This window comes from Adiantum capillus-veneris, chromosome 4, assembly GCF_014529385.1.
Source record: "Adiantum capillus-veneris isolate H3 chromosome 4, ASM1452938v2, whole genome shotgun sequence".
Lineage (NCBI taxonomy): Eukaryota > Viridiplantae > Streptophyta > Polypodiopsida > Polypodiales > Pteridaceae > Adiantum > Adiantum capillus-veneris.
The window spans coordinates 53,058,609-53,202,787 of record NC_140934.1 but is presented as its reverse complement, the minus strand read 5'-3'; the positions used below and the strand labels follow the sequence as shown (position 1 = coordinate 53,202,787).

The window sequence follows — 144,179 nt, the reverse complement described above, 5'->3', positions numbered from 1 at the left end:
TAGCTCTATAGCTCTTTTTCCGTGCTCTTGTTATGTTTTCAAGAAATGTCATTGTGGTTATGAAATCAATGATATATTGACTCCATGCAAGTGCAATGTTTACCTGAAACAATGTCGCGTGATCCACTGGTTATTTGGCACTACATATAGTATAATTATTAACATAAGCATGTGTGTCAGCATACATAGTTGGCCAATAAACCCCTAATTGTTTCAGTCTTTGGTGTGTTTTCATTGTTGAACAATGAGATGCACAATCCTCGACATGTGCTTCTCCAAGATAACACTCGAATTCCTCTGGAGTTATACATAATCGTAGAATTTGGACCGCTCCTAGATGATATAGTCGTCCTGCAATCAACTGGAAGTTTTTTGTTTGTCAAATTGTTTGTTGTTTGGATCTGTCTTCCTTGTTATCAAAGCTACCTCCAAAGGAAATAATGCTAACAATTTCCTGAGACCATTTGGGTATCATTTCAATATTGAAAAGATAAGCGTCAGGTATGTCATCATCTGAGCTTCCCCATTTTTTAGCCTTGAAAGATGATCCGCCCATAGATGTGTTTTACCATTTTTGACCACCACTGTGAAATAAAACTCTAGCAATATAATAAACCAGCGTACAATTCTCCCGGTATTGCATGGTTTATTTATCAGATACAAAAGAGCTTGATGATCTGTGAAGAACACAAATTTGTTTGCGAGCAAATAATGCCGAAATTTCTTTACATCATAAATCATTCCTAACCCCTGTCTTTCAGTGGTTGTGTAGTTCTTTTCTGCACTATTTAACTGTCAACTTGCATAACAAACTGTAAAATCCATTGCTCCCTCTCCAGGTTGAGCCAAAATACTCCCAATTGCATATGCAGATGCATCAATGTGAACATGGAATATCTTTTCCCAATCTGGTGCTTTAAGTACAGGTGCTGATACAAGGTTTTTCTTCAGCTTTTGGAATGAAGTTTCACAATCCACAGTCATGTCAAAACTGACTAACAAACGATACAGAGGTTGTGCAATGATTGCATACATATATATGAATCTTCGATAATATCCGTAGTGTCCCATGAAGGATTGCACTTGTTTCGCATTAGTAGGCCTGGGTAGGTCTACTATGACTTTCATTTTGTCTAGGTCAGTGGTTATGCCATTGTTGAGACAATATGTCCTAAGATGCGGCCTTGCCTAACCATAAAAATGCACTTTTCTGGGTTAAGACAGGTTCAATATGTTCTGCATTTCTCAAATTCCTTTTGTAAATGGTCAATATGTTCCTTACTTAAAAGAGAGTGTACACAAAGATCATCCATGTATTTGAACACATGAGTCATTAACCTTGGAAAGGTAGCTGGGGCATTAGTTAAGTTGAAATGCATAACTCGATACGCATATATTCCCCATTCTATGGCAAACGCTATTTTGTGTTGATCCTCTATTGCAATTGCTAGTTGGTTATACACTGAAACCCCATCTAGAAAGGAATAAGCTTGTTTTCCGGCCACCCTCTCAAGTACACGTTCTGTGATCGGCAAGGGATAATTATCCCTTATGGTGGCTGCATTCACCTTTTTGAGGTTTACACACACTCGCAGCTTTCCATTCTTTTTGGGGACAACCACAATGGGTGACACCCAAACTGTATGCTTGATTTCATAGATGAATTCATCATCCATCAGCTTGTCAATCTCCTCTTTTATTCGTTTAGCAAATGTGTCATTATATGTATAAGGACGTTGTTTGTTAGGTTTGGCATCTGATTTCAAAGGAATTGTATGTTGGCATATCGATGGATCAACTCCTTTGAGGCATTTGTAGGACCATGCAAACACATCTTTATACTTCTTGAGAACTTGTGTTAGTTGTTCTTCTTCTTCAGGCTCTAAATCAGTTGCGATATAGAACGGCTGAGGCTTTTCACCTGGTTCAGCGAGATCTATCTGTTTTGCATTTTCCGGCCCATCGTAAGATTCCTGGTTTATTCTTTCCCTAACTGGTTGTGTCATTATGATTTTTCTGTCCTGGATGGTGAATTTCCGATAGTGTGATGGTACATTCATGTTTCCTTTTTCTGACTCCTCCTTACCATCACTTTCTCCCTCAGTAGTCCATACCTCTCGTAAAGACCGTTTTAGTTCTTGGTATTTCTTTTTACGCTCCAATTTGGTCCACTCTCGGTCTTTTGTTGTTTCTTGTTTTGATTTTTGAGATTTGTTTGATTTTGTTTCTGTTTTAGCTTTTCGTACTTGTTTTATTTCCTCTTGCATTCTTTCCCTTCAAACTTTTGAGAATCTGCCTGATATGGTCTTTTACACAATCTTCTACTTTGACAAGCATTAGATAGTGAGTTTTAGCTTTTATCTTGGGCATCAGGTTCTCTCTCATTTTGTTTTCTGATCGTTTTTTCCTATAGCGTTCCTGGCGTCTAGGGTGCTGATTGGCAAAATCATAAAACTTGATATTTGCTGTTTTCTCCCCATGCTCGCTTGAGCCGTCTGAACACTCGTTATCTGCATCGTTATTTACCTCCAGATGCTCAGAGGAGTTTTAAAACTCTTCTTGTTCTAATGGTTCTACAATCTCATCTCCTGATATAAGGCTTACCATGTAATAGGGTAGTACATCATAGCCATCCTTATCGCAAAATTTCGTCGTTGGACTATCTGTAATGGTACAAACATCCAATGTTTGCTAGTATGTGTTCCCATTCCAGAGGTTCTAAGGCATCTTCAAGAAAAGGTTTTGTAATATAATCCTTGTTCTCAATCGCTCTTTCTAAGACGCATTCATCTCTTTTTTAGCTCCCACAATGTGAAGCTCCGCACATCCATAGCTCTTTTTGTTGCCCTAACCAAGCTGGGAGTTCGGACCCTGCCAATGAAGTTGAATTAAACTCTTCCACTGGTGTCTGGTTCACATCTTGTAAATATGGTCTTTCAGGTGTATTGTTCGGGGCATAGACCCTCAACAGGGAAAAACAGAGAGACGACTCTCAAACCTGCATGCTTGAAAGATTGAGAGAAAGCAAGAAAAAGAGAGAGAGACTCGTACAACTGACTTGTGTATTGCTCGTCCTAAAACTGCCCAACAACATTACAATTTATAGCTTCCTAACAAAATCTGACTAAGCCTAACAGAATCTAATTAACCAAAATCCGACTGACCAACATCTGACTGACCAAAATAATGACTAACAAATCTGAGTGACCAACCAATCTGATTGACCAACAAATTTGACTATCTGATTGACCAACCTATAGTGTCTGTCAACACATGGCACAGCTCGGTGGTGGATTTCTCAGAAATCCGACTCGATCCCACATATCCCTTGATCAGAGTCAAATGCCTTAAAACATGGCACAATATTACAAAGATTGGAGTCATAAGATTACAAAGATATGAGAATAAAATAGATGGGAAAAACATAATGATATCAGTTGGAATTGGTTCACCAAAAGATTCCTCCATAAATTGTCCAAGATTCCGCTTCTTGCAGGCTTTGTGTCTCTAGGTAGTACATCCGGTCTTTTGTCTGGTATGTCTCTGTCGGATCACTTCGTCCTTGCAACAAAGTCTTCTCTTGAATCAGCTTCCAGAAAAACTGGATGTCAATGCTTCAATGCAGTTCGTATTCTGCTCACACTTTGTACTACATCAACAACTGACTCTACCACCTATTCAGGTTCAGCAAAAACTGAATTCCGGACTGTAGTGAATTTTGGAATTTCAACATCAGAGCTGCTACTGCAAATGCATCTGCAATTTCAACACTTCTGCAACAATCTGAATCCATGTCTTTAATCATGTTTCCTGCAACTCCTTTGTCTCATTCATTTTGAAACCTCTTTATGTCAACATTGATATCATCCACTCCATATTCAGCACTCTGTTTAAGATCAGATCTTCCTCTGCTAACCCACTTACTACAATAACTCCTTGTCGGATTCTTCATGACATCCTTGACATCTGAAGCTCTAATCCATCAGCCTAAGTAGGTCGAATCCTTGAAACTCTTAACTGAAAATCTGTTATGTAATCTGCCACCCAAAACTATTGACTTGCTGTGTGAACAGACTCTGGCGTAAGATTTTTTTTTTTATTTTTAAGAATCAAATCTGAGATGTCTCTCTTGGTGTGAATGGTGTCTTGTAAATGGGTACTTGTGGTAATAATCAAGAAATAAAATAGAAGTCTGGACAGGCTCAAAATTCCAAGAGACTCCTTCTCTTCTACTCGCCCCTTCTTTCTCCTATGCGTTGTCGAGAAATTTGCGGTCTTGCCAGGAAAGCACCGGGCTTATGGCTATGAGAGTTTGTGAGAGAACTCAACAAAAACTATATGAAGGAGTTAAACCATAGATGCCATGAAGACTAGGGTTTGGAAAGAAGTGCAATCAAAGAAGATTCACTCTTTCTCTCTTGCACTAACACACACAAAGAAAGAACACAAAAGAGAATGTCAAAACAATACGAAAATGAAAACATCAAGGCTATGGTCATATCGTATCATGGGTAATATGAAAGGGTTAATAAATGAGTTAATGGCATTCAATCTTGGCTGACCAAATAGGCTACGAATTGTTCTTTGGAATTGTAGTTTTGTGCTTACCATAATATATATATTTTGTCTAGTGATTGGGATTAATTGTGTGTACAAATCCTCTTGGTTCATAGCAAGATAATTACTCTTACGTCAAAAGAAAAGTTATAGTCTATGAGAGGTAGTATGATGGGATTCGGTGATAGAAGTATTTCATTAAGCCTTTCTGGGCCAAAGAGAAACACTATACGTTATTGAAAGTGTATTTTTCGGCTAATCCATACGTTAATTCTAATAGATCATACAGAGTGAAAACGATAGAAATGATCATCATGTGGGTTATTCATCTAGGATAGTATGTGAGAAATGTAGATATGAGAGAAGTGAAGAGATGAGAAGTTTCCCTCCCAAGCCCTATTCTTGCCCGTAGGCAATAAGGATACTGCGGGGAGAGATGTACCTGCAGCAAAGAGAACCTAGAGAGGATGAATTACTAAGAATGAGAGAGATAGGTTTGGTTAAGGAGATGAGATTAGATAAATATATATATGTTGGATTTGAGATGAAAATGAAAACAACAAGAAATCAAGAAAACATCTTACTTGAAACCCTTCGGCACCATTATTGATGGGAGAGAGAAGAAGAGGGAAGAATTCAACGTTGATTGATACGCTAAGTACAACACCTTCTTTGATTAGAGTTGATCTTCCAAGGATAGCGTACAAGAATGGCTAGTCTTCCTCTAGGAGAAAGTGTAGGCTTGGGCTTATGTTAATGGGGCTAAGTACAATTAGGCATTACTACTCACTCCCTCAAGAATTCCTCTCATCAATGGCTTGAATGCTTGAGTTTCTTTTCAAGGAAGAAGAGGTCCCCTTTTATAGGTGAAGGGAACCCCCAAGGGTTTACACAAGAAGAGAGGAGCCAATGTGAATAGGAATTGGAAAAGTTGGAAATGAGATGTCCCTGCATGATGTGGGCAGACTGGGGTCCAGTATTTTGATCATATCTCCTCAACCGTGGCTCCAAATAAAAAAGTAAAAATATGGGCAGAAAATTCAGCTCATTAGATACGATTTTCATTTTAAAATCATTTTCCAATTCGAATTGGAACCTTGTGTAAAAAATTCATAAAAATAGGATCCATTTCTGGCAGCAAAAGTCTTCCCGTGGTCCCCTTAGCCTAGACTTTCATTTAATTCCAAAGGACACCTCATGCCATATGAAAGCATGACATTGCTCCTTGATAAATTTTTGTAATCATGCTTGCAATAATGCATTAAAATAAGTGTATCTTTGAAATCATGCCACCTAGTGTCCCACTAGGATTTGATTCCCTCGTAGTAGCTATTTAAAAAGAAATATAAGAAAATTATAAAAAATACATAGAATATATATATATTGGAGTTTACCTTAGATATAGGATCTAGCTAGGGTGTGAGATTATAATGAGATATTAGAAATAAAAAATCAATGCTTTTTGCCCCAAATTAAAGAGGCGGAGCTATTGAGCTTTTCCCATAGTATTTTCTGATGGTAAAGTAAGGATAGGTTACCCTTGAGAAAAATAATAGGATGAGATAGAAGGCTTATTATTATACTTAAATATGCATATGTACATTATAGGAAAGAGAATTATGTATCTAAAAAGTTACAAGATAGATCTTGTAGCATGCGTTCCCACTATGTACGTGTCACAATACGACATCCACCCCCTCTAAACCTGCACATCCTCCGGTGTGTGCCAAATTATTTCTTTGTAAGATCAGCCCTCTTGTATATCTTCCTTGCTTTTTTCTTCACTGGATGATTCCAAATCTTCATCTTCACTTTGATCTTTACCTGTGGTTTGCTCTTCTTCCTCATCAACATCTTCTGGATCATTGTCTCCTCTTCTCTTAATCATTTTGATCCTTTTTCCTGCAATGGGAATCTTTACTTCTGTACCATCTAGTTCAAACAAGCTGTAAGTAGCATTTTCATGCACATGCTTCGGTCCAAACCATCTTTTTGAAAACTTATGCATGACTGTGTGATGGTTATCAAGGCTACTATTATACACCAAAACCCAGTCACCTTTGTCAATTGCTTTGCTCCTGAGTCGATGTCTCTTATCAAAGTAGTCCTTGTTTTTCAACCTTGCATTTTTGAGTCGTTCTTTTGCAGCTTCAATGTCTCCAGGTCTTCTCTCTAGCTGCCTTATACGCAGTGCAAGGAGATCTTCCTTGCTAATCCCCTCTTGCCAAGGTAGTACATTCCATGTGGGAATTGTATCTTTAATCGGCATCACTGGCTTTTGACCATACATTAGCTCCGGAGGCATGTAGCCAGTTACTGAGTATGTGTTGTACGATCAGCCCATAAAGCATATGGTAACAGTTTTGGCCACTCACCAACTCTTCCTTCACAAGCCTTGGCCAAAGCTTTGATGATAGGAGGATGCCCTCTTTCACTCTTTCCATTGCCTTCAGGGTTGTAAGCTGTGGTAAGAGAAAGCTTGATTCCTAATCTAGAAAAGAACTCCCTTGCTTCTTCGACATCCAGTTCACCTCTATCTGCAGTGATTTTTCCCACACAACCATAACGGCAAATCACCTCATCAAGAAGGAATTTGCACACAGCTTCTCTGGTTTTAGCTCTTAATGCTCTTCCTTCAACCTGGTTAGTTATGTCCTCTCGTGCAAGAACCAAGTATCTCATCTGCCAGAGTCCTAGAGGCATTGTGACTAGATACACAACCCATTTATAGTGCATGGCTAGTGCAATCCATCACGATGTCGAACATTTGAATACACTTGACAAGTTACACATGTCTCTACAAACTGAGATACATCTTTTTACATACCCTTCCACCAGTATTTTTCTTTCAACTTGGAGAAGGTTGCCCATACACCCCTGTGTCCAGCCCATAGACTCTCATGAAACTCTTGCATGAGCTTTACTTGAGTCTCTTTTTTACATATAACCCTTTGTGGTGTAGCACCCTTTTGTTTAGGATGCTTCCACAAGTAACCATCCCTCAAAAAGTACCCATATGCTTTCCTGCGTATCCTCTCTTGTTCAGACCAATCATCCTGTTTTGTTAGAGTACTCAAGTAGCTTCCAATAAGAAGCCAATCACCTTCATAAAGCTCTTTCAAGAATGATTCAAGTAGATTAGTCATGCAGACATTGTTACCTTTGACATGAGAGATAGAATAGAACTTTGTGCCTACATCATCTCCCTCGTCAATCATTTGTGACTCATCTTCATACCTTGCCCTTGATAGCATATCTGCCACTGTATTGTCTTTATCTGCAATGTGCTTAAACTCAAGATTTAAGGACTTAATGTAGGCAATCCACCACAACATAGCAATGTCTGGAGTTGAGCAGCTTGTAATCATCCCAAGAAGTAGTAGACAATCTGTTTCTACAACCACACATGCACCAATTAGGTACTCTTTCCCACTTTTCAAGGCAGTAACCATACCCCATAGCTCTCTCTTTATCTGTGGATAGTTTCTTTCGCAAGAACCTAGCACCTTTGCTCCAAATCTTACCACATACCTATGTCCTTCTTTGTCATCTTGCCCTATTGCCCATCCAATCCCTGTAGGACTGGTGTCTACTGTCACAATTACTGGCCTTTGACACTCATAGTCTACCTTTCTCAAAGTCGTTGCTGACTGGAGAAACTCCTTTAGCTTTTTCATGGATTTTACATGTGCTTCTGTCCATTTAAACTTCTGATTCTTTCTAAGCAGCTGATAAAGAGGATCAGCTACATGTGCATAATGTGGAATCCAAATAACATAGAAGACACATGCTCCCAGAAACCTTCTAACCTCAGTGATTCTAGTGCATGTTTTTTTCATTCTTTGGATGGCATCTACCTTTGATGGACAAGGTTTCCTACCATATGGCCCACATATGTGCCCCACAATTAGAACTTCATTGACACCAAACATAGACTTTTTCCCTGACAATGTAAGATTCACTTCTTCCAACCTAGACAAAATTTTATCACAATCATTTATGTCATTTACCACAAACCTGCGACATCCCTTGAGATCCAAAGCTTCATCTTTGTCACTTTCTTCACATCCTTTGATAGGAAAATCATCAATGAAAGGCATTGTGATTTGAGGAATAAAGTCACGTAAGACCTTATTCATCCCATTTATCATATGTGCAACCGAGTTGGTTGCTCCCTGTGGCAAGGTACACATCCTTACCAAACCCAAAGGTGTCCTCATGGTTGTCAAGTCTCTACTTTCGATTGCAAGCTGAAATTGATCATACCCTGAGTAGAGATCCCCCATTGAGTAGATTGCCCTCCTTGCAAATGCCTCTGCAAACTCATCCACAATTGGACCTGTACCTACATTTCTAATTGTCACCTTGTTCACTGGTTGCATATCTTGGATGAAGCGTATAGAACCATTCTTCTTCGGAACTGTGAACCACCTGTTTGAGTATGGAGCACAAGAAGGCTCCAAGATTCCCATTTTGATTTTCTCATTCAGTAGCTCTACTAAATTTGGAAAATGAGCCTTTGGAACCGGAATAGGCCGCAGATTCCAAGGCACATGAGGTATTGTGAAAATTACCATAGGAGCTACAATAGAAGGATCAACACATCCTATCTCATGTGGCTCAAATGCAAAAGCCTTACCATGCTTTGAAAGTATTTCCTTGAAGCACTTTGTCTCCTCCTGTGTTAGAAACTCCTCGCAACCAATCTGCAACTCTTGAAAAGACTCCTTTGTGAAGGTATGCCCGATCTTTTTAGGATTCCTCAAACTTGGTTGTAAAGAAGCCTACTCAATCTTTTCCTTGTTTTTGGGTGGTAAGGGTGAAGCTACTGGTTTCACCTTCTTTGCTACACTCTTGTATTTAGTTTCAACATGGACTTCTGGGCCAACTATTTGGCTTTCTTTAAAGTCTTCTATTACTTGATACATTTCCATAGAGCAAAATTCCACAACTTCATTTTCAAGATGCAAACTAGACCCCATTATAGCATCAAGCTCACCCATAGTATCTACAAAAGAAACTTGTTCACACAAACCCAAAACATTTTCAGTAGGCTCTAGCAACCCACTCTTTTTCATGCTTATTTGTACATTATGCACATATTGTCTCTCACATCTCTTCAAATCTTCAAGTTTTGTAAAACATACTGATCCATTCTTTGTTACCAAGGAGCTCGATGAAAACGCTTCACCTATTTTTGGATCAGGCGAGACCCTTTTTCTTTCTGTACCACTGCTATCCCGTTTTACAATGGTACTTGGCCAAAACCCATCATTTCTCCATGATCATGAAACTATTTGCTCACCTTTGGTAGAGGATGCTCTCTGAGGTTGTCACGATTTCTTTCATGGTTCACACAAACTGTGAGAAATTGGACAGCTCGTTTACCATCTTTGCTATGTATCCTAGCATATGCTGAACCATCATCCATTACCTTTGTTTCCATTCGAACTCCCACAATGTAGGGTTGTCGAAGGATGAGATGATATGAAGATGTATCCTGTACAAAGAAGTTTTGGTCAATCTTTACATCACCTATTGTTACCTTCACACCTGGACATGCTGCATACAATTCATCGGATCAATTGTTTGCCACATTTACCATCCAGCCATGATCTGTGTCCATCGGCCATTTGCACTTGTTGTAGAGACTCTTTGACATTATGTTTATTTCTCAACCATGGTCAATCAAGGCAACAAATGGCTCTTCAAGATCACCTACCTTGACCAAAGTTTTTGTAGTATCCCTTGCCCAATGACTTCGTGAATAGTAACTCCGAGGAATATCTTCAACTTCTTCATCATCATTTGAGAAATGCACTTGCTTCACTCTCCCACTAGATTGGTAGCATCCCACCACAACTCCATCATTCTCCTTATTTTGCAGTTGGATCCCTTGTGTCTTTGAGGTTTCCCCTTCAACCTGTGGAGGACGAGAAACTTCAGCAAGGGTTTTCCTCTTCCTCTTCCTCTTGATGATGTCAATGATCTCCTCATGGAATTCACGCTTTGCAATGCCAACAACTTCTCCCAGGTAAACTCAATCTTGCTATTCAAGATCCTTTCCTCCAAGACTTTCTTTAAATCTGTAGCAACCTCAATATCAGATTGTACTTTATAAGTAGGGCCTTTTGTCTTACCTTTTGTTTGCTCTTTCTTCTTTCCTGTTGTAGACTCCTGCATGAGTACTTCAGGTGGAGATGCTCCTTGTGTTGAGGGTGTTTGAGAAGGCATTGAGTCGCTTCTTCCCCCACTTCTAGAAGCTCTTTTTGATGGTCCTTCATCAGCATTCTCACGTCTGCGCTTCTCTTCTACAATTGCCTCATTTTGTTGGCATTTTGTAATGTAGCATTGCACTGACAATGAGTCCACTGGATCATTCCATCTTGTTTCTAGACGTATGCAATCACCTGCTTCATGTAGAATCTCTTTTGTAAGCTTTCCCTTTTTAGCTAATTACATGACATTTGGCCAAATTTGACCATGATGGTCACTCACCTCTTCATCACAAAAATGTTCAATTTTTACTCCATAAGTAGCTGCCTCAATTGAAGAGGTGGCATGCTTGGTTGCCATATCTTCAACTAAGGTTTGCATTCCCCCCTTCCCAAAGTTAGTTCTCAAGGGTAAACCTGTCTCTCTTAAGTGAATTTTACCATCCTTAAAAAAGACAACATCTTTTGACAAAGCATCACTAAAATCATCACAATCCCTTCTTACATGGTCTGTACTATCACACCAAATACATCTATTAACAAACCCTTCTTTGGGCTGTTGTCTTTGCCTAGGAAGTGGCCCTAATGGTTGGCCTTTTTCTTCAAGCTTTGCAAACTTCACCTTCAAGTAAAGCATTCCCTTCACAAGCTCATCTAGCATGGACTCATCAAACTTAGGAGCGATAAAAGTAGGCTTTACCATTTTGTCAGAAGTTGAGGTGGAAGGACTTGTAGTGTTTACTACCATCTTGTCCCTTCTTCTTTGCCATTTGGCACGCAGTGAGACAGCACCTTCAACCTCATTCCAGTCGGTCTTTAGTCCTTGCTCAGCATCTTTATCTTCAAGAAGAAGCTCCAAATTTTCTTGAAACTCTTTACCTACAGCTTGTAAGAAAATATCTGTCTTCTCTGCATCTAGTGTGGCCCTTTCTAACCTGGTGAGTTGTGCATAGCGCCGCTCAAATTTCCTAAGTAGCTCTGTTATTGATAGTCTTTGCTTTGGCTTGACTACCCATTCTAAGAATGTCCTTTTGGTCACTCTCTTAGAGTCCTCCATGAAATATTCCTCCTTTAAAGCTACTTTGAGTTCTTTCCAATTTCTCCCATGCCCATCTTTAATTACCCTAACATGCTCTCTAATTTCTGGAGCAACAACTACCTCAAAGCTTTGAATCATCTCACCTTCTGACACGCGATGCAGCTCCATCTCCTTCACATACTCGCGTAAGAACTTGGTTACATCTTTTCCATTGAAGTGATCCATTCTAATGACGACTGCTTGTATGGCCTTTGTTGCTGAAATCTCCCTTCTTTCAATGGCATGTTGTTGTTGCATGAACATTGCAAATGCTTGAAACATTTGCATTGCTGCTGGGTCAAAATGCATACCCTGTTGCTCAACATGATCACCCATGGTTATCCACAAAATCTCACCCTGGCAGTTTTGCGTCGAGTTCACCAAAAATATGTTGAGAAATTTGCGGTCTTGCCAGGAAAGCACCGGGCTTATGGCTCTGAGAGTTTGTGAGAGAACTCAACAAAAACTATATGAAGGAGTTCAACCATAGATGCCATGAAGACTAGGGTTTGGAAAGAAGTGCAATCAAAGAAGATTCACTCTTTCTCTCTTGCACTCACACACACAAAGAAAGAACACAAAAGAGAATGTCAAAACAATACAAAATGAAAACATCAAGGCTATAGTCATATCGTATCATGGGTAATATGAAAGGGTTAATAGATGAGTTAATGGCATTCAATCTTGGCTGACCAAATAGGCTACGAATTGTTCTTTGGAATTGTAGTTTTGTGCTTACCATAATATATATATTTTGTCTAGTGATTGGGATTAATTGTGTGTACAAATCCTCTTGGTTCATAGCAAGATAATTACGCTTACATCAAAAGAAAAGTTATAGTCTATGAGAGGTAGTATGATGGGATCCAGTGATAGAAGTATTTCATTAAGCCTTTCTGGGCCAAAGAGAAACACTATACATTATTGAAAGTGTATTTTTCGGCTAATCCATACGTTAATTCTAATAGATCGTACAGAGTAAAAGCGATAGAAATGATCATCATGTGGGTTATTCATCTAGGATAGTATGTGAGAAATGTAGATATGAGAGAAGTGAAGAGATGAGAAGTTTCCCTCCCAAGCCCTATTCTTGCCCGTAGGCAATAAGGATACTATGGGGAGAGATGTACCTGTAGCAAAGAGAACCTAGAGAGGATGAATTACTAAGAATAAGAGAGATAGGTTTGGTTAAGGAGATGAGATTAGATAAATATATATATGTTGGATTTGAGATGAAAATGAAAACAACAAGAAATCAAGAAAACATCAATGTAGAACACATCTTACTTGAAACCCTTCGGCACTATTATTGATGGGAGAGAGAAGAAGAGGGAAGAATTCAACGTTGATTGATACGCTAAGTACAACACCTTCTTTGATTAGAGTTGATCTTCCAAGGATAGCGTACAAGAATGGCTAGTCTTCCTCTAGGAGAAAGTGTAGGCTTGGGCTTATGTTAATGGGGCTAAGTACAATTAGGCATTACTACTCACTCCCTCAAGAATTCCTCTCATCAATGGCTTGAATGCTTGAGTTTCTTTTCAAGGAAGAAGAGGTCCCCTTTTATAGGTGAAGGGAACCCCCAAGGGTTTACACAAGAAGAGAGGAGCCAATGTGAATAGGAATTGGAAAAGTTGGAAATGAGATGTCCCTGCATGATGTGGGCAGACTGGGGTCCAGTATTTTGATCATATCTCCTCAACCGTGGCTCCAAATAAAAAAGTAAAAATATGGGCAGAAACTTCAGCTCATTAGTTACGATTTTCATTTTAAAATCATTTTCCAATTCGAATTGGAACCTTGTGTAAAAAATTCATCAAAATAGGGTCCATTTCTGGCAGCAAAAGTCTTCCCGTGGTCCCCTTAGCCTAGACTTTCATTTAATTCCAAAGGACACCTCATGCCATATGAAAGCATGACATTGCTCCTTGACAAAGTTTTGTAATCATGCTTGCAATAATGCATTAAAATAAGTGTATCTTTGAAATCATGTCACCTAGTGTCCCACTAGGATTTGATTCCCTCGTAGTAGCTATTTAAAAAGAAATATAAGAAAAGTATAAAAAATACATAGAATATATATATATTGGAGTTTACCTTAGATATAGGATCGAGCTAGGGTGTGAGATTATAATGAGATAGTAGAAATAAAAAATCAATGCTTTTTGCCCCAAATTAAAGAGGTGGAGCTATTGAGCTTTTCCCATAGTATTTTCTGATGGTAAAGTAAGGATAGGTTACCCTTGAGAAAAATAATAGGATGAGATAGAAGGATTATTATTATACTTAAATATGCATATGTACATTATAGGAAAGAGAATTATGTATCTAAAAAGTTACAAGATAGATCTTGTAGCATGTGTTCCCATTATGTACGTGTCACAGCACGACAGCGTGCAGGTCCTCATTCCTATTCTGTCTTCCTCATGTTACTTCTTCATGTGTGTACAGGCGTCTCCCTGCATACACACAAGCTGGTGGTGCATGTACTAAAAGAAAGTGTGCATACTCCCTTGCAAACCAATTGTGCCCTCCGTGTAGCAGCGAAAACCGCCACCAAAAACCCCAGTTATACTGCTCAACCGCATCTGATTTTTTGCAAGCCCTTCTCTTCACCCGCACATCTTACCTTCACTCCGGCTTTAGAGCTTGCGTCATCTCCAATAGAAAAATATCTAGAAATCTTGCTAGCCCCTCCCAGATATACAGGAAATTGTGAGCTTTCATCACCAAAACACCGTGATCGCCAATGTATTGGGGGCATACACCCTCAACAGGGAAAAACAGAGGGACGACTCTCAAAACTGCATGCTTGAAAGATTCAGAGAGAGCAAGAAAAAGAGAGAGAGACTCGTACAACTGACTTGTGTATTGCTCGTCCTAAAACTGCCCAACAACATTACAATTTATAGCTTCCTAACAAAATCTGACTAAGCCTAACAGAATCTGATTAACCAAAATCCGACTAACCAGAATAATCTGATTGACTACAAATCTGACTCAATGACTAACAAATCTGAGTGACCAACCAATCTGATTGACCAACCTATAGTGTCTGTCAACATGTATTTTGGTTGTAGTCTCGCCATGCCTGAGGTATATGTGGTCGTAACCCCAATCCTGGACCATCTTTAATTGTCTCATGAATTATCTTCCCAAGATGATCTTGTAATTGTTCTTTTTGTTGAAATCGACTATTGCAAACATATGATCTTGTAATTGTTCTTTTTGTCGAAATTGACTATTGCAAACATATGCTCATACTTGATTCCGCACGAGGTGACAATTACTTTTTCTAAGATTCCTAGAGGCTTTTCCATGAACCCATCTGCTGATTGCAATTCCATTCTGATAGCTCTCAAAGCCGGTTTTTTCCATTTTTTTCAGATTTCCTTAGTGGCGATAGCGACTCCTGCTCCACTGTCAAGAATAGCTTTGGAAACTACTCCTTGGAATTCTACTGGTAGCGTGGTGTTTCGATCTTCTCCCTCGCAATATTCTCCAACCTTGTTTAAAGGTACTGGCTAGTGTTTAGTTGAGGCTTGTCCAATTCTCTGATCCCTTCTTGAAGCTTCGAGGTCGGGTCTTTCACTCCAAATTTTTCTAAGCATTTGCCTATTGTGGTCCATATGTTTGGTCGTAGCCTTAGGAGTTCTACTAATGTGATTGTGCATGCCACCGGGGTGGACAATAACTCAATCAACCCTTGTGAATCCATCACTCTGTTAGAGGCAAGTCTTTGAGATGGGATTGCTCTCACCTCAAACTTCGCTTCATACTCTCTTAGGTAAGAGGGTAGAGTTTTCAGCGAGTCTGGTTGGCTGTGCCCCGAACTAATTGATCCCTGGTCTCCCCCTTGTGAATGCATATCAAAGTTCATTTGTGATCTTGCCTCAAATTCTTCAATAGGAGGTAAGATCTCATTTTTCTCTTTTCTCGTGCTATTCATGTGGTAACTCACCTTGTTAGCTTCATTGGCATCGTGGGTTTGCTTCCACAAGTCATCTAGACCGTTACAATCCCTACCCATTTCTACCAATGTTTTAGGCTGAAAACCATCACTTGTCTCATCTGTTGTATTTGGTACTATGATAGGCTCTCCCCTAGACTCAGAGGAATTCATGAGTCTCTCCTTCATGTCTACTTGTTTCTCTAAAGTTGGTTTGATAGGGGTTGGAGCTGGTACTTCATGCCAACTTGCAAGTTTACCAAGCGGGTTTTTTATCAGGGATTGAGCTGTTTCAATCATCTTTCTACATGTCATTTCCAACCTCTGTTTTTCTATTTCAGCATATGGATAATTCATCCATCTTTGCTCTTGGGTTTGGTTGTTTTTTAGTCTGGCTTCGTAAGCTTTTAAAAGTGTGTCTAACTGCTCATTTACCTTTTCTGCCAACATTGGTCCTCCTGATCCTACACTTTTGGGTTCTGCTATTTCCTTGGGTACTATGGTTGCCGCAATGTGTGCGCTTAGACTAGCTAGATCCTCTAACCGCTCTAATCTATCCTTTGTGTGTTTTAACTCCTCGGATAGAGCCGTTTGCTCTCGTTCTTGCCTGGCTTTCATACGTGCCTTTCTAGCTTTCCAAGTGCTTCTATGATTCTTCACTTCTGAACTTGGGGCATCTGTTTTTGGCTCTTCAATTATGGGTTCGTTCGTCATTCTTTGAGCTTGGGCTCGTTTCACTGCCTGAATAGGTATTATTGTCTTGTTTTCTGACCCTCCACTGGAAGGCACTGCTTCCATCATGTTCAAGGTAGTTTTTGCTCCTTTGCTCGGGTTCTTAGGGCAATTAGGAAATAAATGAGTAATTCCACACTCGGTGCAATATGCGTTGACTCTAATGATTTCATCATGAGGATAGTCTCTTAGCCAATGGTCTCCACCACACTTGTAGGAGGGTCCCTTAGGTTGTTGAGGTGCTCCTTGAGCTCCTCTTTGATGGTATGCATGTCTCTACCTGCCCATGCCTCCATTGGCTATAAACAACAATGCTCGTTCATCCAAGCTATATCTTCCTTCTCCTGCTGCCTGTGCAGCTGTTGGTGGTCATGTAGTTCCCATCATGCTCCATGGTTCTGGCATTGAGGGTTCTTCCGGTGTATAATAGGTAGGATTTGCAGCATATCCATTGGGATCTTCATAATATGCATGCATAGGTACCAAAGCCTTCTCTTCTAGTTCGGTTATTGTTGGTGTGTATCTTATGCCGACTGGTTGTAATCCTGGTAAGGGTGGTTGCTACCCCAACACTGGTTGTGGTCTTTCTACACCTACAGGTCTTGGTAGGTTTCTTGCTTGATACCTAGGCATCGGTGGAAGTTGAGGAGATGTTACTTGAGCCTGGGGAGAATAAGGTCTCTCTCTCACATATCCCTTGTTATAATAACATTCCTCCGTCACATCGTTTGTCCATTTTTGTTCAATAGCACACCACTTTGGCTATTTAGCCTGTGGTTTGGCATATAGGTTAATCTTTTTTAGAACTTCTACAAGCTGCTCCTGGCTTACAGCTACTTCTCCTTTCGGTGTTGTCTTAGCCGACTTGCTTCCACTTTGTTGTGAGGATGAATGGTCGTCAAGTGAATTCACCCTCCTTGTAGGCCGCACAATTGTCGGTAAAGAGCCTCCTTAGTTAACTCATTTAACGTCGTGCTCCTCTTCATATGTAAGTCCTTCTCCAGATCTACATTCCTTAGTCCTTGGATAAATATAAGCATAAGTCTGGACTGAATTGGCAGTTCTTCCACAGGGTAGAACTTAACATATCTTTTTAGTCGTAGGGCTGCATTTTGCACAGATTCCCTATCTTTCTGTTTGAATTTATGGATTTGTGAGACTGTATTATGAGTTATCCCCCTTTGTGAGAATTCCTCAATAAACTCGTCAAACACCTCCTCCATAGACTCAAAGTCTCTATGCTCCACAGAGTCAAACCAAGTAGCAGCATCCTCCTCTAGGGTTAGTCCAAACCCTGCAAATTGCGTAGGGAATTCTAACACCTCTTCAGCTCTAATTACAGGCACAAAGGCTACTACATGATCCCTAGGATCTCTGTTTCCCGTGTATTTCTTGTTTACCCATTTTTGCACTTGAGAAGGTCTAATTCTACGATGGTCTACAAATCTCATCATTGGATATCCTCGTCCCAATCTATATACCTCGTCTGGCCTTCTGTAGTGGGCGGGTTCCTCTCCCAGTGGTGCTCCTAAGCCATAATTTCTAACAGTTCTTGCAAGAGATGGTTCATCTCATCGAACTCGTTCTATGGGTGGTCTTCCAGGTTCTATTGACCCTTGAGTTTTTGGTTTAATCTCGCCTTCATACCGTGAATAGAGTGGTGGTTCTTGTAAATCCCTTAGCCCTCATGCGGCTTGATAGCCATCTTAAATTTGGTTTTGTTCTAATGTTTCACTCTGTCTAAGCCATGCCTGCAATGATGGTTGGGTTGTTGGTTTGGTTCTGGTTGTTGAACATCTGTTGTCGGGTAGAATGTGAGTTCACGTCATACTCTTCTGAAAATGGATTTGTCGACTTGCTAGGGGTGTAGGTGGCCCTTAGCACTTCTTTTGGGGCATATGTTAATGCTTTTGGAACCGTTTCCTTTTCTACCTCCTCTAGGAGAAACCGTTTGTATTCTCGCCCGTACCTATCAACAAAAACAATATCCTTTCCTATAGTAATTTCATAAGAGAATAAGTAAAGAACCTTGTCTTTTCTTAATTCATTTGGGTAGGGTTCTTTGCAACGAAAGTAAGAGACTATTCCCTTGCTCTCATGCTTGTAAATTCCCACATTCTTGTTATAGGTTGAGACCTTGGTTGTTTTCTTATCATACATAAAAAGAGCTCCGGGTTGATCAATGTTTGGAGGCGGTTCTTGAGTTTCTGAAACCATTTTTCCTTTTGCCACGTCATCTCCATATCTATTGTAATCCTCAAGGTTACTAACTATCAGATAGTGGTTCCCCTTTTCGTCTCAGAATCTATCCCCATCATCATAGACTCAAAGTATTTCTAGTCTCTGAGCAGGTCTTTCTTCAATACAAATACACTTGCGTCCTCGATAGTCAGAATAAACTAGGGCTCCCCTCGAGTTTGTTCCTTCTAAGAAGATTACAGTGAACTTGGAATCGTTCAAAGGATTTAGGAAGGTGCTTCCTCCTGGCATTGGTCCTTCATTGGAGAAACCTCCTGAGTGTTGACTACCCATCATGAAGAAGGACTTACCTGATGAAGTGTCAGTATCACTACCCTCCTCAATAATCGGTACTAGTGGATCTAGCCTTGCCTGAGTTACACTCTCCTCGGTGGACACTAAGCTACCTTGATCACCTGCCACCTTTTGGTCTCTAAAAATGTGTTTTCCTGATCTTAAATTCATCAAACTTAGCAATTCAACTTAACACAAATCCAATCACTCACCTGGCAAAGGATCAGTTTCCGCATAACTTCTTGCTTTGCCGCTGAATATACCTCTACACAACCGTTTAATTTCGGCAATCGAATCAAATCATTTAACCGCTAGAGGTGTTTTTAGTAATGATTGGTATAAGTGGAGATTTAACACCAACCACTACTGTATCTTATACACTTCTGATGTTCTAGATTAGGTCTACTAATCTGGAACTGTACTTCCCTCGAATGTTGGTCAATTTACTTGAAAAGTGTTAATTCAATCTTTGCTCCGTCAGAAAGTCAAACAAGGTCCTAATTCACTTCTGAAAGAAGTTTTGGAACCTTCAAGTCAATTGGAACATCATTGTATGTCCTCAGTCAATTTTTCTCTTCACTAAGCCCATGTAGACATCCTATGCGTAGGATGTCTCCTACTCTGTCTTGCCTGGTTTTTGCACTATAGACTCCCCTTGATGTGTTGACTCCACAGCTATTTTTACTTTTTGATTTGGACACCTATAACCTGGTCAATGGATCAGAAATCTGTTCCAGCAGCCTAATGTTGGTCTGACCAGTTAAATCAACTCCAATTTGGATCAAAATTGATTAGGAGGCTTGCCTCAGGCTATACAACACCCTGCTATGCCCACGGTCAGTTTCTGGCTCCAATTTCATGCATTAGACATTCTACGCGTAGCATGCCTAATTGATCAAAATGGCATCAAATGCAAAGAATAGACTCCCCTTAAGGTTCTGATCACTTTGGTATGCTCAAATCAGGGTTTGGGCTGCTGATTCACACAAAACACATCCTACGTGTAGGGTGTCTTTTTGGCCTATTTGACCCCAGACTTGAGCCACAGCTTCCCCTTGATGTCAGCAACCCAGTGCTATGCTTAGATTTTGGTTTGGATTTCAAAAGACCCCAATTTTAGCTGTTCTAGCCCTTTTCAGTCAAAGATGCTAAAGTCTTCTTTTCACCCAATTGAGATGATAACTTTCTCAGTCACTCAATATATCATGCAAATCATGCTCATGCAGCCATCCTATGATTTTGGTCTTAAAATAATGCCTTGGCACAATTTGGGTAGGATGTCTAGCAATTTCTGTCTATCTGGCCTTATCCTGTCAAGATATGGTCAAATTTCCACTTTCCAGGTGAAAATAGGGTAAAACCTACCTTTTGAACACACTGGTCAACTCAAAATTTCAAAATTCCCACCAGATCAGCCTATAGACATCCTACGTGTAGGATGTCTCCTGGGTTAAAATTTATTTTATTTTTGACAGAAATGCTCTTGATGCTCTGTAGCTCTCTGAGAAACACTCACAGCAACTTTTTAACTTCACTTCAGCTTTCAAACACTCTTTTGCGTCTTTTACAACCTTGTGATGAACCTAACAGCAAGTATAACATGCATGAAGTGCTCTAGATCATAAATCATGATGTCCTACTTACCCTACTCCTACTCATCATGTGAAATGGTGATAATGGTGTTTCGGTTGCTTCCTGGCCTCTCTGGACTCTCAAGCTCTCCTTTCACCGCTTCTACCACTCAAACTCCTACTCTCTACACCACAACTCAACTAATACCTAAGTCTACCTAAGTCGAAGGATCCAGGCCAGACACACGCTCCTTAGACTCCCTCTAAGACCAAGAGAGTCCTCCACCCTCTAATCCTATCTAAATGTAAAACGAGACTCTGTCAAGCCAGAGAATACCTATCCTTAAGGGCTACTAGTCTCGGTCACCTACCTAGGGTTTTCGTCCTCGGTAGCGGCACTAATGTTGGCGGATACGCCGCGACGGACGTCAGCACAGCGACAACTCACCTAACAAGATTTGTCAGCTAAGGACGAAGCTCAACCCACAGGCGCATGGAAGCAAGCATAGGGTGTCAATCTACACTCGACCGACTCTCGACTAATTCCTACAGAGGTCTCTACCCAATGTCTAAGCTACAGCCTTCGAGAGTGCATAAGAAAAGGTTTCCTACAACGCTTCCAAGAGCCGAATACCCATCAAACGTTCTCGAAACGCCATAGAACTTGAAAGAGACCCTACTAACACCAATAGTCGCTCTCCCTAAGGTCCACGAACCAAAATCCCAACCCTAAACACCTACTGCAAAATCACGTAGGATGTCTAGCCAAAATTTGCAAGTCGTCGTTTCCGAAAACTAAAGTGCCTAATGTGTAGCTCTACTCAATGCGAATGCATGGATATGCTGAAATGTGAAAACGGATAACGTATGCTCACCAAATCACCAGATGAAGCTCGTAGGTTGAGCTCACAAAACCAAATCGTACGCCCGCAATGTAGGTATCGTCGCGTAGCTCTCGTCAAGGGAAACACGCTGCACTTCTCTGCACTTGATTCCGACCACCGGTGCGCACGTAGCGTCAAGATGAAGCTCTCACTCTCTCTTGTACATAGTACGCTCACTCACACATAGTATTTTTCCTTTAATGACAAAGGTTTTTTTCAATAAGGTCCAGTAAGCCAGTGCTTCAACAACCGAATTGGGATGTCATTTTTCATGTACATGTAGATGCTTCAGGACTGGTGATGGGAGCAATAAAAAGTGGTATAAATACCTTAAAATCTCAAACCCTAATGTTCCAATTTAACCATCTACTCAATCTAAATGTCAAAAATGGGATACAATCTAGAAACTTCTGTAAGCCCCAATATTTACAAAGGTGAAATGTCGGGTTTTCTCAATAAATGAATAATTACAAAAAATAATAATCCGCCGAGCAGTCATTTTTCGTAGGGTGTGTCCAGCTGCTAACATGTGGATACTTTTTGAAAGATGGGTACTTATTGAAGCACCCAAAACAAAGAAATTGAATGCCATTGAGAGTCTTGAATGATAAGAACACTCAAAATGAGCTTATGAAAAAGTTTCATGAGAGTCTTTATGCTTAACATAGAGGTGTTCGGTCCACCTTTACTAAAATGAAAGAGAGGTATTGATGGAGAGGAATGTATAAAGACTCTATCTCACTTTGTGGAGTCTTGTGAAACCTGTGTCATTGTGAGAGGTTGCACCCTACTTACACATTGGCCATGCGTTATAAGTGGCTAGTAGATCTAGTTACAATGCCATTGGGCTTATGGAAAATCAGATATATAGTTCTTGCAAAGAAGACTTAACCCACCAAGTTGAAAGTCATGCTCTAAGAACAAAAAGCACTGAAGGGATACGTAAGTTCCTCTTGGATGATGTAATTAGCTGTTATGGTTGTGTTGGGAAAATAACAAAAGACAGGGGTGAGTTGGATGCTGACAAAGCCTAGGAGTTTTTCTCTAGGTTGGGCATCAAACTTGCTCTTAGTATTGCATACAATTCTGACGCAAATGGTAAATCGCAGCATGGGCATTCTCCTATCATTAAATCTTTGGCTAACGCTTGCAAGGGCAAGATGGGAGAGTGGCCTAGGTTAATGCCTTATGCGTTATGGGTTGATTGTACAACTCGTAGCTCAGTTAGTTATTGATTACATGAATTTTGAGTTGATGTATGGTCAAAAACCTATAATGCCAATTGAGGATGTAATTCCCACATGAAATGTAATTGAGGATGTAATTGAGGATGTAATTCCCACATGAAATGTATTGCCTTGGGAGGATGGAATGAGTAGGGAATACCTTCTTGCTTTGTGCATACAATAGTTAGAAAGAAGGCTTCATGATATTGAAATTGCACTAGCACAATTGAAAGATGCAAGGTTAAAGAATGAGGATAGATTTGATAAGCAACATAGGCTCAAACCTAAAGCTTGTCTTGTTTTTTGGACTAGTTTTGTATTTTTATGATTTTTTTGTTGAAATTATTAAAGTCCAATGGCAACTTTGATTGAGTGGGTGGCTTGTATAACATACAACTATTTGTCCTTCAATTTTGGGATACTTTATACCCCATATAGCATACTATACAAATATGCTTAAGTGTTTCAATCGAACAAGAATAATAGCCATTCTAGAGTATGACAAATATTGTTTTGTCAAGATTGCTAATTTGATAGGCCAATTGTGTAAACTTTGTAATATATGATATAACCTTCAAATTTGTCTTTACATTTAGCATTTTGTACAGGACTCTAAACGTCATAATGCGGAACCCAATTTGTTCATGTTTGCTATTTTTTATTACTTCATCATTGTGCCCAAAATCCTCCTTAGTATGAGATTTATTATGCTTTTCACATGCTCCGTGGCTCCTTATGAATATAAAGATCCAAAAGAAACTGCAAAAACATGTATATAGTGACAATAATGAGCGTCACTATATAAAACATTGATGATAGCACAAGAGAATGCCAAAAATGCGCTTCTTTTGTACCTAGTTAGATGTCCCAACAAAATTTATAAGGCTAAAACACCCATTTGTTTTTATTACCAACCCATTGAAGTTAATGGGAAAACTCATATCATGGTCTATAAAAATCCTTAGTCTTCTCAATATGGAATCGACCATGAGAAATGGCTGTTTTGACCAAAATGCAATGGTATATCAACTTTGGAGGCTTGCTAGGCTTCCTGTGACCAAAAGGTGAGAAATTTCACAAGTTTCTCATTTTTCCCATAAGTAGTGGTTCTTGAACTATAAGCTCAAGAAAAGATTCTCCAAAAAAAAAAAGTGGATCTCCTAGGCTATTCGAATTTTCTTTCAAACCTAAAAAGACACTTTTATGTCTTTTTGCGTCACATAATGCTAAAAATCTCTCTTTGATAGAGTGCATCCTCCTCCTGGGGTGGGTCACACGAGGAGGAAGTTCCTAGCTGGTTCCTATGAGTTCTCTCCGACGTTCCTAGCATGTGGTGCATCAATTAGGTGGCCATGATGATGCCTATGAATGGCTCTTGCCCGATGATACGCGTCCCTTGTCCCGACCATGTAACATGGCTAATATTTGGAAGGGATAAGCACCTCCCCAGCCCTCTGGGCATGGTGTGTCAAAAAAAAAAGAATCAATCTCTCTCTGTCTCTCTCTCTCTCTCTCTCTCTCTCTCTCTCTCTCTCCCCCCCCACACACACACACACACATATATCCTTTCTGTCACCAAAGGAGACTTTGATTATCCTATAGTAGTGAGTCTTAAGTTCAAGACTTGTCAAACATATCTTCTCTCTTTCTATGTTCAAAATAACTTGAGGGAGTGTTTCTACTCCACAATCAAACTTTAGTGACACTGAGAAGTGGAAATTGAGCCTAAACCCAAAGGCATTTCTCCTCTTGTCAAAGTCTAGGGGAGGGGGGTAGAGGTTCTCAACCATCCATCTACACACCTTTCCTCGTCGGAATCACACGCTGTAGTGCATGGTTTGCCACCAGCTCAACAGGTAGAATGCCACCGGCCTCCTCCACCCTGGGTCCCCATCAACTTGTGCCACATCAACAACGGGAATGACACATAGCTCTCAGAAAGCATAATCTACTCAAAATTCATTGTCGCTCTGGAGGGAGTCACCTCAACTGTCACAGATCACTGCCTCGCCCCCTCGCCTTGGACATTTGATGGTCGAGAATGGTCGTTTAGTGACCATTCATGGCTCCTGGGCTTCGCCGGTCGCCCAAATTAAAACAGAGAATGGTCACTACGACCATTCCCTCTTTCTGTCGAGTCTTGCGACCTTACTTTTAAGTCAATGCAAAAGAAGAAGTGCCAAAGACAAGATATACATTAATTAAAATTTGACTTCCTTAAAAAACACAAAAAAATAATGAGTCAAAGACAAAAAAAAAAAAACAAAAGGAGAAATAAAAATGAAAAACGGAGACACTAAAAGAAATTTTGAAAGGCATTCTCTAATGGAAGTAAAAAATAATGTGCATTTGTTATTTGATGACTCTATCCAAACACAAATTAGTAAAGAGGAAAAGACACTCACATTTCCAGAAGAGAAAGAAAAATAACAGGTGGGCACAAAAAAAAACACTACTAAAATAACAGGTAGGAACCAAAAAAAAAAAAAAAAAAAACTCTACTAAAATATCGGACGACCTTTCAAATACAATAAAGACAAGCCAAAAAGAAAAGAAGGAAATTCCTAACAAAACCTTAACAAAATATTTAAGACGCAAAGCACAGACAGATGCAGCTAATTTGCAAATGGATAGCCAACAAGACTACAACCCAGCGCCGCCTCTATATGCAAACGTCCACCAGCAGGTTACTATACCCAGCATCCTCACTTTTAGCAATTTTGGAGTTTCTTATCTTGCACCCATCATTCTGATGTTCCCTATGTGCACGTATGATGATGGGGGCAGTACTGACGTGTACACAGTGAGAGGCGTAGGAGGGGTAGGAGCTCCTACAGGCAGCACGAGGAGAGGACGGGTGCAGTCAGTAGAGCCCAAGGGAGAGCAGTGAGTGGTGGGTGAGGGTGGAGGAAAGAGAGCCTCGTCGTGAGCTGCAACAAGGCGTTAGAGGCTAGAGCGTCTTACATATGTTTTGGCGTGAGAGGCTCTGTACGTGAGCGATGGGGGGAGGAGGTGCAGACAAAGGGTATAGCAAGGGCATGCGGACGTGAAGGGGGTAGCTAACGTGGAAGAGGGGGGGAAGAATATCCGCGCAGATCAAAAAATAATAGGATTTTCTTTAATCTGAATCCAGTAGTAGAGTATGTAGTAATATTACTACAAACTAGAATATCCTTGCGGATCGGAAAATAATAGGATTTTCTTTAATTTGAAGCCAGTAGAGTATGTAGTACTATTATTACATACTAGAATATTACTACATATTGTATGTAGTAATATTACTACATACTCTGCTGGCTTCATTTGAAGCCAGTATTACTACATACTCTGCTGGCTTCATTTGAAGCCAGTATATTCTAGTATGTAGTAATATTACTACATACTCTATTGGCTTCAAATTAAAGAAAATCCTATTATTTTCCAATCCGCTCGAATATTCTTCCCCCCCTCTTCCACGTTAGCTATCCCCTCCACGTTCGCATGCCCCTGCAGGTGCACGCTAGAGAGAGAGAGAGAGAGAGAGAGAGAGAGAGAGAGAGAGAGCACTATGCACCTCTGCTATACCCTTTGTCTGCACCTCCTCCCCACATCTCTCATGTACAGAGCCTCTCACACCAAAACATACATAAGATGCTCTGGCCTCTAATGCCCTGCTGTAGCTCACGACGAGGCTCTCTTTCCTCCACCCTCACCCACCACTCACTACTCTCCCTTCAGCTCTGTTGTCTGCACATGTCCTCTTGTCGTGCTACCTGTAGGAGCCCCCACCCCTCCTACGCCTCTCAATGTATACACCTCAGTACTGCCCCCATCATCATACATGCACGCAGGCCTTCAAAGCGTCCTCTTCTATTGGGGGAGAGAGAGAGAGAGAGAGAGAGAGAGAGAGAGAGAGAGAGAGAGAGAGAGATACTCCTCCCCTTGCAAGTGTAGCGCTTGACAGACAGAGAGAGGAGTTAGAAATGGGGCTTGAGCGCATAGGAGAGGGAGAGAAGTCGGTCCCTCAAGGTCGGTTAGAGTGTCAACTTGCCAAGATGCTTCTAGACTCTTCCATAGGAGTCGACTTCCACTTTCCTTTCAATTTCAAACATGCCTTTTACCCGATTTTTTGAAGATTGAATAGACATTCTTCCGATGGAGAGTAGGGAGAACTCGTCCCCAAGCTATTCAATGTCACAGGTTGTGTCCTTGCCTGTGCATTCATAGGAGCTTGCATGCCCTCTATTGCTTCCACCAACCGCAACCAGTTGTGGAGCAATTTCACCGGCACAGCTTTGCTTCTCATGACCTTCACCTTCAATATTACATACTACACAATCTACCCAGCAAGTGCCAAACCTTACAAAGATGTAAGCTTTCTTTTCCGCCATTTGGAGGTAGAGCTTGCTTGTTTGATTTCTTTCATACTAATTCTCAGCATCCAACCGTTAGCCATGGATGAAATGACATCAGATGTAGCAGCTTGTGTCAGGGCTGGAGTGCACTATCTGTGTAAGATTGATGATGGCAAGGACAAGCAATCTACAAAATGTTGCTTCAAGATCGCCTTCACGAGTCATACTATTAGCTCTCATTTTGCTTTTAGCAACAATGCTAGACATTGCAATTTACTCATCCTACACATCATTATATCTAGTGTCTTGTACAAATGTAATTATAATACTATTTGGATTCATTTGTCTCGGTCGCTGGCTGAGACTAGCCATGTGTGATAACCGACCCCTTTCATCGCTCTTGTTTGACACCCATCCATTCTACTGGCGCCGAACGGTTGTGAATTTAGTGCTTCACCAAGCAAGCCCGCATTGTCCATTACATCCCACCATTTGGAAGCAGATCATTTACATTCTCAAAGCCACGGTCCATTGTAGATTATATTTCATCATGCTCCTCTTGATTAGTCCCCTCTGTGGATTTATGTTGATCTGTGCAATGCTAGCACATAATGTGCCTACCTTGTTAGTTCGTATCTCAAAACCTCCACTGCTTGTGTTCATTTACTTGCCAATGTTTTTATTTTTGAGAAAAAGATCCTTCTATTAGTTAATGAAATAGCCCATAGGGCTACAACCACCTCTACAAGAGAGGGCTACAACAATCATGATGGGGAGACTCTGCCAATGAAAAAACAGCATATGCACAATGAGGAAAAATCAAGAGATGGGAGGAGAGAAAATCCACACAGGTGGCGACGGTAGTGCCATTTGAGCACACCCTAGACCATGGTGAAAAAGGGCCCAGGACGCCAAAGTCGAAGGAAATCCTCTCTACGCTCTCACATGCGGTCGGAGCTGCCCTAGAGTCTGCTCTAGCCAAAGATCCCCAACAGTCTCTGCTAGTGGTACAGGGCGAGCCTCGAAGATGCGGAAGCAACGGGCCAGCCAAATGAACCAGAGTGTCAGGCCGCTAATGAGCTCCCAACACTCCTCTCTCTCACTGCACCACTCCTGTGGAGTAAGCTCTATAGCAGGTTGTTCGACTCCCCTGCATCACTATCATCCTTTTGGTGGAGGATAGCTCAAACTGAAGTGTCGGGCCCATGAGAGTGGACCAAGAAATTTCCCTCAAGTGTACTATCGAGTTGTGGGAAGAGTTGGCGTCAGCCGAAGAACACGAAGCTACACTTGTTGTGCCAAAGGACAATCCCAAAGATAGTGGCGTTGACTCTCCACAAGATGGTCACAAGCTGCACATGCGGCCGAGAGACCTCTATGTACAAGCCAACTCCCAACTGCTATAGCTCTGTGTGCAACCTGTTGGGGTAAATCCCCATGTAGCCGGTTAGGCCAAGTGCCCGCCCACTATACTTATTCATTATGTACATAATAGAATAAGGGGTCTCATATGTAGAGAGTGAGTTTTAGCCCCTGCAAACACGAGGTCTCCTCTTCTCCTCTCTTCTTCATTGCTACATACACTCACACACGCTCTCGCTCGTGCACTTCAACTGGTATAAGAAAACAGGGATTGGGAGCACCATTGGAGCTCAGCGGGGAAGCAAGCAGAGAAGCAACAAAAACTGAGCATGTTTTTGCAGATTTTTTTTGGCCTACCAAAATGTCTTCATTCAAGCCGATTCCCTGATTTCGTGACCGGTTTTTTGTCCTCTTTGACTTTGCAGAAGAAAGTTTTCTCAATATCTTCACCAATTTTGAGATACGTCACTCAGACTGCCTGCACGTCTAGGGTACAACAGGTGCAGATTTTTATAGATCTGTTTTGACCTATAAAAACAACACATTTAAGGTCCATTCCCGCAATTCCCAATCATTTTTGCGTGGTCTACAACTTTGTAGAAGAAAGTTTCTGCAAATTTTGAGCGTTTTGGAAGATATGGGCTGACAAGCTGCAGGGTATTCGTTGAAAACTTGAAGATTATATATGCCTATTGTGGTGATTTGCTACATTCGGAGAGCTCGAATTGAGCTTTTGTCATTCTCTTGTTTTGCGCATTGATGTTTTGCTCTCAATGAAGAGAGTGTGGGTTGATATTTTCAACACATTTATGCTCATACCTTGAGAACACTTTGTGGATGTATGCATTCTTGTGGACTCTCAAGACTCAAGAGTGGATTCATCATAGGTTATGTGCATTGACTTATGCGATTAAGCTTATTTCGGAAAGTGTAGTGCATAGATTTGCAGAGAGTTTTGCAAGCATTTTTGGCATGATTGTGAGCTTACTTTTCAGCTGTTTTGGATACTCATTTGCTACACATCTGGTACATGCTTGATGCTCGTTAATTGCCATGTGGATGCACATGATGTGCGCTTTTTGGCAGATGATATTCTTTGCCTTGCAATGACATATGTGGGCTCATTTTCAATTTTTTTGAGCATCAATTTGTGCCATATTTTGGTTGGTTTGTATCCAAGTTTATGCTAGTATATGCCTCGCTTGTAGAGTGCGGTTGATACACTTTGTGTTTCGGATTACAGGATTATTTTCCACATTTAAAGAGTTGAGACTTTGGGGTAGCTCATGTATGCTTGAGTGCGGATTTTGTGCATGATTTGCTCATGGTTTTGAGCATGTTTATGTCATGTCTGGTTATTATGATTAGATAGCCAAATACTGTCGAAACTCTGTCGGATTTTTCTTGCGAGTTTATTTGTTTATGCGCATGGTTTGCAATCGTGTTTTGATTGCATTTGGCACTCAGTGATTGCTTTGCCATGATGTTTTGGCATCGCATTGTGAGAGTGTTTGCTCACTAGGTTATGTCATTTGACATACATGTGGTAATCTCTTCAGGAGGGAGATTGTTGATGATAGTTTCATCGATTACCACATAGTGCTCTTGGATTAGAGCGGGTGTTTTGGCATCATTTGAGCGGTTTTTCTCACTTTTTTGTTACATTGATCACCATATTTGTTGATACTTCTCTTAGACAGCTTATGCCAGCTTATGTTGTATTTTGACAGTACTTGGTGTATGAGTTAGCTAGGCTTTGGCTATTGTCAGTTGATCGATTTGTGCTCGGTCTTGTCACAGTTTATCGCCATGGATTTGGCATGTACATCATTTTCAGGGTTTGTGCTTTTGCATGATGCATTGACTCAGTTGGGCCAAGTGTTGTCGCTACATGGCATGGATGCTAGGCCAGAGTCTATGACTGACGATGAGTGGGAGGACTTGGATGAGCTTGCACGTTTGACGATCATGTTAAACCTTGGTGAGTTTGTCTATCGCATTGGTTTGGATGCATGTACAGCTAGAGACTTATGGCAAAGATTGTGCAATGCTTTTGGCACAAATGAGTCTAGAGAGATGCTTACAGTCAAAGGACGATCTTGCAGACATAGAGATGTTGTGTGTTGGCATTGTGGTCATACAGGGCATGTACGTAGGCGTTGTTTTCGATGGATGAGACAACGCGGGAGATAGCACAGGAGGGATGTTATCACTTTGGATGATGTGGGAGTAGATGTAGCGTATGTTGCTATGCATGACTGAGATGTCGCCTTTGCTTCCATGTTTATTCTTGACTTTCTTATGTCAGTTTTTGACGACACATTACCTTCACATTGGATACTAGATGTGAGTGCTAGATTTCATGTCACACCGAGTCGTGAGTGGTTTAGCACATATGCTCGTGGTATGCTTGGACATGTGTGTCTAGCTGATGGTTCAGTGCATGACATAGTTGGTGCAGGAGATGTCAAACTATTACTGCCGAGTGGTGCATCATACATGTTGCGACATGTACGATATGTGCCAGGTTGGACACATAGCTTGATCTCTGTGAGTCAGGTACGAGACATCGGATGCCAGGTAGTGCTCGACGAGCACAGTTTCAGATTGCATTGTGGACAAGTCATAGCTAGAGGTTCTAGTGTTGGCACGATTCATGCGATGCGAGTATGTCACGTACGAGATGGCACAGTCTTCGTAAGGACGCAACCATGCACAGAGATGAGGCATGTCTCCTTTGCAGATAGGTTGCATGATGCTCTAGCTTGTGAGCATGTTGAGCGAGTTGTGTAGACAGTTGTGTAGCAGGGCCTTTCATTCATGGATACGATGACGGATATGGATGGCTTGAGTGCTAAGGATTCAGTCGTGATTCAGCCATTCATGGATATGCTTAGGCCAGAGGCTGATGCATGTGAGTTAGAGCTAGGCATTGCTCTTACCACACAGGGTTCAGGATAGACAGATTCTCTTGATGCGCATGTGACATGCGATGGACACGAGGATGAATTCCAAGGATCGGAGTTTGGGTGTCAGGGTGATTTCCATGAGTGGAGTTCTGAGCCAGATTTGCCTGAGATAGTCAAATTGGTAGAGATTGCTAGGATTGCATCAGTATTCGGGAGTCTCGTGGACGAGATACTCATCTCGAGACCTGAGATTGCATTTGCAGTAGGTGCATTTGCAGTGGGAGCAATTAGTCATCTAGTGAGACTGACGTTGGTCTTGAGCATAGGGGTACTTTGCAATGTATGGTGAGATCCTTGCAGGATGTGTGCGGCGTTTGTGAGGAGTATGGTGTTGATCGCTCTATACTTTCTCCACAAAGGATAGTTCTGTTGTAGTTTTCAGGACCTTTTTCATAATGGATTGTGATTTTGGTACCTTGTCGGATTGCGACCAAACTTGGTAGGATTGTGCCCCTAGGTGTCCAAGACCTCCTCCTAAAGTTTCTTTGCATTTCGATTCCGTTCGAGTGCCGAAATGGCGTGATGACCTAGAGCTGTGAGAAAGGACATAGATAGATTTTCCTGATCATTGAGTGTTGGTTTGCTTGTTAAGCTAGTGTGTTTTCTTGTTAAGGTTCACTTCGTGAGATTAACGATCTCAGAGAGTCTCCGTGCCCCATCCGAGTCACTTTCCCGGAGTATTGACATTACCTTAGTGCTAGAAAGCTATGCTGCAGACGTCCGCCACGGCGACCCACTAACATTGGCGCCGTTGCTGGGGATATGATCCTTAGATGGTAAGTGAACTAGTGCATATTTAGAGTTCTCTTTTTTGAATATTTGTCTTCCATTCCATTTACACCTTAGCAGTGAAGCACCTAGACACGGGGTTTAGTGCTTGGTAGAGTCTAAAAGTCGAGAACTTGCTAGATCTATTCTTGAGAAGTAAAGAGTGTTGTGAGTGAGATAGCCAAAAGCATTTCATTCTTCGATTTTCTCATTGCTTTCAGAGTGTTGTTTCATTTTTCGTTTCGACTTTATTTTCTACCGTTCTGTTTGTTTTTGTTTCATGTTTCATTTTAGTACTTAGGAGTAGGGTAAGTAGGAACTACCACCATCAAAATTGGGCTAAAAGATTGAAGGAAAAAAGGGTGAAAACCATATTTTGACCAAAATGACCATAACTCTGAAATTGTGAAAAATTTGATGATAGAGATCTCAAAAGTGATCCAAATTCAAAAATTTAAGGGCATCAGAATACTGTATAGAAGCAATTTGAGAACTTTGGTCAGATTATGTGGAGGAACATGGATCGCGATCCATGTACCCCAAAAAACCATTTTTGGTGAAAAGTGACCAGTTACAGTGTACATCATTGGGAAACTGCTCTGATCATGTTTGCTTGAAAGAAAAACTCAAAAATCACTTCAGAATTGGCTGTTAGGGCAAAAACAGCAAAACAGGCATTTCAGACACAAAATTGGGCAAATCTTGAGATTTTGGGATCAAATTTAAAAAGGGGTAAGATTTGGCTTCTACAGGGCATAGAACCAGCATAACAAATTTCATGAAAAAATGTTGTCAAACATGGATCACGATCCATGTACCTTTTTGACATTTGGTGCTAATATTTGACAAGTACATCCCTAATATCATTTGGAACAACTTTGACAAAAGGGGGCATATCAAAAAATTGAAAAAAGTTGGTCAAAATAGCTAAATACAGAAACTAGTCAAAAACCGAAGGGCAGACAGAAAAACTCACTTTTGCCTAGGAAAAAGTTGTCTAGATTCAAAAAGATTTGGGGAATAGTGTCATCATAACATGGACTACAAGCTGACCAAGTTTCATGTCAAAAAGTGGTCAAACATGGATCGTGGTCCATGTACCTCATGAAAAAAATATGAAAATTTTTTGGCTGAGATTTGAGCAGTATGTAGCTGGTATCATTTGGAACAACTTTCCCAAAAGAACCAAATGCAAAAAAATTGTAAAAAGTGATCAAAAGAGCCAAAAACAGAACATTGTCAAAACTGTCACATCAGACTGTAGAAGTCAGCTTTGGTTGGGCAAAACTGATCCAAATTCAAAAAGATTTGTGGAGCAGGCTACAAATATCATAGCTATCAGTACACCAAAAAATTAGATCCAAAAGTAGTGGAACATGGATCACGATCCATGTTCCCCTGAGAAAGTTTTGGACAGAAACTTTTCCAGCTTGTAGGTGAGACCATTGTGAACAAAAGTCCCCAAAGAAGCATTGTCAAAAAAGTTCAAAAAGTGGGTGAAAAGAGCCAAAAACTATTCAAAGAGGAAGACCCTAAAACAAACTTAGGGATTGATTTTTGCCTGGCCTAAACAAGTCCAAATCACACAAAAACCACATAGCCAGCATCAAGAGACCAAGGGGAAGCTATGTGACAAGTTTAATTACCATCTGACACAAAGGTACATGGATCGCAATCAATGTTCCTTTGTCAGAGACTGATACCACCATAGCTAGAGGACATCACAAGGAGTCTAGTGGTCTTTTCAAAAGTGAATTTGGATATCAAAAACCTGTCCAAAAGCCCAGAACTGCAAAGTACTCTGAGCAAGTGCCAGAACTAACCTAACTTTCAATCTAGAGATCCATTTTCAAAAATTTTGATACTATAGGACCTCCTAATCATGCTGATTCTGATGGTAACCAAAAAAGTCAATTTGGGCTCCAAACATGCATTGCAATCCATGTACCCATAGTGACAGCTTAACCTAAAACTTTCCAAATCAGTAGAGCATACACAAGGAAACATATCCCCAAGGCCAATTTTGGAAAAAAATTGAACAAATTTGGGTCAAAAGGGAGCAAAATAGGTGATAGACTAAAAACCGCAGTGTAGACCTAGTGTTGGACATTTGACCTATCAAACCAAGTCCAAATCCAAAAAGATTTTAGATTTAGTTGTTACCATATACATGTGGTAGTGATGTGTGTGAACACAGTAGGACCGCCGGGGCATTTTTTCCCTCTTTAGGAGGTTTTTTCCCCCGTGCATTGTATATACTCCCATCACTCTAGGGCTATCTATCTTTCCATTGCACACTAAGTAACACACTCTCTATGGTGTGCATTGAGCTTCCTTCATCTTCTCCAAGATGTGTGTGTTTCTCTGCAACCCTAATTCCAACAATTGGTATCAGAGCAGGTCACGTCCTCCCGGGCTTAGTCGCCAGCTGCTCCAGCACACACTTGCTCACTTTCTCCGATTTCAGTGAGCTTTGGCAAGCGTTTGCACGTCGACAAATATGTTGGGAGATCTCGTAGAGCTTGGTCTGCTTAGAATTTTGATTTGGGCTCATTTCGGCCTCCATTTCCACTACAGGCAGTACTGCACAGGCTATTTCGTCATTTTGTGCAGAATTTCTGTCAGTGCCGTTTTCTGCATAACAGGTGCCTTATAGTCTTCTACGGTTTGTGCCATATAGCACGTGTTGTTCCCGCTTTGTTTCTCCTATTTTTGGGCAGTTTTCACATCAGGTGCAGCATTTACCATAGCTGACAACCACAACACAGATGTGTTCAAGATGTTTTCTGCTGAGGACAGGTTGGATGGGGATAACTACCCTATGTGGGCTTATATGATGCAACATGTTCTTGTGTCAAAGGTTGTCTGGAACATTGTGCAGGGCATTGATGTACGTCATGGTTCTGAGGATGTAGGCGATGTTGAGGATGTTGCCGGTCTTGCTGCAAGGATTGCAGCTGTTAGAGTTGTTTACCTACGGCAGAACAAGCTCGTTGGGATGTTAAGGATGTGCAAGCTCGTGCATTGATTGTGTTGTCTGTGAAGCGCACCATTGTTCCTCACATCCGTTCAGCAAAATCTGCAAAACAAGCTTGGGATATTCTAGCAGGTCTTTATGCAAGCTGCAATGAGGCTAAAATTTCTTTGCTGCGTAAAGAGTTGGAGTCAAAGATTATGCATGAGGAAGATGATATGGCACTTTCCTTGCTAGTGGCAAGGATATCAATGAGCAACTAGGGAAAGTCATTTCAGACAGTTCCTCGTGTAGACTGTTCTTGATGCCTTACCAGATTCTTACGAGGATTTTGCTAGTACTTGGAGACTTATGACCCAACGAAATCCAGAAGTTGTCAAGTTTAATGCATTATGCACATTACTATTGCAAGAGTCACTTTCCAAAAAAACAGAACTAGGTAGCGTGCAGTTGAACAGGCTTTTATTGCTTCTCAAAGAAAGGGTGGTAACAGTAATGCAGCCACTTCTTATGGTTCTGCTGCGAGTGGCAAAAATTCTATTCCTAATGCTTCTACTGGCAGCAATTCAAATGGAAATTCTGGTGATAAGGGCAAAAAGAAGATGCGTTGCCATTATTGTAAAGCCAATGATCACTTGATCAAGTCGTGTCCTAAGTTGAAGGCCAAAGAGGCTAAGAAGAAAGAGGGTGGTTCCACTGCAAATGCTGGTTCCACTACAAATGCAGCCATTTTTGAGTCTTCTGTGAAAGGAGACTGTAATGCTGATGTTGATGCAGAATGGGCTTTTAGCGTAGAGTGCACTTACAATCTTGTTGTCCATGATGCATGCTTGTCAATGCTGCAGATTCACATGTGTGGTATTTCGACAGTGGTCCTACAAAGCACATTACCTCACATCGTGAGTTGTTTACCTCTCTCGAGTCTGTCCCTCGTGGGAATTCAGTCACTTGTGCCAACAATGCCTCTTATCCAGTTCAGGAAGTTGGAAAGATTGTGCTTACTACTGCTAATGGCAGTTCTTTCACACTTGTTGATGCACTTTATGTACCTGGGATCAAGAAAAGTCTATTGTCTGTATCCGCACTTGCTAGACTTGGAGTTGTAGTCAAATTTGTGGATGACAGATGTACAGTTCATGATCTCAGTTTTGGTGATGAAATTGTTGCATCTGGCCTTTTGTGCCGTGGGTTGTATAAGCTCACTTTGTATGACAAGTGTGGAGAAAATTTTGCAAATGATGTTGTAGATTCAAGGGCTATTTCAGATGCAAAACTTTGGCATGCACGCTTTGGTCATCTGAATTTTTCCAGTTTGCTGCATTTGCAGAAATTTGATATGGTTGCTTCTTTGCCGCCTCTTGAAGCACCTGTCAAACATGTTTGTGAAGGTTGTATTTTTGGTAAGATATATGCAGCGTTCTAAGTTTCCAAAGGATGGTTCAGTTCGGGCCACATGCAAGTTGCAACTTGTGCATAGTGATGTTTGTGGGCCATGCAAACTCCGTCCTTAGGCAATTACCTGTACTTCGTGACTTTCATTGATGATTACTCCAGGCATGCATGGGTATTTCCGCTTAAAGCAAAGTTTAAAGTTTTTATGTGATTCAAATAATTTCTGGCTATGGCTGAAAATGTCTCGAAATGTACTATGGGCACCCTCCGTTCCGATCGAGGGGGGAAGTATATGTCTCATGAATTTAATGCATTTCTGGCTAGTCATGGGATAAAACACCAATGTACATTGCCTTATACACCTCAGAAAAATGGTGTTGCTGAGAGGAAAAACAGGTCACTGACGGAAATGGCACGATGTATGGTCAAAAGTCAAGCTTTGCCGCATTCTTTTTGGCTTGAGGCCATCATGTGTGCCACTTATGTACTTAACAGGTGTCCTACAAAAGCTTTGCAGTCTATTACTCCATATGAAGCATGGCATGATAGAAAGCCTTCTATTGAGGACATGCATGTTTTTGGTTATTTGGCATATGCTTTGGTGCCACAAGTGCCGCGTAGAAAATTGGATGATAAGGCTATCAAATATATTTTTGTTGGTTATAGTGCTGAAAGAAAATGTTACAGGTTGTATCATCCACAAAAAAAACGTATTCTGGTTTCTCGGGATGTAGTGTTTGTGGAAGATTTTGTTCAGCCTTTGGTGTCATGTACTGGAGACAGTAATGTAAGCTCACAGGACATTTATGACACTTTGTTGCCTCTTTTCAGTGGTGGAAATATGAATGTAAGTTCCAATGAGGCAAATGTACAGCCTATGGGGGTTTCTGAAAATGTTTTAGATCAGCCTATTACTGATGCAGATGTACATGATGTACTTGATGAGGAAAGGGTTGAAAATGAGCAGGCTAGAGGTGTGCCAAAATGGCTAGTGCACACTTTGCGTGACAGTAAATTGGATGCACCTTTGTCTAGTCGTACTCGTTCAGGCTCTCTCCATGCATCTTATGCATCAGATTGTTATGCTTTGGTTGTGTCTAGCTTACATGATGTTGAGGAGCCTCTGCCTTTTGATGAAGCACAGAATTCAACAAATTGGATGGCTACCATGCAATCATAATATGATGCACTTATAGAAAATGACATATGGACTTTATGTGATTTGCCTCGTGGCAAAAAGGCCATTGGTACGAAGTGGGTTTACAAGTTGAAACGCAAGCTGGATGGTGAGATCGATCGCCATAAGGCTCGACTTGTTGCAAAGGGTTATGCACAGCAAAAAGGTAGAAATTATGAAGAGACTTTTGCTCCCACTTGTTGTATGACTACTGTGCATTTTCTGTGTGCATTGGCAGCTCATTTTGGTTGGGATGTACATCGATCAGACATTGTTACTGCTTTCTTGAATGGTGACATATTTGAGGAAGTTTATGTAACGCAGCCTCGCGGTTTTGTCATAAAAGGACAAGAGGACAAAGTGTGCAGATGTAAGAAGGCTTTGTATGGGTTGAAGCAATCTCCTCGTGCTTGGTATGAGAAAGCTGACACTCATTGTATGTAAAGCTTGAGGGTGATGTACTTCTCATTGTGGTTCTTTATGTTGATGAATTGCTGATCACTAGACCAAATGAGAGACATATTGCTGAATTTAACGCTGATTTGAATGCTACTTTCAAGATGAAAGATTTGGGGTTGTTGCATCATTACTTGGGTATACAGTTTAAGCAGTGTGATGGTGGTATTGCCTTGTGTCAGAAAAGTTACATAGAGACATTGCTATGTAAGTTTGGACTTGAGGATTGCAAACCTATTGCCACCCCCATGGAAACAGGTTTGAAGTTGAGTCTACATGAGGCTAGCGATCCTGCTGATGTCACTCTTTACCAAACTGTTGTTGGCTGCCTCATTTATGTATGCAGCACGAGGCCAGATATTCAGTTTGCAGTCTCACAGGTCAGAAGATTTATGCATAGCCCAGGGTCTAAGCATTGGCAGGCTGTCAAGAGGATTTTCCACTACCTTAGTGGCACTTTACATCTTGGCTTGTTTTATCCCAAGGGGGGATCATTGCCGCCAGACTTACATCCTTTTTCGGACTCATATTGGGCTGGTTGTTTTGACATGCGAATTTCCACAAGTGGTTTTTGTTTCATGCTTAGTACTTCATGTATATCATGGTTGAGCAAGAAGCAACCTACTGTGGCCACTTCGAGTTGTGAAGCTGAGTACAGGGCAGTCTTCACAGCTCTGGTTGAGTGTGTATGGCTCAGACGCCTTATGGCTGATTTGGGTGTTGGATAGGACACTGCCAACACTATCTACACTGACAGTCAGAGCGCATTGGTAGTTGTGAGGAACCCAGTTTTTCATGCTCGCACAAAGCACACTGAGGTGCATTACCACTATGTCAGGGAGAAGCTCTCAGCAGGAGAGATCAGCTTGGCTTATGTGCCAACATAGGACAACCTTGAAGATCTTTTCACAAAGGCATTGTCTCGTGAGAAGCTTGAAGCTTTCTGCAAATCTTTGGGCTTACTCCCCTTTGTGGATTGATCCTGTCCTTAGGGCATGGCACTTCCCTTTACTCATGTGCCAGTTCTCGTTCACCGCATCACTCTAGGGAGGATTTGTTACCATATACATGTGGTAGTGATGTGTGTGAACACAGTAGGACCGCCGGGGAATTTTTTCCCTCTTAGGAGGTTTTTTCCCTCGTGCATTGTATATACGCCCATCACTCTAGGGCTATCTATCTTTCCATTGCACACTAAGTAACACACTCTCTATTGTGTGCCTTGAACTTCCTTCGTCTTCTCCAAGCTGTGTGTGTTTCTCTGCAACCCTAATTCCAACATTAGTTTGTGGACATAGTCCTGAACAAAATCCTAAGAGATGAAGTCCAGATGTGGTTGAACATGGATCGCGATCCATGTACCTCCACCTCAGAATTTGCTGAAAATTGGTATATAGCCTGCACATGACCTTGTCTACAGACAGTCAAAATTTGGAAAAAAAAAATTGACAGGGAACATGGATCGCGATCCATGTACCTCATCATAGTTGGGGTATTTGAGTTACTGATCTTGTAGACATACTTGAGGACATCCCAAATCTCAAGTTTGAGCTAAAAATGCCTTCTTGAGACCAAGATACAAGCCAAAGTTCCTGTGTTCTAGTCCTGAGATTGTTTTGAGTGTTGTTTCAAGTGCAGTTTACTAAAATTGCTCTAACTTTTGATAGGCAACTCCAAACTGAGTCAAGTATAGCTAGGAAGAAAGCTTGCGGACAATAGCACGCACCTAGACTTTTAGAGCTGAAATTTTCTAGGTTTTCTAAATCCAAACTTTTAGAGTACCCAAAACCAGTTTTCATAGACCAAAAAGTCACAAATTCGTGACTTTTCAGAGACCTTACCAGGGGCAAAAAGGGATAAGTTGCAGTAAGCCAAGCTGGTCTTGTCAAGTACTATCTTGAGAGATTTGACTGAGCCTTGACCATGACAAATAATCCACCACCACGGTTCTCTACTCCACTCAGAGACATGAAAAATGATGCAATGCCGACAACAATGGGATTGGGAGAATACCTAGAGGAGAAGCATCCACTGATCAACAAACGGAATGTGAGATTCATCAAAGCCAATGAATCCATGAGAGTGCTCACAGATTATGCTCATGAGGGCTTATATAGATTCACAAACGGGGATCTATACATCTTCTATAGGTGTGTAGAGCCCAATGCTAGAGATTTGACCACCCATAAGAATCTCTATGCGTTCATGTATACAGATACTCACGGAGTGCAAGTTTTGATGGTAGATAAATATGGAAGAGAGTACAAATTTGTCAATCCAATTGACCTAAAGAGATACACATACAAGGGTACTTCAATCTCTACTTACTTTCATCCAAAAACGATGCCAGAGTACACATTAGAGAGGATTCCACCAGGATTTTCTCCAAGAATAGAGGAGAGGACGAGATTCGACTTTCCAAGAGACCACGAATTGGTTAGATTAGTGACCGGAACCACAACGTTTAAGACCATATCAAGTGGCTCAATGTGTCAAGACAAAGTACAGTGGGTCAGGGAATCCATATGCTTATGTCTCACTCTTCAAACAAGAGCTGAACAGATTGCGGATTACCATACTCAGTATGAGGGATTTGGATTGACATTAGAAGGAATAGCCTTGTCTTGGTTCTAACCATTGAACAGAGATGATTTTCTAAACATAGCACAACTCTTACAAGATTTGTAGAGGAGTTCTCGAAAAGGGGAATCAAACACAACATAGTGTCCCAAATCTACGCTTTTAAACAAAAAAAGGACAAAAAAGTGAAGGAATCTCTGTTTCACTTCAAATAGTACATAGACAGATCTCTTCTGAGAGAGCTACCGCAAGATGAGAGATTATCAGTTCTCTTCATAGAGGGCTTGGTGAACAAAACTCTCAAAAAGGACCTACATCTAAAAGGATGCATGACGTTTGAGAAAGTCACTAGAGAAGCTCTATATCTAGTTGAAAATTGCAAGGCCTACGGAGAGGTGACTGAAGATACAGACAACACAACTAGTAGTGCCTCATCTCTAAAGAGAAAATCAACAACAAAGAGAGATGTTCAAACTCCTTGGGAACCAATCATTGATCAAGTGATCGAGGGGGTGATTAGAGGAATAAATGAAGGCTGCAAAGAGAACCTAAATGTACGACAGCCTCAATTGAGATGTAATACTTGTGGAGGGGATTACCCCACTCCATGGTGTAGCACTCAACCGAAGCCACAACGTGTGCTAGAACAATAACCACCTCTTTTGAATGATGGTAGATTTGTAGTCAACTATGCTCAGCCAACATATGTTTCAGAACCCGTGAAAAACCAGTATTCCATGGATACAAATACGCTCATGTTCATAGCCAATCAGGAGTATGGTTCAAAGAACATCCTTACAAGGCAAGAACAAACATTGGCTGGATCACCAGTTGTGAAACAAGAAGGTCCATGCTATGAGTGTGGAGGTGATCATTGGGCATGAAGTTGTCCAACAAGGGTTCACAAATAGAATTATTTGGATTATGTGAACGTTGTGGGATAGACCATCTACGCCAACATTGTGCTAAAAATCTAGACTAAAAAGGGAAAGCAACAATGAATTTTATAGACGTGATGCCTTCTTCAAGAGGATCAGAGGTAGAACCCACCATTCCTTTAAATGTGATGACTCAAGCTCAAGCTCAAGAAGCTACTAAAAACGCAATCTTTGAGGAAAAACCCACATTGCCTGTTCAACCAGAATTTGAGAACATATCGGTGATAACCTTATGAAGAAGTTCATGGAAAGGCAAACGAGACAAAATGAAAGCGAAGAGGCTGAAGGAGAAAGAGGCTTTGGAAACTGAACTGAATCAAACAAGAGAGTATCTTAAACAAGAGCAAGAAAGGAACAACAATGCAAAGGGACCTAAAGAGTCAAAGACTAACTTGGGAGATTCAGTCTTGCTTGACAAAGTCTTTGAACCTTTGGATGCGATCTTGAAAGCTTATGATGCTAGGTTAAAGGACAACCAAACCCAAGAGGATAGATGGCTGACGTATCCTCATCCAGGGTATGAAAAAGAGAGGTTGCAAATGTGCAAGGAGCTCATCTAGAAGGCCCAAGCTCTTATGGAACCAGTTCCAGATGCTCCCGAAACGGAGGTGCTAATCCGCGAAAAAGCCCAGAAAATGGAAAGTCGTGGTATTGTAAACAAAGAGGAAGAGCCGGTAGTTGAGGCACCTTTAGATACAAGGGAAGTAGCCAATACCACAGATGGGGTGGGCTCACAAGCAGTGATGCCTATTCCGGAGGTAGAAGAACCGTGGCCACAATCCTTGTGGGAATCAATCAGAAACCGAAAAGATGGTAGTGCTACTTTACAGTCAGAACCTATCCCTGAGGTAAACATGGATCACGAATTTTTCTCAGGAGATATACGATCTCTATACGGGGATGTCGGATCTGTCGCATCTGAAGGGAGTAAGCCACACTCTCTAAAGACTTTGAAATCTTTCATAGGAGAACACGAGAAAAAATCAGAGGTTAAAATGGTACCTTCTCAGTGGAAAGCCACACCAAAAATGATGGATACCAAGAGCTTGCATGAATTGATGTCTTCTCCTATACAATGCACACTTTATCTCTCAGAATTACTAAAAATTAGACCGCATCTATGGGGCCAAATGGACAAAATCCTGGAAAAGATGGGCTTGAAAATCCCTTCACATGAACAACTTGCAGACAAAAACATGGATGACACCTTGCCAAAGAAGCCACAGACAAAGCCAGTACCAGTGAATAAGGTGGGTGACTACTGTGAAGGAGAAGAAGGAAACACCACCTTACCACTCGAGTACAAAGGAGTGAGTACGGTTGCTATATTAGATAGTGGGGCAGGAATTGCAACCAAAGAAATATGAAAAAAATAGGGAAAGCCTGCTCTTACGAAAACTCGAATGAAACTGCAATTAGCGGATGGATACATGGAGAAACCGATTGAAATATTAGAACAAATCATTGTATCCTTGTGTGGCATCAAGTATGAGCATACCTTTGTCAGAATGAATTTTGACAAAAGCAGCAACTTTGATATCATATTGGGCAGACCATTCATGCGTCAACTCAAAATGGTACAAGACTAGGGCTATGACTATATCTACTTAAGACACAAAGAAGTCACTACGAAAATTAGTGTCAAAGATCATAGTTATAGAGATGTAGTGCAAACCCCAAGGGAAGACTTAAACTCCATGACTGATTTGGAAAGAAAAGCGCATATTTGGATGTACGGAGCTCCTGAGAGTGGAAGTCTTAGAAAAGAAGATTGCATCCTAGAGCATTCAGTAGAAGATCAGGCATATGTACCACAACCATATCCATAGGAGTTATTTGAACCTTTTGGATGGGATCAAATATTGGCCAGTCTTGATGTTTGCATGAATGAGGTGACCCTGACTAAATTTTGCGATGAAGATGGCTATGATATAACTCCCTTATTTACGATAAAGGTGTTAAAGGAAGCTAATGAAGTTTGTGAGTGTGAAAGCAGAAAAGTTGAGATAGATAGCTACGACCTGGAGCATGGTTCCAAGGTGCAAACAAAGAAAGCAGAGCAACCACGAGACTGTGTCATCATTGACATACCTGAAGAATCAACAAAAGCTAAGAAGTCGACTCCACAAAAAGCACAAATGAAAGCAATAGAAGGAGAAAAGTTTCCAAATTCAACTGCAAATCTTCAACAAACGCAAGATCAAAAGAAGAACAAGGATATGAGAGAAGATCAATTGTCTTCTACGACAATCAAATTCAGCATGTGCGGAGAAACAGGACTCAAAATCACATGGTTCAACTGTGATAGATCCAAAAGCAACAAAGAATATAATGACTTATGGAACGTGGATCATGATGGGAAAGCCACCAATCATCGAGCTAGAGAAGATCACGTACACAAGTTCAAAAATTCCGATTCTTAGCTTTGGAGTGTCAGAAGTTGTAATCAAGGTGAGTACCGGGGAGTACAAGGATACCTTCCATGTAATCGACTCCCATCACATCAAAGAGAGTCTGGTCCTAACAGAAAGCTGGAGGAACATCTTCTTTTGACAAAAATCAAAAGCTTCAACAACAAAAATGGTAAGACTCCATGAAGCTTCTCAAACCCATGCGGAGAAGAAATTGCCAACCATCACGGAAAAAGGTAAAGCAAAGGTAAACACTGAGGTATACCAACCTCGCAAGACGACTTTACCTGCAACGAGCCTACATCAAACTTCCAACAAGGCTTCTACATCAAGAGCCAAACCATCAACAATGCAATGGAAACCAAAGCAAAAAGTCTATCAACCAAAGTTTCCATCGCAAAAAAGAATACAGAAGAAACCAAAGAATGTCAACCAAGTGTTGGTATCCAAAGAGCACATCAAAGTCAAAGATCCAGTTTGGATACATGAACCACAAGTTCAACCACAACAACAAAAGGTGATAGGGTGGGTAGCATCAAATGAATCAATCACTGCTCAAGATTACTTCCAAGAAAACACTAATGTTTGAGCCAAAAAGCCTAAATTAGCATCCTAGATCTACTCGCCTCAACCAAAGAGTTCTACAAAGAGCAAGACGAGCTATAAATGCAAGACAAACAACTCAATCAGGAGAAAGAACTACCACAAAAGAAAAAAGAAAAAATCAAAGAAACAAGGAATGCGACAAGTTTGGGTACCAAAGTCATACCTCAAACAAGGTACCCAAGCTATAAAACCCAAACAGGTGAAGCAACGGATGATTCTAGTGAAGCTACTTGAAGCACAAGGATTTTATGAGGGTAACACTCAAATATGGTTACCAAAAGTTGTAGCTCAATCTCAAACACCCAAGAGAAATGCAGCACAAGCTTCTATCCAAAGGCAAGCAATGACAAACAAAAGCCAATTGCAACCAAGGCTGCTGCAATCTATAGATGGATACCTCGTCATCAACTACAAAATCAGGTCTTTTACAATAGAAATCATTAGATCTCGATACCAAAGCCTAGTGTCCATCAAATCATCAAGCAAAAGAAGCAAATGCAAAAGACGGTCACATACGGACCAAAGACAAGGTGGGTTCCAAAATCGCTTTTGGAAACTCGATCACAGAGAACCCACATCTTGATAATCGCTTCTCATGGGAGATAAAGCAAAAGCTACATCAGCCCCTACCAGAGCTGAAGGACTTATTTCACAAAGCAGTGTGAACATACAACAAGCAAGTCAAGAGGAGCCAATATATGTCAACCTACTCGACACAATGGTGGCATCAAAAGACCAACATAACGGAAAAGGTCTAAATTTCCAGAACTTATGGAATTGGGTTTCTGGCCTTGAACAGGTAATTCCAAGTCGCCATTAAAAACACATGGCATAAAAGTCAGAGTCAAACAACTGAGCCCCTAAATGAGCAATGCGTTAGTCCCAAACCTTCATGTAATATTCTCTGTGGTTTAAGAGTCTGAGTTATTTTAGGTACTGCTCAAGCTGGAAGAGTTGAGCATATTTATGTTGTGTCGCTCATGCTAGTATAGATGAGCATAAGAGTCGAAGTCATTGTAGTATAATGGTAAGTGAAGGAGGAAGTCCAAAAGACACTCACGCACTCAACACAGTGAGGAATGAGTGGAGAAGCTTCTACATCAAAAATACTTCTTGGAAACGTGGAAGCTATTGAGACGTCCTTTGATGTCACATGTGCTACATTTGTTCCTTGAAGTACCCATCATCTCCATCTCCATCTCCATGTCACATGTGTTACATTTGTTCCTTGAAGTAACCATCATCTGCATCTCTTACACTGCATGCTTTTGTTCGATAAATTTTCATATGCATATAGAGTGTCCCATAATTGGCACTTGCATTAGACACTCTTCCTTTGTTTCTCCAATGCACTCACCTTGCATGACAGGTACTTCAAGTCCAAATGCTCAACTCCAATAAGAGTGTATACCAAAGTCATTTTTTTTCCACCAAGTTTTTTCCCTTTGGTCAGCCAGGTTTTAAGACCCTAATCTAGAAACTCTTATCATCAACTTCTTGTATATATTCCTTCTACATCAACAATAAGGAAATAGCTACCCAAATCAATCGACAACGACTTGGAGCAAACATAGCAGGTTTCCATATGCTTATCAAGAGCATCTTTCATCTTCAAGGGTGACAACAAATCTCCATCAAACAATGGCAAGTCAAAGAAAGGCATACAATGACAAGCAATGAAAAATTCAGCAAGCGAGCTATCCACAACAATCAAAAGTAGCTCACATAGTGCTTCAACATTGGCTAACTATTGCAGACAACTCAAATTAGAGTGGACATGGAAAGAATACCCATCATAAAGACCACGCCACAAAGAGGATCGGTTCTACAAACTCAAAAGCATTAAAATCCTTCTTCATGGTGACCAAGACTGGCAATAAGAGAAGAATACGCAACAAGAACAAAAGTATCCTCAACAATTAAGCTCAAATCACGTATCAACAACATGACAACTATGAATCACTCAAGGAAGGGGGGAGCGTCATCCACGACAAAGCACTTCCCAAGCTGAAGTCCAACCTTGAAGACAAAGCTAAAGACAACCCTATGACAAGACTGCACAAGATCGTGTCAAGGGACGACATAAATTAGGAGGGGGAGAATGTTTGAGGACACATCAAACGGGCACTCACCTTACCGGACACATAGCCGAAAACCAGATTTGTACTCTATTATTTTTCTGAGCTAGCGTAGTAATACTCTGTGTAATCCTGATTACAGAGTAGTGGATCAATCCCCTTCGTTGTAATGTTGTAATGATATTTGTAAAGGCCCATGTGAGTCGGCCACTGACCATTTAGAATGCCCTAGGTATAAAGGTCAATAACCTTAATGTGAAAGGAGGCTTATTTTTAGAAGAAGAAGAGAGCTCTGTTGTACGTACGCTCAAGCTACGAACTGCTCCACCTTGTAATCATCACAACTAATGAATGGGTAATCAATTTTCAATTCCAAAACTTGCATTGTGTTTCTCTCTCTTTGCTCTTTCATTCTAGTGTCAGTTTTGTTGTGGTTCGTGACTACGTGTCTGTGAGGTGTAATTGCAAATTTGAGTGCTTAAATTGTTGTCTTTAGTCATTTTGACCATAGGAGAGTGTTCATAGACCATAGGGCGACCTTTGTGGATAGTTCTATTGCAATTTTTAGGACCTTTTTCATGATGGATCGTGATTTTGGTACCTTGTTGGATTGCGACCAGGACTTGGTAGGATTGTGTCCCTAGGTGTCCAAGACCTCCTCCTAAAGTTTCGTTGCATTTCGAGTGCCAAAATGGCGTGATGACCTAGAGCTGTGAGAAAGGACATAGGCAGATTTCCCTGATCATTGAGTGTTGGTTTGCTTGTTGAGCTAGTGTGTTTGCTTGTTAAGGTTCACTTCGTGAGATTGACAATCTCATAGAGTCTCCGTGCCCCATTCGAGCCCTGAGTATTGACATTATGTTAGTGCCAGAAAGCTATGCTGCAGACGTCCGTCGCGGCGACCCGCTAACACATGCCCTGTAGCTGAATGCCTTGAAGCTCCTCTGACAAGCTTGAAAACTATAGCCAGTCACCTAAAGTGCGTGCTAGACCCTCTGCCATGGGACCCCAAGAAACATGAGGCCGACTACCAACCAAGTGGCCTCTCTGAGTGCTAACCATGGGGTTCCAAACAAGGGGTTGTCTCGAGCGCTCCTCCGTGCAAGTAGGCTGACGCTGCTCCAGGCCTTTCCGCAATTGCTCCCAAGATCGGAGTAGACTCACAGCAAAGCGGTCCTCCAGTCTCCTACTCAAGCAAACTCTGTGCATCTCTGGGAAAATCCATCTAATCGAGGGTCGCCAGGGGCCTCCAGCTTGAGGGACCCTAGCACTAAGTTGTTGAAGCAAGAACTCCTTCCAGGGCTTCTCTCTTGGAAGAAGTCCTCTGACGATGAACTTCCCAAGAAGGGCTCTGCTCTGTTGTGCTAGATCTATGATCCCCAACCCTCCCTGCAAACAAGGAAGAGTGATGACCTGCCATGCCACTTTGGCCCGGGCTATCTGAGTGTCACGCCCAAACCAAAGGAAGTTCTTGATCATCCTCTCTACCTAGCTGATACAAGAACTTGAGAAGATCCAATAAGAAGTGATGTACCACATAGTAGCCAACAACACCTGGTTGGCCACTACAACTCTATCTACCAGAGAAAGTCGTGCGAAGCTCCAATGTAACAACTTCCTCCTGATAGACAAGAGGAAGGGAGCAATTTGCTTCCCAGGAGACAAGTCCAAACCTACCTGACAACCCAAGTACCAAACTGCAGTCCTTGGGGGAATCCACCTGAAACCCTTGCCTGGCATCTAATTAGGCATAGAAGCACTACCAACCGAGAAAGCCACTGTCTTTCTCCAATTGATCAGTGCGCCAGATGCACAACAAAAGTTCTCAAGAGCTTGCTCACACCTATGAAGGTTGGCCTCCCTGCCATCCAAGTACAAGACTGAGTCTTCTGCAAACTCAATGTCCAGTAGCTCGTCTCCCCGAATAGGGAGCGCTAAGCCACGTAAACCAACCTGCTGTGAAACCAAAAACCTTCTCAACGCCTCATCATAGAACAAAAAGAGGAAGGGGGCAAGAGGGCAGCCCTATCTGATCGAACGTGTGAGCATGAAACGATCACCTCTACCTTCTGACAAAAGTACCTGACTGTGTGTCCGTCTGTACAAAGCTAGCACCCCTCTGATCCAAGCATCTGAGAAGCCCATCCTGCATAGAGTGCCCTCCAAAAAGTCCCAGTAAACTTTGACGTAGGCCTTCTCAAAATCGAAAAGAAGAATCACTAGATCCTCACACGAAGTCGTGCGAGGGCAGAAGCCTCCCAAAAAGTAAAGATGTTGTTAAGGATGCTACGCTCCTTGACAGGACCTTTCTGTGTCCCATATATAATACTCTCTAGAAGTGGTTGAATCCTCAAACTCGGAGCCTTGGCAAGAATTTTGTAGGATAAGTTGAGGATGGTGATGGGGCGCCATTGTCGAATATCATCCAAGGAGCCACCCTCCTTGGGAATGAGGTAGATCAAGCCCTCACTCATGTTGTCAATCATCTCTCCTATGTGTAGGATGTACTGAAAAGCACTACAGAGATCTGAGACAAGCAAGTCCCAGTACTCCAATAAAAAGCTGGAAGTCAAGCCATCCTCACCTGGACAGCTACCACGGGGGAGTTCTCTAAGAGCCGTGTGTAGCTCCTCAAGCTGAAGAGGCAACTCAAGCCTCTGGCACATCTCCTCAGTCACAAGACAAGGCATCTATGCCCACACCTTCTCTCTGGATGCATCCTGACACTCTCACTCATGCTCTGCAGACAGTAAATCACGATAGAAGTCAGTAGCAACTACACACATGTCCTCTGGCTCTGAAGCAAATGACCCGTCGGGCCTCCTCAACTGACTGACCTTGGCATGCATATGTCGAGGTCCCATTGCCTCAAAGAAAGCACCTGTCACTCTGTCATCCACCTGGTCCATTGAGATGCCTGTCGATGGAAAGCAAACTCATGGCGCCTCTCCTCTGTGCTGACGAGCTCTTGGCGAGCCTGCTATAACTGCTCCTCCAACCAAGGACTGTCTAGATGTTGCTCCTACATCCTCTGTAAGGAAGAAACGCCTCGTCAGAGATGCTACTCCTCCTCTCTCGTTGTAGCCAAGCGAGCCGAAGACTCCTGAAGAAAGAGTCGACTAAGCTGAGCAAGTCCTAAGGCCACTTTGTCAGCAGGAGAATCCTGCATGTCTAGGCTCTCAGTCCAAAGAGCCTCCACTCGCTCTCGAAGCACTTAGTCTAGCAAGACCCTCTTTGGGATGCGAAGCATCATGCTCCCCCTCCTCTGCCTATCAGTCACTGTAAGGATCACTAGAGCATGGTCAGAAAAGGAAGTACCTGCTAGAATGCCAATTGTCCCACCCAAGTCACATAAGTGGTCACTAGTGCAGAAGCGATCTATCTGAGATAGATTCACACCTCCCACTCTGCGGTCCCCGAAGGAGAGAAGGCCAAGCTATCTGGAAGCCTCACGAAATTGGAATGTTGCCACACATCTAAAACCCACAAAGTCATACATAACCTCTCCCAAGTTGCCAGCTCAACTCCATGCACAGTAGTATGGCTACCACCAATCCTGTCAGAGGGTTCCTCCAACATGTTGAAGTCACCCCCTATGCACCATTGCTCTGCCTGCGGCGGCAGAGACTCAACAATCTGAGACCAAAAGTCTACACGTGCACTCGCCACATTGGATGCATAGATGTTCAGGAAGCCCACGAGACAACCCTGAACTTGCATAGTGATCCACTGAGCTCTGCCTGGCACAATAATCCCTCTGCCTACAATGGCCTGCTGCATAGAATCCGCAATAGTCATACATACCGTGCCCTGCATGCCACCAGGTACAAATGCAGCTGACCAAAAAGTCTCATATCGTCCACGCAAAAGCTAACCACAACGTCTAATGCGGCTCTCACATAGATGATGCTCTTGTAGCATAAGAACGTCAATCTCTCCTCCCACAAGGCATCACTGAAGCTCCTGATGCAGTCAGCCCCTCTGACGTTGAAACTGGGGCCACCTAATCCCTGTACGTTCCATGAGACTATCCTCATGGGGAGCGAGAAAGAACTGATGTTGCCGCAGCAGTTAACCGTGCTATCTTTGAGGCTGGCTTGGATGGGGAGTAATCCGCATCCGAGCGTCCTCGAGATAGGCAAGACTGTAGAGAGTGTCTAGCCCAAGCCCAAGTAGACCAAGCGGTGCGTAAAGAAACCTCCTCTGTCCAGGAGTCCTCATGTATGTGTAGATAGCATGGCGAGCTCTGCGTGTCGGCAAAGACGTCTTAACAAATGATGTCTTCATAAGGATAATTAAGGTGTTACTGCCCATGATGCTTATGACTATGTTTTTTTGGAAGCATTGTTAAGATTGTTCGATCGGTGATGACATAGTACCGTTTAAAAGTGAGATTGCAAATGTGTATGTGATTGAATTGATGGCCAGTGGTATAAGATTACAAATGTGTATTTGATCTAGTCAAAGAGGCAGGATGAATCTTAGGTTTTAGGACTTTCTGACTCAAGTGGCATAGAGCCTAACTACTAAGGCTCTCCAAGGAAGGGCTATGGATAAGAAATAGGTATTTGTATTTGAAGATGCAACTAGAGAGTCTATCTTGAATAATAGGCACAGTGTTTAGGGTAAAGGTGCCAACTTAAGAACACTCAAATTGTGCAGAGCCTACGACGAGCTATGCTTGGCAGATTTGAGCAACTTGGGGTTTCTCAGATGGGCGGCAATGAGATCTTCCATCAAAAGTTGTGATCGTCGCTTGCGATGACCGTTGACTGCGTTTTGATAGGCATTCGTAGGAATCAGTGGAAAAGCAGCAAGTCAAAGCAAACCGGACAACCCTACTCCAAAACAAGTACAGCTTTGCTTGAGTATCGAACGCGTACCCCGCCAATCAATCGACGCCTTGTAGGATTATGTTGTCCACTCACTCACGCTGGCCCGTGTGCATTTTGGGGGAGGGTAAAGTTTATAAAAGGAGCGTGTCCTTTTATTGGCGCCTTTACCCTACATTGCTGACAGAGACATCCTTGGCATTAGGTAAGTCTCATGTCAGTTGTGCCATGGCCAAGTGCATGTTCAGTACCGTTGGAATCACTAAGACTCTAATGGAGGAGTCACTCTAGATAGAAGCTTCTGAACCCTATATTTATTACTGTGTCTGACTTTGAATTGAGATGGATGATTGGCGTGATCATCATGAATGTGTTTTCCAATATGCTAAGGTTCATGGGTTTGATGTCGATCCAACTCCTGACTATTTCCTAGATTTGTCTTCACATCAAGGCAAAGCAAGGAATTTTTCTGCCTAACGCTCAATTAGCATGTATTGAGGCACATGATGTTTCCTGTGGATCTTTTATCGTTTTTTTTTTGTTTGCTAGCCAAACTCACAACCTTGTTTGGCCTTCTATTGAGTCATACTTTCTTTATGAATGCAGACTTCAAGTACTTAAAGTTAGCAACTAGAAGGCTACCGGAATATTTGTTACCAACTCTTGTATGTTTTTCAAGTAATAATTGTTGCACTTGTTGTTTACTTCAGAAGAGTATCAGATGGATAAGAACTATGAACAATCGATGTGTTATTTATCCGCAGAAACTCATTGGAAAACAACATGCAGATTGGCCGCTACTAAGCTCTACAATTACTGCAGAGAGGACAATACAAAGTATACTTTCTAAGTAGCCGAACGTGGTTGCTGGTTGAATATATTTTACAAGCAGCCTCTAAATCTGTATTCATTTTCTTCGTTACTATGCAGGTGTTAATATTCCAAGTAGCACACTAATGATTGTGGTTTAGGAATGAGTAACCTCGGCAGATTGCTGCACCATTAATGTTAGAGACGGCTCCATCCTGAGTTGCTTGCAATTTAGGTTGGAGCCAGTACTGTTGAAGTGCGAAGCCAGCGTCAGAAACATTGAGCGAGGCAATAGAATACAGAGGCCATTGCAGCTTTTTCCACAGTTCCTTAGCTTGGTGAATAATAAAAATACCAGTTTCAATGTCATCTACGCTGCCATTCCAAACAGCCGTTCTTGTGCGTGTCTCAAGCACTGCAGGTAGGCTATGGACTAGGCAGGCAGCCAGCACCTCCACGTCCATGAGGTAATGTATGTGCTCTATCAGGCAGGTACCTCCCTCATTCAGTGCATTATTCCTTGATGCCATCTCTACATCCATACACCATTTTCGCAAGTTCTAGCACACAGTGTATGTCGTGTAAGCAATAACTACTTCCATTGTCAATGGAAACACATGGGTAATTGCCTCGTTGTAGTCTCCAAGTACATGGGTAATTGCCTCGTTGTAGTCTCTCCATCTTTGCCATAGTCCTTTTGGATATTTTAAACAATTTTTTACCTCTACTATGCCTGATACATCAAGAAGTGAAAGAATCGTGAGACTCCAGCCATACTGATTTCCATAGTTCCCCACATGCAACATAGCCACATCTGGGGCTCCTTTTTTATCTAAAACCTCGTAGACAACGTTGTTTTTAACATAGCATGCTTGATTGGACAATTTCAAGATAGTCTCCAAGGTTTGCTTTTGGCTTTCTTGATGCATCTCTGAATTGCCACTCTTGCAGACCCTTCAAACAATTTTTGGACAGTGTGTGGTCCTCCCCTGGTATGTGTATAAGTCCTGCACTTAGATCTACTTGAAGCGATGCCACAGTCACTGGCATTTTCCATCATGCATGGTGGAACATCCCACGACTTTCGAATAAATCATCAGAAAAAGGGATTTAACTGGCAACAAGATCGGCTAGTAAATAGGTCAATTTCAGCATGCTGTAACGTATCTGAATTAAAAATATTGGTGTGCTCACTGCTGCTGTCCTCACCCCCCCCCTCGCCATCGCTGCCCCCTGCCGTACCCCCCCCCCCCCCCCCCCCCACCCCGCGCCCTCGCGTAGCTCTTCCCCGTGACCTGCCAGCCCCCTACGAGCTTTACCCTACCCGCTGCCACGCGGCTGCCCGTCGCCCGTCACCTGCCCCTCCCGCTGCCCACTGCATTGCCCGTTGCCCGTCACTGCCCGTCGCCAGCCCCGTCTGCTTCCTGCCCATCCCTTGCTGCTTCCCTGTCCGCCCACCAGCCTCACCTCTCTTGCTTGTCAGGCCTTGCCATCACCTTTGGCGTGCTTGGTCCAGCGGGAGCTTCCCCCCGTCGTCAATGTTTCTCGGCCTCTTCTCCACAGCAGCAGACACAGACGGAGGCTCAAGCTCCACCACAGAGGAACTCAAGTGAAGTTCCCTCGCCCGATCTCGTTGAGCCCACCATTTGACTTGCTCTTTCATCGACAGAGCAAGCGAACCTAGCCGCAGAGGTGGAACACTTGCAAGCGACTTCCGTCATGTGAAAGATTCTCGGCACCAGACCCAGCAGAGGAGAGTTGCGTGATCTCCTCCAGGCCCACCTTTTCGCAGAGGTGGGCAAGATCTTGGACGTTGAGTTCCTCGAACGCGGCTGCTATCAAATAGAGTTTGAGACCCCCGAGATGGCATCCACGGTCATCGCGATGAGCCCTTTGACCATCCGAGCAGTTCGAGCCCACTTTCGACAATGGAGACATGGTTTTGACACAGCTTCAGATGTTCTGGTAGAGGAGGTAGACCTCCCATCTCCGTTTGCTTTCCTGGTTTGAGGAGAGAGTACTTACCACTTTTGTCCAGGATAGGCTCAGCGATTGGGACTGTCCTGGAGACACCTCGCACGGCAGTCTCAATAGCTGCCAAGGCGGTCGCTATTCCCTCAGTACGTGTTCTGGTTAGGGACACCCACACTCTCCCGAAGTTCATCTTACTTCCTCGGGTGAGTGGGGGTTGGTTCATACAGAGCGTGGAGTATTCGGGCCTCCCGAATCAGTGTTTCATTTGTCAACAGATGGGCCATCTTGCGAAGGCCTGTCCACGGAGGAGACCCCGACCCACACCACAGGCTCAGCCCCAGCCAGCAAGGGTTGGCTAGCAACAGTAGACAGATTCACCGAGTACGCAGGCAGAACCACCCTCCGAGTCTGGGACTCAAGCGGAGAAGGGCTAGCAGCAGGTTCGTGGTCGATGTCAGCAGGGGCCACCACGCAAACCTGGCACTCAGAGTGGTCCTCAGGCTCCTGCCCAGCAGCAGTGGGTTTCTACGGGAAACCTTTTCGACCCTCTTCAATAGGACAAGGTCCCTACTCCAACCTCCACCTTAGCCTCACCCTCAACAGCCCCTCCTCCCCCCGAGTTCCCCCCCTCTTCCGCCCCGTCCCCCCCCTCCCCTCCTCCCTCTACCTCTCCATCTCGCCCTCCTACCTTTGTCGATCCCCCTCTCCCCCCCCCTCTCCCCTCTCCCCCCTCCCCCTCACCAGACCCTGAGGTAGCCAACTTCAGAGTTCACGTTTTGTTCCTTGCAAGTAGGGGGATAGAGCCCTTGGACTCGGCAGTTGGCTTCTCTTTTCCCCTATGCGGCAAGGACCAGGTTGAGTGGACTATAGACTCAGTGTTCGAGTGGCTGCAGACACAGGCCCTAGAGTTCTCTCATCACATGGGAGACCTAGGGGTTACAGGCTTGCTTCAGACTCTTTGGCCATTGGCCAAGTTTGTTGTGACACCTCTAGACACAGCAGGATGTAGACACATTGTGGTTTATCTGAAAAATCTACAAATACACAAAGTCTCCTGAAAAGACAACTTGACCTCTTCAACTTTCATATGGACCCATGTGAAAAGAAGATATCAGGCAATAATAAAGACTGGTTAGATATCAAGCTTTTACTCCTAGAACTGAGGTTAAAAAGAACAGACGCAGCATAGATACCTCCACTTCTTGCGGGAATCATAGAATCTGTCTCCAATTTTGATTCAAAACACATTGCACATTGATGGTGATTGGTTGGTATGAGCTTACATGCATCGTTCCTTCTGAGGAGTCATCAAGCCGAAGAGAGTAAGATGCATCAAAAGCGGGGAATCCTAGTAATGGCTAGGTTGACAAGCTTCCATTGACGCAGGATATGGCGATGACCCATGAGCACCCAAGTCTCATCTTGCTCGGAACTCCATCAATCGTACATTCCTAGGTTCATTGTGAAATTTATTCTATGAAATTTTGAGAAATTATGTGTTGTGAAAACTTTGTCTAAAATGTAGATTATCCAAGCTTCAAGCATTGCCTAGCAGCCGTAGCTTATTCAAGATGTAGAGTTGTTGTCCACAACTACTTACAAAAAGTTTGAAAGCGGATGGATTTGGGGTGAGCTTTTTTGTTCCTCCCCACCCCTACCACTGACTACCACCAGATGTTGTCCATTTCTGCTTCTACCACCGATGACAAGTGGCCCTTCTTCTTGCTCTTCCATGTTGCACCACCAACTTCCAACCCCTCCCCTTCTCAACCTCCAACCGCCCCCTCTGTCTTCCCCTCTCCCTCTCATCTCTCACACAATCTCTCTTTATTTGTTTTCCCTCCTCTCTTCTTTCTTTTTTCCTCCTCTCTCTCTCTCTCTCTCTCTCTCTCTCTCTCTCTCACACACACACACACACACACACACACACACTATCTTTCTTGATTTTTTTCCCTTCCTCTCCTTTCTGTTTTTCTCCTTTCTCACCCATGTGTCTGTCTCTCTCCCTCCCTCCCTCTCTCTCTCTCTCTCTCTCTCTCTCTCTCTCTCTCTCTCTCTCTCTCTCTCTCTCTCACACACACACACACACACACACTATCCCTCTTCTGTCTCTATCTCTTGCCCTCCCTCCCTTCATCTCTGTATGTATTTATTTTAAGTAGCACAGTCTCCATCTATCCATGTTCCTCTCTCTCTCTCTCTCTCTCTCTCTCTCTCTCTCTCTCTCTCTCTCTCTCTCTCTCTCTCTCTCTCTCTCTCTCTCACACACACACACACACACACACACACACACTATCCCTCTTCTGTCTCTATCTCTTGCCCTCCCTCCCTTCATCTCTGTATGTATTTATTTTAAGTAGCACAGTCTCCATCTATCCATGTCCCTCTCTCTCCCCAATTTTCTTAGGTATCCTCTCTCTCTCTCTCTCTCTCTCTCTCTCTCTCTCTCTCTCTCTCTCTCTCTCTCTCTCTCTCTCTCTCTCTCTCACCCTAACTCTCTCTCATTTTTGTGCATTATATTTTCTCCAGAAGCATCACAATGGTCATCTATAGTGTAATAGGACTTATTATGACAGTTCTTAAAGTCGAAAAGAATGTAATAGGTTAGATTATTTGTTAAATATGGTTTAAAGATTGTTGAATAGTTTATGAGATAGAGAGCATTAGTTATACACAAATGAGTTCGCGATATCAAGGGAGAAAATACATTCTCTTCATAATACATTAAAGATGTATTTGATAATAATATATATTGAATAAAAGATAATTTGACTATAGACTGTAAAGTAAACACGTAGTCAAAATTGATGTTTTCATCAATATCAATGTTTTATTTTTATGTTTCTTAGCTTAAAATAAGTTGAAGAAGTCGTGGAGACCCAAAAATAGTGTTTTTATGAGTCACGACCTAAAAGTTGTGTTTTCAATCAAAAGAAGGGGTTTTCGCAATTCTATCCGTATTGACTTGTAGACTAGACCTATTCCTATCATTTTGAGTACCTAGAAGTCTATATTCTAAGTTCTTATGAGAAACTTATGACAAAAACAAATTGGCAGCAGCAACCGGTTAGCTTACGAACAGATATATACAGGTAATATCTCTTTTGTTTGATCCAACCAAGAAGTGATTGTACTCTTTTATGATGGTACAAAATTATGTTTTCCAATTTGATTATCATGTTGAATTGGTTGTACGAGTATGTTATTTTGCCTATTTTGTAGACGTTGAAGAAACTAATGTGATATTTACTCAACAAAGTGAAACGGGATATGTGCAAGGTGGCATTAAAGTGAGATTGTGATTGTGTTGCGACCCGGATTATGATCGTCGTTGCCATCCAAAGATGAGACTATGATTGAGAGTGAGAGTGTGATTGATATTGAGATTGTGCACAAGATTAAGACTGAGATAGCTCGGGGGTGGTTGGGAGGTTATAAAACGAGCTATGCCCTTCCTACAATAATTATCTTGCCTCCATACAGATTCTCTTTTTCATCTATCTACTCTGCATACTCTGTATTTTTTCATTTATCAATTTATTTCTCTCTCCCATGTCGAGTGACATATAGCAAGGACTTTGTGTTGGTTTAGTGCATTTAGATTGTGAGGGCAATGGTAGGATCAGTGGAAAAGTCCCTAAGATAAGCATGCAATTTAATGGTCTCTAGGCCAAGGGCTATGTAATGGAATTGGCCTATTAACTTGAAAGTAGCCAAAATTATAGAGAGTACTTTTGTGGAATTACTTTGTGAGCATAGCAGGTGAACATAATTGATGGTAGCAACATAAACATAGCATTTGGTTAACTTGGCACGAACAATACTTTTGCAAGAGAGAGAATTTAGAGAACATGACAACAGTTGAGGACCGGATTTATGTGGACCCGGTCCCCCCTTCAGTAGACATTTGTATTATGATTTCTCCCATAAAGAGAGACTTGTTACAATACAATCTTTGTGCTCCTTGTGACCCAAGTGATGCAATGAAGATGGAAAGCTTCATGCATCACGAGCATAACATAAACTTTGAGGAAAGCATTAACTATCCCAAGCCTCGGTCTCAAGACCTCAAACACCTTTGAAGGTGGAGTGAGCTAGCAAGGAATGATGGTAGGGAAGAGGAAGAAGAAACATTTCATAGGACAAAGAAATAGTTCCTCACTTATCATCACTCTTCTTGCTAGCATACATAATAGCATAGTATTGAAGATGGAGAAGATGGCAAGCTTAAGCATTGAAGCATGGCTCTTGGTTGGATTTGCATTCCATAGCCAAGAGTGTTTGTTTAGGCTCTCAACCTCTCTACTTGCTTGGAGAAGGAGAGGGAACTCTTGCACTTTACACTTCACACAATGAGAGTGTGTGTGAGTGTGTGTGGGAGAGTATACCCCTTAAGCAGGTCCCCCTACTAGCTTTGGTCGACCCCCCCTTGTAGCTCATGCTTCACGCTCATTGGACCCCTCCTGGCCTAGCTAATCACAAGAAAGAGTCATACCAAGCAACAAGGGTGGCCTTGGGACAAGTGTCCCCCTTTCCCCTTTGAGAGAGAGCTTGATAAATGTAAAAATAATTAATTAAACCTTCTAAATTATCATTGGACCCCTTGGGTGGCCAACCAATAGGCTTCAGGCACACCATGAGGGAAACCTAGCTACGGGCTTGATATGTGTCCTACTTTGGGAAAGGGGTTCCCTTTGGGAGAGAGAGTGGTCAAGAAACCACCCCCCCTTCTTGCATGGCTCGCCCCCTCCTTGTAGGGATTCACTTTGACTTTCGTGCCATCTTAAGGCCCTCAACCTTGGGCCTAGTTCTCACCACAAGCTTGGCCCTTAAGCCCCTCAAGCTTGGGCTGGGTTCTGGGTTCTCACCTCAAGTATAGTCCTAACATCTCAAGCATGACAAGCACCTCAATCATCTCAATCATCAAGCACCAAGTCAATCATCTCAAGCATCTTAGTCATCAGGCATGTCAAGCACCTTAAGCTTGGGCCAGGGTTCCCACCTCAAGCACAGCCCTAGCTTACCTAAGGTCAAAGGACTTTTACACTAACTATTGGAGGTCTTCAATGAAGCTAACCCTAAGGTCTTTATGCTCCATTGGTTAGCCTCGCTCTTTGATAGACCATCTCTCATTTGGGCCCCTTTACCATTGGCTCCGTATTGAGATAGATCTATAAGCACATGTCTATATCTTGACCCTTGGTCTCGTTTATTCTCCCACATTAAATGATCAGTTTAATATGAGAAAATCGTTTGGGTTGGTTAGATATTAGATTTTATGGCATTACCTCTCTCTTGAAATCATAGTCATCCTCGACTATGAGGTAGAAGAGATAAAGCCTTAGTCATTAGTCAAACTTACTTAGCAGGTAGAGGATCCCTTTTGATCTACTTCAGTAACATAGGTCATGAGGAGATCGAGTATCATAAGATTGGCTATCTCACTTTGGCCATTTGTTTGTGGGTGATAGGTTGAAGAGAAATTCAATCTTGTTCCTAGATTTTTAAAGAGACCTTTCCAAAAATTACTGGTCATTCTAGGATATCTATCTGACACGATGGATGTTGGTAATCCATGGTGTTTAAAAATCTATGATATGAAGAGAGTTTCCATTTGGTGTGCCTTAATAGTCTTTTTGACAAGAATAAAGTGTACTTGCTTGCTAAACCTATCGACTATTGTCCATATTCTCGTATTCCCATGGATAGACTTGGGAAATCCAAAGATGAAATCCATGGATATACTCTCCCATGGTGAATTTGGAACATACTCTTGTATGTCTACTTTCATGGTAGGCCAATAGAAAGAAGTCTCTACTCCTCGAAGAGTACGTTGAATACCTCTATGTCCCGCATAGGGCGGAGCATGGGATTCATACGTAACTTTCTCACGAAGGGAATGGGTAACACATAGCCTATTGAATGGAGAAGATAACCATCCTGCAAGGTGAATGGTTCCTCTTTCTTCCCCAAAGCAAGGGCTGACATTATGTCTCTAATGTCAGGGTCGGTAACATACTCATCTATCATACAGGATAGATCATTGTGAGTAGCTATAGACACCGCATTAACCTTTCGTCGTCGTGAAAGTGCATCGGCCACTTGATTGTGCTTACCAGCAACGTGAGCAATATGGAAATTAAATTGCAAAAGAAAATCTGTCCACCTCATTTGTTTGTCAGAAATCTTGGTTTGCGTCATAAAATACTTGAGACTTTGGTGTGCGGCTCGTAGAATAAATGGAGTCCCCAATAAATAGTGCTTCCATGTGTATAGGACATGTAGAACAGCTAAAAGCTCTTTCTCTTAAATGCCCAAGACTCGTTCATCGGTATTGAGCCTTCGGCTCTCATATGCTATGGCATGCCCTTCTTGGAGCAAAACTCCTCCAAGGCAATCACCACAAGCATCACATTGGACTCAAATGGTTTTGAGAGATCCGAGAGCATGAGGGATAGTTGGGAGGTAAGCTTTTCTTTGAGCTTATCAAAAGAATTTTTCTCCTTAGCAGTCCATACATACTTAATGCTCTTCTTAGTCTGAGTCATATAGTGGTCCTCCTATTTGATATGAGCCGTCTATAGTATGCGCACATACCAATAAAGCTTCTTAGCTCATGTAGATTCCTTGGATTAGTCCATGCTTTTTTATACTCTAACTTTGATGGATCCATACGGATACCATCTTGAGAGATAATATGACCTAGGTATTGAATCTTTTCAAGCAAAATTTCGCTTTTCTTTTGGTTGAGAAAAAGCTTGTTCTCCCTCAATGCTTGAAAAATCACTTGGAGATGTTGCTTATGTTCCTCCAAAGACTTGGACTAGATGACGATATCATCAAAGAACACTCCAGTGAATTTGCAATAAGGTCTAAAAATTTTCTCCATCATACGATTGAACGTAGCTAGTGCATTAGTCAAGCCAAAAGACATGACTAGATATTCATAAAGACCAAACCTTGTGCGAAACGTGGTCTTTAGGATATCTTCATCCACTATCTTTATTTGATGATAGGCACTTTTAAGGTCAATCCTATTGAAGTAGGTAGAGCCTTGTAGCTTATCAAATAGATATTCTACTCGAGGCACGGGAAATCTGTTTTTGATAGTAATATGGTTTAGTGCTGGATAGTTCATACACATACGGTATGTACCATCTTTCTTTTGCAGTAAAAGGACTAGAGAGAAAAAGGGAGAGGAACTAGGCCTCACCATCCCTTTGTCTACCAATTCCTGTACTTGCCTCATGATCTCCTCTTGTTGAGCTTGTGAGACTCGATAAGGAGGCTTGTTAGGTGGTGAGCTTCTTGGAAGGAGCTCAATACGATGGTCATCATCCCTCGTTTTGGAGGTAAGTCTATAGGGATATCATCGATGAACACATCAAGGAATCCTTTTAGAAAATTAGACAAGTCTAACTCTTCTTTATTCCTACCATTTACATTTGATAAAACATTAGGATCTTTTAGAGACTCTTCGACAAAACTCATGTACGCAGAAACTGAGCTCTTCATTGATTTATCAAAAGCAGGAGGATTTACAAGTGGAATAGTGCAACCATGCTCACTAGCATCTATATACATGTTATTTCTTCGGTAGGTGAAGTAGATTCTCCTTTTAGGTAACTTCATATTGGCAGCCATGCGATCAAACCATGGCGCCCCTAGGATAGCATCTTCATGTTGGAGAGGAGAGATGAAAAAGTCTTCTTTGTCAACATAGCTTTGGACATGAAGCCTCAACTTCCCAATCAAGGGAGTAATGGAGGCTTGCTATCCCTTGAAATCTGTGTCATCCGTTACCATATCTCCCATCTCAAAATCTTGAATGCCCAACTTGGTGGACAACTCCATTGATATGAAGTTTTGAGTAGAGCCAGAGTCAAACAAGATGAAGGCATCATGCTCCCTTACCTTTCCCCAATCATAGGAAAGTGATGATCCTTTGCAATGAACATCCTCTTTTTTATCTTTGATGGTGGAAGCCCTAGGAGTCTCATTGCGAGCATTCTTCTTGGGGCAAGAACGATAGCCATATCCTTGCTCCCCACACTTGAAACACTTCTAGTCCTTGCAAAAAGCTTCAAGCTCTTCACGAGAGATTTTGTTTTTGCCTTTGTAAATTCCCTTCTCCTTGGACCGATTGTTGTTGTTTTTCCCTTTGGTTTTTCCCCTTGCATAATTTTTGTCTATGTTTTCCATGGGCTTGACATTCCGTCTAGCCACTTGATGGAAATGGATGTGTGAAACAACCATAGTGTGATGGAATAATTCGGTGATAGAACCGGGCCGTTGAGAGTTAATGTATTCAGCCATCTCTTCAGGTAATCCTGCACAAAATTGTTGTTGTTGATTGGCAAAGTGTATCTTTTGAAAGACCGTAGCCTTGAGATGTAAATCCCAAAACTTGTCTACATACTTGTGGATAGACTCGTGAGAGAGAAGCTTCAAGCTGCACCATTCGGTAAGCACTTTGTCCTTTGCATCGCTTGCAAGGAATTGCTTCATGATGGAAACTCGTAGATTTTTCCATTTCTTTGGGGCTTCTCCGTTGCCACGAAGGCTAGCCCACCATTGACGAGTTGATTTTTGGAAGTGCATAGCTATATGGTGTAGCTTGGAGGACTCTGTGAAGCCCTCATCTCCAAAGGCCGCATCAAATTGCTGGATGAAGGCCAACACTTTGTCTGTAACACCAAAGGTGCCATCATAGGTGAGAAAAGAGATACTCTTTCCTCCCTCCTTGGACTTCTTTAGCTTTTGTGACCTTCACCATGCAGGGTATGATTTGCGATGTCCTCCCCTCCTGTATTCTCTAAGAAAATAGCCATAGCTTTCTTTGGAAGAGGAGAAGAAGAAGGACAAGAGGGTGACCTCTTTCTTGCCCTTTTCTTCCTTTATTTTCTCTCTTCCCTTTCAAAGTGATGAAGAGAAGGACTATGTGTTGATCTTTTCCTCTTGGGAGGAGTGGGTGATTGTCTAGACCGCCATCTTTGTGGAGCCACATCTTTAGAGGAACTTAAAGGTTCATTGCTTTCTTTCTCTTTGGATTTCTCCTCTCGTATGGGAGAGAGTCTTCTTTTGGGGGTCTCTTCAAGAGGCCTCCTAAGCTCTCTCTCCTCTTGGAGAGGAAGGGAAATTTCATAAGCGCGAAGTTGTTGAGTAACTTCGGCTTGCAAAGCAGGGTTCCCCATAGCTTGTTGCAACCTAGTAACGAGATAATTGATAAACATGGGGGCATCATCATTAGCATCTTCATGTGCAAAATCAAATCTATCAATGTTCATTCTACTCGCTTGGTTATTGTCAACCCTGTTAACAAAAATTTGTGTACGTACTTAGTGTATGGTTTGGCAATTCATAACCTTACTTGCCACTCCTCTTAGCCTTTAAAAATTGGCTCTTAAGTATCTACACCCACGGCTCGAAGTGGTTAATTATAGAGAGTAGTGGAGTAGGTCTAGCATAGCAGAGTTGACAAGGGCTAGCTCCTTTTGGACATCTTATGACTCAATAATGGTAAAGCCGTAGGCAATTCTAAAAAAACTCCATTATTAAGTCCAAAGCTCCCGAGGTGTGCACCATATCCCACATATAGTGGGCTCAACAAAATCGATAATAGATCCCAGTTCCACTTGCCCTAATATATTTAACAAATCCAGCCATTTATAGGCTACTTAAGAACCTCTCTTCTTAAGCAAGAAAAGAAGAAACCAAATGCTATGATACCAATGTAATGGAATTGGCCTATTAACTTGAAAGTAGCAAAACTTTTAGAGAGTATTTTTGTGAAATTACTTTGTGAGCATAGCGGGTGAACATAATTGATGGTAGCAACATAAACATAGCATTTAGTTAACTTGCTCAATACTTTTGCAAGAGAGAGAATTTAGAGAACATGACAACAATTGAGGACCGATTTATGTGGAGCCGGTCCCCCCTCCAATAGGCATTTGTATTATGATTTCTCCCATCAAGAGGACTTGTTACAATACAATCTTTGTGTTCCTTGTGACCTAGGTGATGCAATGAATATGGAAAGCTTCATGCATTACGAGCATAACATAAACTTTGAGGAAAGTGTTAACTATCCCAAGACTGAGTCCCAAGACCTCAAGCACCTTTGAAGGTGGAGAGAGCTAGTAGGGAATGAGGGTAGGGAAAAGGAAGAAGAAACATTTCATAGGAGAAAGAACTAGTTTCTCACTTATCATCGCTCTTTTTGCTAGCATACATAATATCATAGTAATGAAGATGGATAAGATGGCAAGCTTAAGCATTGAAGCATGGCTCTTGGTTGGATTTGCATTCCATAGCCAAGAGTGTTGGTGTAGGCTCTCAACCTCTCTACTTCTTGGAGAAGGAGAGGGAGCTCTTGCACTTTGCACTTCACACAATGAGAGTGTGTGTGGGAGAGTATACCCCCTAAGCAGGCCCCCTACTTTCTTTGGCGACCCCCCCCCCCCCCCCCCCCCCCTTGTATCTCATGCTTGAAGCTCATTGGACCCCTCCAGGCCTAGGTAACCACAAGCAAGAGTCATACCAAGTACCAAGGGTAGCCTTGGGACAAGTGTCCCCCTTTTCCCTTTGAGAAAGAGGGCTTGATAAATGTAAAAATAATTAATTAGATCTTCTAAATTATCATTGGATCCCTTGGGTGGCCAACCAATAGGCTTCAAGCACACCATGAGGGCAACCTAGCTAGGAGCTTGACATGTGTCCTACTTTGGTCAAGGGGCGCCCTTTGGGAGAGAGAGTGGTCAAGCAACCACCCTCACTTCTTGCATGGCTTGCCCCCTCCTTGCAGGGATTCACTTTGACTTTTGTGCCACCTGAAGCCCCTCAACCTTGGGCCTAGTTCTCACCACAAGCTTCGCCCTTAAGCCCCTCAAGCTTGGGCTGGGTTCTCACCTCAAGTACAACCCTAACATATCAAGAGTTACAAGCACCTCAAGCATCTCAATCATCAAGCACCTCAAGCATCTCAAGCATCTTAGTCATTAGGCATGTCAAGCACCTTAAGCTTGGGCCGAGTTCCCACCTCAAGCACAACCCTAGCTTACCTAAGGTCAAAGGACTTTTATACTAACTATTGGAGGTCTTTAATGAAGCTAACCTTAAGGTCTTTATGCTCCATTGGTTAGCCTTTCTCTTTGATAGACCATCTCTCATTTGGGCCCTTTACCATTGGCTCCGTGTTGAGATAGATCTATAAGCACATGTCTATATCTTAACCCTGGGTCTCGTTTATTCTCCCACATTAAATGATCAGTTTAATATGAGAAAATCATTTGCATTGGTTAGATATAGGATTTTATGAGAGGCTATGTAGAGAGTGGTTAGGAGGAGAAGGGCATGTGTTAACACTACTATTGGCTTTTCACTAATATCAGAGCAATTTTGAGCCTTGGGGAGATGGGAAGGTTGTGGAGGCTTTGGAGGAGTTTTTGCATGCATGCACTCTTGGGCAAGGCAAACACGATGAAGGGGACAGCTCTTGATTGTGTGCAACATCCCGACCTTCATGGTTTCTCTTGTGGCTACCCTTGATGGAGCAGCATAGGCTTCAAGAGCAACTTTCATTGCCGACCTTCATGGTTTCTCTTGTGGCTACCCTTGATAGATCGGCATAGGCTTCAAGAGAAACTTTTATCACTACAACACTGTGTAGAAGGCAACATGTTCGCCTCTCTCTCTCCATCTCTCTTGTGCATTGCTATGTGCCACCATACTTGAGATTTGGTGGCCTTGAATTCATACTCAAGGGCCACCAAGGCCCTATTTCCTTTCTCTTTGGAAATGGACAAGGGCTTATTCCCTTGCATCAAAGTCCAACAAGTAAGCAAATTGACATCATACAAGATTCAAAGGTCACAAGCGGCCAAGGGACGGTTGCTTTGTACTCAGAGAAGTTTTTGATGATACAAAATGCATGATAAATTATAGCAAAACACAGGTCAAAGTTTGCAAACCGCAGTGGGTTCTCCACATTGTGGATTGCCACAGGAGTGGTAGTATATTACGATCTCCACAAGAGGTTTGGTTTTTGGCAAGTTTCCAAGGCTTGCAAAATCACCCTTGGTCTTTCACTATTTTGGATGGTCTTGCAAAGTAATAGTGGGGCACCAAAATTCGGCGCCAATCTAGGAAAAATAATTGGCATTGGAATCAATTTTGACAAGGCTTCGTGCAAAGAAAAATTGTCAAGGGACAATCGACAAAGTTTCCAAAGTCATGGCAATGAAGGAAATAAAACATCTATTTTTGGTATACATACAAAGTGCCAAGCATACAAGCAAAACATGCAAGGCATAAACAATGGCCTTAACATACAACGTGTTTTGTACTTGTTTGGAGCAACGATTTCTTTTGGACTTCGGATGAAATTCAAGTCAAGGGTTGCGAGAACAATGCGGTTGGGCCTAGGCTAAGGTAGTCTCCGCTTGACTTTGATGCAATCCATAAGAAAATTAAAATTAAAGTTCTAAATTCTAAACTTATTGAACCTTGCAAATCTCTCCATAATCCAAGTATGAAAAGCAAAGTTTGCTTATGTAAGAAAGGTTTTGAAGTCAGGCAAAGCATGCTAGCTAAGTTTATTGAGATATCTACTCTCAACATTGGATCATCTAAGGTGCACTTTATGAGTTCAATAGTGCAATTGTGACATGCATTAGTTGCAAATACTCTTTATGTTTCCACTATGGCATGCAAGGTCGATTAGTTGTTGAGGATCGCCAAGATCAATTTTTTTCCATTTTGCCAGTTGTCCATTGTTACGGTGGAGCAAGGCTCAATCAATCTCCAAGGTAATTTTTTGACAGTCAAGCAAAGCTTAACAACAGAACATAAGCAAATGACAAGCTTGGTCCTTGAAGAGTTTTATGCACAGCATGTAACAACTCAAAAGGTCCTAAGATAGAAGCTTGGCAAGTTTTTATTATTGAGATGTCATTATCTGAAGCAAGGCTTCAGTTTCTAAGATATGGAATGCTTGCTTCCAAGGTTTGCGATATGTTATCAGTATATTAACTTGGGGGCTTTACAAGTGTATATGAATGGTTATCCAATATGACCAAGCCAAGGGGCTCACCAAGAACATAGGATGTGCTTCAGGTATATCACAATCCATGGCTATGAGCTAGATTGGAAGTAAATGCAAGGCTTGTCACCTTCAAGGTGATACTTTAGTTGATACTTGTTACTACATTGTAAAATTATGGATTCAAAATTCATTTTCAAGCGAACATTTGCTTTTGGATTTGAAGGTAACATGCACAAGATGGGCTATAAGTTTGGAAAACTTCAAGTTACTATTGTTTTTATGCATTTTTTAAGCTTTAATTTTGAAAGATCTCATGCCTTGCTAAGCAAGGGGCTTTGGATGAGATAATGGGAAGCAAGGCTTCTACCCCATGTTTGTTGAGATAGGATCTACAACAAGGCTCCAACGGCTGGGGAAATTAAGCTACGAGTTCACATTTTATGTAGGACAAGGTCAAATCATAATTGAATGTATCAGTGCTAGTTCTAGATAATGCAAGGAACTAGGGATATTGTCTCCAGCTTTTGACGCCCTCATTGTCGCTAAGGGCGTATCCATCTATTTATGATGTGTGGCTTGCAAGTAAGGTGGACTATATTCCACCCAAGAAATTTTTATGCTTCCACTTTGGTGCAAGAAACTATGTCAATGACATTACAGCCACCTAATGGTTGGCTATTTGCTTGATAATCAAAAAGATGGATTCACATTAAGGTGGTATCAGCATGCACTAGAGTCGAATAATCACTTCAAAATAGGTAAGATCTTGTTTGTTTTCAGTGATGTTTATTGATGACTCTTTGAAGTTGTTGCAAGAGTTAACCACAATTTAACCTTCTACAAATAAATATAACTTGAGGTTGGTAAATTTTCTTATACTCATTGCATATAGATGTATCAATAGGCACTATACATATCATTGGTTCTATTCACAAGGTGCAGCATGCACTACAGAAGTTGTTTTTCTTTTGCAGTTGTCAGGTGACTGACAGATATGGTTTAGCTATCAAGCAACAAGTTCATTTGATAACATGAACCTTCTAAGAGAGCCTCAAGGTAGGCAATCACTTCATTTGGGAAGTTCATAGTCAAAGGACTTCTTCCAGGTGAGGAGCCCTGAGGGGAGTTCTTGCTACAGCGGCTTCATGCTAGGGTGCCTCAGGCTGATGGATCTTCACAGAGATGCGCAGAGTTGGTTTGAGCAGGAGACTGGAGGACCGCTTCACTGTGAGTTTGATTCGATCTTGGGAGCACTTGGGGCGAGGCCTGGAGCAACGATAGCCTACTTGCACGGAGGAGCGCCTATGACAGCCCCTTGTTTGGAACCCCATGGTTAGCACTCAAAGAGGCCACTTGGTTGGTAGTCGGCCTCATGTTTCTTGGGGTCTCATGGCAGCAGGTCCAGCACGCTCTTTAGGTGACTGGTTAGAGTTTTCAGGCTTGTCAGAGGAGTTGCAGGGTTTCCAGCTACAGGGCATGAGAGGGGTGCAGAGCATGTGCCAAGACATCTCAGAGGCAGTTCCAGCTGAGTGGTTCACACCTCTGGAGCAAGTAGCACCCTGAGTTCAAAAGAAATGAAGCAACTACAGTGTTTTGGCTATATCCCCGTATTAAAATATTCTGAATTTAGTTTTTGTGAGCATTTCATATACAAGAAATAGACTAGGGTTACCACTTCACCCTTGGATAGAAAGTTATGGAATCCTCTAGATTTGGTTCATAGCATTCTATGTTGGCCTATGCTACACAAATCTCTAGGGTGGACATTGTATTTCTTGACATTCATAGATGACTCTACTTGAAAGGTGTGGGTCTACCTCTTGAAGAGGAAAGGAAAAGTCTTTAGTGTTAAACACAATGACCACACATAAATAAGCGCCAAAAGAGGTGCAATCCAAAAAAAATGAAGAACGAAAAAATAATGCTCTCAAGAGAGCTCACATGCACTCAAAATTGCTTGCCAAAATGCATGTACAATGGGCATCAATCATGCACCATAACCATATGCAAATCTATCCACAAAGACCATGAATTGAAGCACAAAATCACTGCCAAATTGTCTTATAAAAACCCATGAAGGAAGCTCCACCTATAGTGCCAATGTCGAGAACTTCACCTCATCCAAAAATGGATATTTGTTGGTCAAATCTACCAACTTCTTCTTTATCCAAATCCACTAAAAATCTCAAATCTCAAGCTATCCATAAGCTGAAATTGCATAATCAACCTAAGAATTTATGCACCTAGCTTCAAGCACTTGCCATGCTTCCAAATATGCATCAAACTTGCACACTGTGCAAAATTTGAAAATCTAAAATTTCCTACATACAGTCAGCCTAAGATGAATATTAGCAAATCCATGAGGAATTTGCAACAAGTTTCTTCTACATAGTTGTAGACCATGTCAAAACAAAAGGGTGTGGAGGGAAAAAAAATTTAGATCTGCAATCTACAAGGAAAAAAACAAATTTGAACAAAGTGCTACTGCACATACATAATAATACATTATTTAAGGCGACACCGTCACCTACACACTATCTTCCACATTGTCTTCTGAGCTTCCATAGGAGCATATATCACTCTCCACTGAGCTCACAAGCTCCCATTTGTTCTCACAAAGCTTCCAATATTTCTTGATGTCTCCACTGCCAAGAGCAAGCAAGTTATCATCTCAAATCTCTCAACACCATTGTGCTCCCCATGATCACCATGCACTCTGATACCAAATGTGAGTGAACGAATGTGGTGTGTGTGCAGAGAGAGAGAGAGAGAGAGAGAGAAAGAGAGAGAACATAGGATGTGGATAGAGAACTCACCATAATGAGTGAGTTGTTAGCAGGTCACTGCGATGATGGATGTCTATACCATAGCTATCTGGCACTAACACAAAATATCATTACTCAAGGAAGTGACTCGGATAGGACATGGAGACTCTTTGAGAGTGTCAACCTCAAGAAGTGAACCGAGCAAGCAACATATCAACCCAAAAATCTAACCACCACTCTCTGATCAAAAAATTTACCTATGTCCTTTCTCATCGCTCTAGGTCATCACACCATTTTGTCAACTAAACAAGCTCAGATCGTCATGAAACTTTAAGGGATTCTATATTAGGTATAAGGACACAAGTCTAGAAAGTATAATGGTCATCTGACAAGGTACCAAAATCATGACCTATCATGGTCCACATTTTTAAAAAAATGCAATAGAATAACCCAGATAGGTCGCCCTAAGGTCTAAAAATGCTCTCCTATTGTTTAGCACTCAAATTTGCAAATAAGACTCAAAGATGCATAGTCACAAACCACATCAAAACTTGAAATGCTTATACTCAATCAAAAGAGCAGCAGACAAGGAGCACAATGTAATTCTCAGAATTGAATTTGAATAACCAAATCAAGAGGAAAATGGACTACAAGTCATAGCTGAGTAGTCATTTATAGTCATATGTAAACAGAGCTCCTCAAAAACTCAAGATAATGTTACAAAAAAAAAATCAAAACTAAAGCTTTTGAGCTTTATATCTAGGCCTTTTCAAATTGCCAATGGCCAGCTCACATGGCTTTGGGCTCATGACAAAATATTACAGCTCATTGTATAGAGCATTCGGATCAAAATTACATAGACTCAATTACAAGGATTTTTTTAAAAAATAGGATAAATGACATCAAAAATGACTTAGAAAATGTGTGATCGACTAGGAGGATGCCCGTCAACTACATCAGCCAAACACTCCTCCCTTCCTATCTATTGCACATTCTCGTGAAATTATTGGATGCTCTTCAATAGTCAAACTACCGTTTTTCCATTGTCTTTGTGATCTTGTTAAACTTTGCTACTTTGGCAACGCTGTTGGCTTCAATTGACAAATCTCTGAATGGGTTGTTGAGCAATATACTCTAATATGTTACATGCCTTGCCTGCAGATCTTTAGTGAGTGGGTTCAAGATGGTGGAGTCCATCTAAAAAACCCCATCATGAAGGCTTCTTTAAATGTCTACATATAATGGGAAGGTAGGAAAATCAGTTGTGCATACATTTCCATAATGATATTCTTTGAGGGGGCTTTTGTTTCCATGTTGCAGTTGATGTCGTTCATTCCTTCTAAGAACATCTCCCAAGGGTGTTTGGCATTGTCGATGTCTTCAAAGGCTTCAATGTATGTAAGGATTGTGAAGGAATGGATCGTAGGCGTGCATGTGTGCAACAGAGATGGAGAGAGTGCGAGCGAGAGAGAGAGAGGGAGAGAGCACGACACAAGGATGTGGGGTGGACCTCCCAAATCTCATTGTATGAGCACAATGTGAGAATGAGTGAGAGCTCCTTAATCTTTGTATGTATAAATTTTAAAGAGATAAATGTGGACGGCTGGACATTGGTCAACAGACACGAGCAAAGCACGGTGAGGCACACAGCCTTTACCTAACATTCTCCCACTGAAGGTTGTGTGTTGATAAGTGGTGACGAGAACACTAGCCTACAACTAGTATATACAAGAGGTGAGAGAAGAAGGCTCTCAGCCTATGCCCACTGGCTCACTCCAAACACATGAGTGCATCTGTAACCACTCTAGTGGAAATGCAACATGCATGCCACTAGGGCTAGAGCCATGATGACACTCCTGATGCACTTATCGAGTGACGACTTGCATGGCTCCACAATGCATAATGCTAGTGTCAATCATCGCACAACTGACAATTCCCACTGCAAATGCACCAACCGCATAAGCAAGATGAGGTCTAGACCAAAAGGTCAGACATGAGAGACCCGAAAGCCAATGAAACATGCACTATGTGTGCCAACCTATCCCTGTCAGCAACCTCAATTCCATATGCATCCTCATCAGGAACCACTTGTGCATCACCATGTCAGCATCGTCTGGTAAAGGCATAGCTGTTGAGAATGGCTGCAAAACCAAAAAACCAGCACCACTACAATCACACACAGCTGTTTGAAGGACATTTTTTCCCTCAAACGTATCAAAAACATCATAGAACAATGCATCAATCTCTAGCTCAGTTGATTTCACCTCAGCTGATGACTAACCAAGCTGTGCATCCCCAGAGATATCATTGTCTGCCTGAACATTGTCATAATAATCAATATCTAATTCTCCTAAATTATTTTCTCATGTTAAACTGATCATTTAATATGGGGAAGTGCCAGGGGAGAAAAAGCTAGAATATTGGTTAAGCTACCAGACTGACCACAGTAGGAATCCAAAGGAGGGAAAATAGGGATCCAAAGGGGGGGGGGCATCTACAAAAGAGCAATGTGCAACAATGGGCTTAAAAGACCCTAAGGTTCAGACCATTAAGACTTCCAAAATTCAAAGGTTGTGTCCAAAGGTCAAAAGCCTAGGGAAATTGGATGCTTTGTGTGTGTCCCAAAAGTCTTTGTCAAGCCCTATATAGGAGGGGGCGAGCCCAAGAAGTAGGGGATGAGAGAGAAACTCACACACACATACACACACACAAGCTTCCTTTGTCCACAAGGGAAAAGACGGACACATGTCAGCTCCCTAGTCCATATGCCCACAAGGTGTACTCAAATCCTATTGGATGGCCTTGGACGTGGGCCAATGAGAATTAGGCTAGAGTAAGTCTAGTTTAATTAATTCAAAAACACTTAATAAAAGAACCAATAGGAATTAAGCTCTCTAAAGACTCTTGGACAATCTCCCAAGGGGTCCAATGAGCATTCAGCAGCCCAATGGCTTGCCTAATTTCTATTGGCCAAATGACAAAGGGGTCCAATGAGGGTTTAGTTGCATTAATTAATTAGCAAAATCTCTCACAAAAGGGAAAGGGGGACACATGTCAAGGCTATCAGTTATGCTGCTTAATTTCCATTGGCTAGGCCTGGGGAGGTCCAATAGGGCTGTAGCATGAGCAATTAGCAATGGGGGTCGACCAAGAGAGAGGGGGGGCTGATTTTCTCAAGGAATTATTCACTTACACACTCACACAATCAATGTGTGAAGCAAGAAGACTCTCTCTCTCCTTCTCAAGCTTTAATGGAAAGCTTACCACCTACCCTAAGCTTGTGAGAAGGGAGGCCTACACCAACAACTCTTGGCTTTGTGATGCAAATCCAACCAAGAGCCAAGCTTCAATGCATGCTCATCTCCTCTACCATGCTAATTACAAAGCTAAGCTATGCTAATATGAGTGGTTATGTGAGGAGATGTACATCTTTCTCGTAAGAATACTCCTTCTTCCTCTCAATCTACTCTCATACCCCGCTAGCTCTCACCATCTTCGAAGGTGTGTGAGGTCTTGGGTCTGAGGCCCTCAGGGAATTGATGTTGTGTTTAATAAGTGTTGTGCTTAGTGCTTGAAGTTTCCATCTTCATAGCACTAGCTAGTATTGAACGTACACAAAAACTGTTTTGTAAAATGTCTCTCTTGATGGGAGAAACCATAATAAAAATCCTTTTGGAGGGGGGACCAGCTCCATGCAAATCCGGTCCTCAACTGCTGTCAATTGCTTAATTTCTCTCTCTTTTGAAGTATTGTTCATGCTATCTAACTAGGTGTTATACTTTTTGTTGCTCTCTCCACCCAAGCACTCTTGTTATTCTCGTTAGGAATCTATTCTAATGAAATGCTCACTATGTTCATGCTATTTTCCACTACACACAAGTTACTAGGCCATGAAATGTTACATTAGTATCAGAGCACAAGGTTTCTCTTTTCTTGCTCAAGAAGGGAAGCCCTCAAGCTAGCTATAAATGGTTGGTATTATTAATTGCATGTAAGTAGAATAGGTATTTTTCAGCCTTGCAGTGCGCCTCCCTTCGAGCAGATAATGGGGCATCACCGTCGAGAGCTACAGTCTTAATAGTGGAGTCCTACAGGGCTTGCCTATGGCTTAACCATTAGTGGAGTCCTACGGGGCTTGCCTACGGCTGTTTTGGTGTTGAACGACCCTCTCTTCTATTCCTTGTAATTAATGGTATTCGAGCCACGGGTACAATAGCTTGAGTGCTTTTTCAAAAAAGGTAAAGAGGAGTAGCAACTAGGGCTTGAAGTGCCAAAGTACACCTAAAAAGCTTACACCTAAAAGTTGTTAGAATGGCTAACAATAGTAAAGAGAGTAAAATTGATGTTGATAACTTTGATTTTGCTAATGAGTAGGATACTAATGATGCCCCTATGCTTGTTAACTACCTTGTTTCTAGGCTTCAACAAGCTATGGGTAATCCATCCCTCCAAAGTGAAGTGCAACAGCAGCTTCGTGCTCATGGGATTCTCCAAGCTTCCCACCATGATGAGAGAGAACCTAGGAAGCCTCCTTGTGAGACTTCCAAAAGAGGCCTCTCTCCGATTCGGGAAGAAGAAGAGGATCCATATGAAGGGCTCACAAATTTACTCTGTGATGACGCATCTCCTTCTCAAAGGAGAAATCAAGAGCCTCCACTGAAGGAATGAGAAAGAAGTGAGTCTCCTGCCACCTCGGCAGAGATGGCTCCACGAAGATGGCGGGCTAAACGCTCTCCATCACCTCCAAAATGGAGAAGACCATCGCATACTTCTCCACACCATACTTCAAAGAGGGATGACAAAAAGCAAGAGAAGGAAAAGGCGAGAAAGAGGACACCCTCTTCTCCATCTTCTTCATCCTCTTCCTCTTATGAAAGTGATGGTGAAAACCAAGAAGATCAAGGCAAATAAAAGGCAAGAAAGAGGTCACTCTCTTCTCCACCTTCCTCAAATTCTTCATGTTCTGAAGAAAGTGATGGTGCAACTTTTGAACCATCAAAAAGAAGAGGCCATAGGAAATCCTATGCCACGTGGAAGAGGTCGTCCAAGTTGAAGAAGTTCAAAGAGGGAGGGAAGAGCATGTCTTTCCTTACCTACGATGGCACCTTTGGTGCTACAGACAAAGTCTTGGCCTTTATCCAACAGTTCGATGCGGCGTTTGGAGATGAGGGCTTCACGGAGTCCTCTAAGCTACGCCATGTAGCTATGCACTTTCAAAAGTCCGCCAGGCAATGGTGGATCAACCTACGAGTCAATAGTGAAGCTCCATGAACATGGAAATATTTAAGAACTTCCATTATGAAGCAGTTTTTGGCCACCGATGCCAAAGACAAAGTACTCACCGAATGGCAAAGCTTGAAGCTCTCTCCCTACAAATCCATTCACAAATATGTAGACAAGTTTTGGGAATTAAACTCAAAGCCACTATCTCTAAGAAGCTAGATTTTGGAGAGCAAAAGCAACAATTTTGTGCGGGCTTAAATGAAGAAATGGTGGAGTATGTCAACTCCCAAAGGCCACGCACCATATCGGCGGTTATACACCATACCATGGTGGCTTCTTGAATCAATTTCCAAACGGGGGCTAAAAGAAATTCTAAGCCCACGGAAAACAAGGGTTCCAATGAGCCTAAGGGGAAGGACAATGTCCAAAAGTCTCCTAAGGGCAACTCCAACAAAGTTAAAGAGAAGGCAGTTTACAAAGGCAAAAATAAACTCTCTCTTGAAGAGCTTGAGTGTTATCGCAAGGATAACCGCTATTTCAAGTGCGGCAAGCAAGGGCATGCGTACCGCGCTTGTCCCCAAAAGAACACCCACCATCAACCTCCTAGAGCTACCTTGGTCGAAATCCAAGAGGAGGAAATTCACCACAAAGGATCTCCTCTATGCCATGCTTGGGGAAAGGTAAGAGAACATGATGCTTTTATTCTCTTTGACCCTGGTTCTACTCACAATTTTATCCATAGAGTTGGCCACCAAGCTTGGCATACAAGCCTACGAGATGGGAGATGTCTGACCCGTAGACGGTGCTTTCAGGAGGCAAGAAGCTTCAGTCACTCCCTTAATCGGGAAATAGATGCTCCATGTCCAAAGCTATGTGGACAAAGAGGATTTCTTTATCTCTCCTCTCAAGCATGAGGATGTAATCCTAGGGGCACCATGGTTTGATCGCATGGCTGCCAATGTTAAATTCCTAAAAGGAGAATCTCCTTTAAGTTCAAGGAAAAAGATATGTACATAGATGCTAAGGAAATGGGTAACACCATACCCATTGTACATACACAAGCTTTCAACAAGTCAATAAAGAGCTCTATTTCCGTGTACATGATTTTTGTTAAAGATTCTCAAAATGAACCTAATATTTTAGCAAAAGAAAATATACACAATCAAAAGGAGAACAATATATCTCAACCTGTGCTTACACTACCGGATCTCTCAAAGCCATTTGAGGTCCAATGTGATGCTTGTGGTGATTGCCTTGGAGCTTTTTTGCTCCAAGAAGGGCACACCATAGGCTATGAAAGTCGAAGGCTCGACCCTGTTGAGCAAGCTCTAGGCATATATGAAAAGGAACTCCTCGCAGTACATGCCTTAGACTCATGGAAGACTATTTATTGGGGACTCCTTTCATTCTGCAAACGTATCACCAAAGTCTTAAGTACTTCATGACGCAGACCAAGCTCTCCGAAAAACAAATGAGGTAGGAAAATTTTCTTTCGCAATTTCATTCTCATATTGCTCACATTGCTGGAAAGCATAATCAAGTAGCCGATGCACTCTCAAGACGGCCGAAAGTGAATGCGATTTCCATAGCAACTCACAATGATCTATCTTCTATGATAGATGAGTATGCTATTGATCCCGATTTTAGAGATGTGATTTCAGCCCTTGCATTAGGGAAGAAAGAGGAACCATGTGGATGACTATTATATTTTCACACACTTTGGACTCTGAATCTGTCAACTCTGCTCTTGGGGTACATGGATTGCGTTCCATGTTTTAGGCCCAAATTTTACCAAACTTGAGGGAAAGCATCTAGACATGTTCCCTGTCCTTGGCCATAAACTCTTTGGGTTTGGATCCTTTTTTTTTGTTTTATGGGTCAAAATGACCATTTGCATACTAAATCTCTAAAATTTTAGGGTTTTTTGATCTAGAGGAGTCCATTTCTGCTCAAATTTGAGGGATGGGTTTCCCATCCCTGATCTAACAGTAGGTCACCTTTGGTCTAATTTTGGCATGTTGGGCGACGACAAAATTTTCAATCTGTGATTGCACATGTGCAAAGGTGCTGCTAAGAGCATTCTAGAGATAAACAATTTCCTAATTCTTAGGTGACAGAACATGGATTGTGATATGTGTCCCACCCCCAAATTTGACTATGATTACATGGCTAGATAGTCCTTGTCTTGGGGAGTCCACTGGCAAAAACTTTTGGGATTTGGACTTGGTTTGCCCCCTAATGACCTTTGACAGTTTGCTAAATTACCGCATCGATTTAATCATTGTGGTTAATTTGATGTTTTTTGAGCAGTGTGGCTCACTGCATTTGTCAACAGATTTTAGATGAGCATACCTAGCAAATCGCATGCCCTATGGTGGCCTAGAATGTTCATAGCAGGCAAGAGTGCAATAGTATGCTCTAGGCTGCAAATAGGAGCTCTCTCTCTCTCTCTCTCTCTCTCTCTCTCTCTCTCTCTCTCTCTCTCTCTCTCTCTCTCTCTCTCTCTCTCTCTCTCTCATTCTGAGTCGTCTCTGACGAAGGTTTGTACATTGTGCATGGGCATGAACATCGTGTCTATGCAAGGCCGTATAATGGGGCCCTATTATGCAAATGGAAGAGGCATGGAGTAACAATATGATAATCAAGATGTGAATATTGAATGGATTGTTCAGTGTCTTTTGATGGCAAGGCTCCATCTATACTACATGGTTCAAACAAAGGATTTGAAGATGGCGCACGTTCTTTGAGTGTTGGTTTGTTGAGTACCGTTGGCTTGATTTCCATAGTTGGCATCTTTGTAATTACCCAGTTATACTTTGGTTGTGGAGATGGTTGAGTTGATTGTCAAGTTTGTTGCTTCGGTCTCCATTGCCAAGTTGTCTTTGTAGGTTGGGGTTGGTTGAATTTTTTGCACTTTGGAATCCAGTGATACTTGGATTGGCTTGCATGTGATTTTGTTGGTTGTTAACTCCATCAAGGTTGTTAAGATGTTGCTAATATATTTTGTCTCTGTTTTTTATTGACATAGGTTAATTGGTAGACTTGGTATCTATATCTACTTTAGTTTGGATATGATGTGTGAGGTCCCCAACCCCGAGAAGATTGGGACGACCTGATAGATGGCCTTCCTTTATTCTCATTTTCCATTGACGACACCCTACTCTGTTTCCACAAAGTAGAGATACAAACAACAAAAGAGAGGAAGTCCTCTATCCATCGTTTACGTGGTTATAAGGGTCATACGCCACAAGCCAGGTTGATAAATTTAGGATTCTAATAAAGTTGTCTCCTAACATAAAGATGAAATCCCATTGACATATTTACAATCCATAAACAACGCCTTTTTCCCCACGTTTAAGAGGCATGGACGCCATCCATAAACCATAAATATGGTATGAGACTTAGTCTAAACTAAATAGTAATCTTGTGTCACGTTGATTTGGGCCATCTCGTCTCGTGGCACAATGAATCTTTAATTTCACTTCTCTTAATAAGAGGGAGTGGAGAGTTTCTCGACTAATCGAGACCACCCATCCTTGATTGGCAACCTAAGTCAGCGACCACTTTCCACCCACACTCACACTTTTTACCACATTGTTTTACATATACAAACAGTGTTCCTTAATTAATTCTAACACAAGTTCTTTTATAGAGCCCTTCAAACAATACCAAACAATTCAAACAAAGCCTAATGAAGACATCCCTATTATTCAACAAAAGTAACTTTTCCAATTTCTTATAAGTTTTCCGCGATGCACGGACTTCCTCTGTCTAACCAACAGAGCCTTTGCAAAGGATTTATTCACTAACCGCGAATTGTGCAACCTTCCCATGTCGCTAACCACAAGGCATTCCGCTACCCACGAGGCATCTTGCTAACCGCCACGCATCCCGCTAACCGCGAGGCATCTTGCTAACCGCCAAGCATCCCGCTACCCGCGAGGCATCCCGCTAACCACGATGCATCTTGCTAACCGCCAGGCATCCCGCTACCCGCGAGGCATTCCGCTAACCGCGAGGAACAAAAGAGAGCCGATAACCTCAGCTTAATCTCGGCTAACTGCGGAATCATCTCGCTATCCGCCGCGAGGAATAAAAGACATTCTTTCAACAATTCTTCTCTTTAAATGATTCTTCAACATGATCAACCAATTCTTCATATCAATCATTAACAACTTATCAACAATAGCAATCTTTCAAATAGTGACAATTTTATCAAACATTTTTTCACTAATCTATGAAAACATATGTTTGTTTCTTGTGATAGAATCACGTTTCTCGGACAGTTTAAGTGGTTCCTTATGCTTAGCTTCCGAGGTCAAACATGAATAGCAATCCAGAATTATAAATTTTTCTTACCGGATTTGGAGCGCGTGCGGCTAACTCCTGTGCTGGAGGTTGGACAGCTTCGACTTCTTCTTCGGTTGATGCTTTCGCATGAGATACGTTCGGAGTAGACACCTTTCTTCCCACCTTCCTTGGTGGTGCAACGGCATGGGCGTCCTTAGAACTTCGCGTTACACGCTTCAGAACCATAGCTTCGGAATAGAGAAAAGAAAAGCGCATTGTTGGAGAGAGAGAGAGAGTGAGTGTGTTCACAAACCGGGAGACGGCACGTCGACGATTGGAGATGGAGATGGATTGAAGGTGAGAGGTTAAGGGAGAGAGCCTCCCTTCGGCACGTCGTTGCAAGAGAGCTTCCACTTCCGTAGATGTGTGTTCAAAGTAAGAGGAGAAGGGTCCTTTATATAGGCCCTAGGGGGGTGCTAAGAATACTGAGAGGTTTCAAGAATAGGAGGAGGAAAAGCTCGCGCGTCCTCGCGGCTCTATTAAAAAAAAAAAAATCGATGACGCTCGCGAATCCTATGCGCGATATTTAAAAAGCTCTATACTTACAAGTTTCCATTCTATCTTGAGAGAGAGAAAGAAAGAAGTATCTTAATTTTGACTCACCTCTCTTTCTATCCTAAAAATACTATCTCTAAGCTTTTTCTTCACACATAGATTAGGTTCCCACATAAACTTATTGTTCCACATAAAGAAAGATCATAAATAGATAGATTCTAAACCCGATTTTCAATCCAATTGCTCTGATAAACTCATGATGACTCACAAAATTGAGAATCTCAATTACTTTACAAAATAACTGAAATGACTTATATGGATAAATGTTGGGTACATTACAATCTCCCCAACTTAAGGATTCAAGATGTCCTCATCTCAAGAAAAAGTGAGAATACTCCTGAGTACTATACATCAATGTTTATGATAACTCAAATCAATAGGGTACTTTCTAAACTTAGACTTATCCAGTCCACTAAAAGCTCAATCATATGATTTAATCAATCCTTACTTATCCATTTCATTAAAACCCAATCCCATGACCTAACCAATCTTGACTTAACCAGTCCATCAAAACTTAATCATATGACTTAACCATTCAGAACTTATCCAATTCAATCTTATGACTTAACCAGTCATGATTATCTCAATCACATGACTTAACTAGTCATGGATTATCCAATCACATGATTTAGCCAGTCAAACAATTTCTTTGTAGGAAAACAACTCAATCTTCTAATCATAAAGTCATCAAAATGTCATATAGAGGTCTACAAAAGATCTCTCCATGAGTAAACATAATACAGGTTTAAACCATAACTATGGTACACGTCAATTGGCATAACGTAATATTTATGCGAGTTCGTTAATGAGTATAGAAAATTATACACCTGAGAAAGCTTGAAGTAGTCAATTTAATCTCTTTAACCTAAGCTCTGATACCAATTGTGAGGTCCCCAACCCCGAGAAGATTGGGGCGACTTGATAGATGGCCTTCCTTTATTCTCATTTTCCATTGACGACACCCTACTCAAAGTAGAGATACGAGCAACAGAAGAGAGGAAGTCCTCTATCCATCGTTTACGTGGTTATAAGAGTCATACACCACAAGGCAGGTCGATAAATCTAGGATTCTAATAAAGCTGTCTCCTCACATAAAGATGAAATCCCATTGACATATTTACAATCTATAAACAACACCTTTTTCCCCACGTTTAAGAGGCACGGTCGCCATCCATAAACCATAAATATGGTATGAGACTTAGTCTAAACTAAATAGTAATCTTGTGTCACGTTGATTCAAGGGCCATCCCGTCTCGTGGCACAATGAATCTTTAATTTCACTTCTCTTAATTAGAGGGAGTGGAGAGTTTCTCGACTAATCGAGACCACCCATCCTTGACTGGCAACCTGAGCCAGCCCCCACTTTCCACCCCACACTCACACTTTTTACCACACTGTTTTACATATACAAATAGTGTTCCTTAATTAATTCCAACACAGGTTCTTTTATACAGCCCTTCAAACAATACCAAAACAATTCAAACAAGGCCTAATGAAGACAGCCCTATTATTCAACACAAACAACTTTTCCAATTTCTCATGAGTTTGCCGCTACCCGCGGACTTCCTCTGTCTAACCAACAGAGCCTTTGCAAAGGATTTATTCGCTAACCTCGAATTATGCAACCTTCCTATCTCGCTAACCGTGAGGCATCCCGCTACCCGCGAAGCATCTTGCTAGCCACCAAGAATCCCGCTAACCGCGAGGCATCTTGCTAACCACCAGGCATCCCGCTACCTGCGAGGCATCCCGCTAACCACGAGGCATCTTGCTAACCGTCGGGCATCCTGCTACCCGTGAGGAATAAAAGAGAGCCGATAACCTCAGCTTAATCTCGGCTAACTGCGGAATCATCTCGCTATCCGCGAGGAATAAAAGACATTCTTTCAACAATTCTTCTCTTTAAATGCTTCTTCAACATGATCAATCAATTCTTTATATCAATCATTAACAACTTATCAACAATAACAATCTATCAGACAGTGACAATTTTATCAAACAATTTTTCACTAATCTATGAAAACATATGCTTCTTTCTTGTGATAGAATCACTTTTCAACAACAGTTTAAGGGGTTCCCTATGCTTAGCTTCCCACGTCAAACATGAATAGCAATACAGAATTATAAATTTGTCTTACCGGATTTGGAGCACGTGCAGCTAACTCCTGTGCTGGAGGTTGGACGGCTTTGACTTCTTCTTCGGTTGATGCTTCCGCATGAGATACATTCGGAGTAGACACCTTTCTTCCCACCTTCCTTGGTGGTGCAACGGCATGGGCATCCTTAGAACTTCACGTTACACGCTTCAGAACCATAGCTTTGGAATAGAGTGAGTGTGTTCACAAACCAGGAGACGACACGTCGACGATTGGAGATGGAGATGGCTTGAAGGTGAGAGGTTAAGGGAGAGAGCCTCCCTCCGGTGCGTCCTTGCAAGAGAGCTTCCGCTTTCGTAGATGTGTGTTCAAAGTGAGAGGAGAAGGATCCTTTATATAGGCCCTAGGGGGGGTGCTAAGAATACTGAGAGGTTTCAAGAATAGGAGAAGGAAAAGCTCGCACGCCCTCGCGGCTCTATAAAAATAATAATAATAATAATAAATAAATAAATTTTGTTGACGTTCACGAATCCTATGCGCGATTTTTAAAAAGCTCTATACTTACAAGTTTCCATTCTATCTTGAGAGAGATAAAGAAAGAAGTATCTTAATTTTGACTCACCTCCTTTTCTTTCCTAAAAATACTATCTCTAAGCTTTTTCTTCACACATAGATTAGGTTCCCACATAAACATATTGTTCCACATAAAGAAAGATCATAAATAAATAGATTCTGAACCCGATTTTCAATCCGGTTGCTCTGATAAACTCATGATGACTCACAAAATTGAGAATCTCAATTACTTTGCAAAATAACTGAAATGACTTATATGGATAAATTTTGGGTACATTACATGATGGGTTTCTTCACCCATACTTGTCTTGTGGCTTATCCATTGAAGAGTCGTACAGGTTCAGGCTTCATCACTCGTTGCGAGTCTGTAATAATGGGTTGTACTTTTCAGATGTGATTGTTTTGTACCAAAGGAGTGACATAAGAGGTGTCATCAAGTTTGAACTTTAAAGTATCCTCTTGCCAATCTGGAAGTGGGGCCAACAGCTTCTAGATTGTAACTATCTTTTGCTTAGATGTGATCACCAACCCTATTTCACCTTGAGTTCAGATGTGATTGTTGGGGTATAAAGCCCAATGTGGTCGCCCAGGTAAGTGGGCGGGCCACCAGGTATGTACACATATTCTTTTGTAAAAACCTAATAAGAACTCACTATACTCTACACATTACAGAAGAGCGAGTTCACCATATCGTTGTGCTCTTCTTCTCGCACTCTCTCTCGCGTCACACTTTCGCTCGTACTCCTTCAACTGGTATCAGAGCTCAGATCGAGGCTCGGGACAGCAGTCAGGAGGCTAGAGTCACCAACTCAGATTGGAGTGAAATTCGACAGGCGAAGACACGGCCCCAAATCTTGTGCTCATAATTTCATTCTAAGGTCATCTCGGCCACCGTTCGGCTTCGACAAAGGTCTGCGCAGGCCATTTTCGACTACGTGGTCTCGGCGGGTGCAGATCCGACTCTGCAAATTTGGGGTTTTTCGGCCTACGATTGCAGGTGCCGAGGATATCGACACTCCCAGAGTGTTGATTTGTGGCTGTCTACACATCAAAGGACGGCTCACAGTTCTTGGAGGCGTGTCACATACAACACGGACGCATCTACACACAGACTGTAGGCGACATCCACTAGTTCATCAGGTAGCTTGTGTTTGCTGCTTGATATTCCAGATTTCATCCTGACATTGCAGGTACTTCCACATGGGATGTATTGTCAAAGATGATGTATGTCTATTGAGGGTTTGCTGGCTGTGAGTCACGCAACAAACAACCGCCGCAGCGGTTACAGCATACAGTGGGAAATTTGTGGATGTATGACTTTGTGGGAAGTCTATGTACTGTCAGATTTACTGCAGCCTTTGTTGAGGGTCGAGTGAGGTTTTATTGAGCTGGGGGATTCTCAAATGTTGAGATTCTTTCGGTGATACAGGTCTTGGAGCGATCCCTCGATCACCCTTAGATAGGCAGCTAGGATGTATTGATTGTGAGTTAGACAGTTGGGATTGCATCTTTGCTTTATTGCCGTTGAGGCATTGTCGCAGTCTATGCTTACAGGGCAGTGACAGGACAGTCAGAGACAGTACAGGTGTAGGATAGGTTTACCCACAGCTTACAGTGTCAGAGAGACAGTGTTTTTTGAGCTATTTTTTGGTCTGTTTTTAGTACACCAGAGCCATTCTACAAAGGAGACTCTGCCAAAATTTCTACAGAATCTGAAGCTTTCTTGGTTCATTTGACAGGTTGATATTGGTTCAGAGGTCAGTTTACAGGGAAACTCTGCCGAATTTTTCCCAGAAAAGTAAACTACTGTGAAGCGTAGCTATGGCTGGATCACAGGACACTGCTCTTTACAATATCAAGAAGCTGGATGGAACCAATTTCCCATTGTGGAAGAAGCAGATTTGGCACGTGTTGGTACAAAAGAAGCAGATAAAACCTATAAAGCTCAAGGGGATAAAACTAGAAGATATGGACGAAGATGAATGGAGTGAAATGGATGAATTGGCACTTTCTACCATTATGCTGACTTTGGCAGAAAGCGTTTACTTCAATGTAGCAGACGAGATGTCGGCTTATCAAGCATGGTTAAAGCTGAGTGATCTTTATGAGAAGCAGAGTGCAGCTTCACAGGTATACTGGCTTAAGAAGCTTGTTGACTTGAAGATGAAAGAAGGGACGCCTATGTCCAATCATCTGAATGAATTCAACACAATCTATAGTCAGTTGTCAGCTCAAGGTGTCAAGTTTGATGAACCTGTTAGAGCTATGTTCCTGTTGATCACATTCCCGGAAAGTTGGGACACTTTTCGCACAGCTTTGAGTAATTCTGCACCTCCATATGGTTTGAACATAGAAGGTGTAGAAGGAAGTCTACTTACTGAAGAAACCAATAGAAAGACAATGGACAAAGGCAAAGGAACAGCCTTAGTTGTCAGGGGAAGGACCAAAGAAAAGTACAAAGGTGGAAAGAGGAATCAGTCTCGTAGCAAGTCCCGCAGTGCTAAAGGCAAGAGTGACATAGAATGCTACCATTGTGGCAAGAAGGGTCACATGAAAAGAAACTGCAGAGAATGGAAAGCAAAAAAAGGCAAAGAGAAAGCTGAAGACCATGGTGAGAAAAACAAGTCCTCAGTGAAGATTCAAGAAAGAAATGTGACAAACATTGTTGCAGAGGATGACAGTCTAGTGTCAGGAGACATCTACTTCTTGAAGAATACAATGGACTCAGCTCTTCTTACAGCATCTAATGGAAATGCACTGAGTGACTGGATTATAGACTCAGGGGCATCACTTCATGTGTCTCCAAACAAGGAGTGGTTTACCTCTTATGTGACCACTAAAGATCATGTTCGGCTAGGCAATGGGCAGACATGTGAGATCTTAGGTGTTGGAGATGTTCAATTAAAGTTTCAGAATGGCTCTTCTTTCACGCTGAAGAATGTGAGACATGTTCCCGCAATTACAAAGAGCTTGATCAGCACAGGTTTACTTGATGATGCTGGCTACGTCACCACTTTTGGACATAACATGTGGAAGATATCCCATGGTTCTATGATAGTAGCACATGGAGTAAAGTCTGGAGGACTTTACATGATTTATGTATCAAATGTCTCTAAAAATGTAATCAATGTAACCGAGCAGCCGAATGTTTCTTTGTAGCATAGCCGGTTAAGAAATATGTCCAAGAAGGGAATGGAAATCTTGTCTCGTTCTGGTTATTTGCCTGGCTTTTCATTTAATGATTTTGAATTTTGTGAACATTGTCTGTATGGTAAGCAAACACAGCAGCCACATAAGCATAGAAGCAGTAGAAGAGATACACAGTTGGCACTTGTTCATAGTGATTTGTGTGGACCTATGCCTAACCTATCTCTAGGGGGAGCTTCTTACTTTATGACATTTATAGATGATTACTCGAGGAAAGTATGGGTTTACTTTCTCAAGCACAAGAATGAAGCGTTTAGTGTTTTCAAAACGTTTGTGACACTTGTGGAGAATCAGAGTGGCAAGAAGCTTAAATGCTTACGCACTGACAATGGTGGAGAGTATGTTTCAAAGGCCTTTCAGGACTTTTGTGAGTCAAAAGGTATAAAACGTGAACTTACTGCTCCTTACAATCCTCCTCAAAATGGTGTTGCTGAGAGGATGAATAGGACCATACAAGAGAAGGTCAGAAGTATGTTGTCTAATGCACAGCTGCCAAATGGGTTTTGGGCTGAAGCTGTATCAACAGCTGTTCATCTTGTAAATAGATCTCCAGAGATGGTATGGTCAGGCAAAATGCGCTCATACAAGCATCTCAGAGTCTTTGGCTGTGAGGCATATACTCACACTCCAAAGGAATTTAGGAACAAACTTGAGCCAAAGAGTAGAAATTGCATCTTTCTAGGCAATGGTAATTCTGGTGAGATGGGGTACAGACTTTGGGATCCCGAATCCAGAAAGGTTGTCCGCAGCAATGATGTTCACTTTAATGAATCCAAATATCATTCTAAACCAGAGAGGGTTGAGGAGATTAGAAGAGTTGTCTTCCAAGAAGATGGACCTGCACGTGCAAGACAAAATGTCAGGGCTCAAGAAGAGCAAGGCCAGGATAGAATGGAACCACAGGTTGTGGCTGAGCCTGAGCCACCTATTGTGCGTAGATCTGGATGTGTCATGCGACCTCCTGATAGGTTTGTTCCATCTATGAACTATGTCATGTTGACTGATTGCAATGAGCCTTCATGTTACAAGGAAGCAGTGCAAATGAAGGACTCCGGGAATTGGCAATTGGCCATGCAGTCAGAGATGACAGCTCTGCATAAAAACAAGACATGGAAGCTAGTTAAATTACCACAGGGCAAAAAGGCTCTACCTTGTAAATGGGTTTACAGGTATAAGATCACCGCTCATGATAGTCAGCCAAAGTACAAAGCAAGGCTTGTTGCCAAGGGCTTTAAGCAAGAACAAGGCATTGACTTTGATGAAGTCTTCTCTCCGGTGGTCAAGATGACTACATTGAGATGCTTTCTTGCATTGGTTGCCATATTAGATTTGGTGTTGCACCAAATGGATGTCAAGACAGCGTTCTTGCATGGTGATTTAGATGTGGAAATTTACATGCAGCAGCCAGAAGGGTTTGTTGAGAAAGGCAAGGAAGATTGGGTATGCCAGTTGTTAAAGAGTCTTTATGGCTTAAAACAATCACCGAGGGCATGGTACCATAAATTCCACAAGTTTATGCTTTCTCAAGGCTACAAACGTAGTGAGTTCGATCAGTGTCTATATACAAAGAAGGCTAAGGATGGTAGTTGGCTGATCCTTATTTTGTATGTGGATGACATGTTGATTGCTGGCAAGCACTTGGAAGAAATTTCAGCTTTGAAGTCAAAGATGGCAAAATCGTTTGACATGAAATACATGGGTGAGGCAAGTCATATACTTGGTATGCGCATTGAGAGAGACAGATCAAAGAAGTTGATTTGGTTATCTCAAACAGAGTATATTGACAAGGTTTTGCAACGTTTCAATATGGAGAAGGGAAAGGCACTGAGTGTTCCATTGCCACCATATGTGAAACTTAGCAAACAAGATTATCCTGTGTCTGAGGAAGAACAGGCTGAAATGGATAAGATTCCATATGCGTCTGCAGTGGGTAGTTTGATGTATGCAATGATTGCTACTCGCCCAAACATTGCATTTGCAGTGGGAGTAGTAAGTCGATACATGTCAAACCCAGGCAAGAAACATTGGGAGGCAGTGAAAGGAATATTGAGATACCTGAAAGCTACAAAGAGTATGCGTATATGCTATGGGAGTCAGGAGCTAAGTGTAAAGGGTTTTACAAACTCAGATTATGCAAGTGACTTAGACAACCGAAGGTCTACGTTAGGGTATGTCTTTACACTGGCTGGTGGAGCAGTATCATGGCGTTCTAGATTACAAGATTGTGTTACTCAGACTATTACAGAGGCTGAATATGTTGCAGCATCAGAGGCATGCAAAGAATCAATTTGGCTCAAACGACTAGTAACAGATTTGGGAATCAAAGAAGAGATGCCTGTGCTATATTGTGATAGTCAAAGTGCTATACAATTGGCTCGCAATCCAGTTTATCACTCAAAGACAAAGCATGTGGATGTGAAGTATCATTTCATCAGGGAAATTCTCAAGGATAAGCAACTTCATCTTGTCAAAGTTCACACCACAGAAAATCCTGCTGATCTACTTACAAAAGGACTTCCCTCAGAGAGCTTTGCGCATTTTTGCAAGCAGTTAGATGTAGGGTAGTACATCACTTCTCTACATCTCTTGTATATTAGCTTGTATAGTAGCTTCTCTCACACTTAAAGTACCACATTGGACTTTAAGTGGGAGGTTGTTGGGGTATAAAGCCCAATGTGGTCACCCAGGTAAGTGGGCGGGCCGCCAGGTATGTACACATATTCTTTTGTAAAAACCTAATAAGAACTCACTATGCTCTACACATTACAGTAGAGCGAGTTCACCATATCGTCGTGCTCTTCTTCTCGCACTCTCTCTCGCATCGCACTTCCGCTCGTACTCCTTCAATGATCACCAACCCTATTTTGGATACTAAAAGTAATCTTATGACCCTTGCCATCAATGTGTCTTTCCTCTTGCTTCTTTTGCTCATATCTCCCTCATATCATGTAACATTTTTGTTCCAAACCTAGCTATGTGTTCGTAGGTGAAAGCTCTTCCATTTGATGTAAGTTTCTTGCGGTATTTTTTGATTTAAAGTACTCTCAACTACATTTTTTTCTAGCTCATATTGCATAAGTTAAAATTCTAAATTAAGTTTTGCGCATAGAAGTAGGTAGAGCTTGCTTAGAAGAAGTTGCAGAGTGCTTACGATGTTCAAACCAACCTACTAAAGATAGGATGTTGATAATAGGCATGATTTTGCCAAGGTGTTTACACAAAGATTTGACATCATCGGGACATCTATTATGGAATGGCCTATTTTTAAGTAAGTTTGGGTGCATTTGAAGTACTATAGCTATCCCAAACCCCATCACTTGAAGCTTATAAGAACATAGACTAACACACACTTGAAATTTGCACTTTGGATCAACACGGTAGACTAGCTTTTCCAAGAGGTTAGCTACCTCTTGTAACATTCATGCACTAGTCAAGTTAGGTATGCCCTACGATTTGACACATTTGTGTCTATGGTTTTGCTTTACTACCATTGATATGGTGAGGCTTGGTAGCCTACCAACATTTTGGCATCGTTGTCATGACTAGCCAACTTAGACTAAAGAGAAACCCAATGCAATCATGAGTAAAATCTATTTCTTCCTCTAGAATCCTCTAGAATATTCATCTTTTTCATTTCACATAGCTAGAAGGTAACTTACTTATAGTGTATGGTAGTTAGGAGTAGGGAGACTTGCTAAGGACCTGGTAAAACAAAAACTTTAAAATTTGATGAAATCTGAAATAGGTGAGTCTATTTTGTAACTTCATCAAACGCATACATTTTTTATTTTTGTGGTAACCTAGGTATTCTACATGATATATGGAAGCTACTGACCAAACATGGAAGCATTTGGAGCTATAGATACTGAGAAACTACTAGAACAATCTTCAATCTTCTAAAATCTGCAAAACTTGAGATAGAACTCAAAGCGGAGAACAAAATCCAATGGAATTCAATAGGGAGTAAAACTCCACTAGTGTGTGGGCCATACCCAGACTCGACCCTACTTAGCTCTCTCAGTCCTCCAGAACGTTCCAGGGAATGACGTAGATCTATCTGCAAATATCCCTCCCACTTGGGACCGACACTCAGACAAGACTTCAGTCTATCTCGAATGCCAACCCAAGGGGGTACATCCCTTCATTCAATAATTTGATCCGCTTCTCATAATCAATCTGTCATTGACAGCTTTCTGCACCCAAATTTGTGGTCCTTAGTCTTGATTCTCTTGATCTTTAACTTGAGGATCTGCTCTTGCTTTCTTGTTCTCCCTTGGTTCATGGCGATAACCCCTTTTTCCTGACAAGCAGGCATGGCAATTATCACTTTCCCCTAAGAAGAGGGATCTTGCAATCCTACCTGGTCTCACTCGTCCTCGGTTACCCATTTTTATCCCACGTAGTCCTAGCATTAAACATAAAAAATTTAAATCAACATCCGGCCATCTGACCCTCCGGATCCGCCCACCCACCAAACCATTTCATGAAAATCCCTTCCCGAGGTAGTACTTAACTACTACAAAATCAGGAAGACAGTAGTCTATCAGACATCATCAAACAACAAGCAGCATGCAATTTGTTTCATACCCTCGTTCAAGGAAATTCATCTGGTTGTTCCCACCAGATCTTTATTTAGAAACTTTTAATTCATTTCCTTTCCTTTATTTGCTATAATTAGCTTGTAAAACTAGTTTCCTAACTAATCATGCAACACATTTAGTTTCAACCAATTCATCTTGCCTCCCCATTCACGCCAAGATAATCGGTTACAAGCCATCAAAATGACAACACCTTCACAATATTTCCCAGAATTAAGTGTTTGGTAAAGTCTCATCAAGTAATTTAATCATTACTTCCTAAGCATTTTATTTCGAGAGGTATAGCACCATCTAGTGACAGATGCACAAGATAGCCCCTATATTCCTAGCCTTTCCAGTTCCTTTTTAAGCAACCACATCGAACAAATTTCCTTAATTAAATTCACATCATCCTCTCTGAGTATAACCTTCTCATCCAACTATTGGCATCAGGCCATACCCGGATTATGGCCGATTTTCAATAAGATACCGTCGGTACTTCACCCGATCAGGCAAAAATAAAACAAACCCATTCATCCCTTATCCCTCGGGCATGAATAACCTAGGTATAACAACTTGCCGGTAACACTGCCCTAGCCGAAAAGGGCCAATCTCCTTCAAGTTCCACAAGAGAATCCTCTCAATAGGCCGGCCTTTCAATCAAATTGACCCCAAGAAGATCCATCTTGATTTTCGGTCATCTCCAGACAATCTTCAAAACTCCTAGTTAAATCTATGTTTTGCAATGGGCTATCCCTATCACATCTTTGGTCAACTTATGATTGAAGATGGTCAGTAACTTTAGGGTATTTAGATTAAAGGACAGTGAAGCTGGTATGGACCTTGAATAATACACTTCTCTTCCATTATTATTATTTTTACGCTGACTCAAAAGTATTAATCATAAAGAAGTCTTAATGACTCGGTGTTACTTTAATTACTGAGTGTGATCTTACTCAACTAGGTATTTTTCCTTTGGTGTGACCGGATTGTGTTTCTCTTGTTAGGTCTTAAGATCATTTTTTCACTTCGCTCTCTATGTAGCCTTAATACGCTTACCATTCTTACTTAAACTTTAAATTTTTTCCATTTTGAGAGTTGACTCATTTCTCTATTGATATCATCCAATCAATACCATGTTCTTGACAGTTAAAGGATTTCATACTGATCTTTCAATTAACCTTGCAATTTCTCCTCCCTTGTGTACCCAATTTATTTCGTCCATCCTTTTTTCTCTTTTGTCTATAGCTTACTACCTCATCTTTCACTTGGTAATCAGATATTTCACATATCATAACACTTAGATTTGTAAAACACCATAGACAATTTGAATCTCAAAAGAATTGACTGACTACAGATTCTTGAATTCCATAGATATGACAATTTATTATATCCGCATAAAAATTACATCAAAAGTGCCATTGATATCTTGAAGAATAATTATAACTTGTTCCGAAGAACCAATCAAAAATATGATCAAGGGTTTGGACCAAAAGGGGGTATTGATTTGATTTCAAAAGGTCCACAATATCTGAATGCAAGCTTACGGAATTTCCCTAGCTTTAAGGAGCTGTGTTTGGGTTTGACTCTGAGGAAAACTTGTTCGTCTTTGCTAAAACTTCTAGCGGAGTGGTGAAGATCAGCGTAGCTCTTCTGCCTATCACTAGATCTCTTTAGGTTGTCTCTAATGACTAGAAGTTGATGATCCATCTCTTCCAGGGTAGACTAAGTTGATTCAGTTGGGTACCCAGGAACATGAAGAGCTGGGTCGGCTAATCGAAGAGGGACTAAACATTCCTGACCATACAAGGCTTGAAATTTTGAGGTTGCGATGGTGAGAAGAGTTATAAGCAAACTCAACTAGGGGAAGAAACTTGATCCATTGCTGGGGCTGCTGGTTGCAGTATGCTCGAAGCATATCTTCAATGACTTGATTTACTCGCTCAGTTTGACCATCAGGCTCTGGATGATATGCTGAGCTAAGATTCAGTTGGGTACCCAGAGATTGAAACATGGCTTGCCAAAACTTAGAAGTAAATTTGGCATCCCGATCACTGATGATTCTTGCAGGGATTCCATGTAATCTTAATACCTCTTTGACAAATACTTGGGCTATGTCGATGGTGGTGGCTGTCTGCTTGACTGGAATTAGATGAGCCACCTTAGTGAGCTTATCTACTACGACAAAAATAGAATCATAGTTTCCAATTGTCTTTGGAAGACTTGTAATAAAGTCCATACTCAGACATTCCCACTTCATTTGAGGAATATCTAGGGACTGAAGCTTTCCAGGCACTAAAGAAGACCATCTGCTAAGGTATAGTCAGTTAAGTGTTCCCTCAGGGTCTGAGCTTGAATCTCTTGCAAAAGAGGTATAAAATAGGGGTCTACCTGAATTTCTTGTTGAACTTCCTCGGGTAAAGAAGAGCTAAAAAGTGACCTAGTCAGGGTTGATGAGGACAGGACTGCTGGTCAAAAGGTCTTTGAGTCTATTGAAGGCAGCATCTCTCCCCAACAAAAAAAGAAAAAGAGAAAGAGTTGTCCTCAACTCGAATAAAATACGTAATTGATGAAGCTTCTTGGATACGTCTTACGACTTAACTTCTTGTTAATGCTTTCAACTTGACTTCTCTCTTACACTTCCCTATCCCCAAAAAATCTGCTAATATAATATTGGAGTTATGGGAAATATTTCTTAATAAGCTATCTTCTTGAATAAGTCATCACGTTTATGGCTTCTTTGATACGCTACTTCGTCTTTATAAGCTACTGGTAATCCCTTCTTTATCAGCACTTGTTATCCTCTTATTTTTGCGATCTTCACTTTCTTGGAACTTAACCATTTTCTTATCTGATGGCGTCTTGGCAAGAAGACTTGGTTCTTCCTGTATGTATCTCTCACTTGCAGAGTGCAGATGAGGCAGTTAAAAGACAGTTCTTAGAGCAATACAAAGATCTCCTCTTTCCTCAGTCAAATTCTTGTGTTGGCCAAACGATATGGAAGACATGGCGACATCTCACAAGAGTGACTCTCTGGGGTAGAGACCATTTCCACAACAATACCCGACTTGCTATGGTTACAAAGGCTCTGGGACTTGGCCCTTGATACTACTGCGTCAAAAGGACACAAGATCCTGGGTTCTCCACAAGGTTGTTCTTGCTTGTACAGTTTATCCCCCATTCCAAGATTTGCCTCGATATCATCTGGAGTCTTCCTCTTAGAGGTCCTTTTCTTTTCTCAACTCATACCCAAGAAATTGCTCAAGCTATTTCTCGTAGAACCATTCCAGAGGGTGAGCGTCCTAACATGTGTGGCGCTTGCGATACTTGGTTATGTGACCATATATTAGAGGATCTTCATGAGTTGTAAACTTTTTTCCTCTCTCTGTAATTACTTCCTGCCTCCCTTGTAATCCTTTTTGGCTTTAATTGAAGAAATAACCCTTTTTTGAAAAATTTGAGTATTGTCCGTACTTCCTTGTCTTGAAATGTCAGTCTCTCCTCTTTAATTAAATTCTTGAGGACATCTTGATTTAGTGCTTTCAGCAAAGGGTCTTCTGTCTATGATAGTCTTGAGTAAAGATTCCAACTTTGAGTTCTTGGCTAACTCGTAAGTTTGTTTTCTTATTCTTCTTTGGAGTTTAAATGTGTGTAATATTTATGAGCTTATCTATTGTACTTTCCCATCTCGATTCCTTGTGAGTTTTTAAGCACGTCTCATTTACTATCTTTTCTATTTGTCTTGAGATGCTATAAGTAGAAGTTTACTTTCAAAATCTAGAAATAAGATTGGACCATACCATATCTCTTAAGTCCCAATCCCATCTTTCTCTCATCATTGCACGTCCCCATAGGGTTAACCGTGTAACTCCATTCGACCCACATGTTCTCCATTTCTTAGTAGAAATGGCACTTTTCTTTGGAGAGAAAAGTTCGATAAGGTGTCTCAACATGACTAACGTGTTCTCTGGTTTGGCTATCCCCATTCTTTCAAGACTATCCTATAACTTCTTCTTCTTGAATATTCCAAGCCATCAGTAATTTCGAAACGAGTCTTGTTATATATACTTATAGCTTTATCTGTGGCTAATCACAAGAACTTCTTGGATTTCTTCATTATTACTCAAAACTATCTTCCAGTCAATGTCCCAAAACTAATTTTTCATGTGGTAGCTAATTTACCCAATCTTGATTCTTATTACTAAGCTTAAGGAAGAATGACAAGTAAAGCTCAATAAAAGTTTCATCCATGCCACTTTCATGTGTCTTTGCACAAGTGAATTACCTATTCTTTCAAAAATTTCTATATAGTTCATTTCCAACTTTACTCACACTTCCCACTTGCTTAAATCCCAGGGACAATTATAGGTTTCTGGAAATAACAGCTCCCTAAAATGTTCCAGCATAGCGAGCTTTAGCTCTAGCAAAGCAGATTCCATCCTCTCATAGATAATCCACTAAATTTCTTCAGGCATATCCCAAGCCATCTTGATTTCATTTTTCTTTTGAATAATTATTGGAAACTCAAGACCTCATTTTGTAATATAATTGAAACTTGGGTGCTAGATAGAGTTGTTTTTCTCTCATGCATTAATCTTAAATCCAAAATTCCAAGGTCCAAGATTCAAAATTAGGCTCTGATACCACTGTGAGGGCAAGACCCAGACTCGACCCTACTCAACTCCCTCAGTCCTCCAGACCGTTCCAGGGAATGACGTAGATTTATCTGCAGGTATCCCTCCCACTTGGGACCAATACTCAAACAGGACTCTGGCCTATCTCGAATGCCAACCCAAGGGGGTACATCCCTTCATTCAATGATTCTATCCGCTTCTCATAATCAAGGACAGCTTTCTGCACCCAAAATTATGGTCCTTAGTCTTGATTCTCTTGATTTTTAACTTGAGGATCTGCTCTTGCTTTCTTGTTCTCCCTTGGTTCATGGCGATAACCCCTTTTTTCTGACAAGCAAGCACGACAGTTATCACTTTCCCCTAAGAAGAGGGATCTTGCAATCCTACCTGGTCTCGCTCGTCCTCGACTACCCATTTTTATCCCACGTAGTCCTAGCGTTTAACATAAAATCTTTAAATCAACATCTAGCCATCTGACCCTCTAGATCCGCCAACCCATCAAACCATTTCATGAAAATCTCTTCCCGAGGTAGTACCTAACTACTACAAAATCAGGAAGACAGTAGTCTATCAGACATCATCAAACAACAAGCAGCATGCAATCTGTTGCATACCCTCGTTCAGGGAAATTCATCTGGTTGTTCCCACCAGATCTTTATTTAGAAACTTTCAATTCATTTTCTTTCCTTTATCTGCTATAATTACCTTGTAACTAGTTTCCTAACTAATCATGCAACACATTTAGTTTCAACCAATTCATCTTGCCTCCCCATTCAGGCCAAGATAAACGATTACAAGCCATCAAAATGGCAACACCTTCACAATATTTCCCAGAATTCAGTGTTTGGAAAAGGCTCATCAAGTAATTTAATCATTCCTTCCTAAGCATTTTATTTCGAGAGATATAGCACCATTTGGTGACAGATGCACAGGATAGCCCCTATATTCCTAGCCTTTCCAATTCCTTTTTAAGCAACCAAGTCGAACAAATTTTCTTAATTAAATTCATATCATCCTCCCTGAGTATAACCTTCTCATCCAACTATTGGCATCAAGCCATACCCGGATTATGGCCCATTTCCAATAAGATACCGCGGGTACTTTACCCGGCCGGGAAAAATAAAAAACCCATTCATCCCTTATCCCTCAGGCATGAATGACCTAGGTATAACAACTTGACGGTTACGCTGCCCTAGGTGAAAAGGGCCAATCTTCGTCAAGTTCCCCAAGAGAATCCTCTCAATGGGCCGTCCTTTCAATCAAATTGACCCCAAGAAGATCCATCTTGATTTCCGGTCATTTCCAGAAAATCTTCAAAACTCCTAGTTAAATCTATGTTTTGCAATGGGCTATCCCTATCACCTCTCCAGATTTCTTTTTAACTCCTAGTTGGTAATTTCCAGGTTCATTCATTTATCAATCTTAATTCTTACTTTCATTAATTATCTACCAGCCAAGTTTATTTAGAATATACAAGCGAGTTTTTGCCATAGGCATTTGATGGTTAATGTCTCTTCGGAAATGCCAACTTTTTTTAAAGTTCAATCCCCGTTTTGTACGATTCCCAGGCTTTTGCAATCCTTTGCCATCCATGGGACATCTCCATGGAAGCTTGTAGAGTTTTCGGTTCAAAACAACACGGAGGTCAATTCCGCGAAGTTATTCCCTATCTCCCTCATCCCGTATTTGCAAACAAACTTGAAATTGACAACTTTTAGAAATACTCTTCAATACCAAAAATTGAACTACTTCTATCGATCTTAGACAACTACTCTTTTCTTATGGTGCCTAGTTTTTCGTTTAAGAAGCTAGAAGGTCACCCTATAATTTATGAGTTTTCGAGCTTTCTATTAAAGCTTAAACCTAAAATACAAGGTAGTCACTAAAGCTTACACCTAAGTGCAAAGTTACCATTAATGCTTAGTTTAAGAGTGCAAATCTACCTTTGGAACCTAATTTAATGATGCATAGATACTCTTAGCACTTAACGCTAATTGCGAGGTTTCCATTAGAGCTTAAACCTAAAATACAAGGTAGTCACTAAAGCTTACACCTAAGTGCAAAGTTACCACTAAATCTTAGTTTAAGCATGAAAATCTACCTTGGAAGCTTAACTTAATGATGCATAGATACTCTTAGCACTTAACCGTAATGAGGTTTCCATTAAAGCTTAAACCTAAATACAAGGTAGTCACTGAAGCTTACATCTAAGTGCAAAGTTACCATTAAAGCTTAGCTTACGAGAGCAAATCTACCTTTGAATCTTAACTTTATGATGCATAGATACTCTTATCATTTGACCCTAATTGCGAGGTTTCCATTAAAGTTTAAACCTAAAAATACAAGGTAGTCACTAAAGCTTACATCTGAGTGCAAAGTTACCATTAAAGCTTAACTTACAAGTGCAAATCTACCTTCGAAGCTAAACTTTATGATACATAGATACTCTTATCACTTGACCCTATTTGCAAGGTTTCCATTAAAGCTTAAACTTTAAAATAAAAGGTAGTCACTAAAGCTTACATCTAAGTGCAAAGTTACCATTAAAGCTTATCTTACAAGTGCAAATCTACCTTTGAAGCTTAACTTAATGATGCATAACTACCATTAATACTTAACCCTAATTCCAAGGTTACCATTAAAGCTTAAACCTAAAATGATGCACATAAACCTTCCTAGTATTAAAACACATGGATTAATTAATTCTACTAGAAATGAAGATTACCTCCTCTAAACAAGATGGAAGTGGGGTTGAAGTCCTTCTTGAAGAGATGTGAGGCTCAAGGAGGAAGGAAAGGGATTTAGGATGAAGAGGAAGGAGAGAGGAGCTTCTTCACAAAACCCTCAAGGGTTTGGCCTTCAAGAGAGGGAGATAGCAAGAGCAAGGTTTAACACTAGGTTGGTAATGGCACACTTTTATGTCCTGGGACACTTTTATGTCCTGTTAAGTGACCATTTTCCTTGAATTATGTCAAGAGTTTCAAAATGGATTTCGAGGTGCTATCTGTCTAGAAAGTTGTCTCGTGAGCTGAAAAAAACTCGACATTTTTTTGGAATATCAATTCCATCTTTAACCTTCTCCTTGCACAACATTTCACAACCTAAACTGTGTGAAAAAACGGGTCCTGTTTTTGGCTTTTTTCAACTTTTTGCAACTATACCACTCTAGAATTCATGTTTGTGAGGTCTATAATGCTAGAGAACTATCTTTAGTAGTCCTCAACATGTCGTGATGCTTCTAGGGAGAAATAAATGTTAAAGTTGTAAATTATGACCAAATTACAAAAAATGTCAAATCCTGTTTTTTAGCCAATTTTAGCTCTTCTATGATTTTTTTGGTGGCTTTCATGATATCCAAATGCATTTTTTATTTTCTATGTCGCATATTGTAACATAAAGCTAATATTCCTTGAGTTTTGGGGCACCTAATACCCTATTTTGCATAGTAGACAACGATGGTTGATTTTTTCAATTATAAAAGAAAACGAAACATTCTAGTATATCAAGGATAGCATTTTCAATATTGTTAGTTTCTTGTGACAACTACATGCATTTTGTAGGTAGTAACCATATCTAGTCATAAGGATCAAATTTGGCTAGATATTGAATAGTTTCTATGGATTCTACAACTCATAATGTTGAACCCAATTTTTTCATGTTTGTTGTATTTAGCACTTCATCTGTGTTCCCAAGATTCCCCTTGGTAAGAGATGTATTATTCTTTTGACATGCTCCATGGCTCCTTATGAACCTAAAGGACAATAGGGAACTAAGAAAACATGCATATATTATTTGTATTGAGCGTGGCTATAGAAACTTTGATGATATGTTTGCAGAATGGTAAAAAATCAACTTTTTTGTACCTATTTCTTTTGGCAAAACAAAAAATAGTGAGTGAGAAGCAATCATATGTTCTTATCACCAACCCATTGAAGTTAACTACGGAATTTATCTCAAGTCCTACAAAAATCCCTAATCTTATTTTTATGTAACAAAACATAAGAAATGACTGTTTTGATGAAAATGTATTGGTCCATCAACTTGGGAGGCTTGGTGTGACCAAAAGATGAGAAATTTTACAAGTTTCTTATTTTTTCCATGTGTAGTAGGCCTTGAACTATAACCTCATGAAAGGATTTTACAAAATGAGTGGATCTACTATGGTTTTGGAGGTTTTTTTCAAAACCCTGAAAGGACACTTTTATGTCCTATTAGGTTACCAACCTAGTGTTAATGGAAACCTTGATTTACTTAAGCATAATCTTGAGCATGGCAAGTATGCAAGTAGCTTAGCAATATGTGTGTGTAAAATTACAAAGGAGAGGGGGTGCTTATATAGGAAATGGTGGGTATTTGTTTCTCAATTCCTGTTGGACCCCAATTCTCTTCTCAATTCCTATTGGACCCCAATTCTCCTCTCAATTGCTATTGGACCCCATTTCTCTTCTCAAATGCTATTGGATCTCAATTCTCTTCTTAATTCCTATTGGACCCCAATTCTCTTCTCAAATGCTATTGGACCCCAATTCTCTTCTTAATTTCTATTGGACCCCAATTTTCTTCTTAGTTCTTATCTCTTAACTTTATCTTTCAATCAAGTTAGTCCCTTTTTCTCCCAGTTCCCGATCTAGATCAGTTCCCACGCGGATTTTGACGAAGAAGAATAAGAATAATCTTAACCTTTTTGGAAAAATATAGGGATGACGTAATTTCTTATCCAAAATATCCTTGTCTTTTTATTCTGGAGTAAAGTCTCGTTGTCCGCATGACTTCTTTGTCGGTCTTGCTCTTTCTAAATTATGTTCTAGGCTGAAAAAAGTTCTGAATGGCTCTAGGGTTTAGGGAGGGACCTTACAACTAGGAAAACCCAGAGGAACCCAAAGATTGGAAAAGCGTTCCCTCAGGCTTGAACCTTATGAAAATAGGTGCGTCTATTTTGCAAAAGAGAGTCTTTGAGAAGGGATGTGGTTATAGTCTTGAAGTGAAAGTGCCAAGGTGTTTCAAATAAAAAAAATAGATAAGATTAGTATGGTTAGTGTGATGGATGTCCAGCAAGCTGGCCTGAATCCTAATAATCTCCCACTTGAAGGCCAACGTGGCCAAGGTGGCCTATGTGGAAGTATGTACATTGTACAACCGTGAAGCAATCTTGTGGCTTCATCCTACACCCATCATCTCCATGCAATGTGCAAACCGCTTGAAGGGTAGGTCCCTCGATTGTAAACTGGCTCAGACTATTAATGGATTAGTGAGACATGGGGAGCAACTACTCTCTGTGTTAGTGATCTCTCGAGAGACATGATTTTCTGAGCACACTGCTCAGAGGCGTAGATTTGACAGTGAAATTACAGGTGGTGTTAGTGTTGGAGATTCGACCATAGATCGCTTTTCAATTGAGACGTAGCTTTCTGCATTGACATTACAGTTGGATTTTTATAGGGTTATAGGTTTCAAATACACACAGATACAACACCTTTTCAGGAATTTTTGGCAATCATTTTGAAAGCAATTTCTCTGCGGATGGTGATGTGTTGACAGATGCATACTTTTTTGAGCACACACAACTTGCCAATGAGCTCTTTTGAGAGTAGATAGCCCACTGCATGCACCAGTTTTTTGGCGCTTGTTTGTGCGTGATTTATCATGTACATTGAGCCATTTTTTAACAATTTTATTAGTTTTCTTGGCCATTTCTGAGACTCGTACAGGAAGAGCCCTTTCTGAGACTGTGGCTAGTCTTTAGTCTACTTAGCCTTTGGAGGGTCGTTTGTGTGAGGTTTCTTGAGCTGGGTTGTTCTCAAATGTATCTGGACGGACATTTTCGCTTTTGATGCCGAGTTAGCGTTCATTTGATAATTTTTACGTCAGTCTTATGCCCAGTGGTTGCTTTTGTCAGTTTATGTGTTGACTTTGTCCTGTCGAGTTTGAGATTTTGCTCCTCGTACAGAGGAGACTTTACTAGATTTTTTTTGTGAGTCACCATATGCGTTCTTAGCACTTTTGACTACTGTGTGATTTTGTCGCATTTTGTCTTGATTTTTTGCTCCTACTCTAGGGAAAACTCTATCAGAATTCTCCTAGCAATTTTTGCCATAAATTTTTGGTCATTTTCTCTTGAATTATGGCTACCAATAGTGCTTCAAAAAGGGAAGACTACTACATAAATAAGTTTGATGGCACAAATTTTACGGTTTGGAAGCAACATCTGCTTCATGTCTTGGTCAACAAGGGCCTAGAAACTCCACTGAAAGAGTGTAGAGAGAATGCTTACACTGATGAAGAGTGGGAAGAATTGGCCACAATTAGATTACATCTTGGTGAGACCATATTCTTCACGATTATGGACAAAACTATAGCATGAGATCTTTGGGAGTCTCTATGCACAACTTCAGCTGGAAAGAGTGCTTTTAACAAAGTCTTCTTGGTGAAGAAACTTATGTGTTTAAATATGAAGAATGTATCAGCATTAGTGCACACTTGAATGAGTTCAATAGCACATTGTCTCAGCTGACATCAAAAGGGTTGGATTTTGATGATGAAATGAAGGCCATGTTTTTGTTATGCTCTTTGCCTTTTTTCTGGGAATACATTCAATACTATAATTAATAACTCCGCATTAGGTGGTAAATTGAAGTTCAGTGATGTTACTAGTGATTGCTCACTTGATCGCTCACTAAAGGGATAAGACATCATTCTCTTGATCGTTGTGGGCATGAAGATGCCCACCATGGAGATACATGTATGGCAAGTGGCCATAATCGCCATAGGTAAAGAGGTGGATGTATTTGCAGTCGCAATCATTCACAAGATTATAAGGATCACCACAATCATAGCATGAGCCAAGGCCGTGATTTGAGAAATATAGAATGCTATCATTGCAATAAGAAAGGCCATTTAAAGAAAGATTTCCGTCTTTTGTAGCATGAAAAAGGAAAATTTATTGTGAAGTCTGATGCTCCAAAGAGAAGTGTGAGGATAGAGTAGATCAATGTTGTTGAATCTCCACCTCCAGAGGCTATTCTTGATGTGAAACAGCCATCAGATGTGCTTGTTTTCATTTTCAATTTGAGTCCAAATGCGTTATTGGCTCTTGATGAGTGTTATGTGCAAAATTGGATCATTGATTCATGTGCTCGTTTCCATGTTACTCCCCATAAGAATGGTTCTCCATCTATACTGATATGCATGGTTCAATCAAGCTTGGATATTCCTATCAACTTGATATATGCAATATGGGATATGTCAAATTATGCATGATGAATGGCACTAAATTTATGCTTCGTGGAGTCAGACATGTTCCTAAACTAACTAAGAGTTTGGTGTCAGTTGGTCAACTTGATGCTCTAGGCTATACTACTATTTTCGGCAATGGTTCTTGGATGGTGCATAAGGCAAATCTGGGTGTCATAAAAGGTCACAAATCTAGTTCATTGTACTCTTTATATGTCTCTTCAATCAAATAGAGTTCTATCTATGTAGTTGAGCAACCTTCTACTGAGTTGTGGCATAGATGGCTAGGCCATATGAGCTAGAAAGGAATGAAAATCCTTCAGTTTTTGGGCTACTTACCTACATTAAACTATTTTGACTTCAATTTATATGAGCATTGTATCTATGGCAAGAAAACTAGGCAAAATTCCTCTCCATTACATTGAGAGTTGGGAAACCCTCTAGATTTGGTTCATAGCGATTTACGTGGGCCTCGTCCACGCAAATATCTAGGGGGAGCACTGTATTTCTTGACATTCATAGATGAATCTAGTCGAAAGGTGTGGGTCTACCTTTTGAAGGGAAAAGACAAAGTGCTACATTCCAAATCATTCTTAGTCATGGTTGAGAACCATTTTGTAGAAAGATCAAAGCTTTTCAAACACACAATGGTGGAGAGTTATCTCCATAGAGTTCAAGAATTTTGGTAGCAAACAAGCGATTTAGCTCGGATTTAGTGATAGTTTATTGCATCGTACACAGCTATTCATAATGGAATTGTTGAGCATATGAATTACACGATTCAAGAAAAAGCCACATCCATGTTATCTATGGCAAGTTTACCTCTTGAGTTTTGGGGAGAGGCTGGTATGACAACTATACATATCATAAATAGATCTCCTAGTACTCCGTTGAATTTCAAGATTCCGTAGGAGATGTGGATTGGCAAGAAGCAACTTATGATAGATTGAAGCATTCTCACACACTCCCAAAGAACTTTGCAAGAACTAGATCCCAAGTGTCACAAGTGCATCTTCATTGGTTATGGAGATGGAGAGATGGGATATTTTCTTTGGCACCCGGAATCTAGAAAGGTTATTTGCAGCTCAGAAGGGATATTCGATGAGTCTAAAATTGTTAGCGGGTTGCCACAATGGACGTCTACAACATAGCTTTTTTGTATTAACATAATGTCAATATGCAAGGAAGCGACTCGGGATGGGGCACGGAGAGTTAATGAGAGTTTCAATCTCACCAAAGTGAACTCATAGGGATACTCATTCTACGATAAAATCAAATCAACCACTTCCTAGTCAAAAAATCAGTATGTGTCCAATCTCACCGCTCTAGGTCATCACGCCTTTTTGGTATCCAAACGAATTCGAATGCAACAAAAATTAAGGAGAAGTATTACAATACCTAGGGACACAATCCTACCAAGTCTTGCAACCATCTGGGAAGGTACATAAATCACAATCCATCACAAAAAATGTGCAAAAAATTGAAATAGAACTACTCGAAAAAGGTCCCCCTTAAGCATAGAAACACTTATCCATGGTCAAAACATCCAAAAACATCCATTTTAACCTTCAAATCAATTCATTTAGCTCACAAGCAACATGTCGCAAACTACATCGGAATTGAGAATGGTTATACTTAGATTGTAGAGCAAGAGACAAGGAACGCAATGTGCTACTTGGAAATGAATTTTGATTACCAGTCCACGAGAAAAGAGGATTACACTTTGTAGCAACAAGAAGCTCTCACAGTGGACGTTCAAAACTCCTTCAAGCTAATGATCCTCCTTTTGTCTAAAACTAAGGGTTTTGACTTAAAGGTTAAGGAAACTTTCCCACGGCCCTTCGGCCACTTACAAGGGTGTAGACTCAGAGAGGCTGAGAGGATATGTCAAAATATATTACAATTACAAATCATCATTAGCTATTACATGGCTTCTTTTGAAAAATTGAGCGAGTGTTATAGGGTTTGGTGTACATCCGCCTATCATGTGTTAGATCGTTGTATCCACCAAACATTCCCCCCTTCCTATTCATTGCATGTCCGCGTGTAATCTGTCTCTAAGTGTAGTCTATTGTCTTCTCAAGCGTTGCAGTGAGGTACCTGAACTTCTGCACTCTTGCCTCAATCTCTACTTTTGTGGCTAGCTCTCTAAAAGGGTTGTTGTTGAGAGTACTTTGATATGCTATATGGCATGCTGGCAGATCTTTTGTCATGGGAGTGAATATGGAGGAGTCCACTTCGAAGAAGCCGGTCATGAACGCCTCCTCAAATGTCTGCATGTAGTGGGAGGGTAGGAACATGACTCTTGCATACAATCCCATGATTATATTCTTGCTTGGGATTTCTGTCTCCATATTCCAGCAACACCCTCTTGTGCCCTCCACAAAAATCTGCCAGGGATGCTCTGCTGCCTCTATATCATGGAAAGCTGTTATGCATGTGATTAGCATCTTGGCAATTTTCACGAGCATCTGGCATGCGAGATCCGAGATCTCCTTCATCATGTTAATCACCCCTTTGAGAGTCTGAACCATATACTTCTCAGATGGTAGGTTGTTATCGATTGGCTTTTTGATAACTGGGTAGTTCAGCACCGCCATCCTTTTGCTTTGCCAAGAGTAAAAGCTGTCCCAGGATCTCCGTCTGTTGATGGGACGGTAATTTGGGTCGATCCTGAGATGTTGTGGAGCGTTCCTTTACTAGGTTTCATCTATTGGTCTTTGCTCAAAACACTTCTTTCACCAGAGGGGTTGATTGTCAATGATGGTCTAAATCTAAATTACAGTGACAGGAACATCCCTGTAATCCCCTCGGCTGTTTGGTTCAAGTTCTAGTAGCATTCTTTGCTGCCATAATCTAGGCTCCTGCCACATCAGTGTGAACAGGGCAATCATCTCATGCCCGAGGTTCTTTACCACCTCATCTAGGGTGAGCATAAGGAGGGTAGTTGATTCCAACACTTTTAATTCATACTACAAATATGCTTTGTGTGAGGGATCCTTGACTTCTGAGATCTAGCACTGAATTTTGTCCTTGGCCAAATCCGGAGTGGATGTCATGGCTGGATCTATAGATTCTTGCGTTGTTTTTCCAATGCTTGTAGTTGGCACCTCTATTCGGTGAGCCTCAAATGTGGAGTGTTCTAACCCGTCTGCTTGCTCAAAGTCTACCAGGGTTGTTTGGTGAGGCTTTGCTTGACTTTCCCTCAAGAGTCTCCAAGTCCCCCCGAGCCTCAGTCAGATGCTTTCTTAATTCTTCAATTTCTTCGTCCTTGGCTCTTTGCAGGGCCCTATGTCCTGCTGTCATGATTTGTCTATCATACTTTTCCTGAGCCAGGGCTTCTTTTTCTTTAACCTCTTGGTTCAGGGAGGTTGATCTTGCAGTCACGGTTGAGGAGGTGGGAGTCTCTTGTATGGCTAAGAGTTGAGTCAGAGTCGTGCTAACCACAGTGTATGGTTCTTGAAGCTTCTCATTTTGTTCCCTTTCTTTGATTAGTTCTTCCTTGAGGCGTTGCTGCTCGACTTGCAGTGTAGAGTTGGCCTCATTAAATTGTTGCACCTCCTTATAGTAGTAGGCTGCATTTTCCTGTTCTCTTTGCAACTCGGATAGGACTTGTAGCTATGCCTTCTCCAATTCTCCTACTCTTTGTTTTAGCTGCAAGGTGTTTTCAGCTGCCCTAGACGCATCTCTTTTAGTATCTTCCAGTTCCAGCCCTCACACGTTGTAAAGAGCCCTTTGGCATTGAAACTGTAGCTTGATCTTCTCTAAGTGAGCATCAATGTCAATTGACTTGACCACGTCCGCTCCCTCCTCCATTACAGCTTGTGCTCTTGGTTTCTGTTGGCTTTGTTGACCTTGATCTGATGTTTCAACCTCATGAGTCATTTTTTCTTTCCGTTTTAGATCTTCTATAGCTGTTGAAGTTATGGTAGGCTTTGGTTGTGTTGCCTCCATTTGTTCCGATTGTCTTTTGTTCCGATTGTCTCTTCTCCGCTCCTTGCTCTGGCAGGTCTTCAACTTTGTCTTTCTCTTTTATTCCAACCTCTGAAGGTACCCCAGTGTCCTTGGGAGAATCAAACTTCTGACCTTGTTGGTCAAGCATGTCTTGCTCTTCCTTCCCTTGTGAATTATCTTTCTCGTTTTTGGTTCAAGTGGATTTGTCAGATGATTCTAGATCATTGACGCATGGTTTCTTTGCCTCTTCTTTCTCCCTTAGCTCCATCTTCTATTTGATCTTGTTATGGATCCATTGTTGCATGGCACTGACAATCTCTCGTTTTTCCTCGGCTTCTTGCCTTTTCTGCTGCTTGATCTGTTCCAGAGCCGTTGTCTGCCTGCGTAGCAGCGGAATGTTTTCTTCTTCTTCCTCTTCTTTCTCATCATCAGATTCTGTTCCTTGGCTTCTTTTTTCTTCATGCTTTTGTTGGCGGATCCTTTCCCTCAATGCCTGCGCTTCTTCCATTGTTATCTTGGCTTGAGTTATTGGGATGGCTTCTGCCACGCGGGCAGTTTTCTTCTTCAATCTTGTATATCCCAGGGAGAACTGGCTATCCTGATCCTCTTCTGAAGATTGGTATTTCGAAGGAGTGTCTCTTTGTTGGGACCCTGCTTCCTAGCTACTTTGAGCATCCGGCTCTGTCTTTTCGCTGTCAGGATCCCTTATGGTTGCACTTTGCCTTGTTTGCTTAGCTTCTAATTTTGGCATGGTGGAAGGTCCGGTCACAGGTCTTACTGCTCTTTTAGACTTGTCAATCAGATTTATCTGTGCTTCTACGGGTGGTAGATTATCAATCATCCCTAATGCTTGGTAGGCGATTCGCATCAGCATTGGTCCCGCATTCATGTAGGCCTTGCTTTTTTGGCTCCCCTTTAGGTTTTCTTCGACAGTGGTATCGAGGAGGTAATTTCCAAAGTCGCAATTGATCACTCTTCTCTCTACCAATCCCATTGCCATTACTACTGCCATGTGCAACAACGGTCATGTATATCTTGGTGGCTTCTGCACTTTGAAGTGTTGCGATATGAGGCGCAATGGAAATTCAATTTCTGAGTAGATCAAATCTTGATATGTCAACTTGTGGCATCTTTGCTTCAGGAAAGCTTTGTCGTTGTCTATTGACTTTGTCTTTTGCAATAGATTGTGCGTCCCTTGCTGCAAGTGGAGGGCTTCATTGATTTTTCTGTTGTGATCTTAACCTTGACTACTGCCCCATCTTTGTTCCTCATAGTGGTACTGAATCGAACTTATGAGCTCATGAGCTCGTCTGAAGTCCGTTCCCCAGGGAGGTAATCGTAGGAAGATGTCTAATTGTAGGCACCTACCCCTTGCATGCACTTCTGGCTTTTGGTGCAATGTCCACATTTCGCATGGGAAGATAGTGGCCTTCACTATTTCTTCGTCTGCTGCTTGAAGCCTTCCGATGAAGATGTTAGCCGGTATTGCTTCGAGTACCTGTTCTGTGATATGAGCCTTCTCATTCGAGGAGATGTTTGTTATCTCATAAGGTGCAGCATTCCACTCCCTTTGTGCTTTCCTTCATCGAGGAATCCTGCAATCAATTTTAGCATTGAAAATAGGTTTTAGCCATTGATCAGAACTATCGGAAAGTTGCAAACTTGACCATAAAATGAAAAATGAGCATAACTTTGTCAAAACTACCCCAAATTTGACCAAATTTCACCATTGCATCTAGGATTACTATAGGCACAAGGGTATAGTGTAATAGATGAATTCTGGCAAAAAGGAACATGGATCGCGATCCATGTTGGGAGCAATTTTGAAATTCCAACTAGGGGAAGTTGTTCCTGGGCATATGGAGATGCTATTGTGCAATTTTCTCTAGATTTAGGGTTTGAGGTACATGGATAGCGATCCATGTTGGACAACACTTTGAAATTCTGATGATACCATCTGGTAGGGTTCATCTAGATGGTGCCTTGGCCCAAAAATTTTGGGATTTGGATCAATGTTTGACACTTGGGCTGATTTTTAAAAATCTTTTGCAGACTTAGAGAATTTTGGCATTTTGAAGTGGATTTTGGAATTCAAATGGCTTGAAACTTCATGGATTGGCTTTCTTGAACATACTGGATCAGATGGCATGGGTTTTTCTTTGATTGGGCAAAATGGTACATGGATCGTGATCCATGTTTAGATGGATTTTGATACAGTTTCTTTGCACATATGTTCCTATAGGTCTTCCTAGTACACTGGTGAATTTTTTTTAGATTTAGACATGTTTTTCCTTGGTTTGCCCCATTTTCTAGTTTATGGCCATGTTTTTTCCGTTTTGACCATATGTGTTTCTTGGAACCATTTTTGGGCAAATGCTTTGCCTGATATCTATCATTGCCTCGATTCCCAATAATTTGGGCCTGTAGTTCACAGCTTTGCCTGGCTCCCTGTCAAATTCAATCAAAATTTGAATCCATTTGAGGAGACAAATTGATTTCGGCAAATTTCACCATTTTGCAAGTAATCTTTTGCTTGGTTTTGATCCTACAAACATCCTTAAGTTACATTTTCTTGTTGATAGGCTTCGAGGAGAGTGTGAAGTCTTCCGACTGGCTTAAGCAGCAATTTGAAAACTTCTCAAGAACTTTGCTTTAACCCTACTCCATGAGTTTTACTGGCATCCTACCATTTGTCCTCTCCCTGAGTTTCTGCTGGAATCCTACCCTTTCCCCTCTGAAAATGGCCAAAAGACCATTTGCAGACTGAAAGTAGCAAACCAGGAGAATTTGATGATCTTAAGAGCAATTTTTGTGATTATTTTTGCAGCAATGGATCGCTATCCATGTTGGGATGCATTTTGAAATTCCAGCTATAGGAGTTTGTTTCTGACCACCTGTGGGTGCTCCTGTATAAATTTCGCTGATTTTAGGGTTTGAGAAACATGGATGCAATCCATGTTCCAACACCTTTTGCTGTTGTTTTTATCCTTCCTGATTTTGCCAACTACTTGGGGTCTACTGATGAAAGATTTTTGGTTTTTGATGAGTTCTGAAATTCCCCATTGGCCGTGTTAGTTTGCAGATTTTGTGACTTTGTACTGCTCTGATTTGTTGTTTTCGCAATGTTGATGCAGTATGGGGCATACACACATGTTCTTGTAAGGTTAATGATCATACATGTCGAATCCGGTGTAGTAAGAGCTACCGAGGTGGTCACAGTGGGGCAGAAACAAATCCAAAAACCATATGCTTATGTGGCTCTCTCTCTCTCTCTCTCTCTCTCTCTCTCTCTCTCTCTCTCTCTCTCTCTCTCTCTCTCTCTCTCTCTCTCTCTCTCTCTCTCTCTCTCTCTCTCTCTCTCTCTCTCTCTCTCTCTCTCTCTCTCTCTCTCTCTCTCTCTCTCTCTCTCTCTGAATGCAAATGAGTTTATGTTGCCCCATTTGACTGTATGTTCCTAGTCTACCCGAAATGCCCCATTCATACTTACCTCCATTGATCATATCTTATTGTTAATATCACGTGCAGTTCGAACCGCTCTTCATTCTGATGTTCGGTTGACAAATGGCGTTTGATTTGCAGCTTTGATCTTTTAGAAGTTGGCTCAAAATCCATCTTATGCCGAATCTTTTCATATTTTCCATGTTCAAAGTTTAAGGTTTTGGCATTTGCTTTCAAAAGTCAATTCCGACTTTCCTCGCTTGACTTATCAATTTTTGTTGATTATCTGTCGTTTTTTTGCTTTTTAGTAAAAGAAAATTGTTTACGATTATTATTAGTTGGCCAAAAAGTAGCCAAAATTAGTGTAACCTCCCATACATACATATTCTTCACCTGGTATTAGATGGTGTTAGTCTGGCTCATGATTATGCCGGCTAAGAGTTTATAAGGCTTTGAAAAGCTTGTTTTTAAAGAAAAAGAACAAGAAAGGAGAAGAAAAGAAAAGAAATAATATGATAATAATATATACAATGATAATCTTGCTATATTTTCCCCCTTCCTAGAGTGAGTCGTCCCAGACGAACATGTGTTAGAGTGCATGGGAACAAAGCATGTGTCTATGCATAGCTGTGTATTGTAGCTCTATGATGCTGCTGGAGGATATGCATGGGGAAACAAAATGTTGTGCAAGAGAGGGGTGATGAACAATATGTTCAGTGGCTGCTGTTGGTGGTGAGGTCACATTGAAGCTGCGTGGTCCTAACATTAGTGATTGTAGAAGACGCGCCCTGTGTTTGAGTACGGTGACCTGCAAAAGTTGTGATGTTGCTAGTTGTTTTGCTTGAGGTCTTTGTTTTGGTTGCCACTGAAATTGCTTGCTTGTGAATTCCCTAGAAGAGTCATTGTGTGAGCGAGTCTATTTTGGTTTCCATACCCACTTGACATCTTTGGGTTTTTGAGGTTTGGCTTAGGTTGTTCGACAAATGCCGTAGGCGGTTTGGCGAGGTCGGATTTTTGTTGAGGCAATGTAGGCTGACTTGTATTGCTTGGTCATTTTGGTATCCACAATTTCTTCGGATTGGTTTGCATGATGGATTTTTTAACCCATATTTTCTTGACCATGGTTGGGTAATATCACAAAATTGATACCTGTGGTGATGGTAGAGGTTCCCATACATGGTCTGTTTGTACAAAGGGCGTGGCAAAAGATTGGTCCTCTTGTTTGAGCTGTAAGGTATTGTCCTGCCAGTTTGGCATGGCCTGATAAGTGCGCGCATCCACAACACTCCCAGAATAACTGCTTCGTTAAGATCCTGGTCTTCAACCACATGAAATTGATGCGAATAAACTATTCCATCAATAGTGATTTGGTAAATTTATGTTTCCCAGACTGTCCATTGTGCCTTTGTTTGCTACTTTGAACCCCATCATGTTTGGCATTAGAGGTTTCCTTGTGAGTTTCCTAAAAGTGGAGTCGTTAACAACATTAGCTCTTGTGTCGGTGTCCAGTAATGCTCGCTCGGTGGTGCCAATAGCAAGCTGTAAATTAATGCGTAGATCCATTCCACCTAACCATGTAGTTGCCGTTTGTATGGATGTTATCGGAGTAGTATCGATACAATCATTCTGTTGTGATTTTCTCTAAAAGTTTGCTTGCCCCTTGCGCTTTAATATTTTGATTTTGGCTTCCTGTTGTGCATGTTTCCGAGTGTCATGTGCTTGACTTCTGCGCTGACCTGCTACATGTATTGTTTCGAGTTCTTCTGGTCTCAGCAAAAGAAGATACTTCTTTAATCTGCAGCCACTTGTCCAATTAGGCATCTCCTCACCTGCCAATGTTGCAAGCTTGGTGGCACCGCTTTGTGATATATCATATATTATAAAAGGCCTCATCCCTCGCTTTTTGAGTTTTTTGGAGTGTTGTTTGAGGGTATACATTAAAAAGTAATCCCCTTTTTAGAACTCCTTGCTAATCACATGTTGATCATGGAAAGCCTTCATTTGTTTTTTTTTTAGCATATATCCTAGCTATCACTCTAATTCGGGTTTCATCTAATTGTTCCAGGGTGTCTAGTCTCTCTGATAGCTCATGGCCCATCCATCCTAATGGTGTTGCCACTCGTAGGGTTTTGATTAAGAATTCCATGGGCAAGATCGCATGAATCCCAAGCACCAGGTTAAAGGGAGTCGTCCCGATGGAATTTTTTAAAGCTACTCTGTAAGCCCATAATGTTGTGTGTAGCTTTTGATCCTAATCATTTCTTGAGTCACTAACTATTGGTGAGTACATTGCATAAGATTTTGTTGGTACTCTCTGCTTGCCCATTAGCTTGCGGATGATAGGGTGCTGATTTGTGATGGACTACGATGAATTTGTCAAGGAGGCTTCACCAATGACGTCGTTTAAAAAGTGTATTCCCCCATCGCTCACTATTTCTATGGATAGACCATATCTTGTAAAGATGTGTTCAAAAAGGAACTGAGCTGTAGTTTGTGCATCATTTTTTTGGGTTGCCTTTGCTTCCGCCCATTTTGTCATGTAGTCTATTGCTACTATGATGTATTGTGTGTGCGACCTCTATCCCGAAGGTATGATGGGACCAATAAAGTCAATGCCCCATTTGGCAAAATCACGTACCCCCATCATTGGCCTTTATGGAATTTCATCTCTCTATAGGGGTGATTTTGTGCTTTGACATTCATCACATCGTTTGACATAGGTCTCTGCATCCATAAACAGGGTTGGCCACCATATGCCTGAGTGTAGCATGAGCTTTGTCATTTACCAGCAGAGAAATGTCCCCTTGGCTGTCCTGAGTGTGCTTGTTCTAAGATAACGTAATATTCACTTTCCATAGCACACAACCGTAGTTGTTTGTCTTTTCCCCACCTATACAGTTGGTTGGCAATGAGCAGATAGTGTTTGGACTCTTCTTCTATAGTTTCCATTCTTGCCTTGCCCCATCCCTCTAGGAAGGTCTTGTTTTTTAAGTACTCAGCTATGTGAGTACTCCATTTGGGTGCTTGTACTACTCAAAACAGGGTGGCATGTTCCATTGGATGTTGTTTTGTACAGCTATCACATGATTTTACATATGTATGGACATTGTGTTCCATGTTTAGCCAGTAGACTCCAAGTCTCTTTAGCCATTGGCTTGTTTGCGTGTCTCCATTGTGAAACCCCGTATTTTGTATATGAGCATGTTTGAGGTAGTAGGTGGATTCTTCGGGTTGTACACATAGTCTCAATATTCCATCCTTACCGTGTTTGTACAACTGTCCTGCTAAAAGCTGGAGATTTTGTGTTTGTTGTATAATTGATGGTTGTCTTTCTACCTGTAATGACCCGATTGTGAGTAGAGGAATGACCTCTTCTCTACACTTTTCAAAGACTTTTTCTAGATGCATTATGTGGTCACTTCTTCGATGAGAATGAACACAAAGATCATCCATGTATATCTCTACAAATTGTCTGAAATATTCCTTGAATGCATAACTCATTAGTCTTTGGAATGTAGCAGGGGCTTTGGTCAGGCCGAAAGGCAATACTCTGTAGGAAAATATACCCCACTCTGTTGCAAAAGCTGTCTTATGTTGATCTTCCACTTTAATTGTCAACTGGTTGTAGCATGACAACCCATCCAGAAAACTATAGGCCTCTTTCCCTGCTACCCTCTCAATAACATGATCCGTTATTGGCAGTGGATAGTTATCCCTGATGGTGGCTGCATTTACCTGCTTGAGGTTTACACAGACATGCAGTTTTCCATTGTTTTTGGGTACTACCACAATAGGGACACCCAATCGGTGTGTTCAATCTTGTAGATAAACTCGACATCCTTCAGTTTGTCTATCTCTTCCTTAATTTTCTTGGCAAAAGTCTCATTGTATGTGTAAGGACGTTGTTTGTGTGGTCCGGTATCACTCTTAAGGCCTTTAGATCTTTGTATGACCATGCAAAGACACCTTTGTATTGTCTGAGCGTATCAACTAGAAGTCACTCTTCTTCATCAGTCAGGTCCATGGTGATGTATGCCGGTGTAGGCTCCTCGCCTGCTTCTGCTAAGTTGATGCATTTGGCTTTTTCAGGCCCATCATATGAAGTTTTTGGTTCTTTGGGATCTCGTTTGGGTTTTTGCACCACGATTTTTCTATCTTGAATAGTATACTTCTTATAGTGGGAAGGTGCATTGAATTTATCATCGTTTGATTTCTCGTCAGTTTCCATTTTTGTTGTCCAAACTTCCTTCAAAGCTCATTTCAGTTCATTGTATTTGATTTTGTGCTCCATTTTGGACAACTTCGTCGATTTCTCAGAATTGCTCTCCTTTTTTGGTTTTTGTGTGCTCTTTTTTTTCATTTTTGTTTTGGTTGAGTCAGGTTTCATGTACCTCTTTGATATCCCATCTTTGAGGCAATCAGTTGCTTCTACTAACCTTAAGTGCTATGTTTTGTCGGTTAATAGAGGTACCGGGTCTTCTTTGGTCTTGTTTTGGTTGTTTCTACGTTTATCTCGATATCTGTGTTGTCTTCGAGGATTTTGGTTTGGAAAATCATAGTAGATCACCCGTCAATCCTTCCGTTTGATGTTCTGACTTGAGCTACTAGACAGCTCGTTGTCTATGTTGTCCTCTAACAGCTTATCTGTCGAGTCTTGGAAATCTTCTTTGTCCGTTTGGTCAAGGTCTCTTACTGAGATCTCATCCACTATGCATCGGAAATCGACAACCCCCTCCTTGTCAAGGACTTCCCATTCTAATTTTGGATCGAGGCTGACATCCATCATCTGGAATGGAATGATATCATATCCTTCCTCATCACAGAATTTGGTGAGGGTCACCTCGTTTACACAAACATCAAGAGTGGCTAGTATCTATTGCCATACAAAAGGTTCGAACATCTCTTCTGAAAAAGGCTCTGGTATATATACCTCGTCTTGTGTAGTCCTATCAAGAATGCAATCTTCCCTTTTCAAACTACCATCTTCGGAAGCTTCTCCTGTCCAATGGTGAGCTTTGTTATGTAGACAAGTCGGTATTCCCCCTTCTTGGTCAGTTGTGGAGTTCAGGTCTTCTCCTGGGGTTTGTTCTACATCCTCTATAGCTATGATATGTGACACTAATTTTCGTAGTGACATCCTTGTTCCTTAGATAGATATAGTCATAACCCCAATCTTGTACCATTTTGAGCTGACGCATGAATGGTCTGCCCAATATGATATCAAAATTGCTGCTCTCATCGAAATTCATAATAGCGAAATGTGTGTTCATATGCAATTTTGCAAGAGGTTACCACAATCTGCTCCAGGATGCCAATTGGACTTTCCAGATACCCATCTGCTAATTGAAGTTTCATTCTAGTCTTTTGGAGAGCAGGTTTCCCCCATTTTTTGCACATTGCTTTGGTGGCTATGTCTATTCCAGCCCCTCTATCCAATATTGCTATTGACTTAACCTCTTTGTACTCCAGTGGCAGAGTAGTATTTCCTTCTTCACCTTCACAATAATCTCCTACCTTGTTCACTGGTACTGGCTCATGTTTAGCTTGTTTTGAGGGTTGTGTCTTCAGTGTTTTTGAAGAAGCATTGGGTGGCGGAATTACCAGCCCTATTTTTTTCAAATTTTTCTCGACCTCCTCCCAAAGATGCGGTCTTACTTGCAGTAACTCTGACAGAGTTAGCGTATAACAGATAGGGGATGACATTAGCTCATGCAGAGTTTTGGTATCCATCATCTTAGGATTGACCTTTCATTGAGATGGTACTTTCTTCACCTCCGATCGGGTTTCATGGTTACCAATAAATGAAGGTAAAGTCTTCAATGACTGCGGTTTGCTGTCTTTCGATATGGTTGTACTTGCATCTCCATACAATGATCGGATGTCATTTGGGTAGAGCTCATGTTCCAAGTGGATCTCTGTGATAGGGGCTAACAGAATTGTAGCACTTCCTTCTTTTCTATTCCTGATCTATTCCCATAGCTCTTGAGGCCATTTTTCTTCCACTTCCGAAATTGGCTGTGGTGCTTGCGAATACATTCCATTTGTTGTATTGGCTTCCACTTGTATCTAGTGCTGTTTTGTTTACAGAATCTGGCTGGTCTTCCTTTTCCATTCCCCACCCCTCTAACTCTTAAGTTTTTTCACAAATAGAAACTTAAGTTTTTGGAGCAGTAGGAACTGGTGGTTCCATAAGCACTTGAGTGGCTTGGATGAGCTCTTTGCACATCTTTAGCCTCTCTTTTTCATAGCCCGGATGAGGGTACATTAACCACCTATCTTGTTGGATTGGTTAGGCTTTAGCCTTGCATCGTAAGCTTTTAAAATTGAGTCCAAAGGTTCAAAAACCTTGTCTACCAAGACAGATCCTCCTGATGGTATAACCGATGGTTTTTTAACCTCGTTGCATCTGTTAAGGTCTCTTTCCCTTCTCAATTTTTCCTCTATTTTCAATAATTTGGTTTCCAAAGCCATTTTTTATTTTACTCTTTTGGCTTTCATCTTGTCTCGTTTTGCCTTCTAGGATTTCCTAGGGGTTCGGATAGACAAACTTTCTATCTCAGTTTGATTGGTTGGGGCATTCCTTGCAGCCTCATGTGCTTGAGCTCTAGTTATCCTGTTTATTGGAATGTTTGGTTCTGTTTCTGATCCACTTGAGCTTGGCACAATCCCCATCTTGTTCATCGTTGCTTTCCCTTTGTTGTTTTTTGGACAGTGTGGAATGAGATGATCAATGGTACATTCATCACAGAACCCAAAAAATTTAACCTGTTCTCCTTTGTTTGGACAAACCCTTGCCCAATGATCACCACCGCATTCATAGCATGGTACTATAGGTGATGGAGAAGCTTGTGGAGCTCCCATCGGTTGTCCTGCTCTAGGAGGATACCCCCTAGGTTTGTAATTCTGGTTTGCCATGAACAAAAGCAATGGTTTTTAGTTGGTTGTGCTATGTATGAGGCTCGGACATCTCTTTAGGAATTATCTATGGAGTTTGTTCCTCTGGAGCATAGCATTCCCATCAAATCCCCTCTCATAGGTATTGTCTGAATCTTCCCGATATGAGACTACGTGGACCATACTCTGATCAAAAGGTGTTTCTATGGGTTGAGAAATTTGTACCATGGCCCTATTGTCCTGGGGTGAAGGAGGTTGATGTCCCAACACCGGTTGAGGTTTTTCTTGTCCTTGGATTGCATTATTTGACCCTACTTGGTATCTTGGAGGAGGTGGAAATTGTTGCCCTCCATGTGGTCCGTATTGTCTCTCTCTAACATAGTTTCGATTATAGAAACATTCGTGGGTTTCATGGTTTGTCCATTTTTGTTCGGTAGCACACCTCTTCAATACTTGTGGTGCGTTTACTCCTGGCCTTTGTTGAAGGTTGCACCGCTATGTTGGATGATCTCCTCCACAAGTGTCACATTTTTGGGTGGGCGTTTGTCGTGTGTTTGGGTTTGTCATGTTTCCTTGGTTTATCCTTCTGATCACTTCCTCGATCATTTGATCAACGTCCAGCACAGTTGGGTTTTGCCTGCCCAATTTCATCGTGGACTCACTAAGAAGAGGTTCTACTCGTTCCCTAATCTGTGTCTTCAATCACCTCTCCATATGCCTTGCAATTATCTACCAGATACAACACCTCTTTCGTGACTTGCTCAAAAGTTACACATGCCTTTAAGCGCAAGTCCTTTTTGAGCGTGTCATTTTGCAATTCTTTTATGAAAAGGACTGACGGTCTCACATCCCAAGGTAGTTCTTGAGCAGGGCATCTTTCTATATACTGCTTGAAATGAAGCAATGCTTCCTTCACTTTTTCTTTCTTATGTTGCCTAAATGAAGCAATGCTTCCTTCACTTTCTCTTTCTTCTGTTGCCTAAATGCATAAATCTAGGAGATGGTGTTATGCTTAATTCCTCTCTTTGAAAATTCCTGAGCGAACTGTTGGAGAAGTTGCTCAATACTTGGGAATTCCAAACTGTTTAACAGTTGGAATCAGTTCAAAGCAGTCCCTTCTAATGTCAAACCAAAACCTTCATATTGAGTATGGAAATCAGTTACCTGTTCCGCTCTCAACACTTGTTTGAAGATTGAAACATGGGCATACGGATCTCCTGATCCACTATACTTTTTGGGTACGCATTTTGCCACTTGAGATGGTCGCATACTTCTAGCCTCCGCAACCATTCTGACAACACCAGGTCCTCCTGGTGTGGTTTCTCTAGGTCATAATCTCCTCTTGGTACTACCAGTGGTATCCTATCCACTATACATTCGTCGAGTCGATCTCGTGTAATGGTCGGAGGGATTCTAGTCGTGTAAGTGACATCAAGAACAATACTGCCCCTATGTGTGTTCATGGAAGCCCTAGACCCCGTTGATCCTAAAGGCCCTGTGTTTGGGACTTGTTCATGTCCAAAAGACTCCTCCGCCCTGGTTCTCACTGGGCTCACATGTACTGTCTCAGGTCTTGTGTGAGTAGTGGTGGTTTTCACCTCTTCCGGATTTACATAGTATTGGTGGAGTGGTCTCCCAAAATATGTATATCTCTCTAATTCCTTACGATCCATTGGAGAGTACTTTCGGCCATACTTGTCTATTATGACCACCTGAATACTTCTCCCCTCCGTGTACATGAAAATATACAGGTTTCTACGGTCAGTCAGTTCCTTGATGCAGGGTTCGTCACATCTGTAATAGAGTGTTTGTTCTCTATTATTAAACTTATATAGCCCCACATACGTGCTGTCTGTATTAAGGTGCTCTATCTCATTGGTGCGTGTGAGCACCACGTTTTGCTTCTCCATTTTGGGTGGCTCATTGGCCAGCTCGTGATCTACCTTATCCTTGGTGCCAGTCATCCCCCATTTATCCACAGTAAAGGGGTTATGAACCACTAGGTACATCATTCCCTCTTTGTCCAAATACCTATTCCGTCATAATCAACATCTACAAGATCTCTGAACTCGCTCGGCTTATTTTCCAACTTAACACAGTAGCGGTCCATTCCATCCTTATAGATTTTAGCCTTAAGCACATTTTCAAATTGAAACTTCAAATACAACAATTTTACATCAAATATAGGTTGAGAAGAACCTGTCCCCATTGAAGCTGTTCCCTTAGGGTTCAACTTGTTAGAATCCTCAGTCATGAGGCTATATGATCTTTCTGACAAAGTGTTAGAGAAGCTCTCCTCTAAAATGGGTTCTAAAGGTGGCAGTGGTCTCTGATTCACGCTCTCTTCTGTTGAGTGATTGCTCCCTTGGTCAAAAATGTTGGGATTCCTATTTCGATACAATCTTCCTGATCGCAAATTCATGAAGAATTGGTATTGCAGAATCCAAACCGGGTTCCGTTCTGTTAGTTCTAGCTTTTAATCTACAAAATTTAGCTAGGTTTTTCAGTAGCACACAATTCCTCACACAACATTAACAATTTAGGTCCAATTTCAATTTTGAAAGAGCTACCAGGGTCCTGTGGACTAGCTCTTTGTGTGGTGAAATTTTGCTTCTGTTCTGACTCAAAGGAACATGGATCACGATCCATGTTTGGAAGGCAAATGGACTTTTCTTGATACCATCGGGTTCAGCATGATTAGGAGGTCTTATGGTATCAAAATTTACAAAAATGAACCTCTGGATTGGAAGCTAGGTCAATTCTGTCACTTTGCCAAAGTTCCTGCGAGTTTTGGGCTATTGGTATGGTTTCTTGCATCCAAATTCAATTTTGAAAGGACCACTAGACTCTCTGTGATGCCCTCTAGCTATGGTGCAACTTTTGTATCAAAATGTGTCAAGGGAACATGGATCGTGATCCATGTTCCTTAGTGCCACAATGTTCTTATCTTGACCCACAGCTAGTCCTTGGCCTACTGATGCTGGCTATATGGTTTTTGAATGTTTTGGAGTTTTCTAGGTAAGCCAAAAGTCAGTTTTAGGGTCTGTTCCAGTGGTTTCCCCCTTGATCTGATTTTTGCCTCTTTTGCCCTCTATTTGAACTTTTCTGATAAGGGTCCCTTGGGAGAAAGTTCTTTAAATGTTATCCCTTTTCTACTTGCCCAATATCAGTTCAAAATTCCAAAAAGGTACATGGATCGCGATCCATGTTTGGAAAGATTTTGGATTGATACTTTGTGAGTTTGTGACAAAAGGTCTGGTGATGCTATTCCCCAAATCTTTTTGGATTTGATCAACTTTTTCCAAGTCAAAAGCAAGACTTTGTGTCTGTTTTGTGGTTTTTTGCAAACAACTCCTTTTTGGTATTTTGATCAGGTTTTTTCACTTTTTGTCTATGGCTCCTTTTGGAAAAATTGTTCCCTTAGTAATCAGGGATGTACTTGTCAAATTTCACTGTCAGATGCCCACCTGGTACATGGACCGTGATCCATGTTGGGAAGCATCTGGTCATGATTTTTGGCTCTGTTGATTCCCTACTTCCAATTGATCCCAATTCTCTTCCCTTTTTGAATTTGGACAAGTAAAAGTTCAATTTTTTCTTATTTTCCTCAATTTCCAAGGTTTTGCTCTACTCAACCCAATTTCTTGATTTAATTGATCTTTTAGCACTCTATTTTTGACCAAACTCAAGGTTCTGGTGCCTGAGAGCCTATTGTAAGCAAAGGAAATAGTTTTAGTCCATTTTGCCAAACAAGTACATGGATCGCGATCCATGTTTGACAGGAAAATCGGAATTTTTATGCATAGTCTGTTTTTAGCAAGTGTTTCTATCCCCTTTCTAAAGGTTTTGCTGGGTTTGGTTCAATTTTGAAGCTCTGACCATCAATTTTTCATATTTTCAGAGTTATGGTCTTCAACACCAAAATAAGGTTTTTGATAGTTTTTTCCTCGATCCTTTTGGGCCCAAATGATGGTGTAATTTGTTACCTAACCTACTCCTATAAACTGAAATAAATCTGCAAACATAAATGAATTTAACAGTACAAAAACAACAACGAAGTGTGTGGTGGAACGGTCCTTTCCAAGCATGGGAATATCAAAGAACAAAATACTCTCTTGTACTTCACTCAGCTTTCTTTGCTCATAAGGAGTAGCATTGGCTAGTCTTGGACTTCAGTCTCTACTAAGCACTAAACCTACGTCTAGCTGCTTCACTATCTATGTGTAAGCAAGATGGGTGTCGAAAGCTTTGGAATAAATTTTTTTGTACACTGATTCACTCACCACCTAAGGATTGGTCTCCCCGGCAGCGGCGCCAATGTTAGCGGGTCATCGATGGACGTCTACAGCATAGCTTTTTTGTACTAACATAATGTCAATATGCAAGGAAGCGACTTGGGATGGGGCACGGAGACTTAATAAGAGTGTCAATATCACCAAAGTGAACGCAGAGGGTTATTCATTTTACAACAAAAGAAAATCAACCACTTCTTAGTCAAAAAATCAGTATGCGTCCAATCTCACCGCTCTAGGTCATCACGCCTTTTCGGCATCCAAACGAATTTGGAATGCAACGAAACTTAAGGAGAAGTATTACAACACTTAGGGGCACAATCTTACCAAGTTCTACAACCATCTGGGAAGGTACATAAATCATGATCCATCACAAAAAATATGCAAAAAAACTGAAACAGAACTACTCGAAAAGGTCCCCCTTAAGCATAGAAACGCTTATCCATGGTCAAAACATAAAAAAACAACCATTTTAACCTTCAAATCAATGCATTTAGCTCACAAGCAACAGGTCCCGAACCACAGTGGAATTGAGAATGGTTATACTAGATTGTAGAGCAAGAGACAAGGAACGTAATGTGCTAATCAAAAATGAATTCTAATTACCAGTCTAGGAGAAAATTGGATTACAATTTGTAGCAGCAAGAAGCTCTCACAGTGAACGTTCAAAACTCCTTCAAGCTAATGATCCTTCTTTTGTCAAAAACTAAGGGTTTTGACTTAAAGGTTAAGGAAACTTTTCCACGGCCGCTGAGAGGATATGTCAAAATATATTACAGTTACAAATCATCATTAGCTGAATTACATGGCTTCTTTCCAAAAATTGAGCGAGTGTTTATAGGGTTTGGTCTACATCCGCCTGTCATGTGTTAGATTTCTGTATTCACCAAACAAAAATTCATAGACATCATGTTAAAGAGGCTGGATATTGGAAAGTCAGATTTGAGGATGTAGCCTCCACAAATTTAGGAACACCAACTTAGTCTATTGGTGATGTTCCTACCACTTGTAGAGCTCTTGAGAGAGCGGAATCTAGCAGTCAGGCAAGGAGGAGATCTACACGTGTATGTCATGTCCCTCAGAATTTGAGCTAGGAGTGGACTATGTGTTAGTCACTGACTGCAATGAGCCCACTTATTACAAAGAGGCTATTCAAATGGAAGATACCATGAAGTGGGAATAGGCTATGCAATTTGAGTATAACTTGATTTTAGCCAATGAAACTTGAAAATTGGCAGAGTTACTAGAGGGTAAACATGCATTGCCTTGCAAATGGGTGTAAAAGAAGAAGTACACAGCAGAAGATTGTGAGCCTAAGTATAAGGCTAGATTGGTTGCTAAAGGCTTCAAGCAGAAGAAAGACATCGATTTTGACGATATTTTTCTCCAATAGTCAAGATGAGTGCAATATGTCTTGTGCTTGGTTTAGTAGCCATTGAGGACATGGAATCGGTCCAAATGGATGTGAAGATGATGTTTCTTCACAAGGATCTTGAAGAAGATGTCTACATGAAGCAGCCAGAAGGTTTTGAGATAAAGCCTAAGAAGCCAACAAGGGAAAAACTAGTGTGTATACTCAAGAAAATTTTGTATGGATTAAAGCAAGGCTCAAGGTCACTAGTGATATATCAATTTTGATAAGTACATTCAATCTCAAGGTTATGTACATAGCCAAGAGGATCACTACTTATACACAAGGAGGTAGAACGATGGTTCCCTCATCATTCTAATCTTGTATGTGGATGACATGCTTATGGTTGGGAAGTCTAAAGATGAGATTTCTCTTCTCAAGGATGCCTTAAGCAAGCAGTTTTCCATGAAGGATTTGGGTTATCATTTTCTTGGTATGCGTATCAAGAGAGATCGTGAGCGTGAAATACTTGAACTATCACAAGAAGAGTATATTCACAAGGTCTTGCCATGTTTTAACATGCAAGGGGGAAAAGCATTGAGTACCCCAATGACTACATATGTAAAACTTAGCGAGAATGATTGCCCCAAATTGGATGGTGAAAAGGCAAAAATGGAAAAGGTGCCATATTCTTTGGCAATTGGCAGTCTCATGTTTGCCACATTTAGCACGCAACCAGATATTGAGATACATCAAGGGTTCAATCGGCAAGTGCTTACGCTTTGGGAACAATGATGCATCCATAGTCGATACATTGATTCGGATTATGCAGGTTGTGTGGATACTAGGAGTTCCACATCTAGCTACGTTTTCTTGTTTGCTGGAGCAGCAGTCTCTTGGAGATCATGTCTCCGAAATAGCACTTTGTCTTCCACTAGTGAGACTGAATATTATGTAGTTTCTAGTGCTAGTAAGAAAGCTGTATGGTTATCTCGCCTAGTGGGAGACCTCGATATACACCAAACTCGAATGTTACATTGTGACAACCAGAGTGCAATTGTGTGAGCAAAGAACACCGTGTTTTATTCCAAGTCAAAACACATTGACGTCAGGTATCATGTGATATGGAATATTTTGGCTAGCAAATGCATTGAGTTAGCCAAAGTTCACACGGATGACAACCCTGCAGATGCTCTTACAAAGAGCTTAGCCATATAGCGGTTTTCACATTCCATTGAGATGATGGGCATAGGGTGAAGCCTCATGATGCTTTGCATTTTACAAGCTTGTACTAATATAGGCCTCTTGGGCCACTATGGCCTTCAAGTGGGAGATTGTAAGGGTGCAGGCCATACTGACTGGGCACTGCCTATCTAACTTTAACCTTATTCTTTAATATATAAAGCAATAAGGAGTAGTGGTGTATAATCTACTATAGCTCCACCCACATAGAGTGTACACTCTCTTGCACGTGCACTCCTACACCCGCATTCGCATGCATTCACTCGCCTCACACATACCTTAAAACAACACTCCAAGAATTTGAAAAAGCGAGTAAATGGCCCATTCATGATTAATGACATATTATCAACTAGATCCATAAAACTTGCAACATTAGAGGGAGAAGAGATGTCCAATTGGATTATTGGCTACAAGTTGAAGAAATATCATCTACCTCTAACCACGAAAATACTGGAGATGAATCACCATGTAGCACACAGAATAAGCAAGCTCAAGCTAAGCAAGCACAGGCTTAGGAGGAAGCGTAAGAAAAGACAAACAAATGTACAATTTCAACAACCTGCAACAACACCTCCTCCCATTGAAGAAATTGAGATAGAGCCAAGTTGGCTTGGAGGTATGCATGTAGTATCAGGTATGTAAGTAAGGGAAAGTAAACCTCACCACACTTTTTTCAAATATTGCAGACTCTTGCTCTCTCACAAGGATTGGAATTGACCTCGGAGCCCCTCTCAGTGGCCACATCTCTTGTACTCAGATGTATTAACAGCTTGGATGCCTCTTAGCTAATATATGACTCGACTCTTACCTATGACAAGAAATTGTATGTCTTACATATGCTGTCTTTTAATGATTGGGTCAAGATTTTGGCTACTTTGGATAAAGACTCCATGGAAGGGGTGAATTTAATTTCCCAATACATAGCCCAGCTTCCCTTACTATCCTCACAATACCAACAAGAGCTTGCCCTATTTTCTTCCTTTGGTGCTGATCTGTCTAACTTTATAAGGAAGTTGTACGGTCTCAATTCCTCCTTTGTCTGTACACCGGTTACTCCAACTATTCCACAAACTGGTGGTATCTTTTGTCGGGATAGTGCAGCCCTTGAAGCAGTCAAGGAATTTCAGAGTAATCTTTGCTCCTTTAATGACTCTAACCTCCTGGAGATGGTGCCTAAGATATCCAAATTCTTTCCTGTCTTACCCATTAGAAAAATGGAAATTGACTCCCTTAGGGTTGACCATCAGCTTTGGGTCCTGCCCAACAAAGCTTTCTTAGCACTTATTTTGAGTGAAACATGGGTTTACCTTGCCAACCTCCCTGCCTCTACTGTGGAGGACTACAGACTCAAGATTTTAAAAGGAGGACAAGTTTTGGACAAAGGGGAGCTTATCAAAGCACCCTTCAACCTCAATGTCATTGAAAACTCCAAATGCCCCTCCAATACCGGCCTCTACATCCGTACTACAGGAAATATGGAATTTGCCGAGTAACCCAGATTTCTACACTGAATCCATCTGGAATGTCTTTTGACCTTATGTAAAATGTGCCTACAGATTTCTTGACCCTAAAGCCTCTTGTGAATCCAGCATCATGTGGTTCGATCATACCATTTGGTTTATTCTCAACCATCTGGACCTACTCTTCCCAGAAAAACCTGTGGATTTTCGTCTCTCCCTCATTTGCTCTTCGTTAGGTGGCCAAGCTAAACAAATTGCAATTGCACAGATTGCCTTTAACATCTTCCGCGGACTTATGTTGGATATCCTGAAGGAGTTAAAATCTGATGAACGTGGGATCTACTTAACGACTTATGCTAACTTTAAAGGTGTTAAGATCATCACTAGTTTACTTAATCCATGTATTGATGAAGACGACTCCCTTTCTCTTAAAAGACCCAACTCTTTCACTACCCCTAACTCCTTCACTTCCTCTGTAACACCTAGCTCATCCTCTAACTGGGGAAAAGCTCGTAGCTACACTAGGGGTAGAGGCAGGATTCCCTCTATTGAAAATTTTCTTGAAATGTAATCCTTGGTGATATTGCAGGTTACTACAAGCCCTTGTGGAAGAAGAACTCTTGACAAACTAGATCCGAACAAAGGATTTATCTACATACACTGTCTCTTTCACAATGTACTTCTTGATTGGATTCAACCAAAAAATCTTTTTTGTGAGTGCTTTGATCTATTTTTTGGCAATTACAAATTACTTGATAATATACTCATAGGATGGAAGTATCAACATCCCGTAAAGAATTTAGTCTATAGTAATGACTTTCTTTGGATGGATTCTATTCCTAATTGTACTTGCTTTCAATTTAACACCTTTTGTAGGAACTTTGAGTCATATGGAAAACATGTTTGTACTTGTGATCTTAGCATTATTGAAAAATACTAAGGTACGTAGAATCTTGGCCAATGGGCTCAACCACATACCTAACTTTCCAAAAACCCCTACCTTGCTCTATTAGCTATACTAAGTTGTCTCACTAACCTTGTCACTGGTCTCCAATTGGAGATGACAGTCCTACCGGACTTAATGAAAGTTGTGAAGGAATGCTTCCTTCGAAAAATATCACAAATACCTAGAAAATGGTTATCCTCTTATGAATCCTGGCTTACATCACAGCTAGCTTTTGAGTTTCAATTTTTTTTTTATAAATGGTTTATTGACGGGCTTGACAAAAGCTCTAACTATCCCACTCTTATTTGCAAATACCTTGCTTGGAAGGCTGCTCGCGATCGTGTATCTGGAAAGGAATTCTGTAGCATTAACTCTTCACTACAAACTGAGAGTTTTAATATCTCAAAATACTTAGGGAATCTAGGCTACCCTTTACAAAACACTAAGATACCTGTACTATTTCCCACCTATAAAATTCATAAGTATAAGTTCAGATGGATATCTGATGCTTCTAATGGTATCTTTACTGATATCACCAAGGATATTACGCTATTCCTTGACCTTATACTAGCCGAATTTGAACTTATTTGTGCCACTAAGAAAAAAATATGTCAGGACTTCTTTCATATTTTGTACAACCCCTTTTGTCTTACGAGCAACTCTATTGAAGTCTCGGTTAACCTTCCACAGCAAATCTTCCACACTTTATTGCACACATTACACAATGTTACGAAAACATTCCCCTCGATGGGGATCTTGGCCTTAAGACCATCCTTGCCAAAGTGATTAAAATGGCTTTCTCCAATGCTAGAAAGAAGAAACTTTTTTACATCTCTCTTTCCAAAAAACCCAGGTGGATAAAAAAAGCCCACTCCTTACACTCACTACACTTCAATGAAGCAAAGCTTTGCTCTTTCATCTCTTGGCTGCTTTGTAACTGCATTATAGTTTCTGGCAATTTTTGCTTCAAGCAATGCCTAGGCATCCCCAAGGGATTCTCTTGTTCTCCACTTATGTGTAATATTTACCTTGCTCTTTTTGAATACAATTGGTTCCTCAAAGCCATGGAATCTTGCAACAATAATCTTTCACAGTTTAGACATACCTATAGATATATGGATGACTTACTAAGTGTCAACAATAGAGACTTCCTCAAAGAAATTTGTCTGATTTATCCTCACTGCCTTAAAATTGAACCCACATCTTTACATAAGATCATTACACCCAATGGGGCTTTTTGCACATCAGTTCAATTCCTTAACCTTTCTATCTATTTCTGGTTCCGTCTGTCGGTGAATACAATCTGAGATTTGTTTGGAAAAGAGATCTCCTGAAACTACCACTAGTGGAATTCATAATAAATAATAGCAATAGGCCTCACAAGCATGCTATTAGCTCGTGTATCAGCCTGCTACATCTAATTTGCTATTCTTCCTCTGATATTTTTCTTGCCTAGGAGGATGTTATGTTACTAATCAAAAAGTATTGCATTACGCAATCTCTCACCCAGCATATTTGGCCTACACTTTAACCATGATAAACTCATTTCTCTTATAAGGCAGTAGGCCCATACACAATGGGCCTACTACCAACCCATTGTGTATGGCCCCTAGGTAAGGGCGGGTACACACACACACACACATTGTAGGACTTAAGTTATAGGTTTTTTTGGGTTTTTTTCACCACCTCACCATGGGACTAAGCTTGTACCTATTATCTACACATAGGGTTTTTAAGTAAAGTGTTTTTACTACCCTATTACCATCTACTTACCGTGATGGCGCAGTGGCTCTCTCTACAAATCGTAGGCGGCCGACCTCACCATCGTGTAATGCTGTCTGTGCACTCATGGCAATTGTACTCATAAACCAAGATCTCGTGGGCCGACTCCATCCTTCCTCTATATAAAGAGGTGAGGGCACTTCTCAGGCCCTCACTTAGCTTTGCTTGGTTGTTATTGTGCCTAGTGTAAACTTTGTTGTGTCTTGACATTGAAGCATGGAACTTACCGCTTCTAGTACACAGGTCTGCTCTCTTGGCCTCTTTTATTTTTTGTTGCAGGGTTAAAAAAGGGTGGTTGGATACTCTGCTTAACTATCATAACTTTTTCACTTCAAAATTATTGTTTTACTGTAAGAATAGTATGACATCATTTGCCTTATGCATTGGCTCATTGTGTTTTGTTTTTTACTCAGCATGGTAAATGTGGCTAGAAATTGGATGGTCGGTAAATATTGTCACTTTACATCCCCACTGGTAGTCAAAAATGAAACTTGGGATTGTTGCCGCTTGGCTTGCTTGGCCTAGGTTACACTTGCTTTAACCTACTATGGGGATGGTTGGCCCGGCTGCATACGAATGCTCACTATATGTTGTTTTTTACTAGCATGGTAAAAGTTGTAATGAATGGTCGATAAATATTGTCACTTTACATCCACTGGTAATGGAAAATGAAAATTGGGGTTGTTATCGCTTGGCTAGCTTAGCCTAGGGTACACTTGCTTTAACCTACTATGCACAAATATTAACATTTTTCTCAAATAGGAGTAAAATGGTGTTTTCCCTGGGTGCTAACCAATGTTGTACTGGTTCATTACTTGACTGGCTTAAATGAGGTAATTACATGAGCAGGTGTAGTTTGGGATTGGCTTGAAATTGTCGCATAAGCATGGCTTAATGGATCATTGTCAATTCAAAAACCTGGTAAGACCCATCGGATGGGCTATGTGAATATGAGGAGTACGGTTCCGACTTATTGCGCACTGTTTATTATGGTTTGTGGGGATGGTTGGCCAGACTGCATACAAATGTTGTACCAACTCACTAACTAGGTAGTTTTTACTGCTGTTGCATTCGCTTGGTGGGTGTAAATTCGTAAACAATAATCAAAGTTTTGTTGCACCTGCTGCTTAATAACACCTTTTTCATACTAAAGAACCTCTACCAATTGAGGTAAGTATACATTGGGGGACCGTTTTTGGACTGCATTATTTTCTGCACCATAATATGTGGGTATATGGTATGAGCCCCTTGGCTTGGCATAGGAATAATATGGTGCCGGGTATCCTCTTGTTTTAGAATCGGTACTGGTTATAAATGATTGCTCTATTTTGGCTTATGGTAAAATTTTGGAGGCTTGGCCCGCTGGCTGCATATGGGTATTGGATTGTTTTTTAGATTTTTTCCCAAATGCTTACGAATACTGGGCCTATTTTGTTACTGGTTGTCTTGTTAAGGTATTACAATACTTTTTATCACAAGGACAGGTAAAGTTGGAAACAAAAAACCATAATGGCACTTATTTCTCTAAACTTCATGATTTGAAATGAGGACTGGCTTAAAACTGCAAGGGCTCCTTGCCACTTGGTATGCTGAGAGATATATAAGGTTAATGATATACAAACTAAGGGTTCCATGTACCATGATGAGCATAAACTTTATTTGACCTAAACAAACATAAACAAGCTTGATTCTTTTAAAAGGAATTTTTTTATAGCTTCTTTTATTAATTGATATGGTGGAGTTTCATTAATCTTGAAGCATATTTTGATGGGGGATTAAGACACTTGGATTAGAAGGGGTGGTGGCCTTCTAATCAGAATAATATTTTTTGCTAGAAACTTGGGTATATAAAAAAGAGAAAAGAAGAACATTTTCTACACATAAATTACTTTGGACTAAGCTTGTTAAAGTAAATCTAGTTTGTAAGATGGACATGGATAACAACTGTATAGTCCATTGATACCTATAAAACACATCCAAGGCTAACATATCTGTTGTATTGCTTGGACGGATGTAGGTAAGGACTCTATCTTATCTTGGAAGGTTTTTTTGACTTTGGCAAAGCTGACCTACACTGGATGGAATACTCACTTATGACTTGGGAAGTCCTTTTACTATCTGTATACTGGAAGGGGACCTCTTCCTTACAAACATTGTACTTAAATAATTCTAAGTTGTTTATGTACTTATCTATTCTTTGTTCCATTGCCAGCTGACTTTTGAATGTAATAGTTCAATTATGTCTTATTATCTAAGATTAAATAGCCACACACACACACACACACACACACACACACACACACACACTCAAGGCTTCCCTTTACACAAAGGGCATATTAGACACATTTCAGGTTCCTAGCCCAATTGCCCTAATTCCCATTCATGGATGGCCATAGAGGTGGACCAATGAGAATTAGGCTAGAGTAAATTTAGTCTAATTGATTTAAAAACACTTGATAAAAGAACCAATGAAAATTAAGTCTCCTAGAAGATTATTGGACAACCTGCTAAGGGGTCCAATGAGAATTAAGCAGCCCAATGGCTTGCTTAATTCCTATTGGCCAAAGGGTAAAAAGGTCTAATGGGGATTTAAATGCAAATTTTGAATTACCTAAATTCTCACTAAAGGGGAAATAGGGACACTTTTCACAAGGCTCTCCATTTGACCTCTAATTTCCTATTGGCTAAGCTTGGCATGAGCCAATGAGGGGCCAGGAGGAGGAAATAGCAAGAGGGGTTGACCAAGAGTGAGAGGGGGCTGATTTTGCAAGGCATTATGGTACACACACTGACACAAACTCATGTGTGAAGTAAAGAAGACTATCTCGTTCTCAAGCTTTAATGGAAAGCTCGTCATCTACTCCAAGCTTATGAGAGGGAAGCCTACACCAACAACTCTTGGCTTTGTGATGCAAATCCAGCCAAGAGCCAAGCTCCAATGCATGCTCATCTCCTCTACCATGCTAATTACTAAGCTATGCTAAGCTATTAAGAGTGATTATGTGAGGAGAAATACTTCTTTCTGGTAAGAATACTTCTTCTTCCTCTAGATCTACTCTCATACCCCGCTAGCTCTCACCATCTTTGAAGGTGTGTGAGGTCTTGGGTCTGAGACCATGCGAGAATTGATGTTGTGTTTTCCAAGTGTAAGCTTGGTGCTTGAAGCTTCCATCTTCATTGCATCAGCAAGTTATTGAAGGAGCACAAATTAAGTATTGTATTGTAAAATGTCTCCCTTGATGGGGGAAACCTATCATACAAAGCCTTTTGGAGGGGGGACCGGCTCCATGTACGTCGGTCCTCAACTGTTGTCAATAGCTTAATTTCTCTCTCTTTTTGAATTATTGTTCATGCCTAATTCTAACGAGGTGTTATGCTTTGTTGCTCTCTCTCCAACCAAGCACTCTTGCTATACTCATTAGGAATCTATTCTTAATGAAATGCTCACTATGTCTATGTTAATTTCTGCTATACATAAGTTACTACCCCATTAAATGTTACACCTCCCTTTCTTCTTCTCCTCAGACATTAAAGAGTTGATGACATCTTGAAAATCTGGTGCTGGATCCTTCTCCTCAATGATGGTCATGATTTGGTCAAAGCTAGGAGGTAAGATTGTTAGAAGAATCACGATTTTATCCTCCTTTGGTACTGCACTGTTTACATAAGCTAGTTGTGTGGTCATTCTTTTGAGGCGATCGATGAAGCTTGCAATATCTTTGTTATGTTCCATTTTCAATTTGTATAAATCTTTCTTTAAGCTTACTTTGCTCTTCTTTTTCCTAGCTCCAAAGTTATTTTCTAGTGCTTCCCATGCAGTTGATGAGGTATCACAATCATAAATAAAGTTTACATAATTGTCATGTAGTGCAGTGATTATGATTTCTAATGCCTGCTCGTCCTTGGCTTGATTTTGTGCACTCATAGCTCGTGTCAAAACTTGTGCATCAGTAGTAGATGTCGGATCAGTGAGCATTGGCTTGACTATTCCCCACAACTGCTTTTCAATTAAGTAGCCTTTCAACTTAAAAGCCCACCCTGTGAAATTTCCCAAGGCCCTTCTCTTCCATTGCTCTAATAGAGGGGTCTTAGCTTAGGAGACTCTCCTAGCCAGTGTCTACCTCTTTACACGAGCACTATTTCTCCTTAGAAATGATTTATTTTAATTTTTTGTGCTTGGTTGCAAGATTTAAGAGTTTTAATTGTGAGAGAAAGAGAGAGATTACTAAAGCTCACTTTGATATAACGAAATTCTAAGTAGGTGCAAAGCGAGGCCAGGTGATTGAAACGAGCAGGCAGTTATGTCCAATTTATAGTCAGTGGTTATGTGTTCAATGTACTCAACAATGTGTGTGCATGCGCGCGCGCACGTGTGGGTTGTTATGGGCGTGTGGAAGATGCAACAAAAGAGGGTACTGAAACCAAGCTTGTGCGTGTAGAAACCATACCAACAGAAGTCGATTATGAGACCTTGAATCTGTAGAGAACTTTTCAAGTTGAAAAATGAAAAAAAAAGAACAATAACTGCATGTAGGCCGCTTGTGTCGTGTAGCCAATGATGAGGGAGTCTCGGGGAGGTGACGACGACCTGGGCTGCCACAGAAAAGTGAGCGCTACACTCGACTGCAGTGAGGCTAGCGGGCGGCGGGTAGGAGGTAGCAATGATGATGATGCATTTGTCGTGGTATGCGGCAGTTGTAGGAATCATCGATGAGTATGGTAGGGAGCATGGGCAGTGTGAGCTGCACGCATGGCAAATTGATCGGGTGGGCCCACCATTGAATCATCAGTAGATACAGATGACGCCATGTTGCCAGTAGATGCCGAGGGTGACTTGATGAGCTTGGGCGGCCTTTTCACATACACCCGAAACAAAATGGTCAAACTTCCCAACCACTTGCCCCACATGATCTTTTGTGCGAGACCTTTCCTCACAAAGTGAAATTAAATTGGGTTGCAAAATAAGCAGAGAAATCCGAGATTTTGCAAGCACATATCTTGGTCAAATGACATACAAATGCAGAGGTTGATAGCTCAAATGGAAGCTTGCGTCATGAACTTTCTCTGATGTAGGTACGGAAAGAAAATGTTGAGGGGAGAGTAAGGAATAGATGTGCCTAAAATGGCTCAAAATGACATTTAAGAATGAAATTTATGTTACCATATACATGTGGTAGTGATGTGTGTGAACACACTAGCACCGCCGGGGCATTTTTTCCCTCTTTAGGAGGTTTTTTCCCCCGTGCATTGTATATACGCCCATCACTCTAGGGCTATCTATCTTTCCATTGCACACTAAGTAACACACTCTCTATTGTGTGCCTTGAGCTTCCTTTGTCTTCTCCAAGCTGTGTGTGTTTCTTTGCAACACAAATTCCAACAATTGGTATCAGAGCAGGTCACGTCCTCTCGGGCTTAGTCGCCAGCTGCTCCAGTACACGCCTGCTCACTTTCTCCGATTTCAGTGAGCTTTGGCGAGCGTTCGCAGGTCGACAAAATTTTTGGGTAAGCTCGTAGAGCTTAGTCTGCTCAGAATTTTGATTTGGGCTCATTTCGGCCTCCGTTTCCACTACAGGCAGTACTGCACAGGCTATTTCGTCATTTTATGCAGAATTTTTGTCAGTGCCGTTTTCTGCATAACAGGTGCCTTATAGTCTTCTACGGTTTGTGCTATATAGCACAGGTTGTTCCCGCTCCGTTTCTCCTATTTTCGGGCAGTTTTCACATCAGGTGCAACATTTACCATGGCTGACAACAACAACATAGATGTGTTCAAGATGTTTGCTGTTGAGGACAGGTTGGATGGGGACAACTACCCTATGTGGGCTTATATGATGCAACATGTTCTTGTGTCAAAGGGTGTCTGGAACATTGTGCAGGGCATTGATGTACGTCCTGGTTCTGAGGATGTAGGCGATGTTGAGGATGTTGCAGGTCTTGCTGCAAGGATTGTAGCTGTTAGAGTTGTTTTGCCTACGGCAGAAAAAGCTCGTTGGGATGTTAAGGATGCGCAGGCTCATGCATTGATTGCGTTGTCTGTGAAGCGCACCATTGTTCCTCACATCCGTTCAGCAAAATCTGCAAAACAGGCTTGGGATATTCTAGCAGGTCTTTATGCAAGCCGCAATGAGGCTAAAATTGCTTTGCTGCGTAAAGAGCTGGAGTCGAAGATTATGCATGAGGAAGATGATATGGACACTTTCCTTGCTAGTGTCAAGGATATCAATTAGCAACTTATTTCTGCAGGTGAAGTCATTTCAAACAGTTCCCTTGTGCAGATTGTTCTTGATGCCTTACCAGATTCCTACCAGACTTTTGCTAGTACTTGGAGACTGATGACCCAAGGAAATCCTGAAGTTGTCAAGTTTGATGCATTATGCACATTGCTGTTGCAAGAGTCACTTTCTAGAAAAAACAGGACTAGGCAGCGTGCAGTTGAACAGGCTTTTATTGCTTCTCAAAGAAAGGGTGGTAACAGTAATGCAGCCACTTCTTATGGTTCTGCTGTGAGTGGCAAAAATTCTGGTCCTAATGCTTCTGCTGGCAGTACTTCGTCTGGCAATTCTGGTGATAAGGGAAAAAAGAAGATGCGTTGCCATTATTGTAAAGCCAATGATCACTTGATCAAGTCGTGTCCTAAGTTGAAGGCCAAAGAGGCTAAGAAGAAAGAGGGTGGCTCCAATGCAAATGCTGGTTCCACTACAAATGCAGCCATTGTTGAGTCTTCTGTGAAAGGAGACTGTGTTGCTGATGTTGATGCAGAATGGGCTTTTAGCGCAGAGTGCACTTACAATCCTGTTGTCCATGATGCATGCTTGTCAGTTGCTGCAGATTCACATGTGTGGTATTTCGACAGTGGTGCTACAAAGCACATTACCTCACATCATGAATTGTTTACCTCTCTCGAGTCTATCCCTCATGGGAATTCAGTCAGTTGTGCCAACAACGCCTCTTATCCAGTTCAGGGAGTTGGAAAGATTGTGCTCACTACTGCTAATGGCAGTTCCTTCACACTTGTTGATGCACTTTATGTACCTGGGATCAAGAAGAATCTCTTGTCTGTATCCGCACTTGCTAGACTTGGACTTGTAGTGAAATTTGTGGATGACAGATGTACAATTCATGATCTCAGTTTTGGTGATGAATGCATCTGGGCTTTTGTGCCGTGGGCTGTATAAGCTCACTTTGTATGACAAGTGTGGACAAAATTTTGCAAATGCTGTGGCAGATTCAAGGGCTATTTCAGATGCAAAACTTTGGCATGCACGTTTTGGTCATCTGAATTTTGCCAGTTTGCTGCATTTGCAGAAATCTGATATGGTTGCTTCTTTGCCGCCTCTTGAAGCACCTGTCAAACATGTTTGTGAAGGCTGTATTTTGGGTAAGATGCAGCGTAAAGGATGGTTCAGTTCGGGCCACATGCAGGTTGCAGCTTGTGCATAGTGATGTTTGTGGGCCCATGCAAACTCCGTCCTTGGGCAATTACCTGTACTTCATGACTTTCATTGATGATTACTCCAGGCATGCATGGGTATTTCCGCTTAAAGAGAAGTCCGAAGTTTTTATGTGCTTCAAACAATTTCTGGCTATGGCTGAAAATGTCTCGAAATGTACTATGGGCACCCTCCGTTCCGATCGAGGGGGGGAGTATATGTCTCATGACTTTAATGCATTTCTGGCTAGTCGTGGGATAAAACACCAATGTATAGTGCCTTATACACCTCAACAAAATGGTGTTGCTGAGAGGAAAAACAGGTCACTAACGGAAATGGCACGATGTATGGTCAAAAGTCAAGCTTTGCCGCATTCTTTTTGGCTTGAGGCCATCATGTGTGCCACTTATGTACTTAACAGGTGTCCTACGAAAGCTTTGCAGTCTATTACTCCATATGAAGCATGGCATGATAGAAAGCCTTCTATTGAGCACATGCATGTTTTTGGCTGTTTGGCATATGCTTTGGTGCCACAAGTGCAGCGCAGAAAATTGGATGATAAGGCTATCAAATGTATTTTTGTTGGTTATAGTGCTGAAAGCAAAGGTAACAGGTTGTATTATCCGCAAACAAAACGTATTCTGGTTTCTCAGGATGTAGTGTTTGTGGAAGATTTTGTTCAGCCCTTGCTGTCATGTACTAGAGACAGTAATGTAAGCTCACCGGACATTTATGAAACTTTGTTGCCTCTTTTCAGTGGTGGAAATACGAATGTAAGTTCCAATGAGGCAAATGTATAGCCTATGGGGGTTTCTGAAAATGTTTTAGATCAGCGTATTACTGATGCAGATGTACATGATGTACTTGATGAGGAAAGGGCTGAAAATGAGCAGGCTGGAGGTATGCCAAAATGGCTGGTGCACACTTTGCGTGACAGTAAATTGGATGCACCTTTGTCTAGTCGTACTCGTTCAGGCTCTCGCCATGCATCTTATGCATCAGATTGTTATGCTTTGGCTGTGTCTAGCTTACATGATGTTGAGGAGCCTCTGTCTTTTGATGAAGCACAAAATTCAGAAAATTGGATGGCTGCCATGCGATCAGAATATGATGCACTTATAGAAAATGACACATGGACTTTATGTGATTTGCCTCCTGGCAAAAAGGCCATTGGTACGAAGTGGGTTTACAAGTTGAAACGCAAGCCGGATGGTGAGATCGATCGCCATAAGGCTCGACTTGTTGCAAAGGGTTATGCACAGCAAAAAGGCATAGATTATGAAGAGACTTTTGCTCCCACTTGTCGTATGACTACTGTGCGTTTTCTATGTGCATTGGCAGCTCATTTTGGTTGGGATGTACATCAATCACACATTGTTACTGCTTTCTTGAATGGTGACATATTTGAGGAAGTTTATGTAACGCAGCCTCGCGGTTTTGTCATAAAAGGACAAGAGGACAAAGTGTGCAAATGTAACAAGGCTTTGTATGGGTTGAAGCAATCTCCTCGTGCTTGGTATGATAAAGCTGACACTCATTTGGTCAAACAAGGCTTTCGTAACAGTCCAACAGAAAGCACATTGTATGTAAAGCGTGAGGGTGATGTATTTCTCATCGTGGTTCTTTATGTTGATGATTTGCTGATCACTGGACCAAATGAGAGACATATTGTTGAATTTAAGGCTGATTTGAATGCTACTTTCAAGATGAAAGATTTGGGGCTGTTGCATCATTATTTGGGTATACAGTTTAAGCAGTGTGATGGTGGTATTGCCTTGTGTCAGAAAAGTTACATAGAGACATTGCTATGTAAGTTTGGACTTGAGGATTGCAAACCTATTGCCACTCCCATGGAAACAGGTTTGAAATTGAGTCTACATGATGCTGGTGATCCTGCTGATGTCACTCTTTACCAAACTGTTGTTGGCTGCCTCATTTATGTATGCAACACGAGGACGGATATTCTGTTTGCAGTCTCACAGGTCAGCAGATTTATGCATAGCCCAGGGTCTAAGCATTGGCAGGCTGTCAAGAGGATTTTCCGCTACCTTAGTGGCACTTTACATCTTGGCTTGTTTTATCCCAAGGGGGGATCATTGCCGCCAGACTTACATGCTTTTTCGGACTCAGATTGGGCTGGTTGTTTTGACACGCAAGTGTCCACAAGTGGTTTTTGTTTCATGCTTTTTGGCAGTTCATGTATATCATGGTTGAGCAAGAAGCAACCTACTGTGGCCACTTCGAGTTGTGAGGCTGAGTACAAGGCAGTCTTCATAGCTACGGTTGAGTGTGTATGGCTCAGACGCCTTATGGCTGATTTGGGTGTTGGACAGGACACTGCCAACACTATCTACACTGACAGTCAGAGCGCATTGGCAGTTGCGAGGAACCCAGTTTTTCATGCTCGCACAAAGCACATTGAGGTGCATTACCACTATGTCAGGGAGAGGCTCTCAGCAGGAGAGATCATCTTGGCTTATGTGCCAACACAGGACAACCTTGCAGATCTTTTCACAAAGGCATTGTATCGTGAGAAGCTTGAAGCTTTCCGCAAAGCTTTGGGCTTACTCCCCTTTGTGGACTGATCCTGTCCTCAGGGCATGGCACTTCCCTTTACTCATGTGCCAGCTCTCGTTCACCGCATCACTCCAGGGGGGATTTGTTACCATATACATGTGGTAGTGATGTGTGTGAACACACTAGGACCGCCGGGGCATTTTTTCCCTCTTTAGGAGGTTTTTTCCCCCGTGCATTGTATATACACCCATCACTCTAGGGCTATCTATCTTTCCATTGCACACTAAGTAACACACTCTCTATTGTGTGCCTTGAGCTTCCTTTGTCTTCTCCAAGCTGTGTGTGTTTCTCTGCAACCCTCATTCCAACAATTTAAAGCTTAATTAGGAACCTTGATCACTAATGAATGAAGCATAATTCTAATTAGGTTACTAACGATCAAAGAGTAGTGGCCCAAGAGTTCCAAAACTGAAGAACATGCACAAGATACCCATTAGAGCTCTAATTAGGCCTAGGGAGAGTAGAAGAGAGAGAGAGGGCTAATAATCAAGGATCTTAGAGATGATTAAAATGTGCTAATCATGCTATCAACTCTAGTACCACTTGATGGGAATGGATCAGGCTAGCTATGGTAAATGAAAGATAAACATCGTGCACACAAGTGAGTGTGTGTTGGCTAGATTATCAATCAAGCAAATTAGGTTCCAAGATCAATTAACTTTGACTCATAAACACGATCTTGAGTTGTTGCTAAGCCATCACAAGCTCACTGTAAACAAGAGAGATGTAATGCAAAATAGACTTGTGTTTATTCATTCATGAAATGAGATTTAAGTAGCTCTACAACCTTGCAACATTGCATGTGGGATAAATCCACTCTTCTCTCCTTGACTCACACTTTAGGACAAAGCTCACACTTTATAGAAATTTTGATGCGACAATTGTGCGGTGCAGTGCAAAGAGACAAACTCACAGTAGAAAGAAGAAGCACACGCCATAGTAAGGAAAACCTTATCTGCTCATTTCATTCACAATAATCATAACCAAACTTTACAAAGTTGCCTTTTTATACCCTAGCTCCGGGTTTTATGTACAAAAGCTGAATTTGCAGCAAAATGGTAGGAATTACAACTCGAGTTTACAACCTTGATTCCCTTAGAATTACAAGACGAGCATAGGGTACGGGTTTTGGGTAGAAATATTACAATTAGTTTGAATTACAAAGATAAAGATTCTCCTTGGTACACACTTGGCCTTCATTGTTGTCGAAATCTTTCAATAGACCACTAAAGGTGAATCCTCAATTCCGTCACAAGAAAATTAAACATGGATAAAGAGAAATTAGTCAAGGAGGTATCCGATACACTAACCTCTTCTTCTCCCAACCACTCCTGTATAGACATTGTCCTTGAGACCCCTAAACTGCATGCTTAGCCTAGGGCCTTTCCCAACACCATTGCACAACCTAAAAGAAACCTTTGGTTTTATCTTTTCCAAAATACCTTGGTCTTAGCTTGCAAACCCAAAATCTGTAGTCAGATTTTAAAAGGATACTGCTTAAACTACTAGGTAGATAGGTACCAACATAGGTTACCTTGCTATGAACAGTGATCGTAAAAAGATTCTACTACCCCTTGGCAGTTGAGAACTTCTTTCTTTAAAAGCATAAGTGTGAAGGGTCGCCTAATTGACCATCAACATGTATGGAGTAATTTTTCAATTATAAGGTGGGTCATATCCAAAAAAAATGCCACTTTATAAACACATTTTTTTCTATAGACTAAGTAGGAGATCCTCTCAAGCTGGAATCTTACTCAGAACGCGATCATTTATGTTATCACATGAACTTGCAAAACCATGCCTATCAGCAAGGAAGAGAAACAAATTCTATAGTGCATGCACCTTATGTGCATAGAGCCAAAAAAATGTGTCTATCGATGCAGTTATGTGCAATGAGTACAAGAAAATTCACGAACCTCAAGTTCTATTGGACAGACGGAGTCATCAGTAAACAAACAAGATCTTACCTATTATGAAGTGATGATGTGACTCCAGTGCATGCTGATACCACCTTAATGTGAATCCATCTTTTTTACTATCAACAAAATAACCAACCATTAGGTGGCAGTGATGCCATTGACATAGTTTCTTGTGCCATGGTGGAAGCATAAAAACTAGTCCACCTTACAAGCATGCTTGCATGACACAGATCATGAATAGATGGATAATCCCTTGGCGACAATGACGGCCTCAAAAGTTGGAGCCAATATCCCTAGTGCCTTGCACTATTTAGAACTATAAACAAATGGATAAGCACTTGGCGACAATGATGGCCTCAAAAGTTGGATTGCTAGTGCCTTGCACTATTTAGAACTAGCACGGATACATTCAATTATGATTTGACCTTGTCGTACATAAACGGTGAACTTGTATCTTAATTTCCCCAACCCTTGGAGCCTTGTCATAGAGCCTATCTCAATGAACAAGGCATTGGCATGTCGTAGAAGCCTTGCTTCCCATTATCTCCTCCAAAGCCCCTTGCTTAGCAAGGAATGCGATCTTTTGAAATTAAAGCTTAAAAATGCATAAAAGACAATAAAAACTTGAAATTTTCCAAACTTGTAGCCCGTCTTGTGCCTATTGCCTTCAAATCCAAAAGCAAATGTTCTCTTGAAAGTGAATTTTGAATCCATGATTTTGCAATGTAGTAACAAGTATCAACTAAAGTATTACCTTGACGATGATAAGCCTCGAGTTTGCTTCCAATCTAGCTCATAGCCATGGATTCTGACATACTTGAAGCACATCTTATGTTTTTGGTAAGCCCTTTGGCTTGGTAATATCGGATAACCATTCATATACACTTGCAAATCCCCCAAGTCCGTATGCTGATAGCATATCGCAAACTTTGGAAGCAAGTATTCTATATCTAAGAAGCTGAAACCTTGCTTTAGATAATGACATCTCAATAATAAAAACCTATTGTGCTTCTATGCTCGGAGCCTTTTGAGTTGTCACATGTTGTGCATTATAAAACTCTTCAAGGGCCAAGCTTGTCATATGCTTATGTTCTATTGTTGAGCTTTGCTTGACTGTCAAAAGATTACCTTGGATACTAATTGAGCCTTGCTCCGCTGTAACAATGGACAGTTGGCAAAGTGAAAATAAAATTGACCTCGGCGATCCTCGACAACTAATCGACCTTGCATGCCATAGTGGAAGCATAAAGAGTATCCGCAATTAATGCATGCCATAATTACACTATTGCACTGATAAAGTGTACCTTAGATGATCCAATGCTAAGAGTAGATATCTCAACAAACTTAGCTAGCATGCTTTTCCCGACTTCAAAACCTTGCTTACATAAGCAACCTTTGCTTTCTGTGCTTGAATTATGGAGAGATCTACAAGCTTCAATAAGTTTAGATTTCAAAACTTTAATTTTAACTTGCTTACTAAATTTGTGTCGAAGTCGAGCGGTGGCTACCTTAGCTTGGGCGTAACCGCATTGTTCTGGCAATTCTTGACTTGCATCTGAAGTTTAAAAGGCATTCTTGCTCTAAACAAGTACAAAACACGTCGTATGTTAAGGTCATTGTTTATGCCCTGTATGTTTAGCTTGTATGCTTGGCACTTTGCATGTATACTAGAATAGATGTTTTATGTCCTTCATTGCCATGCCCTCCGATGGATTTGAAAGACTTTGGAAACTTTGTCGATTGTCCCTTGATAAGATCTCCTTATTGAGAGCCTTGTCAAAATTGATTCCGTTGGATTTTTTTTTTTGTAGATTGGTGTCGAATTTTGATGCCCCACAATTACTTTGCAAGACCGTCCAAAGTAGTGAAAGGCCAAGGGCGGTCTTGCAAGCCATATAAACTTGCCAAAAACCAAACTTCTTGTAGAGATCGTAATGTGTTGCCAGTTCTGTGGCAAGCCACAACATGGAGAACCCACTACAGTTTACGAACTTCTACTGGTGTTTTGCTATGATTTATCATGCATTTTTTATTATAAAAAAATTCTCTAAGTACAAGGCAACCATCCCTTGGCCGCTTGTGACCTTCGAATCTTGTCTGATGTCAATTTTCTTGCTTGTTGAAATTTGATGCAAGGGAACCGATAGAGAGGACAGTTGGAAGTTTAGAGCTACGGAAAGAGAGAGAGAGAGAGAGAGAGAGAGAGAGAGAGAGAGAGAGAGAGAGAGAGAGAGAGAGAGTTCTATTATCGTCCTCGGAGGTCAAATATGACCTATGGGACCAAATGAACATGTCACGTGGTGTGAGTGGAGGTCATAAGTGACTCTCGATGCTCAAAAATGGCTGAAATGAGCGTCGCAATAGAGAGTCCACATCGTGGTTGGGAGAGAAAGGTATGTAGGGAGAGCTCATGGCTGAATATAAGGGGAAAAGAGGATGAGCACTCAAGTAGTGTGTGGTACTCACTCTTTCGCACTCGACGAAGGTATAAGGTGCAAAAGTCGATGAGACTCCTCGCCCCGAGAGAGAGAGAGAGAGAGAGAGAGAGAGAGAGAGAGAGAGAGAAATGAAATGTTATATTAACGTCTTCAGAAGGCCAGAATGACCTGAGAGAGAGAGAGAGAGAGAGAGAGAGAGAGAAGAGGGGTGCGAAAAGAAATAAAGAGAGATTGTGTGAGAGGGAGAGGGGAAGAGAGAGAGGAAGGGGGGGCGGTTAGAGGTTGACAGGGGGAGGGGTTGGAAGTTGGTGGTGCAACGTGGAAGAGCATGAAGAGTTGCAATGGCTCAAAGGAAAGGCCACTTGCCGTCGGTGGTAGAAGCAACAATGCATGCCATCAGGTGGTAGTGAGCGGGGGCGTGGGTGGGGGAGCTCGCTTCAAATCTATCCGCTTTCAAACTTTGTGTCAAGAATTATATCTCGAACAAGCTAGGCAATGCTTGAATTCTCAAAGCTTGGATAATATACATTTTAGACAAAGTCTTCACACATAATTTCTCGAAATTTCACACTGAACCTAGGGTTTAATGACTGATGGAGTTCCGAGCAAGATGAGACTTGGGTGCCATGAGTCATCGCCATATCACTGAGATGCTGCGTGAATGGAAGCTTGTCAACCTAGCCTCTACTATGATTCCCCACTTCGGCTTGATGCATGACGGCTCCTGCCATCAATGCACAATATGGTTTGACAGGGAATTGGCGACAGGTTCTATGATTTCTGCAAGAATTGTAGGTATGTATGCTGCGTCTGTTCTTTTCAACCTCAGCTTTATGAGTAAAAGTTTGATATCTGGCCAGTCTTTATTATTGCCTGGTCTCTTCTTTTAAGAGAGAGACAAGTTCGAATTCTATATGGGTCAAGTTGTCTTTCCAGGAGACTTCGTGTATTTGTAGATTTTCCAGATAACCAGACCTGAACAAATGATGTCTCGATAAGGATAAGGTGTCACTGCCCTTGATGCTTTTGACTAAGCATTGTTAAGATTGTTCGATCGGTGATGACATAGTACCGTTTAAAACTGAGATTGCAAATGTGTATGCGATTGAATTTGATGGCGAGTGCTGCCCTCAGGTGGTAGTGGTATGAATGGACTTTCTGACTCAAGTGGCATGGAGCCTTCATTTTTGTGACACTTAACTACCTAAGGCTCTCCAAGTAAGGGCTATGGATAAGAAATACTATTTGTATGTGAAGATGCAACTAGAGGATCTATCTTGGATAATAGGCTCTGTGTTTACATTGCTGACAGAGATATCCTTGCCATGTGGTAAGTCTCATGTCAGTTGTGCCATGGCCAAGTGCATGTTCGGTACTGATGGAATCAATAAGACTCTAATGGAGGAGTCACTCTATATAGAAGCTTCTGAACCCTATATTTATTACTGTGTCTGACTTTGAATTGAATGTGTTTTCCAATATGCCAATGTTCATGAGTCTGATGCCGATCCAACTGCTGACTTTTTCCAAGGTTTGTCTTCACATCAAGGCTAAGCAAGGAATTATCTGACTAGGAGCTTGTGGCTTTTGCATGTGTATCACACGCTTTTTAGTACTGCTTTTGGCTGCAGCAAGGACCAGTTCAGGTTTTGGGATTGTTCTTTTCAAAGGATGCTTGTACAAGGGAGCTAACTCTACTATGGATTTATTGTGATTGAACAGTCAAGGCCAGGTTGGCATTGTCCAAGTCTGCCTCAAAAGATCCTGAACTGCACTAATTATTAAATTCATGA

General features: G+C 41.3%; 1 protein-coding gene across 1 annotated transcript in view; it reads left to right on the top strand.

The window, feature by feature from the left end:
* The first annotated feature begins 142,967 nt into the window (after positions 1-142,967).
* The window catches only part of LOC147459170 (uncharacterized), a 3,721-nt gene continuing 2,509 nt past the window's right edge, over positions 142,968-144,179 (top strand). The window contains exon 1 of the mRNA XM_086509779.1: positions 142,968-143,181. Within this exon, the coding sequence (XP_086365905.1) occupies positions 143,013-143,181 (169 nt within the window). The 5' untranslated portion in view covers positions 142,968-143,012. The remainder of the gene's footprint in view (positions 143,182-144,179) is intronic.